Source organism: Salmo salar, chromosome 01, assembly GCF_965601325.2.
Source record: "Salmo salar chromosome 01, fSalSal1, whole genome shotgun sequence".
NCBI lineage: Eukaryota > Metazoa > Chordata > Actinopteri > Salmoniformes > Salmonidae > Salmo > Salmo salar.
Window position 1 is genome coordinate 5,124,175 of NC_138291.1, and position 144,179 is coordinate 5,268,353.

The 144,179-nt window shown below is 43.0% G+C and overlaps 6 protein-coding genes across 12 annotated transcripts in view; 1 reads left to right on the forward strand and 5 right to left on the reverse strand.

Annotated features, from left to right (window-relative positions):
- Positions 1–20,550: 20,550 nt before the first annotated feature.
- Positions 20,551–43,250, reverse strand: LOC106593613 (RNA polymerase-associated protein RTF1 homolog). 2 transcript variants are annotated; one of them, XM_014185787.3, is made up of 16 exons: positions 43,032–43,250; positions 41,716–41,847; positions 41,296–41,455; positions 40,710–40,908; positions 39,659–39,788; positions 37,163–37,419; positions 36,758–36,935; positions 36,053–36,135; positions 34,919–35,006; positions 34,413–34,520; positions 31,913–31,990; positions 31,595–31,716; positions 30,391–30,448; positions 28,796–28,870; positions 28,138–28,360; positions 20,551–21,753 (listed from the first exon to the last, which is right to left on the reverse strand). In XM_014185787.3, exons 1-16 carry the CDS (start codon positions 43,113–43,115, stop codon positions 21,647–21,649), a joined length of 2,082 nt encoding a protein of 693 aa, XP_014041262.3. In that variant the 5' UTR covers positions 43,116–43,250; the 3' UTR covers positions 20,551–21,646. The 2 variants fall into 2 exon arrangements, with proteins under 2 accessions (XP_014041262.3, XP_014040732.3); XM_014185257.3 differs by having other exon boundaries at positions 39,656–39,788.
- A 21-nt stretch (positions 43,251–43,271) lies between these two features.
- Positions 43,272–47,129, forward strand: ndufaf1 (NADH:ubiquinone oxidoreductase complex assembly factor 1). Its single transcript, XM_014188517.3, has 5 exons — positions 43,272–43,521; positions 44,523–45,050; positions 45,279–45,464; positions 46,385–46,459; positions 46,568–47,129. The coding sequence occupies exons 2-5, from the start codon at positions 44,550–44,552 to the stop codon at positions 46,706–46,708; spliced, it is 903 nt and encodes a 300-aa protein (XP_014043992.1). The 5' UTR covers positions 43,272–43,521; positions 44,523–44,549; the 3' UTR covers positions 46,709–47,129.
- Positions 46,752–52,310, reverse strand: LOC106594936 (nucleolar and spindle-associated protein 1). 3 transcript variants are annotated; one of them, XM_014187047.3, is made up of 12 exons: positions 52,099–52,310; positions 51,875–51,955; positions 50,888–51,064; positions 50,601–50,778; positions 50,191–50,286; positions 49,938–50,050; positions 49,592–49,642; positions 49,260–49,498; positions 48,886–49,049; positions 48,661–48,780; positions 47,288–47,390; positions 46,752–47,102 (listed from the first exon to the last, which is right to left on the reverse strand). In XM_014187047.3, exons 1-12 carry the CDS (start codon positions 52,174–52,176, stop codon positions 47,015–47,017), a joined length of 1,488 nt encoding a protein of 495 aa, XP_014042522.1. In that variant the 5' UTR covers positions 52,177–52,310; the 3' UTR covers positions 46,752–47,014. The 3 variants fall into 3 exon arrangements, with proteins under 3 accessions (XP_014042522.1, XP_014042949.1, XP_014042054.1); XM_014187474.3 differs by having other exon boundaries at positions 48,661–48,774; positions 50,888–51,067; XM_014186579.3 differs by having other exon boundaries at positions 50,888–51,067.
- Positions 52,311–56,807: 4,497 nt separating this feature from the next.
- On the reverse strand, positions 56,808–87,594 carry LOC106599806 (calcineurin B homologous protein 1). The gene is given in 10 exon segments (XM_014191201.3): positions 56,808–62,826; positions 62,947–63,014; positions 66,314–71,049; positions 74,159–74,257; positions 74,259–74,282; positions 75,516–75,577; positions 76,821–76,948; positions 79,280–79,360; positions 85,657–85,729; positions 87,084–87,594. Coding segments are annotated over 8 exon segments (588 nt in total). The 5' UTR covers positions 87,151–87,594; the 3' UTR covers positions 56,808–62,826; positions 62,947–63,014; positions 66,314–70,995.
- A 3,368-nt stretch (positions 87,595–90,962) lies between these two features.
- LOC106589466 (legumain) lies at positions 90,963–114,190 on the reverse strand. 4 transcript variants are annotated; one of them, XM_082959728.1, is made up of 13 exons: positions 114,076–114,190; positions 107,663–107,831; positions 105,931–106,028; positions 102,221–102,303; positions 101,789–101,864; positions 101,132–101,194; positions 99,023–99,089; positions 96,679–96,797; positions 96,433–96,516; positions 93,919–94,098; positions 93,469–93,639; positions 92,346–92,413; positions 90,963–92,062 (listed from the first exon to the last, which is right to left on the reverse strand). In XM_082959728.1, the coding sequence occupies exons 6-13, from the start codon at positions 101,174–101,176 to the stop codon at positions 92,008–92,010; spliced, it is 789 nt and encodes a 262-aa protein (XP_082815854.1). In that variant the 5' UTR covers positions 101,177–101,194; positions 101,789–101,864; positions 102,221–102,303; positions 105,931–106,028; positions 107,663–107,831; positions 114,076–114,190; the 3' UTR covers positions 90,963–92,007. The 4 variants fall into 4 exon arrangements, with proteins under 4 accessions (XP_082815854.1, XP_082815830.1, XP_082815914.1 ...); XM_082959704.1 differs by having other exon boundaries at positions 102,173–102,303; XM_082959788.1 differs by lacking the exon at positions 101,132–101,194.
- A 5,453-nt stretch (positions 114,191–119,643) lies between these two features.
- The window catches only part of pcnx1 (pecanex 1), a 179,663-nt gene continuing 155,127 nt past the window's right edge, over positions 119,644–144,179 (reverse strand). Inside the window, 14 exon segments of the mRNA XM_045707680.2 lie at positions 119,644–123,242; positions 124,637–124,777; positions 125,250–125,668; positions 126,691–126,875; positions 127,062–127,336; positions 128,076–128,306; positions 128,444–128,594; positions 135,008–135,108; positions 136,011–136,241; positions 137,127–137,380; positions 138,877–139,092; positions 140,854–140,912; positions 141,369–141,498; positions 141,781–141,889. Coding sequence (XP_045563636.2) covers positions 123,102–123,242; positions 124,637–124,777; positions 125,250–125,668; positions 126,691–126,875; positions 127,062–127,336; positions 128,076–128,306; positions 128,444–128,594; positions 135,008–135,108; positions 136,011–136,241; positions 137,127–137,380; positions 138,877–139,092; positions 140,854–140,912; positions 141,369–141,498; positions 141,781–141,889 — 2,643 coding nt within the window. The 3' untranslated portion in view covers positions 119,644–123,101.

Here is a 144,179-nt window from a genome sequence, read left to right on the forward strand (position 1 = left end):
AAATAAATAAAAGTCCAACTTTCATTGAAATATATTTTATTCAGCACTAGACACACAAACCATCCTAGAAATATAATGCTATTCGCGTCGGGAATATGTAAGACGAATGGGTTGTATTTGTTCCATTGCTTGTTGTTTTGGTTGGTGCTGATGACCCATCTGATCAAATCTCTCTTTATTTCTCTCTCTATCTGGATCAGTAATACTCTAGTCCAGTTATAGAGTAACCAGCTAGCAACCGGTGCTATAGACAATTGGTTTAACAGTTCAACAGTTTAACAGTTTAACAGCTGAGTGATGGTGCTGAGCTGTCACATAGTTGGACGTGGCCAGCTCAGCCGCACCATGGAATCATGGGATGTTGGAGGAACAACATACAAGGTCTGTATTCAACAAAGCAATACTTTCCACACTGTTATAAAATACTTTTAAATGGGAATTATAATGCACCTTTTCTCCATAATGTGGATTTCATATCACATATATAGTTTTCAGTCAAAAGTCAACATCCCGACAAAATAAATTCATATAAATTCTGTTTTGTATAGCAAATGTTAATTGGACAACATTTTACAAATGTTTTTTTTTTTTTTAAAAGGGAGTCTTCTAGTACACCTGACATTTGCATTCAAAGAAAGGTGCACTGTGCACACCTGTTTTATGGGGAATAAAGCATCTCCCAACTTAGATGTGGGTCAGCATCTTCTATTTAGAAGAAGCAAGAGTCAAGGGGAGGGCAGGTACAGCGGGCAAAGTGGTGGATTTTCTCTGACATAATCAACAGGTAGGGTCAGGTAGGTTATGCAGTGGGACAGACCAGTGCTAGCAGGTGGTTCACCTCTAGTTGTTCCAACAACGTCTAAGTAGGCGTACGATCGTTTCTAAAGTGGTTGTATCGCGTACGAGGAGGAATCTGTTATCCGTATTCAGCGTGGCCCTTTCCTGTAAAGCAAGTGTGCACTGCTAAGCAAAGCTTTGGTGTACTACTGTCTGACATGGAAAATACACTGCTCAAAAAAATAAAGGGAACACTAAAATAACACATCCTAGACCTGAATGAATGAAATAATCTTATTAAATACTTTTTTCTTTACATAGTTGAATGTGCTGACAACAAAAATCACACAAAAATAATCAATGGAAATCCAATTTATCAACCCATGGAGGTCTGGATTTGGAGACACACTCAAAATTAAAGTGGAAAACCACACTACAGGCTGATCCAACTTTGATGTAATGTCCTTAAAACAAGTCAAAATGAGGCTCAGTAGTGTGTGTGGCCTCCACGTGCCTGTATGACCTCCCTACAACGCCTGGGCATGCTCCTGATGAGGTGGCGGATGGTCTCCTGAGGGATCTCCTCCCAGACCTGGACTAAAGCATCCGCCAACTCCTGGACAGTCTGTGGTGCAATGTGGCGTTGGTAGATGGAGCGAGACATGATGTCCCAGATGTGCTCAATTGGATTCAGGTCTGGGGAACGGGCAGGCCAGTCCATAGCATCAATGCCTTCCTCTTGCAGGAACTGCTGACACACTCCAGCCACATGAGGTCTAGCATTGTCTTGCATTAGGAGGAACCCAGGGCCAACCGCACCAGCATATGGTCTCACAAGGGGTCTGAGGATCTCATCTCGGTACCTAATGGCAGTAAGGCTACCTCTGGCGAGCACATGGAGGGCTGTGCGGCCCCCCAAAGAAATGCCACCCCACACCATGACTGACCCACCGCCAAACCGGTCATGCTGGAGGATGTTGCAGGCAGCAGAACATTCTCCACGGCGTCTCCAGACTCTGTCACGTCTGTCACGTGCTCAGTGTAAACCTGCTTTCATCTGTGAAGAGCACAGGGCGCCAGTGGCGAATTTGCCAATCTTGGTGTTCTCTGGCAAATGCCAAACGTCCTGCACGGTGTTGGGCTGTAAGCACAACCCCCACCTGTGGACGTCGGGCCCTCATACCACCCTCATGGAGTCTGTTTCTGACCGTTTGAGCAGACACATGCACATTTGTGGCCTGCTGGAGGTCATTTTGCAGGGCTCTGGCAGTGCTTCTCCTGCTCCTCCTTGCACAAAGGCGGAGGTAGCGGTCCTGCTGCTGGGTTGTTGCCCTCCTACGGCCTCCTCCACGTCTCCTGATGTACTGGCCTGTCTCCTGGTAGCGCCTCCATGCTCTGGACACTACGCTGACAGACACAGCAAACCTTCTTGCCACAGCTCACATTGATGTGCCATCCTGGATGAGCTGCACTACCTGAGCCACTTGTGTGGATTGTAGACTCCGTCTCATGCTACCACTAGAGTGAAAGCACCGCCAGCATTCAAAAGTGACCAAAACATCAGCCAGGAAGCATAGGAACTGAGAAGTGGTCTGTGGTCCCCACCTGCAGAACCACTCCTTTATTGGGGGTGTCTTGCTAATTGCCTATAATTTCCACCTGTTGTCTATTCCATTTGCACAACAGCATGTGAAATTTATTGTCAATCAGTGTTGCTTCCTAAGTGGACAGTTTGATTTCACAGAAGTGTGATTGACTTGGAGTTACATTGTGTTGTTTAAGTGTTCCCTTTATTTTTTTGAGCAGTGTATATATCGCAGAACCAAATGACATTCCAAAGATAACCAGTAAAATAAACATAGGGTTGTGGGTTCGATTCCCACGGGGGGCCAGTCCAAAAAATGCATGAAATGAAATGAAATGTATGCATTCACTACTGTAAGTCGCTCTGGATAAGAGCGTCTGCTAAATGACTAAAATGTAAATGAAACCCATTAAAGAAGGAAGTCATAAAAGAATAAACAACCAATGAGGTTGGAACTTCTCTCCCTTTGATACAGTAACTCAATGTTGAGATAACATGGGCCTAGCCTAAAACTTTCTGTTGTAAATAAGTATGAAGCCTAGGCTATGCCTACACAAACTGGTGTGTGCTTTTTGCTAAATGCTAGTTGTTTCCTAAAATCCTAGTAATGAAATTTCAGATCGCTGCCTTTACATTTTCACATTTTAGTCATTTAGCAGACACTCTTATCCAGAGCGACTTACAGGTTTGAGCTCGATGGGACAACCACATATCACAGGGATAGAAAGTAAATATTTCCTGAATAAAGTAACTACCAGTTGAGTGAGTCAGAGCTAGAAGGAGGAGGGGGGGGGGGGGGGGGGTCGAGGTGTAGGAGGAGGGTTATTTAAGATACTGTTTGAAGAGGTAGGGTTTCAGGTGCTTTCGGGAAGATCGGCAGGGACTCTGCTGTCCTAGCTTCAAGGGGAAAGATGGTTCCACCATTGGGATAACAGGACAGAGAAGAGTTTGGACTGGGTTGAGCGGGAGCTGCCGTCCCGAGACCTGAGGTGGTAGAGCGGAGTGCTTGGTTTGGGCTGTAACGTTTGAACATAGCCTAAAGGTAGTGAGGGGCAGTTCCTCTTGCTGCTCATTATGTAAGCACCATGGTCTTGTAGTGGATGCTAGGTTCGACAGGAAGCCAGTGGAGTGTGCAGAGGAGCGGGGTGACATGAGAGAACTTGGGAAGGTTGAAAACCAGGCGGACTGCAGCGTTCTGGATCAGTTGCAGGGGGTTTGATGGCACAAGCAGGGAGCCCAGCCAACAGAGAGTTGCAGTGGTCCAGACGGGAGAGGACAAGTGGCTGGATTAGGACCTTAGTGGTATACGTTATGCGTTCTCAATAGACATTCGGGTGCTTTAGTAAATTCGCTCTGGCTGTCTACTCCGATTTTCAGAGCACTCTCGTCTGAGTGTGCCAGAGGGCAGAATAACCGATGAATTTACGAACACTCAACACCCGTTGAATATGGCCGGTGTCAGTAAACGTCGGCAAAAAATAATCATTAAATTGTTGCCAGCAGCACAGTGACCAACGCTCTGGATAACATGAAAACAGCCTAACCAGCTCTGTTAGGGAGAGTAAAATGGTCAGAGTGAGCTGTTCTCTCATTTATGTCTGGAAGTAGCTAGCAAGCTAGCCAACGTTAGCCAGTTAACGGCAGTCAAGCACCCAAGCTGTCAGGACTGAATGCTCGGGTCAACCCTACTCATCGGCCAGAGCGTCCAGTTGGGCAGCAGGTAGCCTAGTGTTTAGAGCATTGGGCCAGTAAACGGAAGGTTTCTGGATCAAATCCCCGAGCTGACAAGGTAAAAATCTGTCGTTCTGCCCCTGAGCAAGGCAGTTAACCCCTTTGTTCCCCGAGCGCTGAAGACGTGGATGTCGATTAAGGCAGCCCTCTGCACCTCTCTGATTCAGAGGGGTTAAATGCGGAAGACACATTCTGAATACATTTAGTTGGACAACTAACTAGGTATCCCCCTTTCCCCAGTGTGTGCTCTGAACTGTCGGACAGCGAAACGCTCTGAATTTACAAACGCCCAGAGCGCACTCTGAGCACACTCAGAGTAATTTGTTATGCTAACAAGCTAGCAAGAAGTTGCATAGCAACAGCATCAACTTCCGGTAGACAGACTTAGTGCTAGTATGCTCAACTGAAAGGATACCGTTTCTTTACAGTATACTGAAATGAACTAATAGTATATACTCATTAATTAAGTATGTAGTATACAGTATGTTAGTATGGGTATTTAAACACAGCTCAGTAGTGAAAGTACGTGGTGCAGACACAGATCCTCTCCACGTCACATGGTAGGAGCGACCTGCCAGGTAGGATGCAATCCAAGAGTGTACAGAGCCTGAGAGGCCCAGCCCTGAGAGGCTGGAGAGGAGGATCTGATAGAGCCTGAGAGGAGGATCTGATAGAGCCTGAGACGCCCAGCCCTGAGAGGAGGATCTAATAGAGTCTGAGACACCCAGCCCTGAGAGGAGGATCTGATAGAGCCTGAGAGGAGGATCTGATAGAGCCTGAGAGGAGGATCTGATAGAGCCTGAGAGGAGGATCTGATAGAGCCTGGCCCGCCCTGAGAGGAGGATCTGATAGAGCCTGAGACACCCAGCCCTGAGAGGAGGATCTGATAGAGCCTGAGAGGAGGATCTGATAGAGTCTGAGAGGAGGATCTGATAGAGTCTGAGACACCCAGCCCTGAGAGGGTGGAGAGGAGGATCTGATAGAGTCTGAGACACCCAGCCCTGAGAGGAGGATCTGGTAGAGTCTGAGACACCCAGCCCTGAGAGGAGGATCTGATAGAGACTGAGACACCCAGCCCTGAGAGGGTGGAGAGGAGGCAGAGCCTGAGACACCCAGCCCTGAGAGGAGGATCTGATAGAGACTGAGACACCCAGCCCTGAGAGGAGGATCTGATAGAGACTGAGACACCCAGCCCTGAGAGGCTGGAGAGGAGGATCTGATAGAGACTGAGACACCCAGCCCTGAGAGGATGGAGAGGAGGATCTGATAGAGACTGAGACACCCAGCCCTGAGAGGAGGATCTGATAGAGACTGAGACACCCAGCCCTGAGAGGGTGGAGAGGAGGCAGAGCCTGAGACACCCAGCCCTGAGAGGAGGATCTGATAGAGACTGAGACACCCAGCCCTGAGAGGAGGATCTGATAGAGACTGAGACACCCAGCCCTGAGAGGCTGGAGAGGAGGATCTGATAGAGTCTGAGACACCCAGCCCTGAGAGGATGGAGAGGAGGATCTGATAGAGACTGAGACACCCAGCCCTGAGAGGAGGATCTGATAGAGACTGAGACACCCAGCCCTGAGAGGCTGGAGAGGAGGATCTGATAGAGACTGAGACACCCAGCCCTGAGAGGCTGGAGAGGAGGATCTGATAGAGACCGAGACGCCCAGCCCTGAGAGGCTGGAGAGGAGGATCTGATGGTTCACGGTGTCGAAGGCAGTGGATAGATCTCGGAGGATGAGAACAGAGGAGAGAAAGAGAGACAGCTTTGGCAGTGCGGAGAGCCTCAGTTGAGTGGCCCGTCTTGAAGCCTGACTGGTTAGGGTCAAGAACATTGTTCTGAGGGAGATAACAAGAAAGTTAAATCAGAGACAGCACGCTCAAGTGTTTTGGAAAGAAAAGAAAGGAGGGATACAAGACTATAGTTTTTGACGTCGGATGAGTTGAGTGTTGATTTCTTCAGGAGTGGAGCGACTCGGGCCATTTTGAAGTCAGAGAGGACGCAGCCAGTGGTCAGGGATGAGTTGGTCAGGGAAGTGAAGAATGGGAGAAGGTCTCCAGAGATGGTTTGGAGAAGGGAGGAGAGGATGGAGTCAAGAAGGCAGGTTGTCGGGCGGCCAGACCTCACTAGTTCAAGGATTTCATCTGGAGAAAGAGGGGAGATAGAGGTCAAGGCATAGGGTAGTTGTGTGTGAGTGAGACCAGTGGACTCAATAGGTTGAGTGAATGAGGGGTGGATGTCATCAACCTTCTTTTCAAAGTGGTTAACAAAGTTGTCTGCAGAGAGGGAGGAGGGATGGAGGATTTAGGAGGGAGGAGAAGGTAAAAGAGTTTCCTTGGATTAGAGGCAGAAGCTTGACATTTAGAGTGGCTTTAGCAGTGGATACAGAGGAATATAAGGTAGAGAGGAGGGAGTGAAAGGATGATAGGTCCTCCGGAAGTTTAGTTTTCTACCATTTTCGCTCAGCTGCCCGCAGCCCTGTTCTGTAAGCTCGCAATGAGTTACTCAGCTACGGAGCAGGAGAGGAGGGTTGAGCCGGGCCAGGAGGAAAGGGGACAGTGCATGCCTTGTCAGACACTCCTCCATAAGTGTCAGTAGCCTCGAAGGTTACAAGTTGCACCAGTCTCTGCAGATATATGAAAAACATTGTGCAGACTCAAAGTTATATTTAAGTTGGTATTCTGAGCAGAGAGCACACAGTGCAAGTTTTCATCAACAGGTTCCTTTGATGATGAAATATTTATGTTACGATTTTATGCAGATGTCAAAAAGGCTTCCTGTAGAAACACCCAGAGCTTGTCTATGTTCTAAACTTAGACAAACCAGTCATGGCCAGTCAATTTCATAAAAACACTATTTTGCATAACAGCTTCTCTTTCCTGTTTTCCTTTGCTGTGAAAAGAGCCTGATTCGGGACCAGAGTCTGACCAATAGGATTCTGTTGACAGGAGCATGAAGAAGCCTGGTCATATGTTCTCAGCACATATTCCGCCTCGGCCAAATCTTAAAAGTCATCCAGCTGAATGCTTTGATGACTTTAAAAAAAAAGAGACTGTGAAACTAAAGGTCTATACACGAATATGAACATCTAAATGAAACAGGGACTGAGGTCTTGTTGTTAAGTGAGAGTGTCACACTCTAAAAGTACAAATGACACCACAAATGTCAGAGGAAGATCCTAAATGCACAGAAGATCTGAGCAAAACATAAACATGTTCCCTGGCCTTCCCTGTAGCTCAGTTGGTAGAGCATGGTGTTTGCAACGCCAGGGTTGTGGGTTCGATTCCCACGGGGGGCCAGCACAGGAAAAAGAAGTATGAAATGAAATGTATGCATTCACTACTGTAAGTCGCTCTGGATAAGAGCGTCTGCTAAATGACTAAAAGTGTAAAAAAAAATGTTCCCTAAACGCATGGACGTGATCTAAACAAGAGAACGTCGCTGCACTGAATGTGGGAGTAAGACTTTAAAATCTTTAATAAAACACCAGTGGATTCACAGCAGAAAGACCCTTCTCCTGTACAGCGTGGAAAGAGTTTCCGTCAGCCATGCACGCTCCGTAGGCACAGAATAATCCACACAGGAGAGAAACCCTACCTCTGCTCCCAATGTGGGAAAAGCTTTTCCAATGGGCAAAATGTGAGAAGCCATCAGAACCCACAGAATAATCAAGGAAAGAGCTTGAGCTGATCAATAAAAAATAACAACTTTAGACTGATAATTCGCCTGGATCCAGAGCAATGCCTGTTGGAGTTGGCTACACATTGTTGATTATTATGTTGTATGCCATACAAGGAAGACTTAAAGTTATCAACCAAACATTGAGATACATGCGTCTTGACATGATCAGTTTAGTACAGGTGTCAGCACCTTGACTTTCTTTGGCAGAGCCATCCTCTGACCCCCCCTGTTTTAACACTGAGTGATGGTGTTGTATCTGGCGGTGATGGTGTATCTGGTGATGGTGTTGTATCTGGTGGTGATGGTGTATCTGGTGATGGTGTATCTGATGTTGTATCTGGTGGTGATGGTGTTGTATCTGGTGGTGATGGTGTATCTGGTGTTGTATCTGGTGGTGATGGTGTATCTGGTGGTGATGGTGTATCTGGTGATGGTGGTGTATCTGGTGTTGTATCTGGTGGTGATGGTGTATCTGGTGGTGATGGTGTATCTGGTGATGGTGTATCTGGTGTTGTATCTGGTGGTGATGGTGTATCTGGTGGTGATGGTGTATCTGGTGGTGATGGTGTTGTATCTGGTGGTGGTGGTGGTGGATCTGGTGGTGATGGTGTTGTATGTGGTGGTGGTGTTGTATCTGGTGGTGATGGTGTTGTATCTGGTGGTGAAGGTGTATCTGGTGGTGATGGTGTTGTATCTGGTGGTGGTGGATCTGGTGGTGAATCTGGTGGTGGTGGTGGATCTGGTGGTGATGGTGTTGTATCTGGTGTTGTTGGATCTGGTGGTGAATCTGGTGGTGATGGTGTATCTGGTGATGGTGTATCTGGTGTTGTATCTGGTGGTGGTGTTGTATCTGGTGGTGGTGGATCTGGTGGTGATGGTGTATCTGGTGATGTATCTGGTGGTGATGGTGTATCTGGTGGTGATGGTGTTGTATCTGGTGGTGATGGTGTTGTATCTGGTGGTGGTGGTGGTGGATCTGGTGGTGATGGTGTTGTATCTGGTGTTGTTGGATCTGGTGGTGGTGGATCTGGTGGTGATGGTGTTGTATCTGGTGGTGAAGGTGTATCTGGTGGTGATGGTGTTGTATCTGGTGGTGGTGGTGTTGTATCTGGTGGTGGTGGATCTGGTGGTGATGGTGGATCTGGTGATGGTGTTGTATCTGGTGGTGATGGTGGTGTATCTGGTGGTGGTGTATCTGGTGGTGGTGGATCTGGTGGTGATGGTGGATCTGGTGTTGTAGGTGGTGGTGCTACTGTAGCTGGTATCTGCTCTAGATCTGGCTCAAAAAACAGGTTGAAATTGCTATCCAGAATGCTAGGGACGTCTCTACCATAAAAACCAAACTCTTAAACCCTACATTAACCATAACTCTGACTTTAACTGTTTTAAAATGTCAACTTCAATGGTGAGGTATGGACGTCCCAAGAATCCCGTCTTGCAAGGACCCTCATCATACGTGGAACTACTGGACCCCAACAGAACACCCTTCTCGATGCCTGACGCCTTCATGGCATTTTGACAAAATCTCTGGAGAGAAATGTTTGACCACTGTGATATTGCAGTAGGCTTTGATTATTATGTATTACTATTTCCTAAATATGAATTTGATCATTTATGTTATTTTATTTCAATATCTGTAGTCAAAATCCCTCATCTAATCCCACACTGAAAATATAATCTAAAATGCTCTGTTCAATTAGGAGGGACTGACTCTCCAACACATGGAGAATTGTGGCAAGTAAGTAGCAAAACTTGTGACAGAACGATTTGTAAATGATGGGATACGGTGAGGATCTGTTTCTGTCAAGAAATTACCATAGAGACAACGGCTGAAACGGGACCTTATTCTATATATAGTTCACCTACTTTTGACCAGATTTGATTTGATTTGATAGGATCACCGTTTAGCCGACGCCAAATGGTCACAGCTAGTCTTACCGGGGTCCGCCACGTAACGAAAAAGACATTACAGACAAAACACTTTACAATTTACCTATATTTACATAAATAGCGTGTGTTTGTGTGCGCATCAATCAGATCATTTACACATAAACACAACAAGTAGGTCACATGGAGGCTTTATTTGTTTTTTGAAACCAGGTTTGCTGTTCACTTGCACTATATTTAAATTTTTATTTAACCTTTATTTAACCAGGTAGGCTAGTTGAGAACAAGTTCTCATTTACAACTGCGACCTGGCCAAGATTAAGCAAAGCAGTGTCGACACATACAACAACACAGAGTTACACATGGAATAAACAAACATACAGTCAATAATACAATAGAGAAAAAGTCCATGTACAGTGTGTGCAAATGAGGTAAGATAAGGGAGGTAGGCAATAAATAGGCCATAGTGGCGAAATAATTACAATTTAGCAATTAAACACTGGAGTGATTGATGTGCAAAAGATGAATGTGCAAGTAGAGATGCTGGGGTGCAAAGGAAGTCTCCAACTTCAGTGATTTTTGCAATTCGTTTCAGTCATTGGCAGCAGAAAACTGGAAGGAAAGGTGGCCAAATGAGGAATTGGCTTTGGGGGTGACCAGTGAAATATACCTGCTGGAGTGCGTGCTACGGGTGGGTGCTGCTATGGTGACCAGTGAGCTGAGATAAGGCGGAGCTTTACCTAGCAAAGACTTGTAGATGACCTGGAGCCAGTGGGTTTGGCGATGAATATGAAGCGAGGGCCAGCCAACCAGGGCATACAGGTCGCAGTGGTGGGTAGTATATGGGGCTTTGGTGACAAAACGGATGGCACTGTGATAGACGGCATCCAATTTACTGAGTAGAGTGTTGGAGGCTATTTTGTAAATGACCTCGCCATAGTCAAGGTTCGGTAGGATAGTCAGTTTTATGAGGGTATGTTTGGCTGCATGAGTGAAGGATACTTTGTTGCGAAATAGGAAGCCGATTCTAGATTTAATTTTGGATTGGAGATGCTTAATGTGAGTCTGGAAGGAGAGTTTACAGTCTAACCAGACACCTAGGTATTTGTAGTTGTCCACATATTCTAAGTCAGAACCGTCCAGAGTAGTGATGCTGGACAGGTGGGTAGGTGCAGGCAGCGATCAGTTGAAGAGCATGCATTTAGTTTTACTAGCGTTTAAGAGCAGTTGGAGGCCAGTGGAAGGAGAGTTGTATGGCATTGAAGCTTGTCTGGAGGTTAGTTAAGTGTCCAAAGAAGGGCCAGAAGTATACAGAATGGTGTTGTCTGCGTAGATGTGGATCAGAGAATCACCCGCAGCAAGAGCGACATCATTGATGTATACAGAGAAAAGTCGGCCCGAGAATTGAACCCTGTGGCACCCCCATAGAGACTGCCAGAGGTCCGGACAACAGGCCCTCCAATTTGACACACTGAACTCTGTCTGAGAAGTAGTTGGTGAACCAGGCGAGGCAGTCATTTGAAAAACCAAGGCTGTTGAGTCTGCCAATAAGAATGTGGTGATTGACAGAGTCGAAAGCCTTGGCCAGGTCGATGAATACAGCTGCACAGTATTGTCTCTTATCGATGGCGGTTATGATATCATTTAGGACCTTGAGAGTGGCTGAGGTGCACCCATGACCGGCTCGGAAACCAGATTGCATAGCAGAGAAGGTACGGTGGGATTTGAAATGGTCGGTGATCTGTTTGTTAACTTGGCTTTTGAAGACCTTAGATTTGGCAAGGTAGGACGGATATAGGTCTGTAGCAGTTTGGGTCTAGAGTGTCTCCCCCTTTGAAGAGGGAGATGACCGCGGCAGCTTTCCAATCTTTGGGCATCTCAGACGATACGAAAAAGAGGTAACACAGGCAAGTAATAAGGGTTGCAACAATTTCGGCAGATCATTTTAGAAAGAGAGGGTCCAGATTGTCTAGCCCGGCTGATTTGTAGGGGTCCAGATTTTGCAGCTCTTTTAGAACATCAGCTATCTGGATTTGGGTGAAGGAGAAATGGGGGAGGCTTGGGGAAGTTGCTGTGTGGGGTGCAGGGGTGTTGACCAGGGTAGGGGTAGCCGGGTGGAAAGCATGGCCAGCCGTATAATTTTTTTTTATTGAAATTCTCAATTATTGTGGATTTATCCATGGTGACAGTGTTTCCTAGCCTCAGTGCAGTGGGCAGCTGGGAGGTGGTGCTCTTATTCTCCATGGACTTTACAGTGTCCCAGAACTTTTTGGAGTTCATGGAAGGAAGTTCCATGCATTCCTGGCAATGTATAATACTGTCACAAAGCCCTGACCTCAATCCTATAGAAGATTTGTGGGCAGAACTGAAAAGGCATGTGCGAGCAAGGAGGCCTACAAACCTGACTCAGTTACACCAGCTCTGTCAGGAGGAATGGGCCAAAATTCACCCAACTTATTGTGGGAAGCTTGTGGAAGGCTACCCGAAACGTTTGACCCAAGTTAGACAATTTAAAGGCAATGCTACCAAATACTAATTGAGTGTATGTAAACTTCTGACCCACTGGGAATGTGATGAAAGAAATAAAAGCTGAAATAAATCACTCTCCCTCTACTATTATCCTGACATTTCACATTCTTAAAATAAAGTGGTGATCCTAACTGACCTAAGACAGGGAATTTTTACTAGGATTAAATGTCAGGAATTGTGAAAAACTGAGTTTAAATGCATTTGGCTAAGGTGTATGTAAACTTCCGGCAACAACTTTACATACACGAATGTGTACACCACTTCAAATTAGTGGATTTGGCTGTTAGCCACATCCATTGCTGACAGGTGTATACAATTGGAGCATGCAATCTCCATAGACAAACATTAGCAGTAGAATGGCCTTACTGAAGGGCTCACCGTGGCACCGTCATAGGATGCCACCTTTCCAATAAGTCAGTCCGTCAAATTTCTGCCCTGCTAGAGCTGCCCCGGTCAACTGTAAGTGCTGTTATTGTGAAGTGGAAACGGCTATTTCTTAAAAAAAATAATATTTAACCTTTATTTATGAGGTCCAAGAGCAACAACGGCTCAGCCGCAAAGTGGTAAGCCACACAAGCTCACAGAACGAGACTGCCGAGTGCTGAAGCACGTAAAAATCATCTGTCCTCGGTTGCAACACTCACGAGTTCCAAACTGCCTCTGGAAGCAACGTCAGCACAAGAACCGTTTGTCGGGAGATTCTTGAAATGGGTTTCCACGGCCGAGCAGCCGCACACGAGGCTAAGATAACCATGCGCAATGCCAAGTGTCAGCTGGAGTGGTGTAAAGATCGCCAGCCACCGTTTGAACTCTGGAGAGGAGGAAACGTGTTCTCTGGAGTGATGAGTCACGCTTCATCATCATCTGCCAGTCTGACTGGCCTGCACAGAGCCCTGACCTCAACCCCATCAAACACCTTTGGGATAAAGTGGACCAACTCCATATTAATGATTTTGGAATGAGATGTTTGACGTATGTCCACATACGCCCCATGAACAAATGTATGCGTTTTGACCATGACAGTTTACAATTTAAGGTAACACCAAGTAATTTAGTCTCCTCAACTTTTTCCCAACAGCCACACCATTCATTAGCAGATTCAGCTGAGGTCTAGAATTTGAACCAAATACAATGCTCTTAGTTTTAAGAGATGTTCAGGACCAGTTTATTACTGGCCACCCATTCCAAAACAGTGCAACTCTTTGTTAAGGGTTTCAGTGACTTCATTAGCTGTGGTTGCTAAAGCCTATATGGTTGATTCATCAGCATACATGGACACACATGTTGTTTAATGCCAGTGGCAGGTCATTAGTCAAAATAGAAAAGAGTAGAGGGCCTAGAGAGCTGCCCTGCGGTACACCACACTTTACATGTTTGACATTAGAGACACTTCCATTAAAGAAAACCCTTTGAGTTCTATTAGATAGATAGCTCTGAATCCACGATATGGCACAGGTTGAAAATACATAACACATACTTTTTTTCAACAACAGGTTATGGTCAATAATATCAAAGGCTGCACTGAAATCTAACAGTACAGCTCCCACAATCTTATTATTATCAATTTCTTTCAACCAATCAGCAGTCATTTGTGTCAGTGCAGTACATGTTGAGTGCCCTTCTCTACAAGCATGCTGAAAGTCTGTTGTTAATTTGTTTACAGAGAAATAGCATTGTATTTGGTCAAACACAATTCTTTCCAGCAGTTTGCTAAGAGCTGGCAGCAAGCTGATAGGTCTGCTGTTAGAACCAGTAAAGGCTGCTTTACCACTCTTGGGTAGCGGAATGACTTTGGCTTCCCTCCAGGCCTGAGGACAAAGACTTTCCTCTAGGCTCAGATTAAAGATATGACAGATAGGAGTGGCTATAGAGTCAGCTACCATCCTCAGTAGCGTTCCATCTAAATTGTTAATGCAAGGAGGTTTGTCATTATTGATCGTTAACAATCATTTTTCTACGTCTCCCACACTAACTTTACAAAATTCAAACAGTTTGCCCATAAAGTAATCATTGGTTTTGAATAATCAATAATAAGCAATCTGATTCAATGAAAGATGAAGTTGAATTTGTCTTTCTGCACAATATTTAATTAAAAAGTACTCCCAAGTTATTTTTCCCCCCATCATTCAAACAGTTTGATCGTTGCTTCATAATAGAGTTTCTTGTTCCTTTTGTTGAGTTTAGTCACAGAATTTGCTCAGTGATGAAAAAAAAATGTGAGGGCTGTGACTCTTAAATGGAGGATGTTATAAAAGAGTCAAATATTTTTCATCACTGAGCAAATTCCAGGTCTGCTGAGCGCAAACTTGAACGTTATGAGAATTCTGTGCAACTTCCGGTGTGCGTTTACAGTGAACACAAAGCGGATACAGCCTATGTTAGTTTTAACAGTGGTCAAGTAGACTACTGTGGCTATAGGGTCCTAACAGAGTGCCCTACCAACAATGGAGAAAATGTATCCAATAGCATTTCAACATGGAAATAGCTTTTCTATCATTCAGCCTACAGTAGCACCCAATGTGTGGTATTCAATGTAGGGCTACATTCCATGCAACGTTTGAAAAGAAACATGCAGGACTTGACATTAACCTGTTGATCCACTTGTCCTTCAGACAAGGAAGTGACTGAAAATGTTGTATTGTTTGATGCAAGAAACCACTTTACAAAATAAAATGAGCCATTATTACCGCACCATTATTACAGAGAATCAGACAAATGATGCTACGCTATTGGCTACTGAGCTTATTCAAGCTCATCTCAAAATACAACTGCCCTTTTAAGACAAAAAAAAGAAGCTCTCTTTACTTGACTGGCTTTTCAAAGATGTCTAGAAATGTAGATGTTTTGTGCTCTTGTGGGAAGCAATCACTCCCCTATTGATGACTATAAATTAGGCTAATAACTCACTAACTAGCAAAGGATATGAACAAAATGTGCACACATGGCTACATGTAGCTCTCGCTTTGATCTCAAAACAAGCGCATCTACTCACAACCGCTCATGCTGTAAACACAGTCCAGTTCGAAGTGAATGGCACAGATTCATATATGGCAATGGTCTATTTGCATATAGGCCTACTGCAGCTCTGAATGGTTATGGCGCACTGCTCTGTGTGTGAGCCAAAACCGCTCTGGAGCAGGTTTTCATCCAAGATTTCTCTGTACTTGGCTCCGTTCATATTTCCCTCGATCCTGACTAGTCTCCCAGTCCCTGCAGCACGTGCTGCTCTGCGGTTTGTTGCTACGTGCCAGCTTTACGCTTTTCACTTTTTAATTACGTTTTATATTTTTTATTTTTCCCCTCGCTCTACTTTTTTCATTCAACTTTTTCACCCTGGACGCTTTATCTGGACATGGTTCTACAGGACCTCCACCAGTCGAAGCTAAGTAGTAACATTAACATTATGCCTTCTAATTGCAGTCGCTGTACTCATAATATACAGGAGAACGATCGCCTTATGGTGAGGATTGCCGTGCTGCAAGCCCAGCTTCAGACGCAATCATTAGGCAAGGGTAATTTAAGTGTAGGAAAGGATGAAACAGCGTCTGTGCCACCAGTAAGTACAGATAGTAACGTTAGTATAAACCCCCTCGCACGGTCCCCGCAGCCGGACAACTTTTCTCATGGCTTCTAGAAAGAAATTCTGTTGGAATGCTCAACCGGTATCGCTCATTCAGCCGACAGAAACTTTCAACCAGTTCTCTGGTCTCTACTCCTCCCGTTACGGGGTCTGAGATGCCGAAGCCTCCCACCATTAGCTCTGACAAATTAAACCCTAGTCATTGGCGACTCCATTACCCGCAGTATTAGACTTAAAAAGAATCATCCAGCGATCATACACTGTTTACCAGGGGGCAGGGCTACCGACGTTAAGGCTAATCTGAAGATGGTGCTGGCTAAAGCTAAAACTGGCGAGTGTAGAGAGTATAGAGATATTGTTATCCACTTCGGGACCAACGATGTTAGGATGAAACAGTCAGAGGTCACCAAGCGCAACATAGCTTCAGCGTGTAAATCAGCTAGAAAGATATGTCGGCATCGAGTAATTGTCTCTGGCCCCCTCCCAGTTAGGGGGAGTGATGAGCTCTACAGCAGTCTCACAACTCAATCGTTGGTTGAAAACTGTTTTCTGCCCCTCCCAAAAGATAGAATTTGTAGATAATTGGCCCTCTTTCTGGGACTCACCCACAAACAGGACCAAGCCTGGCCTGTTGAGGAGTGACAGACTCCATCCTAGCTGGAGGAGTGTTCTCATCTTATCTACAAACATAGACAGGGCTCTAACTCCTCTAGCTCCACAATGAAATAGGGTGCAGGCCAGGCAGCAGGCTGTTAGCCAGCCTGCCAGCTTAGTGGAGTCTGCCACTAGCACAGTCAGTGTAGTCAGCTCAGCTATCCCCATTGAGACCATGTCTGTGCCTCGACCTAGGTTGAGCAAAACTAAACATGGCGGTGTTCGCCTTAGCAGTCTCACTAGAATAAAGACCTCCTCCATTCCTGCCATTACTGAAAGAGATCGTGATACCGCACATCTCAAAATAGGGCTACTTAATGTTAGATCCCTCACTTCCAAGGAAGTTACAGTCAATTAACTAATCACTGATCATAATCTTGATGTGATTGGCCTGACTGAAACATGGCTTAAGCCTGATGAATTTACTGTGTTAAATGAGGCCTCTCCTCCTGGTTACACTAGTGACCATATCCCCCGCGCATCCCGCAAAGGCGGAGGTGTTGCTAACATTTACGATAGCAAATTTCAATTTACAACAACAAAAAAATGACTGCGTTTTCATCTTTTGAGCTTCTAGTAATGAAATCTATGCAGCCAATCTACTCAATCACTTTCTATAGCTACTGTTTACAGGCCTCCTGGGCCATATATTCCACACTGAGTTCCCTGAATTCCTATCGGACCTTGTAGTCATGGCAGATAATATTCAAATTTTTGGTGACTTTAATATTCACATGGACAAGTCCACAGACCCACTCCAAAAGGCTTTCGGAGCCATCATCGACTCAGTGTGTTTTGTCCAACATGTCTCCGGGCCTACTCATTCTGGACCTAGTTTTGTCCCGTGGAACAACTATTGTGGATCTTAATCTTTTTCCTCATAATCCTGGACTATCGGACCACCATTTTATTACGTTTGCAATCGCAACAAATAATCTGTTCAGACCCCAACCAAGGATCATCAAAAGCTCTGCTATAAATTCTCGGACAACCCAAAGATTCCTAGATGCCCTTCCAGACTCCCTCCACCTACCCAAGGATGTAGGAGTACAAAAATTGGTTAAAAACCTAACTGAGTATATTAATTTAACCTTGCGTAATACCCTAGATGCAGTCGCACCCCTAAAAACAAAAAACATTTGTCATTAGAAATTGGCTCCGTGGTATACCGTGCAGTATCGAAGAGCCCTCACTGCTGCTCGATCATCCTATTTTTCAAACTTAATTGAGGAGAATAAAAACAATCCCAAATGCATTTTTGATTCTGTCGCAAAGCTAACTAAAAAAGCAGTATTCCCCAAGAGAGGATGGCTTTCACTTCAGCATGAACTTCTTTGACAAAAAGATCATGATCATTAGAAAGCAAATTACGGACTCCTCTTTAAATCTGCGTATTTCTCCAAAGCTCAGTTGTCCTGAGTCTGCACAACACTGTCAGGACCTAGGATCAAGGGAGACACTAAAGTGTTTTAGTACTATATCTCTTGACACAATGATGAAAATAGTCTTGGCCTCAACCGTCGAGCTGCATACTGGACCCTATTCCAACTAAACTACTAAAAGAGCTGCTTCCTGTGCTTGGCCCTCCAATGTTGAACATAATAAACGGCTCCCTATCCACCGGATGTGTACCAAACTCACTAAAAGTGGCAGTAATAAAGCCTCTCTTGAAAAAGCCAAACCTTGACTGAGAAAATCAACAAAAAAAAACAACAAAAAAATAAGTATTTTAAAACAAAATCGGCCTATATCGAATCTCCCATTCCTCTCAAAATATTTTGAAAAAAGCTATTGCGCAGCAACTCACTGCCTTCCTGAAGACAAACAATGTATATGAAATGCTTCAGTCTGGTTTTAGACCCCATCATAGTACTGAGACTGCACTTGTGAAGGTGGTAAATGACCTTTTAATGACGTCAGACCGAGGCTCTGCATCTCTCCTCGTGCTCCTAGACCTTAGTGCTGCTTTTGATACCATCAATCACAACATTATTTGAGAGATTGGAAACCCAAATTGGTCTACACGGACAAGTCTTTGCCTGGTTTAGATCTTATCTGTCGGAAAGATATCAGTTTGTCTCTGTGGATCGTTTGTCTTCTGACAAATCAACTGTAAATGTCGGTGTTCCTCAAGGTTCCGTTTTAGGACCACTATTGTTTTCACTATATATTTTACCTCTTGGTGATGTTATTCGGAAACATAATGTTAACTTTCACTGCTATGCGGATGATACACAGCTGTACATTTCAATGAAACATGGTGAAGGCCCAAAATTGCCCTCGCTAGAAGCCTGTGTTTCAGACATAAGGAAGTGGATGACGGCAAATGTTTTACTTTTAAAACTCCGACAATACAGAGATGCTAGTTCTAGGTCCCAAGAAACAAAGAGATCTTCTGTTGAATCTGACAATTAATCTTGATGTTTGTACAGTCGTCTCAAATAAAACTGTGAAGGACCTTGGCGTTACTCTGGACCCTGATCTCTCTTTTGACTAACATATTGTTACTGTTTCAAGGACAACTTTTTTCAAAAATCAGAAACTTTATCAGAAATGATGCAGAAAAGTTAATCCATGCTTTTGTCACTTCTAGGTTAGACTACTGCAATGCTCTACTTTCCGGCTACAAGGATAAAGCAGGAAATAAACTTCAGTTAGTGCTAAACACGGCTGCTAGAATCTTGACTAGAACCAAAACATTTTATCATATTACTCCCGTGCTAGCCTCCCTACACTGGCTTCCTGTTAAGGCTAGGGCTGATTTCAAGGTTTTACTGCTAACCTACAAAGCATTACGTGGGCTTGCTCCTATCTATCTTTCCGATTTACCTTTCCGACATACCTACAAGTACGCTACGGTCACAAGACGCAGGCCTCCGAACTGTCCCTAGAATTTCTAAGCAAACAGCTGGAGGCAGGGCTTTCTCCTATAGAGCTCAATTTTTATGGAATGGTCTGCCTATCCATGTGAGACGCAGACTCGGCCTCGACCTTTAAGTCTTTATTGAAGACTCATCTCTTCAGTAGGTCCTATGATTGAGTTGGTGCCCCCTTGGGTTGTGCCGTGGCGGAGATCTTTGTGGGCTATACTCGGCCTCGTTTCAGGATGGTAAGTTGGTGGTTGAAGATATCCATCTAGTGGTGTGGGGGCTGTGCTTTGGCAAAATGGGTAAGGTTATATCCTGCCTGTTTGGCCCTGTCCGGGGGTATCGTCGGAGGGGGCCACAGTGTCTCCCAACCCCTCCTGTCTCAGCCTCCAGTATTTACGCTGCAATAGTTTGTGTCGGGGGGCTAGGTTCAGTCTCTTATATCTGGAGTATTTCTCATGTCTTATCCGGTGTCTTGTGTGAATTTAAGTATGCTCCCTCTAATTCTCACTCTCTTTTTCTCTCGAAGGACCTGAGCCCTAGGACCATGCCTCAGGACGACCTGGCCTAATGACTCCTTGCTGTCCCCAGTCCACCTGGCCGTGCTGCTGCTCCAGTTTCAACTGTTCTGCCAGCGACTATTGAGCCCTGACCTGTTCACCGGACGTGCTACCTGTCCCAGACCTGCTGTTTTCAACCCTCTCTCTCTACCGCACCTGCTGTCTCTAACTCTGAATGATCGGCTATGAAAAGCCAACTGACATTTACTCCTGAGGTGCTGACCTGTTGCACCCTCTACAATCACAGTGATTATTATTATTATTATTAATTATTATCTGACCCTGCTGGTCATCTATGAACGTTTGAACATCTTGGCCATGTTCTGCATGGGCTAACTAGCTACGCCACATAGCTCCTCACACCCGGCCTTGGTCAGCAGTCCCTGCAACTGATGCCAACCGCTTCGCGGGATCGAAACTCAAAAAAGCTAACTAGCAAGTAGTCAAACTTTCCAATAGACTTTCAACATTTTCCAAAACAACAAACTTTGCCCCAAACAAACCGAGCGCCGCTATTTTCTTCAACAGGGTAGATATTTGTTGAACTTTCGTCAGGTGATTAACTTGAAAGATCTTTACAAATTTTCCACTATTGGAACCCTGTTACAAATAAGGGAATAGGGAGGCTTTTGAGACACACTCATTCACTCGTTGGGGTAGCTCAGGGGGAGCGAGACAAAACACAAAACGGAAACCAACGGTACGAAACACTGCCCCTCTTTATTCTGCCTCACTCCACACTGTATTATATACACATGGCATGCCACATCAATACAGGAACTGACTGAGTACACAATCGATAACACTTAGAATCTGCTCTGAAAATGGGAGGTAACGGTAGCAAAAAAAAATAAAAAAAGATTAAAAGAAAAATATCCATGTAAATAGATTAATCTGTTTCTTTTTGTAGACTTGAAGAAGAAAAAAAAAGTGACATGTACTGTCCAGTAAGTAGATAATGGGCCAGCTCCAGCTCTGCAGTCTAAAGTTTCCCCCTTAGCTACAGATCTTGAATCAGTTTCTCCTCCCTCCTTAATCCTAACCTCAATCCGTTAGTGGTTGATCTAAGATCAGCGTCTAGAGGCAACTTCACCCTACACCTCTAGTGAACCGTGCAGGTGGAACTGCCCTGAAATCAGGTACGAAAGAAAATCCAGGTCTGTTGTTGATGGGGAAATCAGATTCAGTATTTCAACAAATCTAAGTCTTTACAAGACAGTGTCCTTCCATAAGCAATGTTCCCTGGACACCAAAAGGAGTGAACTTCAGATCCGTATGAGAACCAACATAAGATTTATTTATAAAAACGTAGAAATAACTAAGAAAGAAAAAAAAGAGAAAAAAAACAATTCCAAGTACGACTTTGCACATAATAACGCAAAAATAAAAGTTGGACAACTTTCTTCTAAGAGAGAGAAGGGAAAAAAAAAAATAGTCTTCTCTTATTAATATTTCCTATCAGTTTTAAAATGGACAGTCTCTAGTGTACACACACTCTGTCCCCACATACACTTACCTCTCAATCACACACACACTTACCTCACATTTCTCTCTCTCTCACACACACACACACACACACACACACACACACACACACACACACACACACACACTACTCAAACACACACACAGGGGTAGAATGGCCAACCAACACATGCAGGTGGTTCTGACTGACTTGAGGGGTTAGGCTATTAGATCATAAGACCAAGCCTCCCTTCCTCTTCCTGTAGTTCATTAGAACACGGACCCCTCCTCTTCCTGTAGTTAATTAGACCAAGCCCCTCTTCCTGTAGTTCTTTAGATCAAGCCCCTCCTCTTCTTGTAGTCCTCCAGGTTGAGAGATCTGCGTGGAGCACCGTCTTTTACTGCCAGGGTGTTGGCGCTCACCGACAGAGACTTGGCTTCTGAAAACACACCGGAGGAACGACATTAGTATGACATATCCTGTTGTTACAGTTCAGGTGAAGTTGTCCCTAGAGGCTGACCTTGAATCTGTGTAGCTTCCCCCCCCCCCCCCCACACTAATGGTTAACATTGGGATTCAGGGAGAGGAAGCTGATCCCAGATCTGTCCCTCTGGGGAAAACTTCACGACGGAGTTGCATACTAGAAAGCAGGATCAAGATGGCTAACTTGCCTAAATATTCTGAAATAACTTTAGATTTTTTTTTTTTTTTTTGAAAGACAAGCTTGCAATTGGCATGGCCTAATGGACTCAAACACATAACTAACTAAAAATCAGTTAATTCTGGTTGTTTATCGAAGTTAGCTGGCTAACTAAAGAGGAGAATCTTTCCATTTCAAATGATTCGATAAATATCTTTATACAGTTGAAGTCAGAAGTTTACATACTCCTTAGCCAAATTACATTTAAACTCAGTTTTTCACAATTCCTGACATTTAATCCCAGTAAAAATTCCCTGTCTTAGGTCAGTTAGGATCACCACTTTATTTTAAGAATGTGAAATGTCAGAATAATAGTAGAGAGAATGATTTATTTCAGCTTTTATTTCTTTCATTACATTCCCAGTGGGTCAGAAGTTTACATACACTCAATTAGTATTTGGTAGCATTTCCTTTAAATTGTGTAACTTGGGTCAAACGTTTCGGGTAGCCTTCCACAAGCTTCCCACAATAAGTTGGGTGAATTTTGGCCCATTCCTCCTGACAGAGCTGGTGTAACTGAGTCAGGTTTGTAGGCCTCCTTGCTCGCACACGCTTTTTCGAGTTCTGCTCACAGATTTTCTATAGGATTGAGGTCAGGGCTTTGTGATTGCCACTCCAATACCTTGACTTTGTTGTCCTTACGCCATTTTGCCACAACTTTGGAAATATGCTTGGGGTCATTGTCCATTTGGAAGACCCATTTGCGACCAAGCTTTAACTTCAATTAGCCTATCAGAAGCTTCTAAAGCCATGACATTTTCTGGAATTTTCCAAGTTGTTTAAAAAAAGGCACAGTCAACTTAGTGTATGTAAACTTCTGACCCACTGGAATTGTGATACAGTGAATTATAAGTGAAATAATCTGTCTGTAAACAACTGTTGGAAAAATTACTTGTGTCATGCACAAATTAGATGTCCTAACCGACTTGCCAAAACTATAAGAACGAATTCATATGATCCACTAACATTTGTTGCACACAAACACAATTTTACATTCTACATTAAAATCTGCTGCTGATGGTCATGAGCTGCGAGTCTGAGCTGCGGGTCTGAGCTGCGGGTCTGAGCTGCGGGTCTGAGCTGCGGGTCTGAGCTGCGGTCACTGATCTACACACAATACCCCCATAATGTCAAAGTGGAATTAGGTTTTTATTAAATTAATTATAAATTCAAAAAGCACTCGCACATCTGAGCAATCTTTTTGCAGGTGCATGGCAACAGTTGAAACAGGATGAATGAAAAAGCTCTTGATAGTATCACTGATATTTAATAAGCTTTACGTATCGGCCTCACGGCCTTCGTCAGAGCTTTTGTGAATTTTCTGAAATCAGCACCTCTATGTACCAAACATAACAATACGCATTTCACAAACACTACAAACGTGTATAAATAAGACGCATTAAACACGTCTGTAAAACCACAATGAGGACATAGAACTACACAGCAAGTTTTCATTAATCATTGGGTACATCGTACGAAAAACATCAGAGTAATCTGAAATAGGGACATAATTCATGTTCAAATTCACAACATAACATACATAGGCATTTCATCATTAAGTCCTTTAGGAAATAATGTCTGGAGGGTGAAAATCCCCAAACACTCTCTTTTACTCAGAGTATTATTAATATCACCTTCTCTGTCTGATATCTTAACTTTCTCTATGGGCTAGGTGGGACGCTTGCAGCCTTATCCAGCCGTGTCAATACTGCCCCCTAGCCCTAACAGGTTAACTTTCTCTATGGGCTAGCCGTGTCAATACTGCCCCCTAGCCCTAACAGGTTAACTTTCTCTATGGGCTAGCCGTGTCAATACTGCCCCCTAGCCCTAACAGGTTAACTTTCTCTATGCCACAAAAACTTAAAAAAAAGAAAAGGTAGAAATGTCATGTTTTAGGTCATTAAAACGTTCTGCGACTGGATAATCTGACCTGTCGTTTCGCTGCGTCCTCATTGTGGTGTTACGGACGTGTTCAATGCGTCTTATTTATACACGTTTGTAGTGTTTGTGAAATGCATATTGTTATGTTTGGTAGCACTGATTTATTTTTCCTTCGCCTCCAACCCCTTTCCATGCGTGGAACGGATGTGGGTGGGGCTAGGTCTACATAGAGGTGCTGATTTTTTTTTTTTTATTCACAAAAGCTCTGAGGAAGGCCGTGAGATCGATACGTAAAGCTCTGAGGAAGGCCGTGAGGCCGATACGTAAAGCTCTGAGGAAGGCCGTGAGATCGATACGTAAAGCTCTGAGGAAGGCCGTGAGATCGATACGTAAAGCTCTGAGGAAGGCCGTGAGGCCGATACGTAAAGCTCTGAGGAAGGCCGTGAGATCGATACGTAAAGCTCTGAGGAAGGCCGTGAGGCCGATACGTAAAGCTTATTAAAGATCAGTGATACTATCAAGAGCAGAGTGCGGTTTCCTTTCTCATTCATTAAATTCATTTTTAAAAAATGAAACACTGAAACGTCTTGAGTCAAGAAGTATTCAACCTCTTTGTTATGGCTAAATAAGTTCAGGAGTAAAAATGATACTTAACAAATCACAACGGTAGCTCAGTTGGTAGAAAATGGCGCTTTTCACCGGCAGGGTTGTGGGTTCGATTCCCACGGGGGACCAGTATAAAAATAAAAAAACGTATGAAAATGTATATACTCACTATTGTCTCTCTCGTCTGCTAAATGACTAAAATATATATATACGTACACTACCGTTCAAAAGTCTGGGGTCATTTAGAAATGTTCTTGTTTTTGAAAGAAAATCACATTTTTTGGTCCATTAAAATAACATCAAATTGATCAGAAATACAGTGTAGACACTGTTAATGTTGTAAATTACTATTGTAGCTGGAAACGGCAGATTTTTAATAGAATATCTACATAGGCGTACAGAGGCCCATTATCAGCAACCATCACTCCTGTGTTCCAATGGCACGTTGTGTTAGCTAATCCAAGTTTATCATTTTAAAAAGGCTAATTGATCATTTAGAAAACCATTTGCAATTATGTTAGCACAGCTGAAAACTGTTGTTCTAATTAAAGAAGCAATAAAACTGGCCTTCTTTAGATTAGTTGAGTATCTGGAGCATCAGCATTTGTGGGTTCGATTACAGGCTCAAAATGGCTAGAAACAAATAACTTTCTTCTGAAACTCATCAGTCTATTCTTGTTCTGAGAAATGAAGGCTTTTCTATGCGAGAAGTTGCCAAAAAACTGAAGATCTCGTACAACTCTGTGTACTACTCCCTTCACAGAACAGCGCAAACTGGCTCTAACCAGAATAGAAAGAGTGGGAGGCCCCGGTGCACAACTGAGCAAGAGGACAAGTACATTAGAGAAACAGATGCCACACAAGTCCTCAACTTGCAGCTTCATTAAATAGTACCCGCAAAAACACCAGTCTCAATGTCAACAGTGAAGAGGCGACTCCGGGATGCTGGCCTTCTAGGCAGAGTTCCTCTGTCCAGTGTCTGTGTTCTTTTGGCCCATCTTAATCATTTCTTTTAATTGGCCAGTCTGAGATATGGCTTTTTTTTTGCAACTCTGCCTAGAAGGCCAGCATCCCAGAGTCGCTCAGGGATTTTACCATGAGGCCAATAGTAAATTTAAAACAGTTACAGTTTAATGGCTGTGATCAGAGAATACTGAGGATGGATCAACAATATATAATTTGTGCACATTTATTAAAAATAAAAACAGAAATACCTATTCAGACCCCCATTTTCCACATTTTGTTACTTATTCTAAAATTTATTAAATAATCCCCCCCCCCCCAATCTACACACAATACCCAATAATGACATCACAATACCCCATAATGACATCACAATACATCATAATAAAAGTGAAAACAGGTTTTTAGAAATGTATGCACATTTATTAAAAATAAAAAAAACAGAAATACCTTATTTACATAAGTATTCAGACCCTTTACTCAGAACTTTGTTGAAGCACCTTTTGATTTCAGTCTTCTTGGGTATGACGCTACAAGCTTGGCACACCTGTATTTGGGGAGTTTCTCCACGTTCTTCTCTACAGAGATGGGAAGCGTCGCTGCACAGCTATTTTCAGGTCTCTCCAGAGATGTTTGATCGGGTTCAAGTCTGGGCTCTAGCTGGACCAATCAAGGACATTGAGACTTGTCCTGAAGCCACTCCTGCGTTGTCTTGGCTGTGTGCTTAGGGTTGTTGTCCTGTTGGAAAGTGAACCTTCGTCCCAGTCTGAGGTACTGAGCAAGCGTTCATCAAGGATCTCTCTGCACTTTCATCTTTCCCTCGATCCTGACTAATCTCCCAGTCCCTGCAAACCATCCCCACAGCATGATGCTGCCACCACCATGCTTCACCGTAGGGATGGTGCCAGGTTTCCTCCAGACGTGACGCTTGGCATTCAGGCCAAAGAGTTCAATCTTGGTTTCATCAGACCAGAGAATCTTGTTTATCATGGTCTGAGAGTTCTTTAGGTGCCTTTTGGCAAACTCTAAGCGGGCTGTCATGGAAGCCACTTCTCAGTAAAAGGCACGTCTGGCCACTCTACCGTAAAGGCTTGATTGGTGGAGTGCTGCAGAGATGCTTGTCCTTCTGGAATGTTCTCCCATCTCCACAGAGGGAACTCTGGAGCTCTGTCAGATTGACCATCGGGTTCTTGGTCACCTCCCTGACCCAGGCCCTTCTCCCCCGATTGCTCAGTTTGGGCAGCCAGCTCTAGGAAGAGTCTTGGTGGTTCCAAACTTCTTCCATTTAACAATGATGGAAGCCACTGTGTTCTTGGGGACCTTCAATGCTGCAGAAATGTGTTGGTACCCTTCCCCAGATCTGTGCCTCGACACAATCCTGTCTCGGAGCTCTACGGACAATTCCTTCGACCTCATGGCTTGGTTTTTGCTCTGACATGCACTGTCAACTGCGGGACCTTATATAGACAGGTATGTGCCTTACCAAATCATGTCCAATCAATTGAATTTATCAGAGGTGGACTCCAATGAAGTTGTAGAAACATCTCAAGGATGACCAATGGAAACAGGATGCACCTGAGCTCAATTTCGAGTCTCATAGAAAAAGGTCTGAATACTTATGTAAATAAGGTATCTTGTATACATTTTGCACAAGAAAATTCTTAACCTGTTTTTGCTTTTGTATTTAACGAGGCAAGTCAGTTAAGAACAAATTCTTATTTACAATGACGGCCTACCCTGGCCAAACCCGGACGACGCTGGGCCAATTGTGTGCCGCCCAATCACAGCCGGATGTGATACAGCCTGGAATCGAACCAGGGACTGTAGTGACGCCTCTTGCACCGAGATGCAGTGCCTTAGACCGCTGCGCCACTCGGGACCCCATGATGAGGACATTCTTTTATTTAATACATTTATAGAATAAGGCTGTAACGTAACAAAATGTGGAAAAAGTCAAGGGTGTTCTGAATACTTTCCGAATGCCCTGTATGTAGAATTATATCAATTAAACAAATTGTATAACATTGAAGTTCTTTAAAATTACAATGAAGTGCTTGAAAAAGTCCCTGAATTTGACTGGCCAATGCCTGTATGAACCCTGCTTAAATGATGTATAGTCCTAGACCTGTTGTTGTATAGGTGAAGTTAAGGGCCAATTGTGTGTGTGTGTATATATATATATATATATATATATATATATATATATATATATATATATATATATATATATATATATATATATATATATACATATACATATACATATATATACACACACACACACACACACACACATATATATATAAATATACATATATACACACACACACACAGAGGAATATATGTGAAAATATATATATTTAATTTTTTCTTCAAATATATTCCTCTAAGTACACATGTGAACTGCATAAAAATCATTTTAATCTTTGTTTTAATCCATTTTTAAAACGTTGTTTTTATTTATAAAAAGACCCTCGTATCTTAAAACATTTAAACCAGGGACCGACACATAAAAATCGGTGAATCTTTACATTCCTATGGCTAATGCATTGATCCTGCTTTGTAGTATACCCCTATGGTGTGGTCTAGCAGCATCACTACCCCCCCCCCCCCGGAGACGGGGGTGTTCGACCCCTGAACCCACCACTTTATGCTCGTTACGTACAAACTCACCTGCATTGGGAACCTGTAGGTCAATCTTGACGTCAAAGTCGTGGACTTTAAAGAGGTCCTCTGATAGGTCGCTGGTGTTCTTAGTAGGGTCGATGACTTTCAGAGCAGCCTGTCCCGCTCCCCTGCCCATCTCAAACTCCAAGTCCATCTCTTTGCCCGACCCTTCTCCGTACTTCTCATTGAGGTGTTGGAGGATAGCTGCATGGACTGAAGGGTCTCTGGCCTGCCCAAAACACAAACAGACAGACACACTTTTTAATCTGCATATTATACGGCATGGCTGCATCCCAAATGGCACCCTACCCCAACATAGACTTACGTTAGGACACCATGGAGGAGAGACAGAGAGAGACACCATGGTAGAGAGAGAGAGACTTACGTTAGACACCATGGTGGAGAGAGAGAGAGAGAGAGAGAGAGAGAGAAAGAGAGAGACTTACGTTAGACACCATGGTGGAGAGAGAGAGAGAGAGAGAGAGAGAGAGAGAGAGAGAGAGAGACAGAGAGAGACAGAGAGAGACTTACGTTAGACACCATGGTGGAGAGAGAGAGAGAGAGACAGAGAGAGAGACAGAGAGAGAGAGAGACAGAGAGAGAGAGACAGAGAGAGAGAGACAGAGAGAGAGAGACAGAGAGAGACAGAGAGAGAGAGACTTACGTTAGACACCATGGTGGGTTTGCACTGCCGTCTAGTAAACGGGTCCATCTGCATCTTGGCATTCTGTCCTTCAGCCTGAAATTGAAATAATATTATAATAATAATTAAAAATGTAACTTAACAATGAGTCGTAATAAGCAATAGAAATGTATACTGAATAAAAATATAAACATAACATGTATAGTGTTGGTTACATGTTTCATGAGCTAAATAAAAGATTCCATACACACAAAAAGCTTATTTCTCACAAATGTTGTGCACAAATGTGTTTACATCCCTGTTAGTGAGCATTTCTCCCTTGTCAAGATAATCCATCCACCTGCCAGGTGTGGCAAATCAAGAAGCTGATTAAACAGCATGAACATTACACAGGTGCACCTCAAAATCAAACGTTATTAGTCACATGTGCCAAATACAACCGTTGTAGACCTTACAGTGAAATGCTTCCGGACAAGCCCTTAACCATCAATGCAGTTAAGAAAGTATTTACTCAAATAAACTGAAGTCAAATTATTATTATTATTTTGTTTAAATAATTATTTATTTTTCTAAGGAGCAACAATAAAATAGTAATGGGAGACAATAAAAGGCCACTTAAATGTGCAGTTTTGCCACAGAAGTTTCAAGTTGAGGGAGCGTGCAATTGGCATGCTGACTGCAGGAATGTCCACCAGAGCTGTTGCCAGAGAATTGAATGTTCATTTCTCTACCATAAGCCACTCCAATGTCATTTCAGAGAATTTGGCAGTACGTCCAACCGGCCTCACAACAGCAGACAGCGTGTATGGCGTCGTGTGGGCGAGTGGTTTGCTGATATCAACGTTGTGAACAGAGTGCCCCATGGTGGTGGTGGTTTGGGCAGGCATAAGCTACAGACAACGAACACAATTGCATTTTATTGATGGTAATTTTAATGCAGAGAGATACCGTGACGAGATCCTGAGGCCCATTGTTGTGCCATTCATCCGCCGCCATCACCTCATGTTTCAGCATGATAATGCACAGCCCCCATGTCAACAAGGATCTGCACACAATTCCTGGAAGCTGAACATGTCGCAGTTCTTCCATGGCCTGCAAACTCACCAGACATGTCACCCATTGAGCATGTTTGGGATGCTCTGGATCGACATGTACGACAGCGTGTTCCAGTTCCCGCCAATATCCAGTAACTTCACACAGCCATTGAAGAGGAGCGGGACAACATTCCACATTCCACAATCAACAGCCTGATCAACTCCATGTGAAGGAGATGTGTCGCGCTGCATGAGGCAAATGGTGGTCACACCAGATACTGACTGGTTTTCTGATCCACGCCCCTTCCTTTCTTTTCTACGGTATCTGTGACTAACAGATGCATATCTGTATTCCCAGTCATGTGAAATCCATAGATTAGGGCCTCATTTATTTATTTAAATTGATTGATTTGCTCATATGAACTATAACGTAGCAAAATCTTTGAAAATTGTTGCATGTTGCGTTTATATTTATGTTCAGTATATAAGTATATTTATAACAAACCAAAACTTTAACTGATTAAAAACATAATTGCGCTGCGATGAGAGTTATTTAGTACAGATGGAGGCTGGGATACTTACGACAAGAGCCTTCTCAGACTCCACAATGTTCCAGCTACGATTCCTCTGGTTGATGTAGCTGGAGGAGACAGATTGATAGAGAGGTTTAGATACAGTGCATTCGGAAAGTATTCAGACCCATTGACTTTTTCACACATTTTGTTAAGTTACAGCCTTATTCTAAAATGGATTAAATTGTTTCTTCCCCCACGTCAATCTACACACAATACCCCATAATGACATCACAATACCCCATAATGACCTCACAATACCCCATAATGACATCACAATACCCCATAATGACATCACAATACCCCATAATGACCATCACAATACCCCATAATGACCTCACAATACCCCATAATGACATCACAATACCCCATAATGACATCACAATACCCCATAATGACCAAGCAAAAACGGGTTTTTAGAAATGTTGGCAAATTTATCAAAAATCTCAAACTGAAATATCACATTTACAAAAACATTCAGACCCTTTACTCAGTACTTTGTTGAAGCACCTTTGGCAGCGTTTACAGCCTGGAGTCTTCTTGGGAATGATGCTAGAAGCTGTATTTAGGGAGATTCTTCTGTGCAGATCCTCAAGCTGTCAGGTTGGATGGGGAGCATCGCTGCACAGCTATTTTCAGGTCTCTCCAGAGATGTTTGATTGGGTTCAAGGCTGGGCCACTCAAGGACATTCAGAGACTTGTCCCGAAGCCACTCCTGCTTTGTCTTGGCTGTGTGCTTAGGGTCTCAGTCACAACACCTGTTGGAAGGTGAACCTTTGCCCCAGTCTGAGGTCCTGAGCGCTCTGGAGCAGGTTTTCATCAAAGATCTCTCTGTACTTTGCTCCGTTCATCTTTCGCTTGATCCTGACTAGCCTCCCAGTCCCTGCTGCTGAAAAACATCCCCACAGCATGATGCTGCCACCACCATGCTTCACCGTAGGGATGGTGCCAGGTTTCCTCCAGACGTGACGCTTGGCATTCAGGCCAAAGAGTTCAATCTTGGTTTCATCAGAACAGAGAATCTTGTTTCTCATGGTCTTAGAGTCCCCCCCCCCCCCCCCAACAGTTTCAAGTGTTTGGGGCAGTCAGCTCCGTTACACAAGCGATGTGCTTCTACTCAGGTCGTTGTATGAACAGTTTTAAAAAAATCGGAAGATGTCAAACAAATGAAATGTATTATTATTTAAAAATATATAATATGATTATTGTGTGACCTGATGGCAGAGATGTTTTTTGTCCTCTGTCTGTCCAGGTGCTCGGCCCTCTCCTCCAACTCATTCAGCTGGTCCTGGATCTCTTTGGCTCGGTCTCCTTCTCCACTCTCCTCAGCCATGGCCTGGAGGAAAACACCGGTCAAGTTCATTTTGTCATGCTACAGGATACACACGGTACACGGTACAATGAAAATGCTGACCTGCAGGTTCACGGTGGACACCATATGAACAATAAATGGAATCAGAAAATACAAAACTCTATGGAATAAACAGAGTGTACACACACACACAGTACCCAGGAGATGTTAATTTATCTACCTTATCTTTGAGTAGTGACGTTTTCTTCATGGCGTAGTTGGAAGGAGCCTTTCTGAATCTGTCTTTCTCTTTGACAATCTGTGGATTAACAAACAAGGTCAAAGTTCAACACTACAATGAGCATCATTAATACGGCACAACATAGGTATGACCGGTAAATAAGCCTGTACAAATGAGACCAATATTGCATCCCCAATGGCACCCTATTCCCTATAAAGAGCACTACTATAGACCAGAGCCCTATTCCCTATATAGTACGCTACTATAGACCAGAGCCCTATTCCCTATACAGTACACTACTTTAGACCAGAGCCCTATTCCCTATATAGTGGTACTACTATAGACCAGAGTCCTATTCCCTATATAGTGGTACTACTATAGACCAGAGTCCTATTCCCTATATAGTGGCACTACTATAGACCAGAGCCCTATTCCCTATATAGTGCACTACTATAGACCAGAGTCCTATTCCCTATATAGTGGCACTACTTTAGACCAGAGCCCTATTCCCTATATAGTGCACTACTATAGACCAGAGTCCTATTCCCTATATAGTGGTACTACTTTAGACCAGAGTCCTATTCCCTATATAGTGCACTACTATAGACCAGAGCCCTATTCCCTATATAGTGGCACTACTATAGACCAGAGTCCTATTCCCTATATAGTGCACTACTATAGACCAGAGTCCTATTCCCTATATAGTGGTACTACTTTAGACCATAGTCCTATTACATATATAGTGGTACTACTATAGACCAGAGTCCTATTCCCTATATAGTGCACTACTTTAGACCAGAGTCCTATTCCCTATATAGTGGTACTACTATAGACCAGAGCCCTATTCCCTATATAGTGGTACTACTATAGACCAGAGTCCTATTCCCTATATAGTGGTACTACTATAGACCAGAGCCCTATTCCCTATATAGTGCACTACTTTAGACCAGAGTCCTATTCCCTATATAGTGCACTACTTTAGACCAGAGCCCTATTCCCTATATAGTGCACTACTATAGACCAGAGTCCTATTCCCTATATAGTGGCACTACTTTAGACCAGAGTCCTATTCCCTATATAGTGCACTACTATAGACCAGAGCCCTATTCCCTATATAGTGGTACTACTATAGACCAGAGTCCTATTCCCTATATAGTGGTACTACTATAGACCAGAGCCCTATTCCCTATATAGTGCACTACTATAGACCAGAGTCCTATTCCCTATATAGTGGCACTACTTTAGACCAGAGCCCTATTCCCTATATAGTGGTACTACTATAGACCAGAGCCCTATTCCCTATATAGTGCACTACTATAGACCAGAGTCCTATTCCCTATATAGTGGTACTACTATAGACCAGAGTCCTATTCCCTATATAGTGGTACTACTATAGACCAGAGTCCTATTCCCTATATAGTGGTACTACTATAGACCAGAGTCCTATTCCCTATATAGTGGTACTACTATAGACCAGAGCCCTATTCCCTATATAGTGCACTACTATAGACCAGAGCCCGATTCCCTATATAGTGGTACTACTATAGACCAGAGCCCTATTCCCTATATAGTGGTACTACTATAGACCAGAGCCCTATTCCCTATATAGTGGTACTACTATAGACCAGAGCCCTATTCCCTATATAGTGCACTACTATAGACCAGAGCCCTATTCCCTATATAGTGCACTATTTTAGACCAGAGGCCTCTGGGCACTACATAAGGAATAGGGTCCCTGGTTTAAGTAGTCCACTACATAGGGAATAGGGTCCCTGGTTTAAGTAGTCCACTACATAGGGAATAGGATCCCTGGTTTAAGTAGTCCACTACATAGGGAATAGGGTCCCTGGTTTAAGTAGTCCACTACATAGGGAATAGGGTCCCTGGTTTAAGTAGTCCACTACATAGGGAATAGGATCCCTGGTTTAAGTAGTCCACTACATAGGGAATAGGGTCCCTGGTTTAAGTAGTCCACTACATAGGGAATAGGATCCCTGGTTTAAGTAGTCCACTACATAGGGAATAGGATCCCTGGTTTAAGTAGTCCACTACATAGGGAATAGGGTCCCTGGTTTAAGTAGTCCACTACATAGGGAATAGGGTCCCTGGTTTAAGTAGTCCACTACATAGGGAATAGGATCCCTGGTTTAAGTAGTCCACTACATAGGGAATAGGATCCCTGGTTTAAGTAGTCCACTACATAGGGAATAGGATCCCTGGTTTAAGTAGTCCACTACATAGGGAATAGGGTCCCTGGTTTAAGTAGTCCACTACATAGGGAATAGGGTCCCTGGTTTAAGTAGTCCACTACATAGGGAATAGGGTCCCTGGTTTAAGTAGTCCACTACATAGGGAATAGGATCCCTGGTTTAAGTAGTCCACTACATAGGGAATAGGATCCCTGGTTTAAGTAGTCCACTACATAGGGAATAGGGTCCCTGGTTTAAGTAGTCCACTACATAGGGAATAGGGTGATTATTTGAGATGGACAGATACTTACATCCTCGATGTCTTTGTCGTTGAATTTGTAGTTACAGGCCTCTTTGATGGCCTGCTCTTTCTTATTGATCTCATCTAGAGTTGGGACCTGCATACTGGCTATGATCATCTGTAGACAGAGAGGAAAAACATCAGTCTGCCCTACGACAGGCCTGACGTAACCCGACGTAACCCGACGTAACCCGACGTAACCTGACGTAACCCGACGTAACCCGACGTAACCCGACGTAACCTGACGTAACCCGACGTAACCCGACGTAACCCGACGTAACCTGACGTAACCGGGTATAACAGAACCCTGCTTTCTCCATTCTCTTTGGATATTCCCTGTTTTTCTTGTTACAAATCTTGCCGTCTACCAGGAGGAGGAGTTCAAGCAACCATGCTCCTCTATCCAATCAGCATGTTCCCACGGGTACTTCCTCAAGTCAACCATCCAACCAGAAATCTCCTTTACCACTTCCTCAAGTCAACCAGCCAATCAGCATGCTCCTCCAGTCAACTCACTGCCTCCTTCCACTTCATGAACTCGTTTTCTGTGAACTCCTGATTGGACACAAACTCCAGTCTGAAGACTCGGGTGTCACCACCATGCCTAGAGGAGAGAGATATGGGGACAGAGAAACAGTCAGCACAGAGAAACCGTCAGCACAGAGAAACAGTCAGCACAGAGAAACAGTCAGCACAGAGAAACCGTCAGCACAGAGAAACCGTCACAGATGAAGAGACAGAAGTAGCGAAACAGGAAGAGGAGAGAAAGAGAGGAGGAGGAGAGAGAAACAGGAGAGAGAGAAAACAGGAAGAGGAGGAGAGAAAACAGGAAGAGGAGAGAGAGAAAACAGGAAGAGGAGAGAGAGTAACAGGAAGAGGAGGAGAGAAAACAGGAAGAGGAGAGAGAGAAAACAGGAAGAGGAGAGAGAGAAAACGGAAGAGGAGAGAGAGTAACAGGAAGAGGAGGAGAGAAAACAGGAAGAGGAGAGAGAGAAAACAGGAAGAGGAGAGAGAGTAACAGGAAGAGGAGGAGAGAAAACAGGAAGAGGAGGAGAGAAAACAGGAAGAGGAGAGAGAGAAACAGGAAGAGGAGAGAGAGTAACAGGAAGAGGAGGAGAGAAAACAGGAAGAGGAGAGAGAGAAAACAGGAAGAGGAGAGAGAGAAAACAGGAAGAGGAGAGAGAGAAAACGGAAGAGGAGAGAGAGTAACAGGAAGAGGAGGAGAGAAAACAGGAAGAGGAGGAGAGAAAACAGGAAGAGGAGAGAGAGAAAACAGGAAGAGGAGAGAGAGAAACAGGAAGAGGAGAGAGAGTAACAGGAAGAGGAGGAGAGAAAACAGGAAGAGGAGAGAGAGAAAACAGGAAGAGGAGAGAGAGAAAACAGGAAGAGGAGGAGAGAACAGGAAGAGGAGAGAGAGAAAACAGGAAGAGGAGAGAGAGAAAACGGAAGAGGAGAGAGAGTAACAGGAAGAGGAGGAGAGAAAACAGGAAGAGGAGGAGAGAACAGGAAGAGGAGGAGAGAAAACAGGAAGAGGAGGAGAGAAAACAGGAAGAGGAGGAGAGAAAGAGGAGGTGGAGAGAAACAGGATGAAGAGAAGCCAAGGGTAGTAGCAGGTAAGAGGTGAGTAGTTTTAAATGAAGGATGCCGTACTGTAACTGTAGTCCTTTGTTCGTCCGGGTCGTTCCCAACTGGTACACTTTAGCCGTCTCTACCACGTCAACTATTTCAGCCACCTTACCACACAGGGAATTACAAGAAATACTCATCATTGAACATAACTGAAAGGACCAACGTTTAATAGGAGTAAGGAAGGACTCAATGGGCCAGTTTCCCAGACAGAGATTCACCATTGAACATGATTTTCCAGTCTAGGACTGAAAGGTTGAAAGACGCAATCAAGCTATTTTTTGTTTATTTTACTTCTACTGTTGTAAACAATATCCCACGAAGTAATACAGTAATGTCACACACACACACACACACACACACACACACACACACACACACACACACACACACACACACACACACACACACACACACACACACACACACACACACACACACACACACACACACAAGGGTAAAGAAAATATGTTTTGAGACACAAGTGTAAACTTCAAGGAGTAGTAGGCCGGTGCCCTCTGATGTCATCAGCCTGCGTCTTGCCTGAGGAGCAATAGAGAACTAACGAGGAAGTCCGTCCGTCCCCCCCCCCGTCATAAGGATACCTGGACCACCTATTGAGATGTGCCTTTTGTTCAGTAAATCAGGTGATAAATGAGGGTAAAAGGAGATTGGAGTAGGACTTTAATCTGGCTCAGGGAAACAGCCCCAATAAATGCATCTTCTTACCCTGTAAACCGGTTTGCTACTACTGTTTCCGATGCCTATCCGTACGAAGCAGCCGCTGACAGTCTTCTGGAAGAACGGCATGTGGCACCAGCGCTCCAGTTTGTGTCGGGACAGACGGATCCGGTTCAGCTCGTCTGGCAGTGACACGGGCTGAGATTTTGGTGGCGTCTCCTCTTTCCTGGACCATCCCGAGACAGAAAACATAGAAACATTGGTCACTGATCGTTGGTCAAGCAGAAAGGTTTCAAATAGTCAGAAATTTAAAAAAAGTTACAAGGTTACTGAAATGGGATTTTTGTTTAGACTAACTAAATCTTCAAGACCAAATTCAACATAAAAGTAATATAGATCTATTAAGGAACTACTGATTTGCCATCAACCCACAGCTGATGGATATATACTCACTCTTCGTCTTCGGAATAAGATGAAGAGCGTGAACTGCGATCGCTCTTTACTGAGGATTTGTCCTCCTCCTCCTCCTCCTCCTCCTCCTCATCGTCGGAGTACACCTCGCTGGTCTTCAGGGGCTGCCGTTTCGCCAGGAGCTCCGCTGTTCTGGTTTTCTTCTTCTCTCTCTCTGCTTTCAGTTCCTCCATGGCCTGAGACTTTTTATCCAGCTTCTCATCCCGTTTAGTTCTCCTCTCCTTGTTGTGAGACGTAACCTACAGGAGAACGTAGTCACAATGTACCGGGTAAGGACTATGGAACACAATGTGGTGTGTTGTTTCAAAATATACAGCACATTGGGAAAGTATTCACAATGACTTTTTCCACATTTTGTTACGTTACAGCCTAATTCTAAAATGGATTAAATTATTTTTTTACCCTCCTCAATCTACACACAATACCCCATAATGACATCACAATACCCCATAATGACATCACAATACCCCATAATGGCATCACAATACCCCATAATGACATCACAATACCCCATAATGGCATAGCGGAAAAAGGTTTTTAGAAATTTTAGCAAATGTATTAAAAAAAAAAAACGTATTTACATAAGTATTCAGACCCTTTGCTATGAGACCTGAAATTGAGCTCAGGTGCATCCTGTTTCCATTGGTCATCCTTGAGATGTTTCTACAACTTGATTGGAGTCCACCTGTGGTAAATTCAATTGATTGGACATGATTTGGAAAGGCACACACCTGTCTATATAAGGTCCCACAGTTGACAGTGCATGTCAGAGCAAATACCAAGCCATGAGGTCGAAGGGACTGTCTGTAGAGCTCCTAGACAGGATTGTGTCGAGGCACAGATCTGGGGAAGGGTACCAACACATTTCTGCAGCATTGAAGGTCCCCAAGAACACAGTGGCCTCCATCATTCTTAAATGGAAAATGTTTGGAACCACCAAGAGTTTTTCTAGAGCTGGCCGCCCGGCCAAACTGAGCAATCGGAGAAGGGCCTTGGTCAGGGAGGTGACCAAGAACCCGATGGTCACTCTGACAGAGCTCCAGAGTTCCTCTGTGGAGATGGGAGAACCTTCCAGAAGGACAACCATCTCTGCAGCACTCCACCAATAAGGCCTTTATTGTAGAGTGGCCAGACAGAAGCCACTCCTCAGTAAAAGGCACATGGTTTTCAGTGGCAGGGACTGGGAGACTAGTCAGGATCGAGTGAAAGATGAACAGAGGAAAGTAAAGAGATCCTTATTGAAAATCTGCTCCAGAGCGCTCAGGACCTCAGACTGGGGCGAATGTTCACCTTCCAACAGGTGTTGTGACTGAGACCCTAAGCACACAGCCAAGACAAAGCAGGAGTGGCTTCGGGACAAGTCTCTGAATGTCCTTGAGTGGCCCAGCCTTGAACCCAATCAAACATCTCTGGAGAGACCTGAAAATAGCTGTGCAGCGATGCTCCCCATCCAACCTGACAGAGCTTAAGAGGACCTGCAGAGAAGAATGGGAGAAACTCCCCAAATACAGGTGTGCCAGGCTTGTAGTGTCATACCCAGGAAGACTCAAGGCTGTAATCGCTGCCAACGGTGCTTCAACAAAGTACTGCTGAGAAAAGGGTCTGAATAATTATATAAATGTGATATTTCTAAAAACCAGTTTTTGCTTGGTCATTATGGGGTCATTATGGGGTATTGTGATGTCATTATGGGGTATTGTGATGTCATTATGGGGTATTGTGATGTCATTATGGGGTACTGTGATGTCATTATGGGGTATTGTGATGTCATTATGGGGTATTGTGTGTAAATTGATGTGGGGGAGAAAACGATTTAATCCATTTTAGAATAAGGCTTTAACGTAACAAAATGTGGAACAAGTCAAGGGGTCTGAATACACTTTACATACACTTTCACACTTATGTGCTGCTGCTGCTACTCTGTTCTTTATTTTACTCTTATTATCTATCCTGATGTCTAGACACTTTACCCTGCCTTCATGTACATATCTACCTCAAATACCTTATTATTATCTATCCTGATGCCTAGTCACTTTACCCTGCCTTCATGTACATATCTACCTCAAATACCTTATTATTATCTATCCTGATGCCTAGTCACTTTACCCTGCCTTTATGTACATATCTACCTCAAATACCTTATTATTATTTATCCTGATGTCTAGTCACTTTACCCTGCCTTCATGTACATATCTACCTCCAATACCTTGTACCCCTGCACAGTGAGATCTGGTACTCCCTGTATATAGCTCCACAGTGATCTGGTACTTCCTGTATATAGCTCCACATTGATCTGGTACTGGTACTTCCTGTATATAGCTCCACATTGATCTGGTACTGGTACTTCCTGTATATAGCTCCACAGTGATCTGGTACTTCCTGTATATAGCTCCACAGTGATCTGGTACTTCCTGTATATACACCTCGTACTCCTGCACAGTGCATCTTTAGAATTGTTTCAGAAGATGAACTCACCACCTGCAGGTCCTGATGAGTCCGGTCTTCATGATGACCGGATGATCTCTTCTTCTGTTCTTCCTCGTCCTTCTTCTTCTTCTCCTCTTTCTCCTTCTTCTTCGCCGTCTTCAGTTTCTTTTTAATTTCAAATCTGTACAGAAGGTGTTCGATTATGAGATATACATAGCAATAAATCAAGATATACATATCAAGGGATAGTCATTCATTTTTTTAAATTGAAATGTTTTTTTTTTCCCCTTCTGTTTTGTAAAATTATATATAGGACGCTGGGCCAATTGCTTGCCGCCCTTTGGGACTCCCAATTACGGACAGTTGTGATACAGCCTGGATTCGAACCAGGGTGTCTGTAGTGACGCCAATAGCACTGAGATGCAGTGCCTTAGACCGCTGCGCCACTCGAGAGCCCTAAAGGTGATGGCGGTGAATGAATGACAACAATGGGCTTCAGGATTTCGTTAAGGTATCTCTGTGCATTCTAATTGCCATTGATAAAATGCAATTATGTTCCAATTCTCTAACACAACATTGGCAGCGGCTTATGGTAAGGAAATGAACATTTAAAATGTTGCTTTTATATTTTTGTTGAGCACACACACACACACACCATCTCAGTCACACCTCTCCCGCCCTACGACAGTCTCAGTCACACCTCTCCCGCCCTACGACAGTCTCAGTCACACCTCTCCCGCCCTACGACAGTCTCAGTCACACCTCTCCCGCCCTACGACAGTCTCAGTCACACCTCTCCCGCCCTACGACAGTCTCAGTCACACCTCTCCCGCCCTACGACAGTCTCAGTCACAACTCTCCCGCCCTATGATAGTCTCAGTCACAACTCTCCTGCCCTACGATAGTCTCAGTCACAACTCTACTGCTCCTCCTAGTCTCACCTTATATTCTTCATATGAACTAGTAACAATACAATTAACAGTTCACAAGCAGACCCGGCTCTGTACTCAAAGGATCACTTTTGCTTCCTAGTCCAGGACTAGGCTAAATTTGTGTCCAGGAAACTGTCCCTTATAGTTCCAACTTCCTGCAGTAGTCTTACCTCCTCTTGAGCACCTCCCTCTTCTCTATCCTGTTGAAGAGCTCCTGCTCCCTCTCCTTCTCAGTCATCTGCTCCAGGCGAGCCCTGTCCTCCTCGTCTCCCATCAGGTCCTCTCCATAGCCGTCCCTGAACACATCGTCCTCCGACGAGGAGTCTGAGCTGGAGGCAGAGGTGTTGCTCTCGGAGTCAGACACCTCACCTGGAGGAAGAGACCAGCACATATTAAGATAGATAAACATCTCAATGTGCCTTTCTGTGATTCCACGTCTCCTATCACCTGGAGGAGGAGACCAGTACATGGAATTAGTTAGCATTATTAGTTGGTAGATACCCAAGAGTCAAATCAACTAGTCAAATTAACCACTGCCAGTAATCAACAACTCTCTTGGGGTCTATCTCAAATAGTCTTTCAAAGATTCCTTGCATCCCATCTCCTTCTCAAGTGTATATAGAATGAGAAGATGCATGGTCTCTCCCCTCGAATCATCCTCTCCAATGTGTTTTGAGAAGGAGCCAAGGAGAGAGGATGAGAAGTATAGAGGAAAAGATGAATGGAGAATGAGCCCGGGGTCTCAGGACAACGTACCCTCCTCGGGGGCAGAACTGTCAGCTGAACTGTCTCCACCAGAACTACCGGACGATGCAGCTTTATGAACTCTCTTCTTCGCCACCTCTTTCTTCTTCTCTGTTGTTGTCGGTTTCCCCGGCTTAACTTTCTTCTTGACTTTAGGACCACCGGCCGTCCACTATGTGAAAACGACATACACATAGAATCAGCAAACACAATGTTGTCAAGTGGAGCATCAAGGACTGTACAAAAATATAGTGTTAATAACATGACTCTTTCATGCCACTAGTATAAGGGCTGGTTTCCTGGACCCAGGTCAAGCCTAGTCAGGGGACTAAAACATTTTCTAAAAAAAGGAGATCCTCAGTTGAGCATGCTTCTTAGTCCAGGAAACAAGCCCTAAACAGATCAAAATATATTTAGAGAGGAGATTCATACCTCATCGTCACTGTCTGATGTCTCAGAGTCTGATGAGGCTGCAGGCTTGCTGACTGGCTGGTCGTCCTGCTGGTTATCCTGCTGGTCATCCGAGTCCACCCTCTTCCTCTTGGTGGCCAGAGACAGAAGCTCCTGGGTGTCACAGGGTGAGAGACAGAGGTGAGTGCCTGAGCTCCTGATACAGTATATCAAACAGACACCAAGTGGAGAAGCTGACATCTTATTTATAAAATAGGTGTTGTTAACAGTTAATATGGATTGAGAAGGAAGTGCCTGGGTGCCACAGGTTGGGATACACAAGACAGAGGGGTAAGTTTAAAACATGGGCGATAGTGTCTGAAAAGAACTACACTGAGACAATGGGCAGGTAGAATAATGGAGGAGCTTACATCCTGTATAACATAGATATTTTCAATAGTTAGTATGGATTTACTTATACAGGATGAATTCTGTATGGCCTGCCCAGAGGACAGCAGAATATGTAAATGTTACGTTTTTTTCTTGACTAAACCTTTACAGTATATTTAGAGACTGTTGCATGTGTGGAAACATTATAGTGCTATAGTTTATCAGTCACTCGTTTTTATTATGTGGTCTTATTTTACAGTGATAAACTTAACGTATTCTATTTTCATATGGTGCTGTTGTAAATAACAAATATGAGCCATCATTTGATAATATACCTCCCTGTTGAAGCTTGTGTCAATGTTTAATTGTATGTTTACCAAAACAACATGTAAATCAACAGGCCGAATTGTTGCTAGTTACCCAACTAAGTTACTATCAGGAGGTATTAATACCAAGCTAGCAAAGATAGCTAGCAAATTATTATCCTCATCTTCACTGCGGCATGTGAGGCTATGCTAAATGTACGATTGACATGTCTTTATAGCACACCACTGGCCGTACAGAACCGGGACAGTCTACCGTACAACCCATTCCTCCGTACGCTAACTTTAGCTGGCTAGCTAACGTTAGCATACTGTCCTGTCAACACCAAAATAGAACTTCAGCCGCAGAAAATAACGTTTAAAAAAACTGTACGATTTGATTAGCAAATGATCACAACACATTAGATTATTGTTGCCCACATGATACTATAAACTGGAACTGAATAAAACCCATTAAAAAAAAGCGTCAGGCCTACGGCGCGGTGTTTTTCCTCCAAACTCTAGGCACAGCTAACACCTAGTTAGCATAGCTAACACCTAGTTAGCTATTACATTTTTTATTTTTTTAAAACAAGACTGTTTTTATCCCGTTGTCAACACCGAGAGCGGGAAAACACATAGAAACCAGACAAGTTGTATCCTTACCTGATCTAAATTATCATCGCTAGCGCTGTCTTCAGAGTCAGAGTCGATAACGACTCGACCTTTCCGTTTCTTTACGTTCACCATGATTAGCTAGCTAGCTAGCTAGCAAACGGTCGTCGGTGTTGCCGTTAAACACGAGCTCAAACTCCGCAGTCCTCAGCAACGGGGCGATATAGAACTGAGCATGCGCAGCGAGTACAGAACAACACAAACTAGTGGAACCAAAAAAATCCCCGCTGTTATTTCAGGGGGGAGCTTTTATCCGGACGGACCACAACCTTGGTGAACACGCTTCCGTGTTCTTTAATCATGATTACACATTTTATAAAGTCGGTTAGAGATTTATACTATTTTAATCATATGTAATTCCACGCTACAAGTGAAGAACACAATATGCTATTATTTATTTAATAAGGTCAGTTATAAATAAATTCGTGAGATCGATCCAACCGGTATCAAATTCAGCTGTCAGTCGCCGTGTAGCCAGCGGGTAAGTAACGTTAACTATAAAACATTACATTTCCTGCTATCAAAATGAGTTGATTTGATATTATACATTCTGTTATTCACTTAGCTTGTCTGTAATGACTATTAACCTGAACCTGGATGTCATGTTCCAGAATCCCGTGTGGCTCAGTTGGTAGAACATGGTGTTTGCAACACCAGGGTTGTGGGTTCGATTCCCACGCGGGACCAGTGCGGGAGAAAAAAAACAAATGTTATAAAATGTATGCATTCACTACTGTAAGTCGCTCTGGACAAGAGCTTCTGCTAAATGACTAAAATGTTGATGTGGTCACCTAGTTAATGGCTTAGCCCAATATTGCAGTAAAGGAGCAAAACGTTACTCCTTAATCCAATGTTACATGTTCCGTTTAAAGGGCGAATTGCCTCTGGAAGCCAAAACAACCAAGTACTCATCAACATATGTTGATTTTAATCGATTCTCAATCTCGTTACGTTTCTAGAAACAAATTACCTATACTTTCATATCACATCAAAATAATTTCTCAAACGCAAAATACACACTTTTAACCGGTTAACACAGTTGCAGCAGACAGTACCTTTTTAAGTAACAACACGTTTGTAGCGTACTTAGCACAGGTTGTCCACTCTGTCTTCCGTCTGTTTTCCGTAAACAAGCGCTGTAACATGGAAATATGGCCGTGTGGGAATCCTAACCCTATAAACGATATATCAATTTAACCTTTTTTTACATTTTAATTCTTGCGGATATGAAATATACGGTCCTTATGCTTCCAAAACAGTACCGCAAGAAATGCGTGTTTAATGTTCAGACCGAGCGTCGCGGCACAACAAAACATCCCCTTACAGAAGATGCTTTCAATGACTTATGTGTAACGGAACTGAGTGAGATGATCAAGGGATACCTATGGCAATGAACATGACAATGCCCTGGCTGTGACATTGTACTTGGTCCTCTTGACAGTCAATACTTAACGACCACTTTTGTCTCCCCCCCCCCAACAGTAAGGCAAGAAACCAGGATTACTTTTTATGGCAGTGTCAAGAGCTACACATTTCACCCCAGCAGTGAGATTTCTTGGATCCTGCTACAAACAGAGACACTTGGCTCCACACCTGTCTGTGGGATGGAGGGCTATCTCTGGAGGAGAGTACAAACGGCCAGGCCAGACACAGGACAACACCCCCATATGGAAGAAGTTTGATTTCGATAAAGGTGTGGAAGGGATACGAAAGCATTTTACCCTGCTGAAGAATGAGTTTCTGGGCCGCTGGACAGGGCCAGAGGGAAAGCCACTGATTGAACATATACTGGAACAGACCAGGGTGATCTGGGAGTTCAGAGGACCAGAGAGTCTGGAGCAGTGGACAGTGTCTTCAGACCAAGAGATCGGCGGGAGGAGTGAAGCCTATCTGAAGCTAGGCAGGAACAACACTACATGTCTAATGTATGGGACCCTCTGTTCTGCTCCTCCCAGGGACGGAGAGACACGATATAGTGGATACTGCACGATGCGCTCCAAACCGCCTATGGTTAGTACTGATGCTGTCTTAACTTAGCCCAGGTGCCAGTCTGTTTCTGCCCTCTTGCCAATGAGTTGGCATGATTATACAAATCACCGGTACTCAGGCTAGTCTTTCCTCCCCAGTAAGATTAAACGTCTGCCAAACATTGAGCACATCTTTCCATCAGTTCCATGACTCAACCTTGGGAAGCATGGCCATGCGAGATGTTAACCCTCAAAAACATGTTTTCTCTAGGGTTCGTTTGACAGTAAGAAGCATCACGATTGGTCCAGCTTCAACACCCTGCACCTGCGTATCCGTGGTGACGGGCGACCATGGATGATAAACGTCGGGGCGGAGACCTACTTCTCACACCAGAAGGACGACATGTACAGTTACTTCCTGTACACACGGGGAGGACCTTACTGGCAAGATGTCAAGGTACCGTCTAGCCAGGGACACTTTTTTTTTACGCTGCTGCTACTTTCTGTTTATCATATATGCATAGTCACTTTAACTATACATTCATGTACATACTACCTCAATTGGGCTGACCAACCAGTGCTCCCGCACATTGGCTAACCGGGCTATCTGCATTGTGTGCCACCACCCGCCAACCCCTCTTTTTACGCTACTGCTACTCTCTGTTTATCATATGCCTAGTCACTTTAACCATATCTACATGTACATACTACCTCAATCAGCCTGACTAACCGGTGTCTGTATGTAGCCTCGCTACTGTATATAGCCTCTACTGTATATAGCCTGTCTTTTTACTGTTGTTTTATTTCTTTACTTACCTATTGTTCACCTAATACCTTTTTTTGCACTATTGGTTAGAGCCTGTATGTAAGCATTTCACTGTAAGGTCTACACCTGTTGTATTCGGGGCACGTGACAAACTTTTTCAGTTGCAGATAGAAATACCACAAATAGAGACAATGATTCCATAGTCTACATATTAGAAGCATGTTTTGTTTTACAGCCCATTTCTATCGGAACGTTGGGTTCTACTGAATGTGCTCCAAGTCTCCCTTACTTGGTTTTGGCTTTTCCTTTAAGGAAACGGTCTTCAATTGTTTGCATCTCACGCGAGGTTATCGCCGTGTGATCTTAGTTGGGACATGAGCGAGGTTATCGCCGTGAGATCTTAGTTGGGACATGAGCGAGGTTATCGCCGTGTGATCTTAGTTGGGACATGAGCGAGGTTATCGCCGTGTGATCTTAGTTGGGACATGAGCGAGGCTATCACCGTGTGATCTTAGTTGGGACATGAGCGAGGTTATCGCCGTGTGATCTTAGTTGTGACTACTATGGTCCAGAAGTATTTGGATGCTAACATTTGATTGCACCGTTTACAGATTCCATTCTCAAAATTCTTCCTCTCTAGTCGTGGGAGGATACAAGATGATCAGCATCCTCTCTGGTTGGACAAGGTAAGAAACATTTGAATAATACAATAAGTGTACTACATAGTACTCAGACATGGGTAAAATGATGATTAACTTGTTATGTTCTTGCTACTGTCTGTTTTGTGCTCCCAGGTTAACACCATTGGAATAACGTTGGGTGATAAGGCAGACGGTCCATTTCAACTAGAGATTGATTTTGTTGCTGTGTGTAACGACCGTGCACACACAGAGGAGTTTGCATACGAGGTATACAAGAGAAACCCTGAAGTCTGAGGACAACAAGCATCACCCACCAAGCCCAACAAAAAAACACTACTTCAGGAAATGCCAAATTTACTACATGTATTTACAATTCTGGAAAAAGTACAAACATTTAAACGCACTGTAAAACATGAATTACAGATGACCAAAAATATTTAACATGTTAATGTGAACAATAAAGTTCATAACATTGTAATAGTGAAGTGTTTGAGGAACTACAGAGTAAAATTGAACAATCATAACAGGTTGGAACAGTACAGAGGACAGATGTAAAAACAGGGTCTAAACTTTACAGGAGAGTGAAAAATTACAGAATAATTAGGTCATGACGAGGCCTCGTCTGGCTCCAAGCATATTCACTTTCTTCTGCTTCCTGTCTTCAGTCTGTTTTGTCCTCCTTTCCTCCCTTGAATAAAAGAAATATGGAAATCTATACAGCAGACAATTCAGCCATTCGGACAGAGACTCAATTAGTTCCCTTGGACTTTTTCTCTCCAATGTTTTGAGTAATCAATGAACGATTGAATTCCCAGCTTTTGTCAATTACTCAAATTCCCCCTCCACTTTTAACTTTTTGTTCCCGATACTCACCTTGTCTGAACCGGGTGCTGTTTGTAGTTCTTCTGGTGTGAAGGAACAATCTGAGACTGGTCAGCTGTGTTCTCCTTGGTCTCTCCATAAGGCTTCAGCTTCCCTACAGACACGTTAAACCAGGGCGTTATTCACGATAAACACGATAAACCAGGGCGTTATTGACGATAAACCAGGGCGTTATTGACGATAAACCAGGGCGTTATTGACGATAAACCAGGGCGTTATTGACGATAAACCAGGGCGTTATTGACGATAAAACCAGGGCGTTATTGACGATAAACACGATAAAACCAGGGCGTTATTGACGATAAACCAGGGCGTTATTGACGATAAACACATGATAAACCAGGGCGTTATTGACGATAAACACATGATAAACCAGGGCGTTATTGACGATAAACCAGGGCGTTATTGACGATAAACACGATAAACCAGGGCGTTATTGACGATAAACACGTTAAACCAGGGCGTTATTGATGATAAACACGATAAAACCAGGGCGTTATTGACGATAAACACGATAAACCAGGGCGTTATTGACGATAAACCAGGGCGTTATTGATGATAAACACGATAAAACCAGGGCGTTATTGACGATAAACCAGGGCGTTATTGACGATAAACCAGGGCGTTATTGACGATAAACACGATAAACCAGGGCGTTATTGACGATAAACCAGGGCGTTATTGACGATAAACACGATAAACCAGGGCGTTATTGACGATAAACACGATAAAACCAGGGCGTTATTGACGATAAACCAGGGCGTTATTGACGATAAACACGATAAACCAGGGCGTTATTCACGATAAACCAGGGCGTTATTGACGATAAACACGATAAACCAGGGCGTTATTGACAATAAACACGATAAACCAGGGCGTTATTGACGTTAAACCAGGGCGTTATTGATGATAAACACGATAAAACCAGGGCGTTATTGACGATAAACCAGGGCGTTATTGACGATAAACACGATAAAACCAGTGCGTTATTGACGATAAACCAGGGCGTTATTGACGATAAACCAGGGCGTTATTGACGATAAACACGATAAACCAGGGCGTTATTGACGATAAACCAGGGCGTTATTGACGATAAACACGATAAAACCAGGGCGTTATTGCCGATAAACACGATAAAACCAGGGCGTTATTGCCGATAAACACGATAAAACCAGTGCGTTATTGACGATAAACCAGGGCGTTATTGACGATAAACCAGGGCGTTATTGACGATAAACCAGGGCGTTATTGACGATAAACCAGGGCGTTATTGACGATAAACACGATAAACCAGGGCGTTATTGACGATAAACCAGGGCGTTATTGACGATAAACACGATAAAACCAGGGCGTTATTGACTTACCCCTGTGAGGCTTGTAGGTGAGAGGCTTAGAGAGACTGGCCTTCAGATCAAAGTTAGCCTTGTTGGTTCCAGGAGTGTTAGAAAGAACACTGGTGTTTGCATTAAACACAAACGCTGTTCCTTATGAAAAGAACAGGAAGGAATCCAATCAGTTGTAATGCATAGAAAATGCAAAGTAAAGATGACATAGAAATGAGATTTAACGTGATCTAGAACGGACGTTACCTGGCGTCTTGGTGCTAGAGAGAACAGAAGGCTTGTTGACGTCACGTTTCCCGACAACTTTAGTCTCTTTCCCAGGAGTGACGAGTTCCACACGGGTTGACGGGCGTGCTGGTGTCTTGACCATGGACCTCTTGTGCTCATTATCCCGAGTAGCCTGAGAGAACCTTTACACAAACCAACAGTTGGACTTATTCTATAACATTTCATTCTAGAAAAACAGTCACCTGAGCAAAAGCTAGTTAACTTCTATTTTGCAGCAACTCATCACACAGGGCATGACGTGAAGTTCATCACAAGAGGTTTACCTAGAACTTTAAGTAGCACTGTACTTGGTACTAAATAAATCAGACCAATGTTTTTTTTAAAAGACTCACCGAACATTGATCCTGCAAGTGGACAGGACTGTAGGTCTGAATGGAACAACGGTGTCCTGAGAGGGGTTGGTGCCAGAGACCCGGGTCGGTCTGTGCTTGTCTGTAGCTGGCTTACCGGCCGAGAATCTACTTTTATCAGTGGCACATTTGATGGCTGAGAACCGGGTCTGTCTGCGTTTGTCTGTGGCAGGTCTCTGGGATGCTGGGCTGAATAGGGAGGCACAGCTCGGGGTTGAGATCTGGGAAAACACAGCAATGATTAATCACACCAAGCAACAATCGACTTGGAACCAATTAAAAAAAACTAAAAAGATTAAACATGTAGTACTTACTGCTGGAGGTTTTCCTTCAGTCGATTTAGAAAGAGTCTTATCGGAGAGAACCTAAAGAATAAAGACAATATATAAATTAACTATTTACTAAAATGTATGAATTAGATATGCAATTTTTGTAATAAATAATTCCTTGGGCTTATTTGAGATTGAACATCAAACCCCCACCTTGACCACAACACAAATACCACCCCTACTATATAGTTCAGGTCCGGAGCCTGTTGGTTCTCTGTTCTACCTGATAATTGATTTCACCCACCCCGGTGTCCCAGGTCTAAATTAGTCCCCGATTTAAAAAAAAAAAAAAAAAAAGCAGTAGAACTGGATTTGAGGTCCAGTTCATTACCTTCAGTTCCTTCACTGAACTTCGGAACAAATCAACTTGCTTGGTCTTCCTTTCCACATATGAATCAATTGACTCCATCCTCTTGAAATGTGCCTCGTGGAGCTTTCTGAAGTCTACAATAGAAAGGGGTGTAAATAGTGTATCCCCCCCAGGTCAGAATTTTGGTTCACTACTTATCTCGAAGCTTAATGCATTCCGGACAAACATCTTTTCAAGCAATGTAGATACAGAACATAGGATTCAGACGACTAACTTGGTGTCGTAGGCTTCAGCATCGACTTAGTCCTCTTCAGGAGCCCCTCATGGCGAGGGATCTTTCCTACTGGCTTCACCACCTCCTGTCCCTCTCCTGTGCAAAGCAATAGGAGAATATGATCTATATATTACATTTCAGTCATTTAGCAGATGTTCTTATCCAGAGCGACTTACAGGAGCAATTAGGGTTAAGTGATTTGTTCAAGGCCAGACAGAGTTCTTTTTTTTAACCTAGTCGACTCTGGGATTCAAACTACCGACCTGTCGGTTACTGGCCCAACACTTAAACGCTAGGCTACCTGCCACCCTAATGAGGTTACTAAAACCAGAGTTGATGCTCTACATAACACTTCTGTGTGTGTGTGTGTATATATATATATATATTTTTTTTAAGTCTACCAGACTAACCTTCCTCAAACGTCACTGCTGGGGCTGCATCTTTGTGGCCAGGTTCAGGCTGTGTCTGAACATTGGTTTTCTGTGACTCCTGCACTGGTGCTGCCACCCCAGAATCCTTAGCGGCAGACGTTTTCCTTCTCTTAACACTCCCTTGGCTGATTCTGGGTTCAACCAGCTTCTCAAACATCTAGATCAAAAACACCATAGTTCAGTTTCTCAAACAAATGCAGAGCAAACACATATCCTTTATTAACATAAGACACATGGAGACTACTGTTGGGGGGGCACACACACACCTGTTCCTCATCTTCAGGCTCCTTCCTCTTCTTCGGTCGCCCTCTACCGCGACGTTTGGTAACAAACTCCCGAGCTGGATGTTTTAGGAAAGGCTCATCATCATCATCCTGTGATGAATTGTTGACTTCCTGGGTTGAGTTGATGTCATCATGTGCAGCAATGCCAGTCTCATCTCCCTGCTAAATACACACCTAGAGGTTTGCTACTGGCTGTAAAATTACAATGCAAACACAGCTAGTTATATACACAAAGAAAGAAAGTTAAGGAGAAATCAGTACCTTGCAGATCATGTATAAGTGTGATAAGTTGCGTTTTTAAAATGTCATGTGCACAAATTACAGTGAAATGCCTTTCTTGCAAGAAGTTCTTATCCAAACAATGCAGTAATCAATATCAATTTACACCTGTATTTAACTAGGCAAGTCAGTTAAGAACAAATTCTTATTTACAATGACAGCCTTCCCTGGCCAAACCCAGAAGAGGCTGGGCCAATTGTGCTCCGCCCTATGGGATCCCCAATCACGGCCGGATGTGATACAGCCCGGATTCGAACAAGGGACTATAGTGACGCCTTTTGCACTGAGATGCAGTACCTTAGACCGCTGCGCCACTCGGGAGCCCAATGCAGTAATCAATATAGTAGTATAAAGTATGCATAGTTACTTTACCTCTACCTACACGTAAATATTACCTCTACTAATCTGTGCCCCCACACATTGTACCGGTACCCCTTGTATATAGCCTTGTTACTGTTATTTGACATTTTTCTATTTTCTTGCTTACTTCAATTTATTTAGTAAATACCTTTACACATCTGCATTGTTGGTTTTAAAAGGTTTGTAAAGTAAGTCTGTTGTATTCGGTGCATGGGACAAATACAATTTTTGATTTGATTTTAAGTAAAGTAGAACAAAAAATAAGAGAAGAGAAAAATATGTATATAATTTGAAAAGTTGGAGGGAGTTTCAAGACAGAACTTAACGTACGTCCACTGCAACATCTTCCTGCGGTGGTTGTTGTTGCTGCTGCTGGAAGTGCTCCTTTAGCGCCTTCAGAAGTTTATCAGCCTTTAACATATAAAAAAAACACAAAGTTAGCTAGGTTGTACACTGGCAAAAACAACGTGGTGGATAATATAGTAAGTTAACTAGCTAGCTAACGCACAAACAACCCCAATGTAGTAACGTTACTGTTTACGATTTTATTGTACCTTCAGTTTTGAGGTTTTGAATCCAACCTCCTTCGCAAGACTGCGCAATTCGGCATACTTCATTGAATCCAATTCCATTTTTTCTTGTTTTACCTAAAAAACCCAAAACGAATTAGTTTGTCACTGGAACACGTTTAAACTAATCCGCTCCCCGCTTCGAGCCGCTCTCATTTGTCGCGCCTGACGGTTAAAATGCGGAGGTTCAAAAAACTGGACTATAAGACATTTGATTGGCTGGCGGATGTACACGGAAGTACCTCGCAACCAATCAAAACTAATTTCTATTAGCACCTATGTTCTCCGCTAGATGGCAGAAAAAAAACACGGAATAAAACAACCGAAAACCCCCCCACTAAAATAGATGTTTCGGGTTAGAAGTTGAATAATGTGACATTTGAAATAATATAATAGAAAAATGTATGATTTCGAGTCATTTCAATTCCTGCGATACAGATGACCAAAGCCTAGAGAATGAGTCAGTGAACCAAGCCATTGTCGGGAATCCAGCAACTTTCCATTGTGGACGATGGAAAAGTGTGGGCTGATTCCCGAGCGATGTGTGAAGAGGCAACATGTCAACTCACTCAATTTGTCTTAGTAAGTTGATTCATTACAACTAGCTAGTTAGGTGTTTAATGTTTGGCCAACAAGAAATCCAATTGAATATTACTAGTGTATTTACGTTGTCAGGTTTATAACGAGGGGGAACACGGTCTGAGAGGTGTTTGAACCAGCAACGCTGCCCCTATGAGTAACTCGTACTGGTCCCTCGGTCCATCACTAGATACCAGAGTGAGGTCCAAGGCAGACTCTTTCCCAGTGGCTACATCAGTCCTGGTCCCTCGGTCCATCATTCAGGCACATCAGATCTTTAACTTCTATTAGATGTTCCATCACTTGGCCATTTCCATCCATCAGCCCCATCAGTTCCCCTCCCCCCAGAGTGTGTTGTGGGCATTAAAATCCCCACACCACATTACCTTACTTCTATCCCGGCCCTCCACCCTCTCCAGCACATCCAGGTCCAATATACGACAAGGGATTATAGTAGTTCACTACCGCTACCACCCCTCCTCTCAACCACCCCTCCACCACCACATAGTCCTGTTCAATACCTCTGCCTAGCATCCTGTAAGGAAGTCCTTGCTTTATGAAGGTGGCACATCAACCCCCCCCCCCCCTCCATCTCTGTCCCTACGAACCACTTCATATCCCTGTATGATAAACTCCACAGTCGGTTTGAGACATGTGTTTCCTTCACACAAATCACACCAGGTGCCTTAGCTGGTATATCTACAATGAACTGCTTGAACTGCTGCCCATTAGCCAACAGGCTTCGAGCATTCCATTGTAGTACTACCACCATAAGAGTGTCTGCTAAATTACGTAAATGTAAAAGAACTAAGATCCTGTAATACAGGACTTGTCTCTGACCTCTTTAGTGCCGACACTCACAGGCACTCCTGTTATCACCCCTTCAATCCACTGTTTCCCTGCTTCATCAGTCCAGCTGCTCCACACCACCCCTTTAATCCACTGGTTCCCATCTTCATCAGTCCAGCTAATCTACACCACTCCTGTTATCACCCCTTTAATACACTGCTTCCCATCTTCATCAGTCCAGCTAATCTACACCACTCCTGTTATCACCCCTTTAATCCACTGCTTCCCATCTTCATCAGTCCAGCTAATCTACACCACTCCTGTTATCACCCCTTTGATCCACTGCTTCCCATCTTCATCAGTCCAGCTAATCTACACCACTCCTATTATCACCCCTTTAATCCACTGCTTCCCATCTTCATCAGTCCAGCTAATCTACACCACTCCTGTTATCACCCCTTTTAATTTAATCCACTAATTATTTTCTAATATCAGTCACTAATAGTCACTCAATTAGCCCATGTCAGGTAACATGTTTTAGATCGGTAATTTAGTCTAACGGCCAGATATCTAAACTTGTAGTAATCAAGGTCGAATTAGATCTGAGGGCCCGATTGATTTTGTTAGTAAATCTCACTCAGATATCATATTAAAAACTGCAAGCATTTCTCTCTACTATATGGATTTTTTTTGTAGAATTGCACAAAATGACCCCCCCCCCCCCCCCCCCCCCCCCCCAAAAATGCTTGAAATTAGTTATAAAATTGCTAAATCTTCTCACTGCCCTATGGCAAAATGTGTACAATTGCCAGTGGTGTAAAGTATTTAAGTAAAGTAAAAATACTTTAAAGTACTATTTAAGTCGTTTTTGTGGTATCTGTATTTTACTGCTTTTACTTTTACTTTACTACATTCCTAATGACAAAAATGTACTTTTTACTCCGTACATTTTCCCTCATACCTAAAAGAACTCGTTACATTTTCAATGCTTAGCAGGACAGAAAAATGGTCCAATTCACACACTTATCGAGAGAACATCCCTGGTCATCCCTACTGCCTCTGATCTGGAGGACTCACTAAACAGGGAACATCCCTGGTCATCCCTACTGCCTCTGATCTGGAGGACTCACTAAACAGAGAACATCCCTGGTCATCCCTACTGCCTCTGATCTGGAGGACTCACTAAACAGAGAACATCCCTGGTCATCCCTACTGCCTCTGATCTGGAGGACTCACTAAACAGAGAACATCCCTGGTCATCCCTACTGCCTCTGATCTGGAGGACTCACTAAACAGAGAACATCCCTGGTCATCCCTACTGCCTCTGATCTGGAGGACTCACTAAACAGAGAACATCCCTGGTCATCCCTACTGCCTCTGATCTGGAGGACTCACTAAACAGAGAACATCCCTGGTCATCCCTACTGCCTCTGATCTGGAGGACTCACTAAACAGGGAACATCCCTGGTCATCCCTACTGCCTCTGATCTGGAGGACTCACTAAACAGAGAACATCCCTGGTCATCCCTACTGCCTCTGATCTGGAGGACTCACTAAACAGAGAACATCCCTGGTCATCCCTACTGCCTCTGATCTGGAGGACTCACTAAACAGAGAACATCCCTGGTCATCCCTACTGCCTCTGATCTGGAGGACTCACTAAACAGGGAACATCCCTGGTCATCCCTACTGCCTCTGATCTGGAGGACTCACTAAACAGAGAACATCCCTGGTCATCCCCTCACTTCGTTTGTAAATGATGTTTGGGTGTTGGAGTTTCCCCCTGGCTATTGGATAAATAAAAATAAATACAAATTGTAACGTCTGGTTGGTTTTGTCTGTATTGTCTGTCTTCCTGGTTTTAGTGGAATGTTGGCGTTAAACGTCATCCCATTGGAGGTAACCCTGGAGACAAGGAAGAATGGGGAGGATCCAAAGAGTGTTCAGGTGTGTAAGTACTTTTGAATGATTTAAAACCAAATACTTTTAGACTTTTACTCAAGTCGTTTTTTACTGAGTGACTTTCCCTTTTACTTTAGTCATTTTCTATTAAAGGTATCATTACTTTTACTCAAGTATGACTATTGAGTAATTTTTCCACCACTGAGAATTAAATGAAATTAACTTTAAAACACAAAAATATATATCTTGTGTAGGGGGGGTCCATCATGAGTTCAGATTGTTTTTGTGGCTCCCAACCCCATCAGTTGCCCATATTTCTTCCTGATGTCGTAGCGCCCACTAGTGTCTACCCAGGCTACACTAATGTTAGTCTACCTACATGTGCCAAAAAAAAGTCCAGACTGTTGGCCGAGGTATACAGTGAAATTATTCAAACACCTGGACTTTTTCCACATTTTGTTACGCTACAGCCTTATTCTAAAATGGATACAAAAATAATATCTCAATCTACACACAATGCGCCATAATGACAAACCGAAAACAGATTTTTAGACATGTTTGCAAATGTATATATATAAAAAAAAAAACATAAATACCTTATTTACATAAGTATTCAGACCCTTTGCTATGAGACTCTAAATTGAGCTCAGGTGCATCCTGTTTCCATTGATCATCCTTGAGATGTTTCTACAACTTGGAGTCCACCTGTGGTAAATTCAATTGATTGGACATGATTTGGAAAAGCACAGCTGTCTATATAATATATGGTCCCACCAAGAAATTTCCTTGAGATTACTTAATAAGTAGCTACCTCATATTCTGCTGGTTAATATGGAACTATACTTCATCAATGTTAACTACTTATGTGAAGCTGGATGACTGAGACATGACTTGCTGTGTTTTTATATTCTTCTGTTCAGGTATTAAAACTGTTTTGTAAACCACTAAACGGGTCTCAATTGGATGAGCATGTTGCATCTAAAGTGTTGTTTGGGGAAACCCTGCTATCCTTGAGAGGCGCTAGACATCACCTTGGAAACCCTGCTATCCTTGAGAGGCGCATTATCTTAATGTGATGAAGAGTTCAGACCTTTTATCTTAACGTGATGAAGAGTTCAGACCTTTTATCTTAACGTGATGAAGAGTTCAGACCTTTTATCTTAACGTGATGAAGAGTTCAGACCTTTCAGCTTAATGTGATGAAGAGTTCAGACCTTTTATCTTAACGTGATGAAGAGTTCAGACCTTTTATCTTAACGTGATGAAGAGTTCAGACCTTTCAGTTTAATGTGATGAAGAGTTCAGACCTTTTTATCTTAACGTGATGAAGAGTTCAGACCTAGGTAGGGAATTGGAACTCAGGAATGAGTAGTAGATATGGAAGAAGATGTGAAGTTGTAATGCCACACAAACCAGTCCAGTCATTCGTGCTATTGGCACCATGCTGCTTTTTATTGCTACATTTCTGATGCAGATTTCTTCAGTTAATCCACAACCGAGACGGGAGATTCCGTCGCTCCAGCATGCCCCAGGGGCTTCTCGCTGGAGTGCATAGTCACACCACAACGCACAGTCATCTCATTCTGTTGCTTACTAGTAATACTTGGATCAACAGCCTGAAATCCAGTCTTTTGTGCCATCATTCCGTTCCTTGTCATTGCCAAGGAATGGCAAGTAGAATGATAGCGCAGAACAGCCTGGATTTCAGGCTGTGATCAACATCGTACATCTTTTATGAGAACAAGTGGTTCCAATGTGCTCTGGGTGATGTCAATAACCATCCCTTGTTATTCAAGACCTGTAAACGTATTTTACTAACTTTATATCACAGCGCCACAATATCAGCCTTTCAGTATCATAGATCTATAGATCAACGCAAATGACCAAATTCATTATTGCCCGCAATACAAATCATTGATTACTTTTAGTCATGCATAATATTTTCTCCTTGTATTTAATATAGTTTTAAATGATCAATACATTCTAGATTTACCTATTGCCACATTATGTAGCGTTACAATTTTGTTTTTTTTTAAACACAGTATTCAAGACAGGATGATTGGTAGTGAATTAATTCATACATGTAAAGAAAGTTTTACAGCATTTTTTAAAGTTTTTTTTTTGTTCAGTCGTTTCTCTCTATTACGTTCAATTAATAGGAAGAATGCATAATACATTTACATGCATACATGCATACATAGTTCGATTGATGTGGACAACGATGCAACATTTTAACAGAATGTAAACTGTGAAAAGAGGCATCAACACAGGCCTCCTAAAATCAGTAGTTCTTAGTTCTTACAGTGATACTGTACGAGTCCGAGGCCACTTCCAAAATGGCACCCTATTCCCCTAGATAGTGCACTACTTTTTTTTACCAGAGCCCTATGGGCCCCCGGGTCAAAAAGTAGCGCACTAGTACCATAGGGAACGTAGCTTGAATATTGAATTTCCCCAGAAGACCGTTTTGCCAATTCAAAATGTATTTCTGTTTCAACATGTGATACTTCACACACTGTTGGGTGGTTCTTACTAGGAACATAGTGCATTCTAAACCACAGTACACACCATAGTCTTCCCTCTAAACAAAAAAAACGCTAATTATATAGCTACTAATATGCTAAAAACATTCCTTTAAAAACACAATAGATCAAATAAACTGAAAATCGTGCAGAATTGTTTATTTCTTCTAAAATGTCTAATCAGATGCATATTATGCCTTGCTTTTTACTAAATGTATTATAGATCATTATTTTATTGATCAATTACAAAGGCTGTTTCTGACAGGAAGCCCAACTCGAATACGTTGTCCAATTGTTGGCAAAAGAGCCGATCTGATTGGTCAAAAGACCAATTAGTGGAAAAAGATCAGAATTGGGCTGCCTGTGTAAACACAGCCTAACACACTGATTCTAAAAGGTGTTAATTCCATACAGTTTAGATAGTAATAGATTAACTGTATATCTGTGGTGAAATTCACTCTGAATAGATTTAACAATTGAATCAAATCTCCTAAACATGTTCTGTTTTTAGGAAAACAATGTTTCCTTATTTGTTTACCTTTATTTAAACTAGGCAAGTTAGTTAAGAAAAAAACTCTTATTTTACAATGACGGCCTAGGTTAACAGTGGGTTAACTGCCTTGTTCAGGGGCAGAACGACAGATTTTGTGTACTTTGTCAGCTCGGGGAACTTGCAACCTTTCGGTTACTTGTCCAACACTCTAACCACTAGGCTACGCTGCCGCCCCCTATTCAAAAAACAGCAACCGTTCATGCATTGTTAGTTATAATATTGGCACCACAGTCCCTCTAAATAAGCTAATGCATATGAAGACAATATACAATATTTCTTAATGGAAGACGTTGGTAATTTTGTTGTTTTCAAACAACTTGTCACTTGTTCATACAATATTACATATTCATATCCACATCATGACAGGTAATAAGATACCATATTGCACATATCCCGGAAGGATTGAAGGTGGTGGACCACAAATGATGCAAAAATAAATATTTGTAAAAAAAAAAAGGGCCCTTAATGAAATAGAAAATTTTGCCTAGGACACAACACATAAACCTACCTAACTCTATGGGTACAACACATAAACCTACCTAACTCTATGGGTACAACACATAAACCTACCTAACTCTATGGGTACAACACATAAACCTACCTAACTCTATGGGTACAACACATAAACCTACCTAACTCTATGGGTACAACACATAAACCTACCTAACTCTATGGGTACAACACATAAACCTACCTAACTCTATGGGTACAACACATAAACCTACCTAACTCTATGGTCCTGGGACACAACACATAAACCTACCTAACTCTATGGGTACAACACATAAACCTACCTAACTCTATGGGTACAACACATAAACCTACCTAACTCTATGGTCCTGGGACACAACACATAAACCTACCTAACTCTATGGGTACAACACATAAACCTACCTAACTCTATGGGTACAACACATAAATCTACCTAACTCTATGGGTACAACACATAAACCTACCTAACTCTATGGGTACAACACATAAACCTACCTAACTCTATGGGTACAACACATAAACCTACCTAACTCTATGGGTACAACACATAAATCTACCTAACTCTATGGGTACAACACATAAACCTACCTAACTCTATGGGTACAACACATAAACCTACCCTACGGGCCTGTTTCCCAGATACAGATTAAGCCTAATTCTGGACAATTTAAATTATTTAAATTGGCAAGTCAGTTAAGAACAAATTCTTATTTACAATGACGGCCTACCGGAGAACTGCCTTGTTCAGGGGGCAGAACGACATATTTTTACCTTGTCAGCTCGGGGATTCAATCCAGCAACCTTTCGGTTACTAGTCCAACGCAATAACCACTAGACAACCTGCCGCTAAAAAGCTTTTTCAATGGAACTTCTCCTCGACAGGAGTGTGTGTCTGGGAATCCGTTCCTATAACTAGGACTGTTATACTGGGAATCCGTTCCTATAACTAAAATAACAATCTGGGACTCTGTGCCATTCATACAAACTCTGATAAGGTTATCGAATGAATCAATATGGTGTAAGAATGAATCAATATGGTGTAAGAATGAATGAATCAATATGGTGTAAGAATGAATCAATATGGTGTAAGAATGAATCAATATGGTGTAAGAATGAATCAATCAATATGGTGTAAGAATGAATCAATCAATATGGTGTAAGAATGAATGAAACAATATGGTGTAAGAATGAATGAATCAATATGGTGTAAGAATGAATCAATATGGTGTAAGAATGAATGAATCAATATGGTGTAAGAATGAATTGCGTCTTTTAACTTTTGGTACAGTACGTTATGTTGGGCTATATGGTCCCTACATCGTCTAAGGGAAACGATGATATTTGCCTCGAACTCTAGGACCTGGGTTAGTGTACTGTTGAATATCATAGAGAAAAGCACCAACTGTCCTGGTGCAAAACACGGCAATGAGGTAGAGCAATAATAACATCTTTCCACCACAGATCATAAGGGGGGCTACTAAACTAATCTCACAGAGCCAGACGAGAGGCTCAGAATCTGGTATGATAAAGTACAGGGTTGCCCAACCCTCTTTCAGTCCAACCCTCTACTGTCCTGTAGGTTTTGCTCAACAAGACCTTAACTAACTGAATCAGATATGCTAAATTAGGGTTGGAATGAAAACCTACAGGACAGTAGATCTCCAGGAAGAGGGTTGGACTGTAAACCTACAGGACAGTAGATCTCCAGGACAGTAGATCTCCAGGAAGAGGGTTGGACTGTAAACCTACAGGACAGTAGATCTCCAGGAAGAGGGTTGGACTGTAAACCTACAGGACAGTAGATCTCCAGGACAGTAGATCTCCAGGAAGAGGGTTGGACTGTAAACCTACAGGACAGTAGATCTCCAGGAATAGGGTTGGACTGTAAACCTACAGGACAGTAGATCTCCAGGAAGAGGGTTGGACTGTAAACCTACAGGACAGTATATCTCCAGGAATAGGGTTGGACTGTAAACCTACAGGACAGTAGATCTCCAGGAAGAGGATTGGACTGTAAACCTACAGGACAGTAGATCTCCAGGAAGAGGGTTGGACTGTAAACCTACAGGACAGTAGATCTCCAGGAAGAGGATTGGACTGTAAACCTACAGGACAGTAGATCTCCAGGACAGTAGATCTCCAGGAAGAGGGCTGGACTGTAAACCTACAGGACAGTAGATCTCCAGGAAGAGGGTTGGACTGTAAACCTACAGGACAGTAGATCTCCAGGAAGAGGGTTGGACTGTAAACCTACAGGACAGTAGATCTCCAGGAAGAGGGTTGGACTGTAAACCTACAGGACAGTAGATCTCCAGGAAGAGGATTGGACTGTAAACCTACAGGACAGTAGATCTCCAGGAAGAGGGTTGGGCAGCACTGATATAGTAGAACAAACCTACTCTGTAGTAGTAAAGTCTGGTATAATATAGCAGAACAAACCTACTCTGTAGTAGTTAAGTCTGGTATAATATAGTAGAACAAACCTACTCTGTAGTAGTAAAGTCTGGTATAATATAACAGAACAAACCTACTCTGTAGTAGTAAAGTCTGGTATAATATAGCAGAACAAACCTACTCTGTAGTAGTAAAGTCTGGTATAATATAGCAGAACAAACCTACTCTGTAGTAGTTAAGTCTGGTATAATATAGTAGAACAAACCTACTCTGTAGTAGTAAAGTCTGGTATAATATAACAGAACAAACCTACTCTGTAGTAGTTAAGTCTGGTATAATATAGCAGAACAAACCTACTCTGTAGTAGTAAAGTCTGGTATAATATAGCAGAACAAACCTACTCTGTAGTAGTAAAGTCTGGTATAATATAACAGAACAAACCTACTCTGTAGTAGTAAAGTCTGGTATAATATAGCAGAACAAACCTACTCTGTAGTAGTTAAGTCTGGTATAATATAGCAGAACAAACCTACTCTGTAGTAGTAAAGTCTGGTATAATATAGCAGAACAAACCTACTCTGTAGTAGTAAAGTCTGGTATAATATAGCAGAACAAACCTACTCTGTAGTAGTAAAGTCTGGTATAATATAGCAGAACAAACCTACTCTGTAGTAGTAAAGTCTGGTATAATATAGCAGAACAAACCTACTCTGTAGTAGTAAAGTCTGGTATAATATAGCAGAACAAACCTACTCTGTAGTAGTAAAGTCTGGTATAATATAGCAGAACAAACCTACTCTGTAGTAGTAAAGTCTGGCATGCGACATTAGGGGGCTACGAGATCGTTGATACAGTTTGCAGCATCTACTATGTTTTACTCCCATTGTTCAAGGTTGGGAATTGAGGCTTTCAGAACAACAACAAACCACTGTCCGCAGTACATCTGAAACTAGACCTACATTTTGTTCATTATAATGGTAAATTACTTGGTTCAGACAAAAGGGTTGTATTGGATTACTAAGGCAGTAGAACAGAGATCATCCATTTCAGGAGGAAAAACCTACCGAGATTTCTGTGAATACCCTTAAATGCAAATGGGGCCCATTCTGGGGATGATTCCACCAACTAGCCGACATATGTTCTGTTCGATCCCTAGTTATGAAAATAATAGGACAAGACTTGACAAATATCATCATCGTTGTCTACAAGCAGTGGTGGAGACAGATAGATGAGGATAGATGAGGATAGAGGAGAGAGAGAGTAGTTGCCAGTCTCTCCTGTATCCCCACACATCCCTGGAGCAGGTCCACTGTCTGTTCTCTGCCGAAATATTGGTAGAGGTTGAGCTCTTGATCCATCTCTGGTCTCAACAGCTGGGCGTGACAATTGGGAGATGTTAACCCCAAATCTGTATGTGTCTCACGTGAAGAACTGTGGTCTGGACATTTTCCCCACGAAGTCTGGCACTCGTTCACTTCGCATCTGTTTAGGGATTTAAGTCACAAATTAGAAAATAGTTAGTATTCTGACAAAGTATGTGGCTAGTAGCTAGCAGCTGGTAGCTAGCTACATATCATTATGATATGGCTGAGAAGGACTGACCTTTGTCAAATGCTGGACAGGTTGTTGCACTGTCAGAGATGATCTTGTCTAGAAGCTGGAGAGGCAGCCTGTGGATGGACGGACATACATACCCCATTCAAAATATACCTAGGACATTTATTTATTAGCTCCTTTGCACCCCATTATTTCTATTTCTACTTTGCACTTTCTTCTACTACAAATCTACCATTCCAGTGTTTTACTTGCTATATTGTATTTACTTTGCCACCATGGCCTTTTTTGCCTTTACCTCCCTTATCTCACCTCATTTGCTCACATTGTATATAGACATTTTTTTCTACTGTTTTATTGACTGTATGTTTGTTTTATTCCATGTGTAACTCTGTGTTGTTGTATGTGTCACACTGCTTTGCTTTATCTTGGCTAGATCGCAATTGTAAATGAGAACTTGTTCTGAACTTGACTACCTGGTTAAATAAAGGTGAAATAAATAAAATAAATAAATACAAATATATAAATATAGCTAAGGAAATAGCTAGCTATTTTTAAATTGCACAAACGACCTTCCACAAATGTGATCCAAATGAGCTATTATGGCAAACAACCCATGGCATGCACATTATAGAGGAATACAAAGGCAACCAATAATTCGTGCTACATATGTTTAGTTTTAGCTAGCTAGCTATTGTGGCTACCCCATTCATAGGCGCTAACCGCTTGCTTTAGCACGCTAACCGCTTGCTTTAGCACGCTAACCGCTTGCTTTAGCACGCTAACCCCGCTTGCTTTAGCACGCTAACCGCTTTAGCACAATAGTATTTTTCTGGCCAGGGGGAGTTTTGTTAACATGCCCGATGCTCATTTTGGAACTTTAAAACGCGTCGCTTGTGGAAACATAAGGAACGTATATTTTATATAATCGAGAAATGATATACAGTACCAATCAAAAGTTTGGACACACCTACTCATTCAAAGGTTTTTCGTTCATTTTTTACTATTTTCTACATTGTAGAATACTAGTGAAGACGTGTTATTTCATCATTTTGACTTATGGAATCATGTAGTAACCAAAAAGTGTTAAACAAATCAAAAATATATTTTAAATTCTTTAAAGTACATTTTGGCTGCTTTTCCTTCTCTCTGCGGTCCAACTCATCCCAAACCATCTCAATTGGGTTGAGGTCGGTGATTGTGGAGGCCAGGTCATCAGATGCAGCACTCCATCACTCTCCTTCTCGGTCAAATAGCTCTTACACAGCCTGGAGGTGTGTTGGGTCATTGTCCTGTTGAAAAACAAATGATAGTCCCACTAAGCACAAACCAGATGGGATGGCGTATCACTGCAGAATGCTGTGGTAGCCATGCTGATTAAATGATTGAATTCTAAGTAAATCACTGACAGTACCAGCATAGCACCCCCACACCTCCTTGGTTATGGCAGCCCCCCGACCTCTCTGATTCAGAGAGACAAAGAAGACACATTTCAGTTGAAGGCATTCAGTTGTACAACTGACTAGGTCTCCCCCCCTTTCCTCCATACTTCACGGTGGGAACCACACATGCGGAGTTCATCCGTTCACCTACTCTGAGTCTCACAAAGACACGGCGGTTGGAACCCAAAATCTCAAATTTGGACTCATCAGTCCAAAGGACAGATTTCCACCGGTCTAATGTCCATTGCTCATGTTTCTTGGCCCAATCAAGTCTCTTCTTCTAATTGGTGTTCTTTAGTAGTGGTTTCTTTGCAGTAATTCGACCATGAAGACCTGATTCACACAGTCTCCTCTGAACAGTTGATGTTGAGATGTGTCTGTTACTTGAACTCTGTGAAGCATTTATTTGGGCTGCAATCTGAGGTGCAGTAAAATCTAATGAATGTATCCTCTGCAGCAGAGGTAACTCTGGGTCTTCCTTTCCTGTGGCGGTCCTCATGAGAAACAGTTTCATCATAGAGCTTGATGGTTTTTGCAACTGCACATGAAGAAACTTTAAAAGTTCTTGAAATTTCCGGATTGACTGACCTTCATGTCTTAAAGTAATGATGGACTGTCATTTCTCTTTGCTTATTTGAGCTGTTCTTGCCATAATACAGATTTGGTCTTTTACCAAATATGGCTATCTTCTGTACACCACCCCTACCTTGTTACAACACAACTAACGCATTAAGGAAAGAAATTCCACAAATTAACTTTTAACAAGGCACACCTGTTAATTAAAATGCATTCCAGGTAACTACCTCATGAATCTGGTTGAGAGAATGCCAAGCGTGTGCAACGCTGTCATCAAGGCAAAGGGTGGCTACTTTGAAGAATCTCAAATATATTTCGATTTTATTTTAATACTTTTTTGGTTATTACATGATTCCATATGTGTTATTTCACAGTTTTGATGTATTCACTAGTATCTACATTTTTTAAAAGTCTAATAAATCAATTGAATACACACCATCACAATAAATGTTTTACTTATTTTAGGCAGGTCTAAAGAAACATTATGATATGAAGGAAATGTGTGTTTCAGAAGAACAGAATGAGTTGGCCTACTGTACATTATCTGGCTATGCACCATGCCATAGTCTGTTGGCTTGTTCATTTAGCAGACAAGAAGAAGAATTAGCTGAATTAGCATTCAGGAGCAGTGGCAGTTCTAGACTATTTCAACTGGGGGGGGGGGGGCCAAGCTGGGGCCAGTTGTACTGTTAGAGGGGCCAGTTACATTAGACGTTATTGTTGTCATATCGTTTTCTTCACTGCATTAGCAGGCAAAATACCATGTTCATAATCATTAATGTTCCGCGTTGCCACTGTCTAATAACAAAGAAGATAACACATTTTTGCTATGTAAAAATTATTTCATACTCCACATTGGGGGGGGGGCACAAGGGGTCCCAAAATTGTTGTCACAGGGGCACTGCCCCCCCGTTCAGGAGCGAGTGAGCATATGAAGCAGGTCTTATACATTAGATTTAAGAGTTATTTGGCAACTTTAGCTGTGAATGATACAAACCTTAACATTTTTAAGCCATTCTAATGCAGGAACCAGTGGGATGATCGGAAAGGGGGGGCTTATGATGCTGATGGTCTGTTTACGTTTCTACCGTTGTGACTAGATGGAGTCGGTCTACAGCTCAGTAGCAGCCGCGTCAGTGGCATTGTCGCTAAACCTGAACCCTTTTCTTAACCTCATTAATCTCATTCTCCAAGCCACTACGTTAATTCACCTAACCTGTTAAACGAATTATCCTAACCTGCTTTATTAAAAACCAACCATCTGCCCTGACACACCACACGGACGCACACATGCACTAACACCCCACATTGAGGGCCTCGATCATATTACCCAGCAAAAAACTGGTCATCGAACAACCCTTACGTTTTAATACTATTTTAATCATTAAGGTACTCACTGAAACTCTTCAAAGACTCCAACATCATCAGTAAATGCATATTGTCTCTAGGAGAACCAGTTCTACGCCATGTTTTGCCCCCCAGCCGTCTGACTGCCCTTTACGGAGATTGCGCTGTTGAACTGACCGCCCCTCAATTTTCCTCCCATTAAAAATACTGTAATTATGTTTTTTATTTTCTTATTAAAACGCCTGAAACTAGATCGCCAACATACTGGTGTTGAGGAGTAAAAAAAAAAATCTGTAAGGGGAGGTTTTCTTTTTTGCACTGTTAAACCAATCCAATGGAGTAGTTAATATGGAGTCCTTGTTATCACAGAGTTTAAAAAGCCAGAGGTGCAACATTGCGGTACTTCCGGGAACGCTTGCTAAACAGACCAGGCCCGGGGTTTAAATAAGAAGTCAATTTAGAGAAGTGAACAATTCTTCCTTCGACAACTAAAGGCACACAACCTACATCCGAGCCAATGTCTTACGTAGTTGAACGTGTTATTACTCCCAACCTCGTGAAAGTAAAAAAAAAAAAAAAACACACGTTTTCATTTTCGTCACAAAAATAACAATTTTATACAAGAGTGCATTTTGAGTTGACGTCCTGCACATGCGCAGTTCGGTGATATATAGGACACTTAGACCAAATGACTCATAAGCTTTTTTATTTCGCCAACGTCGCCATGTGTGATCGGATAAACAGCTTTAGCCCATCTTCATACCAAAGATGTGTATAACTAACCTAAGAGACCACAGCCTGTTCACTTCCAAATATGAACAAATGTCATAGAGGGGCAGAACAATTTATTATGTATTTATTTATTTTATTTATCTTGCTCCTTTGCATCCCAGTATCTCTACTTACACATTCATCTTCTGCACATTCTACCATTCCAGTGTTTAATTGCTATATTGTAATTACTTCGCCACTATGGACTATTTATTGCCTTTACCTCCCTTATCCTACCTTATTTGCTCACTTTGTATATAGACTTTTTCTACTGTATTATTGACTGTATGTTTGTTTATTCCATGTGTAACTCTATGTTGTTGTATGTGTCACACTGCTTTCCTTTATCTTGGCCAGGTCGCAGTTGTAAATGAGAACTTGTTCTCAACTAGCCTACCTGGTTAAATAAAGGACTTGTTCTCAACTAGCCTACCTGGTTAAATAAAGGTGAAATAAATAAATAAATAAAAAAACAAGCAAGGTGGGCAGAGCCAAGCAACAGCTAGTGAGATCCTATTGGCGCGTTGTTGCATTTATTTGCATATTTCCGTTAGGGAAGGCCTACTATGTGAAGTGCGCCTGTGACGTAACTAAATTTGGACTTCTAAACGACGCAATTTTTTTGGAGGGGAAACTTTGGCAAAAGGGTAAAGTCTCTCTCCATCTTCTCCCACTGCTGCTCACTGGGCTTCCTATCACCACCATATTTGGTAGTGAGTGGAAACGCCAACCAGATGCTATATTACATCCAGCGAAAGGTTCATTTGAGGCTTTTATTTTATTCTGAACTTTTTATTTTATTTAACTAGGCAAGTCAGTTAAGAACATATTTTTTATTTACTATGACGGACCTACCCCCGGGCCAAACAACGGACAAACGCTGGGTTAGTTGCGCGCCGCGCTATGGGACTCCCAATCACGGCCGGTTGTGATACAGCCTGGAATCGAACCAGGGTGTCTGTAGTGACGCCTCAAGCACTGAGACCCCTGCGCCACTCAGGAGTCCATTGCTAAGCTTAGTACAAGGATAAAATATGATATTAGGCCAAATGAAACAAACATAACATTTCATTTTGAGCAAGCATGGTACTTATGTTTCATTTCAATCAAATCAATAAAACCATTTTTACAATTTTGTCCTAACATTTCACAAGATAAAATATATATATTTATAGTACATTTGACTGATGATCACATTTTTGATTAATAAAACTAAAACGGATGAAAAATAAAATATCTACTTCCAGCATCAAGGAGCAGCTGGTGAACCTATAACATTATAATTTAAAAAGACAGACCCACAAACACAGAGCTTAATGTACTCTAATATATTAACATTTTACTGGTTCAAATACATAAGCATACAACAGAAAAAAAAATCTAATGCTCCCCCCCCCCCCCCCCCCCCCCCCCCCCCAATACCTCTCCATCAGAAGTACCTGGAACTAACCTGATGATAATCAAAACAATTAAAAACATTGTACAGTGTATATGTTATTAATTCAAGGCTACAATATATCTAGGTTGATTCACAATGACTCTTAATCTTCTATTGATCATGGACAGACCGGTGTGTGTGTGTGTAAATATACTGGTCCTGAGCCTCTGCACCATACAGTCATGAGACCAGAGAGGGTCAGGGCTATGTCTGATACAGTCCAAAATGAAGATCGTTCCAAATGGCACCGTATTCCCAGGATTAGAGGGATATGAGACCCATAGGGCTCTGGTCTAAAGTTGTACACTATATATAGAGAATAGGGTGCTATTTGGGAAATGACCAGGTCACTGGCAGTAGTTAGGTAGGTTCACCCGTAAGACAAATAAAAACTTGATCATTTGGTTCCCATTTGACCCGTATGATATTGACAGATGGGAGCCAAAAACATGATGAACCGAAAATAATAATAAAAAATAAAATAATAATAAATTGAGTCTGTGTATATTAATAGTGAGAGACGCCAAGCTCCAATTGCCAGAGGCAGTTCAGGGTACTGTCCCAAATGGCACCCTATTCCCTACATAGCGCACTCCTGTCAACCAGAGCCCTATTCCCTACATAGTGCACTCCTGTCGACCAGAGCCCTATTCCCTACATAGCGCACTCCTGTCGACCAGAGCCCTATTCCCTACATAGTGCACTCCTGTCGACCAGAGCCCTATTCCCTACATAGTGCACTCCTGTCGACCAGAGCCCTATGGGAATCCTATAGCCCCCAGTCAAAATGAATTCTCCATATAAGGAATAGAGTGCCATTTAGGAAGTAGCCTTGTTTTAGAAAAACAAGTCGTAGCTCAGTGAAGAAGAAGGGACATCGATTCTTGTTAGCGTTAACAACGCCATGCACGTCACTGGAGTGAAATGTCATATATCTGTGTATTCATACTGACAAAGAAAACAGCAACATGTTTCCTCATCATGGAATTGATAAGTTTGCTTAAATAAAAGAGGCAGAATTTCAATTCTGCCCTGGCTAACAATACATCACAATAACAAAGACATACTTTACCATTACATGGAACGACATCTAACAAACAGGTTTAGGTTTAAAAGTCTAGGTTTAAAAAAGGTGGTATAACTCAGAGCCTTGCTAATAAACACAAGTCTATTTTCAACATTGAATGGTCTAAACCATTGAGACCAAACCAAACGTCTGAGAGAAGCCGTAGAGGTGACAACAACATAAAACAACCCAAGGCACGCAAGTATTCCCTTTAGTTTACAGAGCGGTGCAAGGCAGAACAGACAAGAGACTAAATAATACAAACTATAACCTTATCTAACAAATCCTTGGTCAGAGAAAGAGCATAGTACTGTACGGAGGAGGAGGGGGTCAGAGAGAGGGGTCAGAGAGAGAGAGAGAGAGAGAGAGAGAGAGAGAGAGAGAGAGAGAGAGAGAGAGAGGGGTCAGAGAGAGAGGGAGGGGTCAGAGATATAGCATAGTACTGTATGGAGGAGGAGGGGGGGTCAGAGAGAGAGGGGTCAGAGATAGTGAGGGGTCAGAGATAGAGGGAGGGGTCAGAGATAGAGGGAGGGGTCAGAGAGAGAGGGAGGGGTCAGAGATATAGCATAGTACTGTATGGAGGAGGAGGGGGGGTCAGAGAGAGAGGGGTCAGAGATAGTGAGGGGTCAGAGATAGTGAGGGGTCAGAGAGAGAGAGAGGGGTCAGAGATATAGCATAGTACTGTATGGTGGAGGAGGGGGGGTCAGAGAGAGAGGGGTCAGAGATATAGCATAGTACTGTATGGTGGAGGAGGGGGGGGTCAGAGAGAGAGGGGTCAGAGATATAGCATAGTACTGTATGGTGGAGGAGGGGGGGTCAGAGAGAGAGGGGTCAGAGAGAGATATAGCATAGTACTGTATGGAGGAGGAGGGGGGGTCAGAGATGTAGCATAGAACTGTATGGAGAGGAGGGGGGGTCAGAGAGAGAGGGGTCAGAGATAGATATAGCATAGTACTTACTGTATGGTGGAGGAGGGGGGGGTCAGAGATGTAGCATAGTACTGTATGAAGAGGAGGGGTCAGAGATAGAGGGAGGGGTCAGAGTGAGAGGGAGGGGTCAGAGATGTAGCATAGTATTGTATGGAGAGGAGGGGTCAGAGATAGAGGGAGGGGTCAGAGTGAGAGGGAGGGGTCAGAGATGTAGCATAGTACTGTATGAAGAGGAGGGGTCAGAGATAGAGGGAGGGGTCAGAGAGAGAGGGAGGGGTCAGAGATGTAGCATAGTATTGTATGGAGAGGAGGGGTCAGAGATAGAGGGAGGGGTCAGAGTGAGAGGGAGGGGTCAGAGATGTAGCATAGTACTGTATGGTGGAGGAGGAGGTCAGAGATAGAGGGAGGGGTCAGAGAGAGAGGGAGACACAGCTTCGGTCTTGTTCCAGCGGGCATGGTGGTGGTGGTAGTAAAAGGTCCAGCCAATCAGAGAGACAGTCCTGTCAGGAAGTGCAGCCATTCAGTGTCTCAGTGCAGGAAGCGTATGCTCATCTTCTGTTCAACATCTACCTTCTCCAGAACCTGACGAGGCAAAGAACAGCTTCAGTCATTATCCTCAACAACATGCTATTACTTATGGCTCTATATTCTGTCTACTGCTGGCAGCACCGTTTCACCAAGTCAAACTCTGGGTATATGTAAATGTCCTTGGCAAGTAACGGTGGTTCTAATTCTGATTTATTACCATTACATCAGCCGTCAACATTACATTAGCAATCACAATACATAACATACGGCAACATTGCATTACAGTTGACAGTGCATGTCAAAGCAAAAACCAAGCCATGAGGTTTGAAGGAATTGTCTGTAGAGGTCTGAGACAGGATTGTGTTGAGGCACAGATCTGGGGAAAGGGTACCAAAACATGTCTGCAGCATTGAAGGTCCCCGAGAACACAGAGGCCTACATCATTCTTAACCTGTTAGGGATAGGGGGCAGTATTTACACGGCCGGATAAAAAACGTACCCGATTTAATCTGGTTATTACTACTGCCCAGAAACTAGAATATGCATATAATTATTGGCTTTGGATAGAAAACACCCTAAAGTTTCTAAAACTGTTTGAATGGTGTCTGTGAGTATAACAGAACTCATATGGCAGGCAAAAACCTGAGAAGATTCTGTACAGGAAGTGCCCTCTCTGACCATTCCTTGAGCTTCTTGACTCTTTTTATTGAAAACATAGGATCTTTGCTGTAACGTGACACTTCCTACGGCTCCCATAGGCTCTCAGAACCCGGGAAAAAGCTGAATGATGTCGAGGCAGCCCCTGGCTGAAAAACATTAGCGCGTTTGGATAGTGGTCGGTCAGAGTACTATGAGACTGAGGCGCGTGCACGAGGTGACCCCATGTTTTTATTTTCTCTCTCTTTGTACTAAAACACAGATTCCCGGTCGGAATATTATCGCTTTTTTACGAGAAAAATTGCATAAAAATTGATTTTAAACAGTGGTTGACATGCTTCGAAGTACGGTAATGGAATATTTAGAATTTTTTTGTCACGAAACGCGTCGTGCGCATCACCCTTCTTTACACTTCGGATAGTGTCTTGAACGCACGAACAAAACAGAGGATATTTGAACATAACTATGGATTATTTTGAACCAAACCAACATTTGTTATTGAAGTAGAAGTCCTGGGAGTGCATTCTGACGAAGAACAGCAAAGGTAATAACATTTTTCTTATAGTAAATCTGACTTTGGTGAGGGCTAAACTTGGTGGGTGTCTAAATAGCTAGCCCTGTGATGCCGGGCTATCTACTTAGAATATTGCAAAATGTGCTTTCACCGAAAAGCTATTTTAAAATCGGACATAGCGAGTGCATAGAGGAGTTCTGTATCTATAATTCTTAAAATAATTGTTATGTTTTTTGTGAACGTTTATCGTGAGTAATTTAGTAAATTTACCGGAAGTTTGCGGGGGGTATGCTAGTTCTGAACGTCACATGCTAATGTAAAAAGCTGTTTTTTGATATAAATATGAACTTGATTGAACAAAACATGCATGTATTGTATAACATAATGTCCTAAGATTGTCATCTGATGAAGATCATCAAAGGTTAGTGCTGCATTTAACTGTGGTTTGGGTTTATGTGACATTATATGCTAGCTTGAAAAATGGGTGTCTGATTATTTCTGGCTGGGTACTCTGCTGACATAATCTAATGTTTTGCTTTCGTTTTAAAGCCTTTTTGAAATCGGACAGTGTGGTTAGATTAACGAGAGTCTTGTCTTTAAAATGGTGTAAAATAGTCATATGTTTGAGAAATTGAAGTAATAGCATTTCTAAGGTATTTGAATAACGCGCCACGGGATTCCACTGGCTGTTACGTAGGTGGGACAAAATCGTCCCACTGGCCCTAGAGAAGTTAAATGGAAGTTTTGAACCACCAAGACTCTTCCTAGAGCTGGCCGCCTGGCCAAAAACCCGATGGTCACTCTGACAGAGCTCCAGAGTTCCTCTGTGGAGATGGGAGAACCTTCCAGAAGGACATCCATCTCTGCAGCACTCCACCAATCAGGCCTTTTTGGTAAATTGGCCAGACGTGCCTTTTACTGAGAAGTTGCTTCCATGACAGCCCGCTTAGAGTTTGTCAAAAGGCACCTAAAGAACTCTCAGACCATGAGAAACAAGATTCTCTGGTCTGATGAAACCAAGATTGAACTCTTTGGCCTGAATGCCAAGCGTCACGTCTGGAGGAAACCTGTCACCATCCCTACGGTGAAGCATGGTGGTGGCAGCATCATACTGTGGGGATGTTTTTCAGCAGCAGGGAGTGGGAGACTAGTCAGGATCGAGGGGAAGATGAACAGAGCAAAGTACAGAGAGCTCTTTGATGAAAACCTGCTCCAGAGCACTCAGGACCTCAGACTGGGGTGAAGGTTAATCTTCCAACAGGACAACAACCCAAAGAACACAGCCAAGACGTAGTAGTGGCTTCAGGACAAGTCTCTGAATGTCCTTGAGTGGCCCAGCCAGAGCCCTGAATTGAACATCTCTGGAGAGACCTGAAAATAACTGTGCAGCGACACTCCCCATCCAACCTGACAGAGCTTAAGAGGATCTGCAGAGAAGAATGGGAGAAACTCCCCAAATACAGGTGTGCCAAGCTTGTAGCATCATTCCCAAGAAGACTCGAGGCTGTAAACGCTGCCAAAGGTGCTTCAACAAAGTACTGAGTAAAGGGTCTGAATACTTATGGAAATGTCATATTTACGCCCCCCCCCAACAAAAACTTGTTTTTGCTTTGTAATTATGGGGTATTGTGATGTCATTATGGGGTATTGTGATGTCATTATGGGGTATTGTGATGTCATTATGGGGTATTGTGATGTCATTATGGGGTATTGTGATGTCATTATGGGGTATTGTGATGTCATTATGGGGTATTGTGTGTAGATTGATGAGGGGAAAAAACAATTTAATAAATTTTAGAATAAGGCTGTAACGTAACAAAATGTGGAAAAAGTCAAGGGTACTGAATACACTAACTGAACAAATATGAACTGACTTGGCTAACACACTTCTACAAAGTCAGTACTGTAGAACTGACAACAGAATGTATATTCTAGGTTAGTATTAGGTAATGCCCCCCAGGCCCAAACATAAATATGTTGTAATTTTACAACCTTGATGAACTCATTGAAGGAAATGGAGTTGTCTCCGTTCTGGTCGGCCTCCTGGATGGTCCTATCAGCGATGCTGCCCAGCTGCTCGTCAGAGATGTTCCACACCAACCATCATCCTGAGAACCTGGAATAAAATCACATTCACACCAACCATCATCCAGAGAACCTGGAATAAATCACATTCACACCAACCGTCATCCAGAGAACCTGGAATAAATCACGTTCACACCAACCCATCATCCAGAGAACCTGGAATAAATCACATTCACACCAACCATCATCCAGAGAACCTGGAATAAAATCACATTCACACCAACCATCATCCTGAGAACCTGGAATAAAATCATGTTCACACCAACGTTCCCTAGGGTCTAAAGTTAACAGTTTTCTCCAAGTCTTAACAGCAGAGTTGTAAAGTACAAGAGGACATCCTAAATGTACTATACATAAAATGACAAATAATGAGTATAAAGTGAGAGAAGAAGAAAGAAAAAAAATATACTTCAATGTGCTGGTAACATGAAGGATGCAAAAAATGATTCAGGCTTGAAGTTCCTGTGTTAATAAGCTCGAAATGGCACAGTCACGAAGAACGTTTGGCAGCAATGTCGTTTGCAAAACAAGAGATGAGTTTCCACTGAGTCACTGAACCCTGCGATTACAGTGATTGTAGGTCACGTCCCAGACCAGTCACACAGAGAAGAACAACAGGGGTGGATTTATTTATTTCAAAAGTTTATTGGACAAATTCAGGTAGGTCCCTCCTCGTTTTCTTCTGTTTGGTTCCTAGTAATAAAAAATAAAAAAAATAAACACCCCAGGGGTCATAGGGCACTGCATAGCCAATGACATGGGTTAAACAGGAACTAGGATGGGGACAATGTAGTATGACAAAAACAACATTTAGTTGGGGTTGGAAATTTACACAATTGTTTACTGTCCAGGATAAATTCCCTCTCCTTCTCAATGCCAAAAACACTTTGAAATTCCCATAATAAATTATATCCTGAGAAGCAGGGCTCCTGACAAAAATTTTCCTCCTTGTCCGTCTGTGCATTAACTTTAATAGGCTCAAATTACACCATGACATGAGGAACAAACCTAAGGACAATTCTCTTTCTGCCTAAGATCTTATTATTCAGCTCTAGGGTCATTTCCTTCACCAGGGGGACAGATACCTCATTCATGTGTTCCACAACACAACAACATTCAAGCTCCGATTGTTGAATGAGAAAATGGTGTTGAGGTCTGGTATCAAGAGATTAAGGCCCCCCCCCCCCCCCCCTCACAAAAAAACAAAGATTTCTAGTGGGGGAACCACGAGATGGTGTAATTTTAACCCTGACTCTATTCTCACCTGTAGCAGCTCATCCCGGGAGATCTTATCATCTCTGTCCAGGTCATACAGCTGGAAAGCAACTGGAAGGGAGAGAACGAGAGACAGGAGAAAGGGGTTTGAGGTCAAATAGTCGTTTTCAAAATACATTTATATCAATCAGATAGGGAAAGAAGAAGAGTCAGTTGGTATATAGTATTCTTACACCAGGAACGCACAATCCCTCCATCAGTGCTCAGACTGTCCGCAATAGGCTGAGAGAGGCTGGACTGAGGGCTTGTAGGCCTGTTGTAAGGCAGGTCCTCACCAGACATCACAGGCAACAATGTTGCCTATGGGCACAAACCCACCGTCGCTGGACCAGACAGGACTGGCAAAAAAGTGTTTTTCACTGACGAGTCGCGGTTTTGTCTCAACAGGGGTGATGGTCGGATTCGCGTTTATCGTCGAAGGAATGAGCGTTACACCGAGGCCTGTACTCTGGAGCAGGATCGATTTGGAGGTGGAGGGTCCGTCATGGTCTGGGGCAGTGTGTCACAGCATCATCGGACTGAGCTTGTTGTCATTGCAGGCAATCTCAACGCTGTGCGTTACAGGGAAGACATCCTCCTCCCTCATGTGGTACCCTTCCTGCAGGCTCACCCTGACATGACCCTCCAGCATGACAATGCCACCAGCCATACTGCTCATTCTGTGCGTGATTTCCTGCAAGCCAGGAATGTCAGTGTTCTGCCATGGCCAGAGAAGAGATGGGATCTCAATCCCATTGAGCACGTCTGGGACCTGTTCGATTGGAGGGTGAGGGCTAGGGCCATTCCCCCCAGAAATGTCCTGTGAACTTGCAGGTGCCTTGGTGGAAGAGTGGGGTAACATCTCACAGCAAGAACTGGCAAATCTGGTGCAGTCCATGAGGAGGAGATGCACTGCAGTACTTAATGCAGCTGGTGGCCACACCAGATACTGACTGTTACTTTTGATTTTGACCCCCACCCCCTTTGTTCAGGGACACATTATTCAATTTCTGTTAGTCACATGTCTGTGGAACTTGTTCAGTTTATGTCTCAGTTGTTGAATCTTGTTATGTTCATACAAATATTGACACATGTTAAGTTTGCTGAAAATAAACGCAGTTGACAGTGAGAGGACGTTTTTCTTTTTTTTTTTTGCTGAGTTTAGTTCTCTATAGGAAATTGTCAACTGATCTAGCCTGAGTCCCAGATCTGTTTGTGCCGTCTTGACTCCTTGTCACTCATCATTTATTGTCAAGACACAGCACAAACAGATCTGGGACTCAGGCTAGGACCCCCACCCTCTAATTAGACTTACAGAGCAGCTTATTGGTCCTGCTGTTGAGAGGTTCAGAGGCAGTGGGATCTTTGTTCTTCTCGTTGTCTTCTATAGGACGGAAGTGAGCCAGGGTCCTCATGAAACCCCTGAAGTTCACCTGGTCCTCCCTGAGATAAAAAAAAAAAAAACACACACACACACACAGGCGGGACAACAACAATTACATCAACCAACCAGAGGAGCCTTCATAGAGACCGAAGATATTTCTATTTTTAGCTGTATAATTTGCTGAATAGACCTACAGCAAAACAGGTCATTCACATGAGTGGTCATGACTTGAGGTCAGAACACCTTAGACCAATGCTACCTTCTAATATCAGGCTATTCATTGTCGCCCACATGACTAGGGCTGTAGCGGTCATGAATTTATTATTTTTTACCCCCTCCCCCCAGCCGGTAACTGTCATGCAAATAACTGCCGGTCTCACGGTAATTGACCGTTAACTAACAAACATTTAGCATCTCCTGGCTTCCACAGACCTTTGGAACATCTTCATTTTTAAAAGTGACAGACAGACAGACAGACAGACAGACAGACAGACAGACAGACAGACAGACAGACAGACAGACAGACAGACAGACAGACAGACAGACAGACAGACAGACAGACAGACAGACAGACAGACAGACAGACAGACAGACAGACAGACAGACAGACAGACAGACAGACAGACAGACAGACAGACAGACAGACAGACAGACAGACAGACAGACAGACAGACAGACAGACAGACAGACAGACAGACAGACAGACAGACAGACAGACAGACAGACAGACAGACAGACAGACAGACAGACAGACAGACAGACAGACAGACAGACAGACAGACAGACAGACAGACAGACAGACAGACAGACAGACAGACAGACAGACAGACAGACAGACAGACAGACAGACAGACAGACAGACAGACAGACAGACAGACAGACAGACAGACAGACAGACAGACAGACAGACAGACAGACTCATTGACTTATTGGGATGTTCTATTTTAGGCAGATCTAAGGAAACATTATGATATGAAGAAAATGTAGTCTATTTCAGAAGAACGGAATAGCATACTCACTCTGAGTTGTCCTTCTGTTAGGTCCTGATCTGGCTATGTCATATGGCTGTGGGGCTACACTAGTTCATTTAGCAGACAAGATTTGCTTGGAATTACGGCCGTGGCATTATTTTATAGTACAATTGAACACGGCTGAATAAAAGTAGATTTCATGGGGAGTGCGGAAATGCATCTATTCTGTGTTGAGCGGTTAAACAAAGTCAGAATTTGGAACGGGTCCTCCTATAGGATTAAATTACAGTTGATTATGCACCACTAGTTATGATAGAAACCTTAGCATATAGACTGACCAGGTGAATCCAGGTGAACGCTATGATCCCTTATTGATGTCACTTGTTAAATCCACTTCAATTCAGTGTAGAATGAAGTGAAGGAGACAGGTTAAATAATATTTTTTTAAGCCTTGAGACATGGATTGTGTATGTGTACCATTCAGAGGTTAAATGGGCAAGAGAAAATATTTAAGCATCTTTGAACAGGCAATAAAGCACTGAGTACCAGGCCAATAGGACCTGATGGAGGGACAATAGAGCACTGAGTACCAGGCCAATAGGACCTGATGGAGGGACAATAGAGCCCTGAGTACCAGGCCAATAGGACCTGATGGAGGGACAATAGAGCCCTGAGTACCAGGCCATTAGGACCTGATGGAGGGACAATAGAGCCCTGAGTACCAGGCCATTAGGACCTGATGGAGGGACAATAGAGCCCTGAGTACCAGGCTAATAGGACCTGATGGAGGGACAATAGACCATTGAGTACCAGGCCAACAGGACCTGATGGAGGGATAATAGAGCCCTGAGTACCAGGCCAATAGGACCTGATGGAGGGACAATAGAGCCGTGAGTACCAGGCCAATAGCGACTGGCCGTTAGCAAGCTTGGTATGCTACTAATGACCATCAGCGGCATCAGAGCGCCGTTTTGGAGAAGCCTAGTTACTGTGACTCAATGGTCACATGGAATTTGACTGCGGTCATGACTGTTATAAGCCACAGCTAAAATGAATTCGTCTACACACTGGTCGTTTTGGGATTGTAATGATATAGGTCTATCCAAGACTGTTCGTTTTGTGGATTGTAATGATATGGGTCTATCATTATGGGTCTATCATTGCATATGGGTCTATCATTGCATGTTGTTGAAAAACATGAAACTTTCATGTGAATTTCAAAGACCAGCACAACCGGTCATACACACTTAAACTTTAAATGCATTACAATATAAATAGATTGTTAATGTAGACTCAAACAAAGGAATGTTTACTGTATGCTTAACGTACATTACTAAATGGTTTGTTCTTGTGGTGAGTGACTCGAGTCAAAGCTATGTGCATCTTTAAAGAAATCAGTGAAGGACAGAGACAACTCACCCCTCAGGAAAGAAGGCATTGATGATTCTGTCTCCCAGAGGATTGATAGCCAACTCTGGGATCCGCTGGAAATCTTCCCGACTTCACAAACAACAGGAGAGGAGAGGAGTTAGAATTTACTCAATGACAACAAAGGGAACTTTGGACTCTTTTCCAAGGCCGCGTTTACACAGGCAGCCCAATTCTGATCTTCCCCCCGCCCAACTAATAGGTCTTTTGACCAATCACATCAGATCTTTTTCAGTGCTGATCGGATTGGTCAAAAGACCAATTAGTGAAACATATATCAGAATTGGGCTGCCTGTTTAAAACGCAGCCTATAAGTTTGACCCCACTTCCAATCACACACACGATGGATCACAGACCAGCAGATGAGTGGACAGATACTGATATCACTCTGGGTAATGTCTTGTTGAAACGATATGACATATCACTCTGGGTAATGTCTTGTTGAAACGATATGACATATCACTCTGGGTAATGTCTTGTTGAAACGATATGACATATCACTCTGGGTAATGTCTTGTTGAAACGATATGACATATCACTCTGGGTAATGTCTTGTTGAAACGATATGACATATCACTCTGGGTAATGTCTTGTTGAAACGATATGACATATCACTCTGGGTAATGTCTTGTTGAAACGATATGACATATCACTCTAGGTAATGTCTTGTTGAAACGATATGACATATCACTCTGGGTAATGTCTTGTTGAAACGATATGACATATCACTCTGGGTAATGTCTTGTTGAAACGATATGACATATCACTCTGGGTAATGTCTTGTTGAAACGATATGACATATCACTCTGGGTAATTTCTTGTTGAAATTATATACAGTATAAGTCGGGAGTTTATATACACTTTGGTTGGAGTCGTTAAAACTCGTTATTCAACCACTCCACAAATTTCTTGTTAACAAACTATAGTTTTGGCAAGTCGGTTTGTGCAGGACACACGTCATTTTTCCAACAATTCTTTACAGACGGATCATTTCACTGTATCACAATTCCAGTGGGTAAGAAGTTTACATACACGAAGTTGACTGTGCCTTTAAACAGCTTGGAAAATTCCAGAAAATTATGTCATGGCTTTGGAAGCTTCTGATAGGCTAATTGACATCATTTGAGCCTATTGGTGGTGTACCTGTGAATGTGTTTCAAGGCCTACCTTCAAACTCAGTGGCTCTTTGCTTGACATCATGGGAAAATCAAAAGAAATCAGCCAAGACCTCAGAAAAGAAATTATAGACCTCCACAAGTCTGGTTCATCCTTGGGAGCAATTTCCAAACGCCTGAAGGTACCACGTTCATCTGTACAAACAATAGTACGCAAGTATAAACACCACAGGACCACGCAGCCGTCATACCGCTCAGGAAGGAGACGCGTTCTGTCTCCTAGAGATGAACATACTTTGGTGCGAAAAGTGCAAATCAAACCCAGACCAGCAGCAAAGGGCCTTGTGCAGATGCTGAAGGAAACAGGTACAAAAGTATCTATATCCACAGTAAAACGAGTCCTATATCAACATAATCTGAAAGGCCGCTCAGCAAGGAAGCTGATCCAAAACCGCCATAAAAAGCCAGACTACGGTTTGCAACTGCTCATGGGGACAAAGATCGTACATTTTGGAGAAATGTCCTCTGGTCTGATGAAACAAAAATAGAACTGTTTGGCCATAATGACCATCGTTATGTTTGGAGGAAAAAGGGGGAGGCTTGCACACCGAAGAACACCATCCCAACCGTGAAGCACGGGGGTGGCAGCATCATGTTGTGGGGGTGCTTTGCTGCAGGAGGGACTGGTGCACTTCACAAAATAGATGGCATCATGAGGAGAAAAATTCTGTGGATATATTGAAGCAACATCTCAAGACATCAGTCAGGACGTTAAATCTTGGTCGCAAATGGGTCTTCGAAATGGACAATGACCCCAAGTATACTTTCAAAGTTGTGGCAAAATGGCTTAAGGACAACAAAGTCAAGGTATTGGAGTGGCCATCATAAAGCCCTGACCTCAATCCCATAGAAAATTTGTGGGCAGAACTGAAAAAGCGTGTGCGAGCATGGAGGCCTACAAACCTGACTCAGTTACACCAGCTCTGTCAGGAGGAATGGGCCAAAATTCACCCAACTTATTGTGGGAAGCTTGTGGAAGGCTACCCGAAACATTTGACCCAAGTTATACAATTTAAAGGCAATGCTACTAAATACTAATTGAGTGCATGTAAACTTCTGACCCATTGGGAATGTGATGAAAGAAATAAAAGCTGAAATAAATAATTTTCTCTACTATTATTCTGACATTTCAAATTCTTAAAATAAAATGGTGATCCTAACTGACCTAACACTGGGAATTTTAACTAGGATTAAATGACAGGAATTGTGAAAAACTGAGTTTAAACGTATTTGGCTAACGTGTATGTAAACTTCCGACTTCAACTGTATGCCACTCTGGGTAATGTCTAGTTAAAATTATATGATATGCCACTGGGTAATGTTTTGTTGAAACGATATCTCCACTGCTAGCCCCACTGTATACCCCAATACCGACTGGATGCTAGCCCCACTGTATACCCCAATACCGACTGGATGCTAGCCCCACTGTACACCCCAATATAGACCATGCTAGCTCCACTGTATACCCCAATATAGACCATGCTAGCTCCACTGTATACCCCAATATAGACCATGCTAGCTCCACTGTATACCCCAATATAGACCATGCTAGCTCCACTGTATACTCCAATATAGACTGCATGCTAGCTCCACTGTATACTCCAATATAGACTGCATGCTAGCTCCACTGTATACCCCAATATAGACTGCATGCTAGCTCCACTGTACACCCCAATATAGACTGCATGCTAGCTCCACTGTACACCCCAATATAGACTGCATGCTAGCTCCACTGTACACCCCAATATAGACCATGCTAGCTCCACTGTATACCCCAATATAGACCATGCTAGCTCCACTGTATACCCCAATATCGACCATGCTAGCTCCACTGTATACCCCAATATCGACCATGCTAGCTCCACTGTATACCCCAATATCGACCATGCTAGCTCCACTGTATACCCCAATATCGACCATGCTAGCTCCACTGTATACCCCAATATCGACCATGCTAGCTCCACTGTATACCCCAATATCGACCATGCTAGCTCCACTGTATACCCCAATATCGACCATGCTCGCTCCACTGTATACCCCAATATCGACCATGCTCGCTCCACTGTATACCCCAATATAGACCATGCTAGCTCCACTGTATACCCCAATATCGACCATGCTCGCTCCACTGTATACCCCAATATAGACCATGCTAGCTCCACTGTATACCCCAATATCGACCATGCTCGCTCCACTGTATACCCCAATATCGACCATGCTCGCTCCACTGTATACCCCAATGTAGACCATGCTCGCTCCACTGTATACCCCAATATAGACTGCATGCTAGCTCCACTGTATACCCCAATATAGACTGCATGCTAGCTCCACTGTATACCCCAATATAGACTGCATGCTAGCTCCACTGTATACCCCAATATAGACCATGCTAGCTCCACTGTATACCCCAATATAGACCATGCTAGCTCCACTGTATACCCCAATATAGACCATGCTAGCTCCACTGTATACCCCAATATAGACAATGCTAGCTCCACTGACGTGTACATGACGTGGCTGTAGTGTTGTGGCAACTGATGAATGATTAAGACAAGTCACCTTGGATTCACCAAACCAGCTTTAAAAATCAGGCCCAGCCCCACTGTATATCCCAATACAGACTGGATGCTTCATTGAGAGGACACAGAAAACCCACACTTGTTTTGTGTAACCAGACAAAGTGGTGCGGTTACATTTCAGTATTATATCTGGTTAAATGACCCCCACCCAGTTTAACTTCTTACGACACCAATCCTGTTAGGTGGCAGTATTTTCACTTTCGGATGAAATACGTGCCCATATTAAACTGCCTCCTACTCAGGCCCAGAAGCTAGGATATGCATATTATTAGTAGATTTGGATAGAAAACACTCGGAAGTTCCTAAAACTGTTTGAATGATGTCTGTGAGTATAACAGAACTCATATGGCAGGCAAAAACCTGAGAACAATCCAACCAGGAAGTGTGGAAATCGTAGTAGTGACATAATTTCATAGACTGGATAAATGGGGTTAATGTGTGGCTTGAATCCAGGAGGTTTCTTTCTGCATAGTGGGTGAAAACTATGGAGCCTAGTCCACTCAGAGAGAGAGAGAGAACAGAGCTGGAGTTGAACTGTAATGGGATTAAAAGTGACTGTTTGTTTTTCCTCTGAAGGTCAGCGAGCAATCGAGAACTCAAGAGGTCAATCACACTGTCTTCCATGTCTGTTTGCAATGTAGTGTTTATTTGCTGTCACTCACACATGCACTAGATGTGGAAATAAAAGGACTACATAGTGATGGTCCGTGACACGCAAGAGCTGCTGTTCATATCGGAAACAGTCTTGTCAGACTCAGGTCAAAACAACCTGGTTCTTCTAGACACAGCTTACCCAATGACTGACACACACACACACACACACACACACACACACACACACACACACACACACACACACACACACACACACACACACACACACACACACACACACACCCCCCTAGTATGGGTAGTAGGGTACTGCAGGCAACGCCCGAGCCAAGAGTGATGCATCTTGGGAAGCCTCTTGACCAAAGGAGTATTGTGTTCACAGACCAGAGGTCGAGGTGACAACCTTCAAAATCACATCAGCTCAGAACATTCTGTCTTTACATGGTCACATGCCTCTAAAGCGATACTCACTGGCATGGAGGCATACTGTGTTCTTACACACATTGCCAAATTTCCTCTGACGGTCATAGAGAAGTAATGTGGGCACGAAAGGCAATCATGAACACAGCACAAGTAAATGTCTTACAGCTGTCTCACATCCTCAATACTCTCTTCGTTTGTGGTTAGATTCCATAACCAATAGAACAGCAGCTATTGGCATAAATCAACTATTTTCTATTGGACAAAATTAGCTCTCATTTAAATGAACTGTAAATAATTTACAATGCCTACCTAGGGCTGGGAATTCCCAGGAACCTCAACGTAGGATATTATCACCATACGTAGGTGCTGTTACGATATGAATTCTGATTCTATATGAATAGTGATTCTACATGAATAGTGATTCTATATGATTCTATATGATTAATGATTCTACATGAATAGTGATTCTACATGAATAGTGATTCTACATGTATAGTGATTCTACATGAATAGTGATTCTACATGTATAGTGATTCTACATGTATAGTGATTCTACATGATTAGTGATTCTACATGATTAGTGATTCTACATGTATAGTGATTCTACACGTATAGTGATTCTACACGTATAGTGATTCTACATGTATAGTGATTCTACATGTATAGTGATTCTACACGTATAGTGATTCTAAATGTATAGTGATTCTACTTGTATTCTGATTCTATATGAATTGCGATTCGATACTGTGATTTGATGTTCCAAACATATTGCTCGCTATATCTGCTGTAGAGAGACAAGAGAGAGCATAAGAAAAGAAAATAAGGGAAATAAGTGCTGAAAACATGTCTCACTATTTAAAACGATGGAGAACAAGCTATAGGATTAAAAATAGCTGAGTTTTGGCTAACACTACCTACAGTTGCAAACTATATATACACATTTTAAAACAATATTTGGAGTCAAATATCAATTTAATATCATCCAAAAAATAATATTGCAACTATGGATTTTTCCCCTCGCACAGAGAGTCAGAGGACATCACAAATTCCCCTTTTCCACCTTTCAGTGTAGGCCTATTGTGTCGTGGCTATGACTTGAGTGTTTGGCTGTAAGTCTGAGGGTGTGTTTGTAAATTCAATCTGGAATGCAAGAGAGCGTTCAGAAAGCGCTCTGGGCGTTGGTAAATTCAGAGCTTTTCGCTCTCTGAGGCGTTCAGAAAGCACACTGGACACTCTGGCCAAGGATTTGGGTTGATCCAATCGTTCTGACCTCACAACGGCAGTCAAGCACCCAAGCTAACAGGCTAACGTTGGCTAGCTACTTCCAGACACAATACTTCACTCTGACCATTTTACTCCGACGTTTACTGACACCGGCCAAATTCAACGGGTGTTGAGTGTTCGTAAACTCATCGGTTATTCTGCCCTCTGGGGCACTCAGACAAGAGTGCTCTGAAAATCAGAGTAGACAGCCAGAGCGAATTTACGAAAGCACCCTGAGTGTTTCATCAAGCTTGTTGTGTGTGTGTGTGTGTGTGTGTGTCCCAGTGGCATTGCATGATGGGGCTGCTGTCTGTACCTGAGCGTGCCGTTCTCTCCTTTGTCCAAGCTGGTAAAGCGACTGTAGAGCCGGGTGATCTGACTGTGGGAAACTGCAAAGAAACACACCATGTTAGTGACAGGATTGTTGGGATCATGCTTTTAAAAAAGGCCTCAGGTCTCAGTGTACAAACAACATTTGTACACAGGACTACGATAATGTAAAGGAGTAAGAGATTGATAGCATGTCCATACTTTGTCAGTAGTTTGTTTAGTTGTTGTGATCCACTGGATGTAATGACTGAGTAGAGCTTTCTCTGGTTACAATAATGACATGGCTCTGTTCAAGTCACAGATCAGGAAAAACAGCAGAGAAACCCAAAACTCACCGTCACTAGGCATAACATACCACAACACCAATATACAGACACTACATGACCAAAAGTATGTGGACACCTTCTCGTCGAACATCTCATTCTAAAATCATGGGCATTATTATGGAGTTGGTCCCCCCTTTGCTGCTATAACAGCCTCCACTCTTCTGGGAAGGCTTTCCACTACATGTTGGAACATTGCTGTGGGGGACTTGTTTCCATTCAGCCACAAGAGCATTAGTGAGGTCGGGTACTGAAACAGGAAAGGGCCTTCCTCAAACTGTTGCCACAAAGTCATTGTATGCTGTAGCGTTAAAATTTCCCTTCACTGGAACTAAGGGGACTAGCCTGAACCATGAAAAACAGCCCCAGACCATTATTTTCTCATTCACCAAACTTTACAGTTGGCACTACGCATTGGGGCAGGTAGCGTTCTCCAAACCCAGATTCGTCCGTCGGAGTGGCAGATGGTGAAGCGTGATTCATCACTCCAAAGAACCCATTTCCACTGCTCCAAAGTCAAATGGCGGCGAGCTTTACATCACTGCAGCCGACGCTTGGCATTGAGCATGGTGATCTTATGCTCGTGTGCGGCTGTTCGGCCATGGAAACCCATTTCATGAAGCTCCCGATGAACAGTTATTGTGCTGATGTTGCTTCCAGAGGCAGTTTGGAACCCGGTAGTGAGTGTTGCAACCGATCGGTCTTGCTCCTTGACGTTTCCACTTCACAATAACAGCACTTACAGCTGACCGGGGAAGCTCTAGCAGGGAATACATTTGACAAACTGACTTGATGGAAATGTGTAATCCTAGCTCTTCAGTATGGGCCATTCTACTGCCAATGTTTACCTATAAAGATTGTATGGCGGTGTGCTCGATTTAATACACCTGTCAGCAACGGGTGTGGCTGAAATAGGCGAATCCACTCATTTGAAGGGGTGTCCACATACTTTTGTATATATAGTTTAACTAGTTATGTGAAATAGCAACGTGCTTTGATATTACAAGATAGTGAGAGTTTGTCATTAACGACTAGTTGGCCCCACACAAACACAAACACGCTTTGGTAAAAGTGGAAAACTCAAACTCACAGCCTGTCTCCTTTTTGATTTCTTCAATCTCCTCTTCTCTCAGTAATGTCGATGCTCTGGATCCCATTGTAAAGTCCTTCCTTCACAACAAAATATAAAAATGCCTAACGACGCTAACAAGTTTGACGCGGTTTCGAAGAGATTTGTTAGCTAACGTTAGCCGATTCGTGCTAGCTAGCGGAAGAAAACAAACAAAAAAACTGGATACACGAAACAAGCTAGCAATTTCGTAACGTTACGATAGTCAACGTTGAATTCAACTGTCTACCGTTAATCATTTCCTTGTAATCGGTTTTTGTTGTTGTGATTATTCCGAGTTAGCCCTGGGAAACAGCCGATGGGACAGCTGTCAGTTTGCTCTGTTCAACACTATGGAGAGAGAGAACAGGGTCAGTTTGCTCTGTTCAACACTACGGAGAGAGGACAGGGTCAGTTTGTTCTGTTCAACACTACTGTTCAACACTACGGAGAGAGGACAGGGTCAGTTTGTTCTGTTCAACACTACGGAGAGAGGACAGGGTCAGTTTGCTCTGTTCAACACTACGGAGAGAGGACAGGGTCAGTTTGTTCTGTTCAACACTACTGTTCAACACTACGGAGAGAGGACAGGGTCAGTTTGTTCTGTTCAACACTACGGAGAGAGGACAGGGTCAGTTTGCTCTGTTCAACACTACGGAGAGAGGACAGGGTCAGTTTGCTCTGTTCAACACTACGGAGAGAGGACAGGGTCAGTTTGCTCTGTTCAACACTACGGAGAGAGGACAGGGTCAGTTTGCTCTGTTCAACACTACGGAGAGAGGACAGGGTCAGTTTGCTCTGTTCAACACTACGGAGAGAGGACAGGGTCAGTTTGCTCTGTTCAACACTACGGAGAGAGGACAGGGTCAGTTTGCTCTGTTCAACACTACGGAGAGAGGACAGGGTCAGTTTGCTCTGCTCAACACTACGGAGAGAGGACAGGGTCAGTTTGCTCTGCTCAACACTACGGAGAGAGGACAGGGTCAGTTTGCTCTGTTCAACACTACGGAGAGAGGACAGGGTCAGTTTGCTCTGTTCAACACTACGGAGAGAGAACAGGGTCAGTTTGCTCTGTTCAACACTACGGAGAGAGAACAGGGTCAGTTTGCTCTGTTCAACACTACGGAGAGAGAACAGGGTCAGTTTGCTCTGCTCAACACTACGGAGAGAGAACAGGGTCAGTTTGCTCTGTTCAACACTACGGAGAGAGAACAGGGTCAGTTTGCTCTGCTCAACACTACGGAGAGAGAACAGGGTCAGTTTGCTCTGCTCAACACTACGGAGAGAGAACAGGGTCAGTTTGCTCTGTTCAACACTATGGAGAGAGGACAGGGTCACGCCTGATGCCCAGATTCATGACGTGAGTCGAATAGGGACGAAATTATTCATTTTCCTACATAATTATAAATAAGATTTTTTGTCAGAGTGATTACAATTGCACTAGAATTGTTTATTTTTTCAATTATTATTTGTTTAATATTTTTTGTTTGTTCCAGTATTTTCTCATTAATACCTGCGTTCTGTTTTGCTGTAATGTTTTGATGTAAGAATGTAAATTGTTGATCTGTATTTTGAATTAATAATAATAAAAACATTTAAAAAAGAGACCAAATGATTCGGTTCAGTCAGTCGTCCCGATGAGCACTTCAACGCTGCGATTGGGTTGGTCTTCATTTAAGGTTAGAGTTATGCATAAGTTTAGCAGTGTGGTTAAACTCATGATTTAAGGTTCAAATCTGAATTTTAAAAAGATAAATTGTTGGAATAGGCAGAGTTTAGGCAATAATTCAGACTTTGTGGCTGTAGTAACTAGTGAAACCCCGTGATTTTACTACACACTCCAGTACAGTAGGTGGCGGCACCTGTTAGCGGACCGCCATAATATTATAGAAGAAGAGCCTTTCGCTGAGCACCACGACACGGTTGCACTGGTCATTCGCAACGGTTTGCGAATTGGCATGTCACGGTGACCAATATTACAAGGTATTTCTCCCTCGCCCATCTAAATAAACATCACTTTCTTTTACAAATTTTAACTAGCGCTATGCTGCTGTTTTTTTTAACCAAGCAAGTCAGTTAAGAACAAATTCTTATTTACAATGACGGCCTAGTGGGTTAACTGCCTTATTCACATTTCTACCTTGTCAGCTCTGGGATTCAATCTCGCCAACCTTTCGGTTACAAGTCCAAAACTCTAACCATTAGGCTATCTGTTGTTGCCAGCATAAACTAGATTGTTGGGAAGACCTCATCAGGACCACCTCTATGGTATATTGGGGATTATAAACTGGGTGGTTCGAGCCCTGAATGCTGATTGGCTGACAGCTGTGGACAACGCAACACGGAGTTAGTTGCCATATACACCACACCTCCTCTGGCCTTATTGCTTAATTGCACAATTTAACAATTGTACATTCCGCTACCGACTGGGAAGGATCGAAGCAGGATTCCCCCCCCCCAAAAAAAACAGAACGAACTACATATATCAATGGAGGCTGCTGAGGGGAGGACAGAACGGCTCATAATAATGGCTGGACTGGAGTGAATAGAATGGTGTCAAACACACCATGAATACTTTCTGAAGACACTGTAGTTATTGTTTTTTATTTATTTATTTATTTCACCTTTATTTAACCAGGTAGGCTAGTTGAGAACAAGTTCTCATTTACAATTGCGACCTGGCCAAGATAAAGCAAAGCAGTTCGACAACATACAACGACACAGAGTTACACATGGAGTAAAAACAAACAAACAGTCAATAATACAGTAGAAAAATAAGTCTATGTACAAAGTGAGCAAATGAGGTGAGATAAGGGAGGTAAAGGCAAAAAAGGCCATGGTGGCAAAGTAAATACAATATAGCTAGTAAAACACTAGAATGCACAGGCTATGCATTGAAAAGTGTGACTTGGGCCAGCAGCAAATTACCCAGCATCCCACTGCTGCCTTGGCTCTGAAGCTAAGCAGGGTTGGTCCAGGGACTGACCCCCTGGATGGGAGATCAGATGCTGCCTGAAGTTGGAATCCAAGTTGAAGAAATCATTTATTTTAAAAAAAATTTGACTCCTAACTCAGGATTTGTTTAATCCTCCTGAGTAAAATATGTGTTCCCATTCCTTTAGAATGTAGTTCTCCAGGAGATAATATGTGAATCACTTCAATGCAGATTTTCAATGCCGGAATTCAAAAGAAAATAATCTGGCCAGCTAGACTTTGTTGATGGCGAAATCAACGTGGAAGAATAGACATTTGATTGACATCTGTGCACAATTTCTTATCTGGTTCTTCATTGGAGATTCAAAATGACTGGGATAAAACAAATTGGTAATTTGCTTTATCAGTAACCAGCAGCATACCACTGCTGGCTTGTTTCTAAAGCTAAGCAGGGTTGGTCCCTGGATGGGAGACCAGATGCTGCTGGAAGTGGTGTTGGAGGGCCAATAGGAGGCACTCTTTCCTCTGGTCTAAAAAAAATATCCCAATTCCCCAGGGCAGTGATTGGGGACATTGCCCTGTGTAGGGTGCAGTCTTTTGGATAGGACGTTAAACAGATGTCCCGACTCTCTGTGGTCACTAAAGATCCCATGGTTCTTATTGTAAGAGTAGGGGTGTTAACTCCGGTGTCCTGGCTAAACTCTGAATCTGTCCCTCATACCATCACGGTCACCTAATAATCCCCAACTTCCAATTGGCTCATTCCTTCCCCCTCCTCTCCCCTGTAACTATTCCCCAGGTCGTTGCTGTAAATGAGAATGTATTCTCAGTCAACATACCTGGTAGAATAATGGTTAAATTAAATACATTTACAAAAAAACAACATGTGTAATAGGTTGAAATTGAAGTCAATCTAAAAGTCAGCAATAGAAAGACATGTCTGAACAGAGGTTTTATTTATCCATTTCCAAGAGTGAACATTTTATACAAAATTGTCCTCGTTTGCAATTGCTGCAGTCCGCTCCTCAAACTCAAGTCCTACAATGCATTCCACCGGCTCCTTCCAAACTAAAACGGGTCTATTTGGTATCCTAGATACCCATTCAGAAACGTCACCTTTAAAAAGAGCATCAGCTCTTTACTGTATCTGATGATATAGACGTCTGTTGTATCTTTCCTCAGCAAAACCAGGTACAGCAGCTGTATCATTTAACTCAAACAATCCTAATATGATTTTTTTTTAAATGACTCACGACAGAAGACAAACAATTATTTGACTCTGACAACCTTGACTATATATAGAAGGTACCGACGACGAGAGCAATGAATAATAGTCCACAGAAATCATTTTCTAGCTGTTTTATAACCGTCCAGGTTATATTTCAAAATCCGTGTGACAACGTCAACATAACCCAATCTCCTGTTTTTTAAAGGATCAGGGTATCTTGCAGATCGTATGTGATGCTGTAGGATTCAACCTCCAGGTCAGTCTCGCGCAGGGGTGAAGTTCCTCCTAGGTACAGATCTAGGATCTGCTTCCCCTTCTACAAATCATAAACTTAACCATTAGTGGGGGAAAAAAGCAGAACTGATATAAGATCAGCAACTAGGTAGACTTCACCCTACTCCAGCAGAGCTGACAACCAAGTGGGTGAACTGGCTCCTGTCATTGGTGTTCATAGAAATCAGAACAGTAAAAAAAAAAAAAACATTCTCATTATTTTTTAAATATTTATTTTTTTAAACGCTCACAGGGATATAGTGAAATTCATCATAAAAACACATCTTTAACATGTCTCATTAAAACCGGGGGGGGGGGAAAAAAAACAAGTTTGAAACCAAAGCTATTAGAAGAAGAGAGTAGTGATAAAAAAAAAAATGTAAAAAAGAGATTCAAACTTGATTCCTTGTCAGTGAAAAGACAAGACTGGTCTTCTCAGACCCTCCTATCTGGGGGCGTAGAAAGCTGATTTCAGAGGGGTGTTTCGTCTATTTCAGTACACACTTTCTCTATTGTTGCCCAGATACTGAGGAGGGAGACAAAAATAACATGATTAGACCATGGAAGCAGCTCATTGGAAATGAAATAAACTTTTTCTTTTTTTTTGTCAAATCGTGCATTAGTGAAACTTGTCTTCAATTGAAAAGCATGAATTGACATGGATAGTGTAAAGCAAGGTTGGGGTCAATTCCAATTATCTTCAATGCGGAAAATGTGGAATTTTCTGAATTGACTGGAATAGAAATTGAATTGACCTGAACCCCGGTGGGAAGGTATAAAAAGAGGGAGGTATGAGATGGATACAGTACCATTCTGGTCGATATATTTTCCCACACAGGTTGAACAACAAATACAGGTCCAGCAGATAATTCTCATACTGCAACACAAGAACATCACAACTTTTATATACTGTACTCTGATCTAACTTAAAATCACAACAATGAAGGTTCTCTAAATCTAGGGCGATTATTGTACACAAATCATACGTTTCCTGTTATACCGTTTTAAAAAGCCATAGTCATGTCTGGGGAGGGCAAACATCCATTTATATAGCCATATAAACCAGGCGTAGTTGACATCATCCATCCAGTGAGCCTGTTCCTATGGGCCCCGTATCTATGGGCCCTGTATCTATGGGCCCCGTATCTATGGGCCCCGGATAAAAGAATAGTGCACTACATAGGGAACTGGGTGCCATTTGGGACCAGAGCGGGGGGCTGGATCAGAGCTGGGGGCTGGATCTGAGCTGGGGGTACCTGGGGGCCGGTCAAAGCTGGGTCGACCTGGGGGCCGGGTCAGAGCTGTGGAGACCTGGGGGCCGGTTAAAGCTGGGTCGACCTGGGGGCCGGGTCAGAGCTGTGGGCTGGGTCAGAGCTGGGGGCTGGGTCAGAGCTGGGGAGACCTGGGTCAGACCTGGGGAGACCTGGATCAGAGCTGGGGGGACCTGGGGGCCGGTCAAAGCTGGGTCGACCTGGGGGCCGGGTCAGAGCTGGGGAGACCTGGGGGCCGGTCAAAGCTGGGTCGACCTGGGGGCCGGGTCAGAGCTGGGGAGACCTGGGGGCCGGTCAAAGCTGGGTCGACCTGGGGGCCGGGTCAGAGCTGTGGGCTGGGTCAGAGCTGGGGGCTGGGTCAGAGCTGGGGAGACCTGGGTCAGACCTGGGTCAGACCTGGGTCAGACCTGGGGAGAGCTGGGGAGAACTGGGTCAGACCTGGGTCAGAGCTGGGGCAGACCTGGGTCAGAGCTGGGGCAGACCTGGGGAGACCTGGGTCAGAGCTGGGGAGACCTGGGTCAGAGCTGGGGAGACCTGGGTCAGACCTGGGGAGACCTGGGTCAGAGCTGGGTCAGAGCTGGGGAAGAGCTGGGTCAGAGCTGGGTCAGAGCTGGGGAGACCTGGATCAGACCTGGGGTGCCCTGGGCCGGGCTGTACGTACCACAGTGGTATGCCAGATGGAACAATGTTTCTTGTAAGAAGTGACAGCAGTCTTGTAGCACTGGTGCTGGGTCAGATCCATCTTCTCACTCAGAACCTTCTGATACTCGCTCTCAAAGCCCGTCACCAACGTCACCACCTTGAGCATCTTCTGTTTCAGATGATCACGCACCTAGTGGACGCACAGGACACAGACAATCAGAACAGTTCTCCAAGGTCCCCACTTCTATGAAATAACAGAAGCATCTTATGATAAAGCCTGGGTCATGTTCATTAGGCACGAAACGTAAAACGATCCAAAATAGAGCGAAATGGGGAGATACCATGTGACTTCATTGAGAAACACGTTGGTTTCTGTTACAGTGTGCCCAAATGAACACAACCCAGGTTTGTCAGGAATGAAACACTTAAAAAAAAAAGTTTAAAGCAAATGTCATTTCCTGTCCATTACATTGACGTGTGATCGGAGCAGGCTATTGTCGGTGTTCGATGAATTCCTCTTGAGGATTTCCAGGGGGACGTCAGTGCTGATGGTCAGGCCTGGGTCCGCCACAGGCTTCAGGGTCATGGGGAGGTTAGGCCGGGCGTTGGCATTACCTTGAAAAGCCATTACCTTCATATTGGCCAGAGTCTCGGGAAGGATCACACAAACATATATTATAGTTGGTTCAACACAGAGACACTCAGTCGGTTCAACACCGAGACCAGTGGCTACCAGTCATTCAGGGCCTATTTTGAGCCCCACATTTTTAGCAAAAAAAAAAAAGGGGGGGGGGGGGGGGCTTGCCTGTTTTGCATGTTATGTTGGCTTTAATACGAGTCACATATCAGTTTGCAAACAATGTAAAAAGATCACTGAGTTAATAAAGCCACTACAAACATGGTCTCTTTTTTCCTTTCTTCAGTAAAGCAGCTCCAAAAATGCAGGTGTTTCAGCCCAGCTCTGTGCTTTCTGTGGTGGTGGGGTAAGTCAGCAGAAAATACGGAGCGCTGCGCCGTGATTGGCTCAGTGTTCTGTCACTCATGGAGACACATCACTGCGGAATCTACGGGGAGAGCTCGAAAATTCAAGCCCCTTGGGTGCTGCCGTAGAGTTACATTAGAAGTGTCCTTCCAAGAAGGCTCAAGGTCATTGGCTATAGATGATTTGACGTCAAATCACGTTATATCTACCGTAGCTTTGATTGGACTGATTATGTCAACATCTTACTTTCAAAATCTTAGCTAGCAGTCATCATCATGAATCAAGTCGACAATCTACTGGCAAATCCTTTTAAACTCTTGTCATATAAAGAGAAATAATAGACAAAACATATCAGTGCTCATCGGCCACTGGACATAAACATTACACAACAAGTTGGAAATGGCAAATTCGACAATGAGTGATTTGGAAGGAATCAGTGGCTAACTGCAAGCATTACAGAGCAATCACTAGCCTGCTATTGAGTTGAGTGGCTGTGTGGTCCCAAATTTGGAATTAATTCGTTTTTCAACCACTCCACAAATTCCTTGTTATTAAACTGTAGATTTGGCAAGTCGGTTAGGACATCTACTTTGTGCATGAGACAGGTAATTTTTCCAACAATTGTTTACTGACAGATTTACATACACTAAGTTGACTGTGCCTTTAAACAGCTTGGAAAATTCCAGAAAATGATGTCATGGCTTTAGAAGCTTCTGACAGGCTAATTGACATCATTTGAGTCAATTGGAGGTGTACCTGTGGATGTATTTCAAGGCCTACCTTCAAACTCAGTGCCTCTTTGCTTGACATCATGGGAAAATCAAAATAAATCAGCCAAGACCTCAGAAAAGAAATTGTAGACCTCCACAAGTCTGGTTCATCCTTGGGAGCAATTTCCAAACGCCTGAAGGTACCACGTTCATCTGTACAAACAATAGTACGCAAGTATAAACACCACAGGACCACGCAGCCGTCATACCGCTCAGGAAGGAGACGCGTTCTGTCTCCTAGAGATGAACGTACTTTGGTGCGAAAAGTGCAAATCAATCCCAGAACAACAGCAAAGGACGTTGTGAAGATGCTGGAGGAAACAGGTACAAAATTATCTATATCCACAGTAAAATGAGTCCTATATCGACAATCTGAGAGGCCGCTCAGAAAAGGAAGAAGCCACTGTTCCAAAACCGCCATAAAAAGCCAGACTACGGTTTGCAACTGCACATGGGGACAAAGATCGTACTTTTTGGAGAAATGTCCTCTGGTCTGATGAAACAAAAATAGAACTGTTTGGCCATAATGACCATCGTTATGTTTAGAGGAAAAAGGGGGAGGCTTGCAAGCCGAAGAACACCATCCCAACCGTGAAGCACGGGGGTGGCAGCATCATGTTGTGGGGGTGCTTTGCTGCAGGAGGGACTGGTGCACTTCACAAAATAGATGGCATCATGAGGCAGGAAAATTATGTTCACACAGTCTCCTCTGAACAGTTGATGTTGAGACGTGTCTGTTACTTGAACTCCGTGAAGCATTTATTTGGGCTGCAATCTGAGGTGCAGTAAACTCTAATGAACGTATCCTCTGCAGCAGAGGTAACTCTGGGTCTTCCTTTCCTGTGGCGGTCCTCATGAGAGCCAGTTTCATCATGATGCTTTTTGCGACTGCACTTGAAGAAACTTTCAAAGTAAAGATGTTCCATATTGACTGACCTCCATGTCTTAAAGTAATGATGGACTGTCGTTTCTCTTTGCTTATTTGAGCTGTTCTTGCCATAATATGGACTTGGTCTTTTACCAAATAGGGCCATCTTCTGTATACCACCCCTATCTTGTCACAACTGATTGTCTCAAAACGCATTAAGAAGGAAAAAATATTATCCTAGTTAACTTTTCTTTTAGATTTAAAGCTAGACAATAGATTTGAAGTTTCCAGAATATATTGTGATTCCTTATCGCTAGCCATTTCAATGGGAATTAGGTACTTTTCCCCCTCTGAATCCCTCACCTCGTTTCCAAATTTCATGATGTGGCTGGTGTTGCTCTGGACGATCTTGAACTGTGTCATTAGGGTCTCCATGCTTATGTCCTCCTGGACAACACAATCAGGGAGAGGAAGAAATTAATCACATCAGTCTTCCATCCAGTTAACACTTTACCAGACTTACCACATCAGAGTTTTCCATCCAGTTAACACTTTACCAGACTTACCACATCAGAGTTTTCCATCCAGTTAACACTTTACCAGACTTACCACATCAGAGTTTTCCATCCAGTTAACACTGTACCAGTCCCCCAAGAAGGTGTTCCTCTTCTCATCATAGTAGCAGGCACTGGACAACTCAGTAGAGTTGGTTGCTGTGGTGGCATACACTGAAGGAGAGACGGACCGATTTATCAAGACGGGTAGAGAGAGACGGACCGATTTATCAAGACACTGGAAGAGGGAGAGTATTTAAAAAAAACAGGCTATATGGCTTCCAGGACACTGGTTATACACTATCACAAAATATGTTACAGGCCGTGGCTGCGAACACAGAGTTCTCCCCCCCGTCCCTCAGGAAACCTCTCTCAAATCTCCATAGTTATTCTGCTGCTTTAGACTGTCTCCTATTGGTGATGATAATCTCCATAGTTATTCTGCTGCTTTAGACTGTCTCCTATTGGTGATGATAATCTCCATAGTTATTCTGCTGCTTTAGACTGTCTCCTATTGGTGATGATAATCTCCATAGTTATTCTGCTGCTTTAGACTGTCTCCTATTGGTGATGATAATCTCCATAGTTATTCTGCTGCTTTAGACTGTCTCCTATTGGTGATGATAATCTCCATAGTTATTCTGCTGCTTTAGACTGTCTCCTATTGGTGATGATAATCTCCATAGTTATTCTGCTGCTTTAGACTGTCTCCTATTGGTGATGATAATCTCCATAGTTATTCTGCTGCTTTAGACTGTCTCCTATTGGTGATGATAATCTCCATAGTTATTCTGCTTTAGACTGTCTCGTATTGGTGATGATAATCTACATAGTTATTCTGCTTTAGACTGTCTCCTATTGGTGATGATAATCTACATAGTTATTCTGCTTTAGACTGTCTCCTATTGGTGATGATAATCTACATAGTTATTCTGCTTTAGACTGTCTCCTATTGGTGATGATAATCTACATAGTTATTCTGCTTTAGACTGTCTCCTATTGGTGATGATAATCTACATAGTTATTCTGCTTTAGACTGTCTCCTATTGGTGATGATAATCTACATAGTTATTCTGCTGCTTTAGACTGTCTCCTATTGATGATGATAATCTACATAGTTATTCTGCTGCTTTAGACTGTCTCCTATTGGTGATGATAATCTACATAGTTATTCTGCTTTAGACTGTCTCCTATTGGTGATGATAATCTACATAGTTATTCTGCTTTAGACTGTCTCCTATTGGTGGTGATAATCTACATAGTTATTCTGCTTTAGACTGTCTCCTATTGGTGGTGATAATCTACATAGTTATTCTGCTTTAGACTGTCTCCTATTGGTGATGGTAATCGCCTCAGAACACACACACACTCATAACTCTTTTCTATGTACACCAAAATGGCGATCTGTTTCTCTGAATTTACCTTGTTGAAAGCCTAACACACGGTAAAATGATATTTTATAATTTAGCTAGTCATGTTGGCAATAGAACAAGCCTGACCCAGATTGCAGTTTATAAAAATTGTCCGTTTTTTTGTTGGAATGCGTAAACCCCAAACGTAACTGTGATGGCGAGGATGGAGGGTTGTAAATTCCAAACAGCTACACATCTGTTTGCTCCTCACAGCTAGGAGAGCTTAAAAATAGCACCTTTATAGCTGAAGACTGTTTGGAGTCATAAAAGTGCATTGAAATGACTTAGAAACTGGGCACACTTTGGAGAGGTGTGTGGCCACTTGGAAACAGCAGTTAGTATTCAGACTCAAACCCTTGTCATTTGTTTTATGCTACACCAACCACAAACTGTTCCGTGACTATTCTAGTCACAGTAGTGAATGTATCCAGAGTATTTTCACATTTCATTATTAACAAATGTGATGAAAAGTACAGGAACTGTAAAATGCACATCAAATCAACAGTGTAAATGTTTGGATCCAGTCTTTTATCAGGTGAACTGTTGTGTCCTCAACTTGTCTAATACTTTTCCCATAATCTCCAAACTGTTCCCTTTCAATTTTGACCATGCTTATGCTTTTCATATTTCTTCTGTAAGAAACATTTCAATCCCCGCCCCCCCCCCCAAAACCATATCGGCCAATCCCCCCCCCCCCCCAAAACCATATCGGCCAATCCCCCCCCCCCCCCATCCATATTGGCCAATCCCCCCCATCCATATTGGCCAATCCCCCCCCCCATCCATATTGGCCAATCCCCCCCCCCCCCCTTCCATATTGACCAATCCCCGCCCCCCCAAACCATATTGGCCAATCCCCCCCATCCATATTCGTCACGGTCACGAGGAACGGTCAAGCGCATCTTTAAAAATGAAATGGATAGTGTTTTGGGTTTGTTCCTGGAAAGTGATAGAATCACAGGGAGGTTCAAATGCAGCGTCACTCACCACCGATGTCATCAGACAGCTTGGTCATCATTGATCCTGACCCAGAGGCATCAATATAGAACACCAACTGTGTTGGAAGATTAAAAAAAAAACAAGATGCGTCAGTCGATACTATCTTCTCCTGTACTTTCAATGGAAATAACTCTATGACAATGTTCGCCACAATATTTAATCAACTGGAGAACTGGGAAAAAAAATGTGGAATAAACAAGCTCAGTCATAAACAACTTTGATGCTATCAATCTAGCAGTATCAGATTTAAAAGTAAAAAAAAAAAAAATCTGGGGGAAAAAAAAAGTATGTTTTATAAACAGGTACAAATTACACCTAAACATGCTGACTAGACCGGGTACGTAAGTGCGTATGTTGATTTTGTCTACCCACACCAGACGCCATCAGGACACGCAAGTTGAAATATCAAAACGAACTCTGAAACAACTATATTAATTTGGGGACAGGTCGAAAAGCATGAAACAGTCAAGGCAATTTAGCTAGCTAGCAGTTGCTGGCCGATTTTTCCGGGGATATAAACATTGGGTTGTTATTTTACCTGAAATGCACAAGGTCCTCTACTTGACAATTAATCCCCAGATAAAAGGGTAAACAGAGTTTGTTTCTAGTCATCTCTCCTCCTTCAGTCTTCTTCTTCGTTGGAATTTACATGGAGGTTGGCAACCAACTTTAAGGTGCATTACCACCACCAACTGGTCTGTAGTGTGGACCTCAGTTCATCTTTCAATCACCCACGTGGGTATATGCTCTTAAAAACCAATGAGATTGAAGAGGCGGGACTTGCAGTGCGTCAAGCATCACAAATAGAATCAAGTTCTATATTAGCGCCTGGCTACGCAGACGCTTGTTGACGCGCGCAAGCCGATTGGATGAAATGATTGGATAACATGTATGTGTACGTTTATTTCGCAACGCGAGCACACGTAACGCTTGGTGTGGTCAGCAGGACTGTGGAGACACACACACACACACACACACACACCAGCCATAACACACACTCTACACACACACGTACATTGTAATATTGTTGTATGGTGGTATTATACATGTTGTATTGTAGGTATGTAGTGGTGTAATAATGTTATATGATGTACTGTTTTATCTTTTGTTTTATATGTAATGTAAGTAGTGTCTTAATGTGTTTGGACCCCAGGAAGTGTAGCTGATGCCTTGACAAGAACTAATGGGGATCCATAATAAACCCCAGGAAGAGTAGCTGATGCCTTGGCAGGAACTAATGGGGATCCATAATAAACCCCAGGAAGAGTAGCTGCTGCCTCGGCAGGAACTAATGGGGATCCATATTAAACCCCAGGAAGATTAGCTGATGCCTTGGCAGGAACTAATGGGGATCCATAATAAACCCCAGGAAGAGTAGCTGCTGCCTCGACAGGAACTAATGGGGATCCATAATAAACCCAGGAAGAGTAGCCGCTGCCTTAGCAGGAACTAATGGGGATCCATAATAAACCCCAGGAAGAGTAGCCGCTGCCTTGGCAGGAACTAATGGGGATCCATAATAAACCCAGGAAGAGTAGCCGCTGCCTAGGCAGGAACTAATGGGGATCCATAATAAACCCCAGGAAGAGTAGCTGCTGCCTTGACAGGAACTAATGGGGATCCATAATAAACCCCAGGAAGAGTAGCTGCTGTCTTGGCAGGAACTAATGGGGATCCATAATAAACCCCAGGAAGAGTAGCTGCTGCCTTGCCAGGAACTAATGGGGATCCATAATAAACCCCAGGAAGAGTAGCTGCTGCCTTGACAGGAACTAATGGGGATCCATAATAAACCCCAGGAAGAGTAGCTGCTGCCTTCGCAGGAACTAATGGGGATCCATAATAAACCCCAGGAAGAGTAGCTGCTGCCTTGGCAGGAACTACTGGGGATCCATAATAAACCTCAGGAAGAGTAGCTGCTGCCTTGACAGGAACTAATGGAGATCCATAATACAAATACAAATATTCAGGTAATATCAATCAGAATACCTTTTGTCTAAGATCAACAATGAATGTAATTTTAGCATATTGTTCCACAAGATTTCATCAACTGCAGCACGTCTGGGCATGTTTGTTAAACAAGTTTAACTTCCGCACCTTTTTGTATTTCTTCTTGTCATGCATGTAGTTGATAGCAGCCATGAGGTCGGCAGCATAAAGCTGTAGAAAGAATGAAAAACACACCATGCAAGTTTTATTTGTGTTGTTGTTGTCGTCGTCGTCGTCCCCCCCCCCCCCCCCCCCACTACAATAACATTTATTTTAGCTTTAAAAAAAATAAAAATAGGCACTAGAAACGCATGAGGTCAAAACAACACAAGTCAGTCACAAGATCCATTATTCAGTCACTCTCTTTCCCACAAGATCCATTATTCAGTCACTCTCTTTCCCACAAAAGAAAACAAAAAACTTACTGCTCAGTAAGAGAACATGACTTTCATTCATCCAGTCGTAAATATTAGACCTGTATGATAGACTCAAACTTCTCTGAATGATTGTTAAAAAAAAAATATATATATATATATATATATATATATATATATATATATATATATATATACGTCAACGGTCTATTTCACAGCGCAGAAATAGGTAATTCATCCATACGCAGAGGAAGTAGTGTCCTAAACAGCACCCTATAAAGCACACTACTTTTGGCCAGGGCCCTGTGAATAGGGAGCCATTTGTGACAGACCCGATAGCGTTGAGACAAACATTGTGACAGAGGAGCACAGGAAGTGTTAATGTATTTACCTCATCTTCGGGGAAGGCCAGCAGACCAGGCGCTCCGTGAGCAGTGATGTACACAAACACGTGATCGTTGGGACCGCTGCCAACAGGAAGAGAGAAATAAAGCTTTCTTTGAACAAAATGTGAACTGAAAGACGACAAAAATCTCATTTTCTAGAGAACACAAGTAAACTACAGAAACATTCCCTGAAAAAAAAAAACAATCACAAAAAAACCCCCCCAAAAAAACAATGAAACATTCTGTCCAGAAAATGTATAACAATACATTGTTGTAACAAACGATTTTCATGTCATTTTAGAAGTCTAACTTAAAGTTTTGGAATAACTTCTCCCTTGTGTGGACCTTTCTGTAATATATTCCAACCCGTCCTCCATTCATTCACTCACTCAAATCCTTTTCTCCCTAATTTCTCATCCTCCCTCTCATTTACTTGCCTCTTCAGTACCTTTCCAGTACCCCACTTTGTACTGGCAGAGTCACCCTTCAGCACCGCCAGGAAGTTGTCAGGGGTCACATCCTGCAGGATACAACACATCATTAATAGACAAACACGACACGACATTGTGAACATGACACTATACTGAATGTAAACAGATGATATATATATATATATATATATATATATTATCTGTTCCATTTGTATAAAACCATTGATTGTTGATAGTTATGTAACGATATTATCTCCATAGACACACACACATTTTTTTTTAAATAAATAAAAAATAAAGGCATTTGAAACGTTCCATTTTCCATCCACTCACCTCTCCAGTGTAGACTTTGGTGTCTGATTAGTCAGACAAGTTGCTTCATAGTGTTATGTCTGACTAATCTCTTATCTCTTTCACTCCCCTGCAGGGTTCTGTGTCTATGAATCTCTTTTAGCCTTGAGGCGCTTTCTCACAGACACCCTGTTTTGACTGCAAATAACATGGGTAATTCCAAATGCCACTGATGATTAGGTTATTAAGTGACTGATGTGTGACAGCTTGGAAATATGAATAGTCCCCTTATCAAAAACATACAATATCACTTCCACTGTCCTCAAATAACAGGAATCACACTGTCATTTAATCCAAGACTTGTTCAATGAAACCCACCGATACTGAAAACCAGCTTTAACAGAAGCAGCATTAAAATCATTCAGAGTACCTGACAAAGTTAACCAAAAGGTTGACCGACAGTAAGACTTACCAATGACAGAGATGAACAGCTCCAATAACTGCTTATGACTTACCAATGACGGACGTTGCTACTAAAACTACTAAACAATTAGAGACAGAATGACACAATCATATTTTCCTTAGATCTTCAGCCTCTAACACAGCTCGTGAGTCTCGTGTCTCTCATCTAGGGCCCATAACTCCCAGGCCTGGCAAATCTCGTGTCTCCCATCTAGGGCCCATAACTCCCAGGCCTGGCAAATCTCGTGTCTTCCATCTAGGGCCCATAACTCCCAGGCCTGGCAAATCTCGTGTCTCCCATCTAGGGCCCATAACTCCCAGGCCTGGCAAATCTCGTGTCTCCCATCTAGGGCCCATAACTCCCAGGCCTGGCAAATCTCGTGTCTCCCATCTAGGGCCCATAACTCCCAGGCCTGGCAAATCTCGTGTCTCCCATCTAGGGCCCATAACTCCCAGGCCTGGCAAATCTCGTGTCTCTCATCTAGGGCCCATAACTCCCAGGCCTGGCAAATCTCGTGTCTCCCATCTAGGGCCCATAACTCCCAGGCCTGGCAAATCTCGTGTCTCCCATCTAGGGCGCATAACTCCCAGGCCTGGCAAATCTCGTGTCTCCCATCTAGGGCCCATAACTCCCAGGCCTGGCAAATCTCGTGTCTCCCATCTAGGGCCCATAACTCCCAGGCCTGGCAAATCTCGTGTCTCCCATCTAGGGCCCATAACTCCCAGGCCTGGCAAATCTCGTGTCTCCCATCTAGGGCCCATAACTCCCAGGCCTGGCAAATCTCGTGTCTCCCATCTAGGGCCCATAACTCCCAGGCCTTGCGAGAGGAGAGGAGCTAAATGACGTCCTTGTGACTTCCACAGCAGCATCTCGCGAGTTCCAAATGGTTTACCCTTGGGCCTGGCTGTCTGCATACCACAGCACGGTGAGGACAGGGTTTAGGCCCATCTGTGCATCCAAAGACAGGATGATGTACATGCTCTGCATTCATCTCAAGAACGTAACTCTTGCAGAACAAACTCCTACTAACCATCTTGTGCTGGTGACATCAGAGGACTGTATGGCTATGGTGATTATAAACTCAGTAAAAAAAAAGAAAAACGTCCTCTCACTGTCAACTGCGTTTATTTTCAGCAAACTTAACATGTGTAATTATTTGTATGAACATAACAAGATTCAACAACTGAGACATAAACTGAACAAGTTACACAGACATGTGACTAACAGAAATTGAATAATGTGTCCCTGAACAAAGGGGGGGGGGGGGGTCAAAATCAAAAGTAACAGTCAGTATCTGCTGTGGCCACCAGCTGCATTAAGTACTGCATGGACTGCACCAGATTTGCCAGTTCTTGCTGTGAGATGTTACCCCACTCTTCCACCAAGGCACCTGCAAGTTCCCGGACATTTCTAGGGGGAATGGCCCTAGCCCTCACCTTCCGATCCAACAGGTCCCAGACGTGCTCAATGGGATTGAGATCCCATCTCTTCACTGGCCATGGCAGAACACTGACATTCCTGTCTTGCAGGAAATCATGCACAGAACGAGCAGTATGGCTGGTGGCATTGTCATGCTGGAGGGTCATGTCAGGATGAGCCTGCAGGAAGGGTACCACATGAGGGAGGAGGATGTCTTCCCTGTAACGCACAGCATTGAGATTGCCTGCAATGACAACAAGCTCAGTCCGATGATGCTGTGACACACCGCCCCAGACCATGACCGACCCTCCCTCCAAATCGATCCCGCTCCAGAGTACAGGCCTCGGTGTAATGCTCATTCCATCGACGATAAACGCGAATCCGACCATCACCCCTGGTGAGACAAAACCGCAACTCGTCAGTGAAGAGCACTTTTTGCCAGTCCTGTCTGGTCCAGCGACGGTGGGTTTGTGCTCATAGCCGACGTTGTTGCCGGTGATGTCTGTTGAGGACCTGCCTTACAACAGGCCTACAAGCCCTCAGTCCAGCCTCTCTCAGCCTATTGCGGACAGTCTGAGCACTGATGGAGGGATTGTGCGTTCCTGGTGTAACTCGGGCAGTTGTTGTTGCCATCCTGTACCTGTCCCGCAGGTGTCAGATGTACCAATCCTGTACAGGTGTTGTTACACGTGGTCTGCCACTGCGAGGACGATCAGCTGTCCGTCCTGTCTCCCTGTAGCACTGTCTTAGGTGTCTCACAGTACGGACATTGCAATTTATTGCCCTGACCACATCTGTAGTCATCATGCCTCCTTGCAGCATGCCTAAGGCACGTTCACGCAGATGAGCAGGGACCCTGGGCATCTTTCTTTTGGTGTTTTTCAGAGTCAGTAGAAAGGCCTCTTTAGTGTCCTAAGTTTTCATAACTGTGACCTTAATTGCCAACCGTCTGTAAGCTGTTCATTAATTGTTTATGGTTCATTGAACAAGCATGGGAAACAGTGTTTAAACCCTTTACAATGAAGATCTGTGAAGTTATTTGGATTTTTACCTATTGTCTTTAAAAGACAGAATTTATATGTAGGGCTGGGCGATATGGTAAAGATAACATATCACAATATTTTTCACTTTTGATGGTATTTTATGTTTTCGAATAATCACATTTGTAAATGTGTTTTACGAGTAGTGTGACCCTGGGCTGGCAAAACATACATTACACGTGATTTCAACAGGTCTTTCTCCATTCTGATTGTTTATACTGTTCAATTCAAATTCAACCCAAAAATTATTTCCTGCATTTTCATACATTTCTTCATTTCCTGCACTAGAGAATTTTCCCACTGCCATGTAGGGCTGCACGATATGGGCAAAAACTCTAGGCCACAATACCATATACCGCCTAGCCCTAAATTAATGTCATGACGGTCACCCTTTATATCGTTATATATAGGCTTAGATAGTTGATTACATTACTGTTGATGTCACCCAACCCTAGGACACCGTTCAGATGGAGAACAGAAATGTCAAGGAAGTGAATACTCACTTCTCATTGGCTGCCAGATCATCATACATCATCACAACAATCTGCTCGTCAGGGATGCCATTCCTGTGGACGATCTGGTACGCATGGCAAGCATCAGCCTAGGAAGAAAAATATGGTACTGTAAGTCAACAAATGAACTCCATCACATTCTGATAAATGAAAATCAATAAGTGCATCGAGGACGTCGTCCCCACAGTGACTGTACGTACATACCCCAACCAGAAGCCATGGATTACAGGCAACATTCGCACTGAGCTAAAAGGGTAGAGCTGCCGCTTTCAAGGTGTGGGACTCGGAAGCTTATAAGAAATCCTGCTATGCCCTCCAATGAACCATCAAACAGGCAAAGCGCCAATACAGGACTAAGATTGAGTCGTTCTACACCGGCTCCGACGCTCGTCGGATGTGGCAGGGCTTGCAAACTATTACAGACTACAAAGGGAAGCACAGCCAAGAGCTGCCCAGTGACATGAGCCTACCAGACAAGCTAAATCCCTTCTATGCTCGCACCGAGGCATGCAGGAGAGCATCAGCTGTTCCGGACAACTGTGTGTTAACGCCCTCCGTAGCCGATGTGAGTAAGACCTTTAAACAGGTCAACATTCACAAGGCCGCATATTGTATAACTATCTTCAAAGTAATGACTCAGGACGTCGGATTTGAACTGAAAGTTTCTTCTAGTAATACTACTTGTTCACGTTACATTTAACAACTTTAGATTCTACAAAACAATAAAAGAAAGTTGCTAGTAAAAGTCAGAATAATCACTAATCACTTGTACATAACTGGCGCGTTCTCTCTCTACTTCCTGTCACAAGGCATTCTGGAACTTGCAGTCAAAAGCCTAATCCAATACTAAGCTATACATCAAAAATATGTATGTAGTTCTCTCCATCTCCATCACACGAATTATAATACAATTACATATGTAAATAACTGTAAAGAAAATATCTTTAGATACAGCTCAATGAATTAACTGTAAACATTAACTCTGTAACCCATTAAAGTTACAACACCGCAGGGCCAGACGGATTACCAGGACATGTGCTCCGGGCATGTGCTGACCAACTGGCAGGTGTCTTAACTGACGTTTTCAACATGTCCCTGATTGAGTCTGTAGTACCAACATGTTTCAAGCAGGCCACCATAGTCCCTGTGCCCAAGAACACAAAGATAACCTGCCTAATGACTACCAACCCGTAGCACTCACGTCCGTAGCCGTGAAGTGCTTTGAAAGGCTGGTCATGGCTCACATCAACACCATTATCCCAGAAACCCTAGACCCACTCCAATTTGCATACCGCTCAAACAGATACACAGATGATGCAATCTCTACTGCACTCCACACTGCCTTTTCCCACCTGGCCGGGTGGTGCCAGAATAACAACCTCTCCCTCAGCGTAATCAAGACAAAGGAGATGATTGTGGACTACAGGAAAAGGAGGACCGAGCACGCCCCTATTCTCATCGACTGGGCTGTAGTGGAGCAGGTTGAGAACTTCAAGTTCCTTGGTGTCCACATCAACAACAAACTAGAATGGTCCAAACACACCAAGACAGTCATGAAGAGGGCACGAGTATATTATGTACCTTTTTTCTTCAATCCTGTAGTTACATAATAGAGGTCAATGGCAGGTCCGTATGAATAGTCTCAAATAGTAAATACTCAGTCTACTGATAGTGGAAATGTGTTAACAGATTGTATATTTTCTAACTTAAACTTCACGCTTACCTGGTGTCGGTAGTTGTGCCAGCCATTGGAGCCAGCGACAATCACCACCCAGTTTTTCCCGTTTTCAGGCCGCTGTGTGGGGAAAGCATTAGCCACCAGTCCTAAACTGAGGCCCAGAAGGGCTAGAGTCAACGTAAACATGATCCTCTCTCAGTGTCCGTCTATTGTCCTGGAAAAGGATACAAAAAAAAAAGCTATTATTACTACTATTATTACTACTATTACTACATTATTATGATCACTGCATATGGAAAGGACTTCACGTTGCTTAGCCAGTTCCACGTCCCCCTGATTTCGGGCACATACACACTGCTCAATCTCCTCACCTCTGTTTCACAAACACTTTAGTGTCTTTTTACCGGTCGTAGCCACTCAAATCGACCAGCGCAAAAACGTGGACGCAAGGCTGAGGAGGTACGTTTCACATCTCCATGTGTTACACAGGTTACTAACTCGATGTTTAGGTTTTAATCTCCACTGTCTTACACAGTCAACGATGATACTCACACACATTCTTTTGGAAAATACTAGTTAGCTACAGCGCAGTGGTGTCAAGTACTTAAGGTAAAAAAATACTTTAAAGTAGTACTTAAGGTAAAAAATACTTTAAAGTAGTACTTAAGTCATTTTTGGGTTTCTCTGTACTTTACTATTTATATTTCTGACAACTTTGACTTTCTCCACCACATGCCTAAAGAAAATAATGCACTTTTTACTCCATACATTTCCCCCTGACACGTAAAAGTACTCTTTACATTTTGAATGCTTAGCAGGACAGGAAAATTGTCTAATTTACACACTTAATGAGAAAATCCCTGGTCATCCCTACTGCATCTGATTTAGCAGACTAAACACAAATGCATTGTTTGTAAATTATGTCTGAGTGTTGGAGTGGCTATCCTTAAATAAAAAAAATGGTGCTGTCTGGTTTGTTTATTATAAGGAATTTGAAATAATTTATACTTGTACTACTTAAGTATATTTTAGCAATTCCATTTACTTTTGAAAGTAAAGTATATTTAAAACCAAATACTTTTACTCAAGTAGGATTTTACTGGGTGACTCATTTTCTATTAAACAGGGTATCTTTACTTTTACTCAAAACATGCCACCAGGGGTCTTTTCATAGTCCCCAAATCCAGAACAAATTCAAGAAAACGTACAGTATTATATAGAGCCCTTATTGCATGGAACTGCCTAGTTAAATAAAGGTTAAATAAAATAAAAAAGCAAGCCAGGAAGCGTTGTTGTGGTGATTTCGGTAAACAAACAAACAACGCAAATCAACATCCGGTATAAAATAACGTTATTAAGTTGCTATATTGAAACTGTCGCGGTAAGTCCCGTCTACCGGCATTTACCGTTGTGCTGTCATTGAAAAACACTGACATAAGCTATTTTCACTTTGAGTTGACTTAAAGGTGCAGATCTCGGTTCCTTATCGCTTACGTCGCACTGCTCCTACGTTTGACTCATCCTACGGTTTAAGCTTTTATATAAATCTTTGTTGTTTTGTCTTTGTCTGTAGTTTCTCTTAATGCCAGGGGGTTACGAAACAATGTGAAGCGCAAGGCCTTATTTGTTTTATTTGCTAAACAATTTCGAACAGATTTTAGCATTTTTCCCCCCCCCCAAGAGTCTCACTCAATTTCGGCTGATGTCAACTTCTGGAGGTCGCAGTGGGGCAACGATATTATCCTTTCTCATGGATCTGAACGCTCCTCTGAACGCTCCGAGACAACGACAAATACCGTTGGTGGTAATATTCAACACTCAGGAATCTGACCCCCTTTGGTAATTTTGTCTTGTGATCAGTCACAATGACATTACACTCATTACTGTAAACTTCTACGGGTACAACACCAAACATGAGAATGATGAGTTGCTTGAATCTATAGAGAAACATATGCTTAATTGGTTATCTAAATGTACCAATTCGTTATTATTGATAGGAGGGGACTTTAACATGACTATAGATAATTCAACTGATTGGTTTGCCTACCTGGGGACCATCTAATCAGAATTTTGGTTTAATATTTTTTTATGGAAAAGTTTGATCGTTACTGATATATGGAGAGAGAGGTTTCCTGCCGGCAGATCATTATCTTGGAGTAACAAAACAGGTTCCAGACAGTCTGGCTGACGACTTTTATCTGATAGACGATAACCAAATTCCCAAATCGATCAATGTGATACAATCCTTTCCAAAAGCGTCTGATCTACATCTTAACATTAATAAATGTGATCTCATGGCTGTCATATTATGGTATTCCAGTAAAATAAGAACTTACATATTTAGGTACTTATCCATTACAAAGGATCAGACGTCTAGATGCTTACTGCATTTTAACCCTCATATTAAAAAAAACTCCAGAAGAAGCTAAATCAATGGTTTCAGAGGGACTTGTCTTTAAAAGGAAGAGTCCTAATAACCAAGGCTGAGAGCATCTCTAGACTAACATACGGCCCCTCTATCTGTATATCTTGACGGTAAAATAAGCAAGGAGATAGACCAGATGCTTTTCATCTTTCTGTGGAGGAACCGGGACCCATTACATTAGGAAAACTGTTGTAATGAACACTTATGAGTATGGTGGCCTGAATTCTCTGGACTTTACTACCTTAAATAATACTTTTAATATCAATTGGATGAAACGATTCCAAAGAAGACCCACTTCTATGTGGAATTTTATTCCTCATCATGTCTTCTCTACTTTTGGTGGCCTTAGCTTCATGTTGGTTTGCGATTTATAATATTGACAAAATTCCAGTGAAACGTTCTGCTTTTCATTGGCAGGTTTTCTTGTCATGGTCCTTAACTTATAAGCATACATTTTCTCCACACAGATATTATATATGAAATAATGGGGATATATTGAATAAAAATACTTCTTTGTTTTTAGAATATTGGTTCCCGAAATAATATCCTATTGGTGAGCCGACTGGTAAATAATATCCTATTGGTGAGCCAACTGGTAAATAATATCCTATTGGTGAGCCGACTGGTAAATAATATCCTATTGGTGAGCCGACTGGTAAATAATATCCTATTGGTGAGCCGACTGGTAAATAATATCCTATTGGTGAGCCAACTGGTAAATAATATCCTATTGGTGAGCCAACTGGTAAATAATATCCTATTGGTGAGCCAACTGGTAAATAATATCCTATTGGTGAGCCAACTGGTAAATAATATCCTATTGGTGAGCCAACTGGTAAATAATATCCTATTGGTGAGCCGACTGGTAAATAATATCCTATTGGTGAGCCAACTGGTAAATAATATCCTATTGGTGAGCCAACTGGTAAATAATATCCTATTGGTGAGCCAACTGGTAAATAATATCCTATTGGTGAGCCGACTGGTAAATAATATCTTATTGGTGAGCCAACTGGTAAATAATATCCTATTGGTGAGCCTACTGGTAAATAATATCCTATTGGTGAGCCGACTGGTAAATAATATCCTATTGGTGAGCCAACTGGTAAATAATATCCTATTGGTCAGCCAACAGGTAAATAATATCCTATTGGTGAGCCAACTGGTAAATAATATCCTATTGGTGAGCCAACTGGTAAATAATATCCTATTGGTGAGCCGACTGGTAAATAATATCCTATTGGTGAGCCGACTGGTAAATAATATCCTATTGGTGAGCCGACTGGTAAATAATATCCTATTGGTGAGCCAACTGGTAAATAATATCCTATTGGTGAGCCAACTGGTAAATAATATCCTATTGGTGAGCCAACTGGTAAATAATATCCTATTGGTGAGCCAACTGGTAAATAATATCCTATTGGTGAGCCAACTGGTAAATAATATCCTATTGGTGAGCCAACTGGTAAATAATATCCTATTGGTGAGCCTACTGGTAAATAATATCCTATTGGTGAGCCGACTGGTAAATAATATCCTATTGGTGAGCCAGCTGGTAAATAATATCCTATTGGTGAGCCGACTGGTAAATAATATCCTATTGGTGAGCCTACTGGTAAATAATATCCTATTGGTGAGCCTACTGGTAAATAATATCCTATTGGTGAGCCGACTGGTAAATAATATCCTATTGGTGAGCCAACTGGTAAATAATATCCTATTGGTGAGCCAACTGGTAAATAATATCCTATTGGTGAGCCAACTGGTAAATAATATCCTATTGGTGAGCCAACTGGTAAATAATATCCTATTGGTGAGCCTACTGGTAAATAATATCCTATTGGTGAGCCAACTGGTAAATAATATCCTATTGGTGAGCCGACTGGTAAATAATATCCTATTGGTGAGCCAACTGGTAAATAATATCCTATTGGTGAGCCAACTGGTAAATAATATCCTATTGGTGAGCCAACTGGTAAATAATATCCTATTGGTGAGCCTACTGGTAAATAATATCCTATTGGTGAGCCAGCTGGTAAATAATATCCTATTGGTGAGCCGACTGGTAAATAATATCCTATTGGTGTGCCTACTGGTAAATAATATCCTATTGGTGAGCCAACTGGTAAATAATATCCTATTGGTGAGCCAACTGGTAAATAATATCCTATTGGTGAGCCGACTGGTAAATAATATCCTATTGGTGAGCCAACTGGTAAATAATATCCTATTGGTGAGCCAACTGGTAAATAATATCCTATTGGTGAGCCAACTGGTAAATAATATCCTATTGGTGAGCCAACTGGTAAATAATATCCTATTGGTGAGCCTACTGGTAAATAATATCCTATTGGTGAGCCAACTGGTAAATAATATCCTATTGGTGAGCCAACTGGTAAATAATATCCTATTGGTGAGCCTACTGGTAAATAATATCGTATTGGTGAGCCTACTGGTAAATAATATCCTATTGGTGAGCCAACTGGTAAATAATATCCTATTGGTGAGCCGACTGGTAAATAATATCCTATTGGTGAGCCAACTGGTAAATGCAGAGGGTCTTTTACTCCGTTATAAGGAATCCTTAACACCTAAAGATGTTGCAATTGTTTATAGATGCCATTCCCTCAGGTGTTGCTTCATTGTTCCAGAACGTGTCAAGACCCTCAGAGTCCACCTTCTGTTGACCCTGTTGATTCATCAGTAGGGAAGATCTGTTTCTCTTTTGGTCCATTCAACAACACAGCGATACGAACCTTGTTTCAGCAGGATGTTGTCATGCCTTATTGGAATGGATTTATTGATAATATCTATTGGGGAAAAAGTTTTGGATGTTGACACACACATACCTACTTGTTAACAGAAATTAAAGGAAGTTTCCTTTAAAATGATTCATAAATATTATCCTGCCAACCACTATATGAAGACGTTTAAGGAAAACATAAACTCAAGTTGTACCTTTTGTAATGACCACCCAGAAACAGTGTTGCATGTTTTGGGCCGTTGTATTCATGTAAGAAAACTGTGGTGAGACATCAGTAGATTTATAATTAAACACATTTATGAAGATTTTACACTATTGTGGAGAGATGTACTGCTTGGATTCTTTACCTACGATAGAAATAAGTTGAAACAATTTTATGTAATTAATTTCATTATTCTTTTGGCCAAATTTCATATTCACAAATGTAAATTTACAAACAAAACACCATATTTTCTTACCTTACAAAAATTAATTGAACTGTATTTTAAGACAATTAAATACTGTTAGAATGATAAGTGTCTGTATGCCCCTTAAAGTCTGTGTGTAATGTGATAATTTACACCCCAATTGTCCTTTGTATATTATTTATAAATACTTGTGTTCCCACATGTACTTCCTGTATTGATTTGATGTTAATAATTTTTTTTAATAAAACACTGACATCCGGTTTGCCGTCTACCTAGTACCATCTAAAAGCATCATAAGTGCTGTTTATATAGTGAAGTGTTCTGGACTGATGTAAAACTATATCTTGGCCTCAAATTGCATACAACCATTGAAATTTCTAAGTTTGACATATTTTTTTTACTACACTGATTCCACAATTGAACGTGAGTATGTCATAAATCTCTTTATTTTATTAGGAAAATGTTTCATACACAAATCAAAATTTATCAAGAAAAAGCCCCTTTTCTTAATTTTTTTAATCTGATTAGGAAAACTATTTAGAGTCTTTAAAACGTATACAAAACAAAATGTAAAAAAAATAAAAATGTATTCGCTATATGTCTGTATTTGATTTGATATAATGTGGAATAGTTTTATTTTATTTTTCCTCATTTCTTTGGAATCCCTCTGGCTGTTATGTTTATGTTTTGCCTGTTACTGTTGATCCTTTGGCTGCCAACCAACATTGCTAGCTAAGTTAGCTGTTACCTACTTCATTTTCAAAGCACAGGTCTAGCTACAGTAGTACATTATATCACTGTAAATTCTCTAAAGTTAGCTATATTTAGAGGTGCCATAGAAAATAAAAAATAGTTTGATTACCTTTTTGTTGTTGTTGTTGACCTCTGTGTTGCTATCAGGAAGACTCCCAAAACGTGTGTAGCTGGGGTATACTGCGAGACAGGATTTTTATACACATGTTGGTGATGGGGGGAAAACATTCGGGTTTTGCTGGACAGCCAATCCGATTGCGCCAAGGGCGGGGGAAGGTGTGATGATGACCGTAGACACATGACTCAAAGTAATGTGCTTTCTGTGATAAAAACAGTGTCTATGATAATACTGTCTTTACAGTTTAAACAAACAATAGGACATTTTGTGTTAAATCTAGCTTTTCTATATTAGGTTATACTATAGTAACAATGTGGACAAAGGTTGATTTTGATTTTATGAGGAAGACACTTATTATGCAATGTGTTATATGTATGCATAAAGAAAACAGTAATGTTAACATGTATGTTTGAATAACTGCAAAGGAGTGTTTATTTTAGTCACTGATGTGTTATACTGTAAAAAGTCAACCAAATAACACTGATGTGCACAATATATACAAATATGATGCACTTTGCTTGTCTCTCAATAAACTCCCATAATGGCATCGTGTTTGGGGGGGGGGGGGAGAGATTGGCAGAGTCCGGGTGGAGACCTGAGCCAACTTCGCGTGCTTACCGTGAAGAGACGATTTTTCCAACAATTGTTTACTGACAGTTCATTTCACTTTTGATTCACTGTATCCCAATTCCAGTGGGTCAGAAGTTTACATACACTAAGTTGACTGTGCCTTTAAACAGCTTGGAAAATTCCAGAAAATTATGTCATGGCTTTAGAAGCTTCTGATAGGCTAATTGGCATCATTCTAGTCAAGTGGAGGTGTACCTGTGGATGTATTTCAAGGCCTACCTTCAAACCCAGTGCCTCTTTGCTTGACATCATGGGAAAATCAAAAGAAATCAGCCAAGACCTCAGAAAAGAAATTATAGACCTCCACAAGTCTGGTTCATCCTTGGGAGCAATTTCCAAACGCCTGAAGGTACCACGTTCTGTCTCCTAGAGATGAACGTACTTTGGTGCGAAAAGTGCAAATCAATCCCAGAACAACAGCAAAGGACCTTGTGAATATGCTGGAGGAAACAGGTACAACAGTATCTATATCCACAGTAAAACAAGTCCTATATCGACAAAACCTGAAAGGCCGCTCAGCAAGGAAGAAGCCACTGCTCCAAAACCAGCATAAAAAAGCCAGACTACGGTTTGCAACTGCACATAGGGACAAATATCGTACTTTTTGGAGAAATGTCCTCTGGTCTGATGAAACAAAATTAGATCTGTTTGGCCATAATGACCATTGTTATGTTTGGAGGAAAAAGGGGGAGGCTTGGAAGCCAAAGAACACCATCCATTTACATTTTAGCAGACGCTCTTATCCAGAGCAACTTACAGTAGTGAATGCATACATTTCATAATTTTTTTCTCCGTACTGGTCCCTCGCGGGAATCGAACCCACAACCCTGGCGTTGCAAACACCATGCTCTACCAACTGAGCCACACGGGACCACCAACCGTGAAGCACGGGGGTGGCAGCATCATGTTGTGGGGGTGCTTTGCTGCAGGAGGATCTTCTGCACTTCACAAAATAGATGGCATCATGAGGAGAAATATTCTGTAGATATATTGAAGCAACATCTCAAGACATCAGTCAGGAAGTTAAATCTTGGTCGCAAATGGGTCTTCCAAATGGACAATGACCCCAAGCATACTTGGAAAGTTCTGGCAAAATGGTTTAAGGACAACAAAGTCAAGGTATTGGAGTGGCCATCACAAAGCCCTGACCTCATCCTATAGAAAATGTGTGGGCAGAACTGAAAAAAATGTGTGTGAGCAAGGAGGCCTACAAACCTGACTCAGTTACACCAGCTCTGTCAGGAGGAATGGGCCAAAATTCACCCAACTTATTGTGGGAAGCTTGTGGAAGGCTACCCGAAACGTTTGACCCAAGTTAAACAATTTAAAGGCAATGCTACCAAATACTAATTGAGTGTATGTAAACTTCTGACCCACTGGGAATGTGATGAAAGAAATAAAAGCTGAAATAAATCATTCTCTACTATTTTTCTGACATTTCACCTTCGTAAAATAAAGTGGTGATCCTAACTGACCTAAGACTATATATCAATGATGTTGCTCTTGCTGCGGGTGATTCTTTGATCCACCTCTACGCAGACGACACCAGTCTGTATACATCTGTCCCTTCTTTGGACACTGTGTTAACAACCCTCCAAATGAGCTTCAATGCCATACAACTCTCCTTCCGTGGCCTACAACTGCTCTTAAATGCAAATAAAACTAAATGCTCTTCAACCGATCGCTGCCCGCACCCGCCCGCCCGACTAGCATCACTACTCTGGACGGTTCTGACTTAGAATATGTGGACAACTACAAATACCTAGATGTCTGGTTAGACTGTAAACTCTCCTTCCAGACTCATATCAAGCATCTCCAATCCAAAATTAAATCAAGAATCGGCTTCCTATTTCGCAACAAGGCCTCCTTCACTCATGCTACCAAACATACCCTTGTAAAACGGACTATTCTGCCGATCCTTGACTTCGGCGATGTCATTTACAAAATAGCCTCCAGCACTCAGCAAATTGGATGCAGTCTATCACAGCGCCATCCGTTTGTCACCAAGCCCCATATACTACCCACCACTGCGACCTGTACGCTCTCATTGGCTGGCCCTCGCTTCATACTCGTTGCCAAACCCACTGGCTCCAGGTCATCTATAAGTCTTTGCTAGGTAAAGCCCCGCCTTATCTCAGCTCACTGGTCACCATAGCAACACCCACCCGTAGCACGCGCTCCAGCAGGTATATCTCACTGGTCATCCCCAAAGCCAACTCCTGCTTTGGCCGCCTGTCCTTCAAGTTCTCTGCTGCCAATGACGAACTAATTGCAAAAATCACTGAAGTTGGAGACTTATATCTCCCTCTCTAACTTTAAGCATCAGCTGTCAGAGCAGCTTACCGATCGCTGCAGCTGTACATAGCCCATCTGTAAGTAGCCCATCCAACCAACTACCCACCTCATCCCCATATTTGTTTTTGTTTTTCTGCTCTTTTGCATATCAGTATTTCTACCTGCACATCCTCATCTGCACATATATCACTCCAGTGTCAATTGCTAAATTGTAATTACTTCGCCACTATTGGCCTATTTATTGTCTTACCTCCTTACTTCATTTGTACACACTGTATACAGATTTTCTCTATTGTGTTACTGACTGTACGTTTGTTTATTCCATGTGTAACTTTGTGCTGTTGCTTTTGTCGCACTGCTTTGCTTTATCTTGGCCAGGTCGCAGTTGTAAATGAGAACTTGTTCTCAAGTGGCCTACCTGGTTAAATAAAGGTGAAATAAATACATTTAATTTTTTTTTTTTTTAAACAGGGAATTTTTACTTGGATTAAATGTCAGTAATTGTGAAAAACTGAGTTTAAATGTATTTGGCTAAGGTGTATGTAAAATTTCCGACTTCAACTGTAAGTACATACATATTTTATATTTTACATTTGACTTTAAATAAAACAGAGCCATAGATTAAAAAAAAATAATTAAAAAACGATTTAAAAATGTTTTTTTTTTTTTTTTTTTTAAATGGACAAGTGGTCTTAAACTGAACTACCAGATGGGATGAAACCCGGTGCCCTGAATGGCCGGGTGCGAATTTCATCTCTCCGACCATGGAGGGTTCTAGAAAGAACATCTCCCTAGCTTGTGGCCTCCGTATCTGTAAAATGTGTTCAAATATGAACAGACACATTTTGGACACACAACTTTCAGAACCTATGACTTTAAAAAGGTTGTAGGATTTATACTGGAAAAACTAGAGGTAGTGATTAATGAAACATAGCTAAGACACATTGTAAATCTAGTAAAGAATAAGATCGGTAATGAGCAACTTCGTTTTACAGTAAACAAACAATAACAAAAAGCAAAACTACATTTAGGGGGTTCGGGTTAAACACTTTTGACTCTGCCCACATTGAGCCCGGCCCCGAACTGCACACTGCAGTCAGGAGCTTCTCCATTAAACAGCATGATCATTACACAGGTGCACCTCGTGCTAGGGAAAATAAAAATGCTAAATGTGCAGTTTTGTCACACAACACAATGCCACAGATGTCTCAAGTTTAAGGGAGTGTGTAATTGGCATGCTGACTGCAGGAATATCTACCAGACCTGTTGCCAGAGAATTGAATGTTAATTTCTCTACCATAAGCCATTTTATGTCCAACTGGCCTCGTAACTGTAGATCACGTGTAACCACGGCAACCCAGGACCTCCACATCCGGCTTCTTCAAGTGCGGGATCGCTTGAGACCAGCCACTCGGACAGCTGATTGAACTATGGGTTTGCATAAACAAAGCATTTCTGCACAAACCTTCTCAGGGAAGCTGGTCTGTGTGCTCTTTGTCCTCACCAGGGTCTAGACCTGGCTGCAGTTTTGTGTTGTAACCGAATTCAGTGGACAAATGCTCACCTTCAATGACCACTCTCACGCTGGAGAAGTGTCCTCTTCACGGATAAATCCCGGTTTCAACTGTACCTGGCAGATGGCAGACAGCGTGTATGGTATCTTGTGGGCGAGCGGTTTGCTGATGTCAACGTTGTGAACAGAGTACCCCATGGTGGAGGTGGGGTTATGGTTTGGGCAGGCATAAGCTACAGACAACGAACACAATTGCATTTTATTGATGGTAATTTTAATGCAGAGAGATACCGTGACGAGATCCTGAGGCCCATTATCGTGCCATTCATCCTCCACCATCACCTCATGTTTCAGCATGATAATGCACAGCCCCCATGTCAACAAGGATCTGCACACAATTCCTGGAAGCTGAACATGTCCAAGTTCTTCCCACGGCCTGCATACTCACCAGACACGTCACCCGTTGAGCATGTTTGGGATGCTCTGGATCGATGTCACCCAACTTCGCACAGCCATTGAAGAGGAGTTGGATAACAGGGCACAATCAACAGCCTGATCAACTCTATGTGAAGGAGATGTGACCGTGCTGCATGAGGCAGATGGAGGTCACAGCAGATACTGACTGGTTTTCTGACTAACAGATGCATATCTGTATTCCCAGTCATATGAAATCCATAGATTAGGACCTAATTTATTTATTTCTATTGACTTATTTCCTTATATGAACTGTAACTCGGTAAAATCTATTAAATTGTTGCGTTTATATTGTTGTTCAGTTTAGATCAGTATTTGCTCATGTAGGATTTTCCACTGACATTTCTTGCATAATTAATTTTACCAACACAAAAAGATCGGACCATGTCAAACGAACTAATTATCTGTCGGCATTTATAAAAATGCTACCTGAACTTCCTGTTTCCATCACAGCTGTCGTGATTTTAATGTGATTTTAATGTGATTTTAACGGGATTTTAATGTGATTTTAATGTGACTTTAACGTGATTTTAACGTGATTTTAATGTGATTTTAATGTGATTTTAATGACTCTCATTCAACCTGTGTGGAAACGTGGTGTGTGGCTGTATTTTTAGAACTCTTTGCATATAAAAAGATATACCAGCTGTAAATCAAACGCTTTTTATTTCTCCATATAGAAAAAGAATTAAAGTTAAATAGGGAAACAGTCCAGAAATTCACCATCTTGTTTTTTCCAACCGATGGTCCGTGATACATTTATATAACATTTGTCCCATAAATGAAGAAAAAAAAAAAAATTATATGTAAGAAAATGTAAATACTATGTTCACAGTAATAAATATTAAAAACAAAAATATTTTGTACATTGATATATATATATATATATTGATCTATATATATATATATTGATCTATATATAGATACATATTTATATATATATATATATATATATATATAGAAACAAAATGGCTGAACAATAAACAATGATGGATCCATTATTTTAATTCCCAAGGCATCGGTAACCATGGCCACTAAGATTCTGTAATAAATTCAATAAGGTGATATCTCAAACTGTAGTGCGTCACTGTAAATTAAAAAATATATATATATAAGAAAATCATAGTGCAAGTTATTTCCTGCAACTTCCAAAACAAAAAGCAATAACAAAATGACAAGAAGGACAAAGTAAATAATGTGTAGTACAGCACCTGCATGTCTTTCCTCCTGGGCTACTGCTCATTTCTGCAGCTCTGTAGTCTTGGCAACGACACGTCCTGCCACGGGTGAAACCATGGCCACTTTCTGGACCAGGCTCTTTTGGAAAATTATTTTGAAACCAACAAGAAAAATAAAACATAGCAATTTCTTTTTAAATGTTTTTTTTTTAGTTTTTTTTTTAAACTTCCTCACACTCAATTCTGTCATAATCATAAATCAAACCGTCATCATTAATTTGTGCACATATGTGTGTGTATATCACGTGTGTGTGTGTGTGTTTGTGCACAGTCTGTGTACACAAGTCAGTCAAAGTAATATAAAGAAATGCATAGAAAAGAAGAATTACCACTGGTAGCCACTTAATAGGGTTACTGTCATGTAACATGTTGTGACACAGAGCAAGGCAGAAACAGTGCCTTGCAAAACTATTCATTTCATTGTTTCACAAAGTGGAATTCAAATGGATTTAAATTGTACTTTTCTGTCAACAATGTACTCTAATGTCAAAGTGGAAGAAAAAATGTTAACATTTAAGACTGCATAAGTATTCAGCTCCCTGAGTCAATACATGTTATAAACCCCGTTGGCAGCAGTTACAGCTGTGAGTCTTCTTGGTTAAGTCTCCAAGAGCTTTGATTGTACAATATTTATTATTCTTTTCAACATTCTTCAAGCTCTGTCAAGATGTTGGGGATCATAGCTAGACAGGAATGTTCAAGTCTTGCCATAGATTTTCAAGCAGATTTAAATCAAAACTGTAACTAGACCACTCAGGAACATTCACTGTCTTCTTGGTAAGCAACTCCAGTGTATATTTGACCTTGTGTTTTAGGTTATTGTCCTGCCGAAAGGGTGAATTCATCTCCCAGTGACTGGTGGAAAGCAGACTGAAAGCAGGTTGTTTTCATCTAGGATTTTGACCGTGCTTTGCTCCACCTACTTTCTTTTTATCCTGAAAACCTCCTCAGTATTTGCCGATGTCAAGCATACCCATAACATGATGCAGCCACCAGCATGCTTGAATATAAGGAGGCAGTTAGATACTTTGTGTTGTATTTTCCCCAAACAGAAGGCTTTGCATTTTGGCCAAAAAAGTGTATTTCTGTGCAGTGTTTTCTTCTTCTCACTTCTCACTTTTTATTCTGTTTATTTGCATTCTTGTCACTGTTATTTAAGTCATTATTGTGGAGTCACTACAATGTTGATCCAACCTCTGTTTTCGATCCCATCACAGCCATTTGAACTTGGTGATTTTTTAAAAACGGTCAATGGCCTCATGGTTTCATCCCTGTCCTGGAGCTCAGTTCAGAAGGACGACTGTATCTTTGATGTGTCTGGGTGGTTTTAATACATCACCCACAGCATAATTATTAACGTGACCGTGCTTAAAGAGATATTCAAATTCAACGTTTGATTTGATATTGTTACCCATCCACCAATCACTGCCATTTAAAAAAAAAAAAAATTTTAAACGAGGATTTTGAAAAGCTCCCTGGTCTTTGTAGTTGAATCTGTGAAGAGGGACATTACAAATATTGTATGGGGGAGAGAGAGGAAGGGTTAGTCATTCATAAATAATGTCAACCCCTATTTGTCCATGTCACTTATTATTAATGACGTGATTTATTAAGTCACATTTTACTCCTGAACTAATTTAAACCTAAACAAAAAGGGGCTGAATACTTAACATTATTTTAGTTATGAAATTTGTTTTTAAAATCTTTAAAAATGTTTGAATTCCACTTTGACAGACTACATGGTTGACTATTAAAATACATTTTAATCCCATTTTTTTTTTTTGCAACAATAAAAATGGGAAGAAATCCAAAGGGGGTATGAATACTTTTGCAAGTCACTGTAGATGTGTGTGTTCATGTGTTGACAGCCATCTGCCTCCTCCGCCGCCACGCTTCCCTGGATTCCTTTTCCCCTCAAACATATAGAGTTCGTCCTAAACAGCACCCTATACTGCAAAAAGTAGTGCCCTATATATATATATATATAGGGAAATACGGTGCCATTTTGAATGCAGATATGGGCATTTTCTCCATTCGATTTGCTCCAACTTCCTGCGGCCTCTCTCTTTCTGAAAAAAGGTCAAAGGTAAATCGAGGAGGCGAGGAGAGGGGAAAGTGGACAAAAATTGCGCTTGTATGAAATGAAACCGTCCCTTTTTTCCCTCCCACTCCTGTTCCATCATGGCAGATGACGTTTACAGGGGTGGATTCCAAAAGAAATGAGTTACGTGATAAATACTAATGAAGTTAGTTGCGCGATACATTTTCTAGATAAAGGATAAATAGCATATCGTTTTTAATTTTTACATTTTTTTTTTTTTAAACGTGTCCATGCTTTTCTCCTCTGACAATACAACACGCTGATTCAAAAGGGGACGATATCCAAACCCTTCCGTTGTAGGACACACTGGTGCTTCCTCGCCGAAAGGAGGGGAAGGACCTTCTTCCATTCGCCTACTAACACACTCATCGGTTTTCCAGGTTCACGGAGGAGAGAGGACAGAGGAGAGACGACAGAGAGGAGAGTGGACGGAAGAGAGAGGACAGAGGAGAGGACAGAGAGGAAGAGGAGGGGGGGGATCCCTTCCTGTCCTCACCGTCAGCAGGGTGGTCTGCTCTTCGGCCTGCAGTAAGGTGAACCCTGACCTCTAACTCGCGCCTGGGTTACTCCCAGGAGGACTAGGGTGTAATCATTAGGGCAGATCGTATACACCCCAGGTTTCAAAACAGAAAACAAGCATTTCTCATTTAACCACAGTTTATCATCCACCTGAACCAGTGGCCCAGTCAGACCTCGGCTCCCAGCTCTATGACCCCAGTCTCTACGATGGGAACCAGTTTATCATCCACCTGAACCAGTGGCCCAGTCAGACCTCGGCTCCCAGCTCTATGACCCCAGTCTCTACGATGGGAACCAGTTTATCATCCACCTGAACCAGCAGGATGGTCTTGTCTATATGGGAGCGGCTGGTGAGGTCACGGCTACAAGGCACCCACCGGTGAATCACCTGGAGAGAAGAGTTGGTGACAGAGGGGAGAGAGAGGAGAGAGGGAGGGGAGAGAGAGCGAGGGAGGGAGGGGAGAGAGAGCGAGGGAGGGAGGGGAGAGAGAGGAGAGGGAGGGAAGGGAGAGAGAAGGGTTGGTCCAGAGGGGAGAGAGAGGAGAGGGAGGGAGGGGAGAGAGAGCGAGGGAGGGAGGGAGGGGAGAGAGAGAAGGGTTGGTGACAGAGGGGAGAGAGAGGAGAGAGGGAGGGGAGAGAGAGCGAGGGAGGGAGGGGAGAGAGAGCGAGCGAGCGAGCGAGGGAGGGAGGGAGGGGAGAGAGAGAAGGGTTGGTGACAGAGGGGAGAGAGAGGAGAGAGGGAGGGGAGAGAGAGCGAGGGAGGGAGGGGAGAGAGAGCGAGCGAGCGAGCGAGGGAGGGAGGGAGGGAGGGGAGAGAGAGAAGGGTTGGTGACAGAGGGGAGAGAGAGGAGAGAGGGAGGGGAGAGAGAGCGAGGGAGGGAGGGGAGAGAGAGCAGAGGGAGGGAGGGGAGAGAGAGGAGAGGGAGGGAAGGGAGAGAGAAGGGTTGGTCCAGAGGGGAGAGAGAGGAGAGGGAGGGAGGGGAGAGAGAGCGAGGGAGGGAGGGAGGGGAGAGAGAGAAGGGTTGGTCCAGAGCGGAGAGAGAGGAGAGGGAGGGAGGGGAGAGAGAGCGAGGGAGGGAGGGAGGGAGGGAGGGAGGGAGGGGGAGAGAGAGAAGGGTTGGTCCAGAGGGGAGAGAGAGGAGAGGGAGGGAGGGGAGAGAGAGCGAGGGAGGGAGGGAGGGAGGGAGGGGAGAGAGAGGAGAGGGAGGGGAGAGAGAGAAGGGTTGGTGACGGAGGGGAGAGAGAGGAGAGGGAGGGGAGAGAGAGAAGGGTTGGTCCAGAGGGGAGAGAGGGAGGGGAGAGAGAGCGAGGGAGGGAGGGAGGGGAGAGAGAGCGAGGGAGGGAGGGAGGGAGGGGAGAGCGAGGGAGGGAGGGAGGGGAGAGAGAGCGAGGGAGGGAGGGAGGGAGGGAGGGAGGGAGGGAGGGAGGGGAGAGAGAGAAGGGTTGGTCCAGAGGGGAGAGAGAGGAGAGGGAGGGAAGGGAGAGAGAAGGGTTGGTCCAGAGGGGAGAGAGAGGAGAGGGAGGGAAGGGTTGTGACGAAGACAGCAGAGAGGAGGAAGCATGAAGGAATTGGAGAGAAAGAGAGAGAGAGATAAGAGGTAAGAACAGAAAGTAATTGCTTGATATGTATGAATACATTTAATATAATATTGAAAACAACATCAATATATTGCAGTTTTATAAAAATGCTAGAAATGATAAATGTTAACCTGAGATGTGCACTACTCGTAGTAATATGAAGTGATTGTAAACGTGACTGAGCTGAGGCAGTAGAGAACTTACATGTCCCTCCATACCCTCCAGGGGGCTCCAGTCTCTCCAGCAGCTGCGTCCTGCCCTCAACCTCACCGTCTCATCAGGCCACTGCAGCTCCTTCCGCTTAGACAGGTTAATGATGTCCAGCACCTGGTTCACATCCACGATCTGGTGGGAGAAGTATATTAAAATCACATGTAGTCAGATCAGCATTATCAAATAACTTTAAAAAAAAATATTAATGTTTTGTTGGGTTATCAAAAGCAGTGTTTCCTCAACTCCAGTCCTCGAGACCCTCCCCCCAACAGTACACATTTTTACTGTAGCCCCGGACAACCTCATTCAACTTATCAAGGGCTTGAGGATTAGTTCACTAGTTGAATCTAGTGTGCTTGTCCGGGGCCACAGTAAAGATGTGTACTGTTAGGGGTACTGCAGGAATGGATTTGAGAAACACGATCTAAAGTAAAGTATCCATTTCAAAATGACTTGTGTTTCTTTACCCTGAAAGCAGTCGATGGAAAAAGGAACCGTAACTCATTTTGTAATTTAGGTGAACTGTCCCTTTAATACCTCTGAGAAACAGCTGGTGTTGAATAAAACAGTTCTATCGAAGCGTTACGTTTTTCTCCTGACCGACCTGCACTCTGTAGGAGATGTCGTCTCGTCGTACGGCGGACAGAGCCGGGACGTGGTGATGGTGGTGTTGACCCAACGGGTCCACCATGGCGCTACCCAACCCATCGTTCCCCAGCAGTCCCACTAGGGTGTGTCTCTTACAGGGCGGGATACTGTGGGAGGAGAGGGAGGCAGAGGGGCCAGCGGGGTCCGAGGACGACCCTGAGCCCAGGCGGAGCTGTAGAGAGGTGGGGAGGGTGCGGAGGGACAGTTGGCTGGTGGAGGAGCGCCGGCAGGGCTCCAGGCCGGTGGCTGAGGTACGGAGAGACGAGTGGCGGCTGCTGTTACAGCGGTACGATGAAGACTGGCTGGTTACAGAGGCTCGGGCTGGGGAGTGGTGCACAAGGCCAGACTGGACCGACTGGGAGCTCTGACTGGTCCCTGAATGGACAGGAGAGATACAGGTTAGTTGGTACCTGTGTAGAGAGGACAGGAGAGATACAGGTTAGTTGATACCTGTGTAGAGAGGACAGGAGAGATACAGGTTAGTTGATACCTGTGTAGAGAGGACAGGAGAGATACAGGTTAGTTGATACCTGTGTAGAGAGGACAGGAGAGATACAGGTTAGTTGGTACCTGTGTGGAGAGGACAGGAGGGATACAGGTTAGTTGGTACCTGTGTAGAGAGGACAGGAGAGATACAGGTTAGTTGATACCTGTGTAGAGAGGACAGGAGAGATACAGGTTAGTTGGTACCTGTGTAGAGAGGACAGGAGAGATACAGGTTAGTTGATACCTGTGTAGAGAGGACAGGAGAGATACAGGTTAGTTGATACCTGTGTAGAGAGGACAGGAGAGATACAGGTTAGTTGATACCTGTGTAGAGAGGACAGGAGAGATACAGGTTAGTTGGTACCTGTGTAGAGAGGACAGGAGAGATACAGGTTAGTTGATACCTGTGTAGAGAGGACAGGAGAGATACAGGTTAGTTGATACCTGTGTAGAGAGGACAGGAGAGATACAGGTTAGTTGATACCTGTGTAGAGAGGACAGGAGAGATACAGGTTAGTTGGTACATGTGTAGAGAGGACAGGAGAGATACAGGTTAGTTGGTACCTGTGTAGAGAGGACAGGAGAGATACAGGTTAGTTGGTACATGTGTAGAGAGGACAGGAGAGATACAGGTTAGTTGGTGCCTGTGTAGAGAGGACAGGAGAGATACAGGTTAGTTGATACCTGTGTAGAGAGGACAGGAGAGATACAGGTTAGTTGGTACCTGTGTAGAGAGGACAGGAGAGAACGTAACCAGGTTAGAGGACAGGAGAGAGTTTTTTGTGAACATTTTAGAGAGTTTGTTTATTTTCAGTCAATTCAGGAAATTGCTTTTAAATTTCCCGATTTGAAAAAGGACTCACCCCAGCCCTGGTGGTGGTGTCCATGGTGATGTATGTGCTGGTCCTCACCCATATTGTGTGGCTGGTAGGCCAGGGGAGCGGCCGGTCTCGACAGCCCCCCCTGGGACACCGAGCTCTGCTGGGAGTCACCGCTCAGCCCTGTCCCGTTACCACTGGTACAGGACAAACCCCCTGCATCAGAATCCTCAATGTTCCCACCACTGTTACAGCCAGCTCCACAGCCCTTACGCAATCTACAGAGAGGAGTGGTGGAAGACAGAAAGGGGTGAGAAAGAGAGAGAGAGAGAGAGGGGAGAGCAAGAAGAGGGGAGAGAGGGAAGATGAGAGGGAAGAGAAGACAAGTGCACACTTTAGGAGGGAAGAAAGATAAATTGGGACATACGCAGAATGCCGACTGGTCCTCCCGGGACGTGACCTACCTGTGCCAGGTACTGACAATTAAGTTCCTTATATTTCCAATGCTGATTGGTCCTCCCAGGATGTGACCTAGCTGTGTGTGTGAGTTGCAATAGGACGTAGTCAAGGGCGACACGTAGATGGGGTATCCGATTGGCTGGTCACATGAGGAATTGATCATGTTGCGTAAGGCCTGTTTGGCGTTTTGGATGCTTCCGCGTTCCGGGTTTCTGTTCCGTAAGAACACCAGCTCCTGCTGCTGTCCCGCCCACAAACCACGGACACATTCCTTATTGACCTGCAGGAGGAGGATCACACACAATCATACAGTTAAAAACATAAACCAGTTCAATCTTTAGTCCTTGTTATGTAACACATCTCAGATCCTTGAAGCACACGGTCTGAAGTTAATGAATGTATAAATGACATGGGAAGTTGAGCAAAGCTTAATTTACTGTTCACAAACACCTGGTTTCCTTTCTGTCCTCTCTCATCCTCTCCTCCCCCCCACTTGCATGTTTCTTTTAGGCACTTCCTCTGGTTCAGGCTTCTGATGATGTTGGTGAACACTGGTCTCTCCATGTCCTCCTCTCCAAGATCTGTCCTGGTCTCCCTCCTCTCTCACTGTCTCCTCTCCTCCCTAAAATCTCTCCTGGTCTCCCTCCTCTCTCACTGTCTCCTCTCCTCCCTAAAATCTCTCCTGGTCTCCCTCCTCTCTCACTGTCTCCTCTCCTCCCTAAAATCTCTCCTGGTCTCCCTCCTCTCTCACCGTCTCCTCTCCTCTCCTCCCTAAGATCTCTCCTGGTCTCCCTCCTCTCTCACTGTCTCCTCTCCTCTCCTCCCTAAGATCTCTCCTGGTCTCCCTCCTCTCTCACTGTCTCCTCTCCTCTCCTCCCTAAAATCTCTCCTGGTCTCCCTTCTCTCTCACTGTCTCCTCTCCTTCCTAAGCTCGGTCCTTGCCTCCTTTCTCCTCGGTCACCAGGTCTGTCGCACCTTAAAGCTGAGGTATCGTCTGTTGAGCACGATGACCTACTAACCTTGATCACCCTAAAGCTGAGGAATCGTCTGTTGAGCACGATAATCTTGTACTCGTTGGTTCCCTCGTCCAGGACGTGGCGCAGGGCGAGCAGTGAGGGCGAGTTGGAGAGCACGGCGCTGCGCCAGGCCGGGTCACCCTCGTGGGCGATCACCAGGTTCTGCTGGTGAGACGAGATGGCCTGGAACAGAACCACTGGCTCGTCATACTCATCTGGAGACGTGAAGTGGTCCTGGGGGAGGAAAAAGGACAGGAGGAGAGAGTTCCTTAAAGTTCAATGAGGTTGTTTCTGGTTTCTCAGCTAGTACAGATGGAGTCTCTCTCACCTGGTGTAGTTTGAGTGACATGCGTATCCCAGGCAACTCTCACCTGGTGTAGTTTGAGTGACATGCGTATCCCAGGCACCACCACCTTCCTCAGGAGTTCCATGTCGGCAAAGATCCACTCATCTCTCACCGAGGAGATCCGGAAGTCTCCCTTGAACAGCGCGTGGAGCCCATACAGGAAAGACTCCAGGTTACTGGGGAGAGAGGGAGACACGGGAGAGAGGGAGACACGGGAGAGAGGGAGACACGGGAGAGAGGGAGACACGGGAGAGAGGGAGACACGGGAGAGAGGGAGACACGGGAGAGAGGGAGACACGGGAGAGAGGGAGACACGGGAGAGAGGGAGACACGGGAGAGAGGGAGACACGGGAGAGAGGGAGACACGGGAGAGAGTTAATGTTGTAAATGACTATTTTAGCTGGAAACGGCTGATTTTTTATGGAATATCTACATAGGCGTACAGAGGCCCATTATCAGCAACCATCACTCCTGTGTTCCAATGGCACGTTGTGTTAGCTAATCCAAGTTTATCATTTTAAAAAGGCTAATTGATCATTAGAAAACCCTTTTGCAATTATGTTAGCACATCTGAAAACTGCTGTCCTGATTAAAGAAGCAATAAAACTGGCCTTCTTTAGACTAGTTGAGTATCTGGACCATCAGCATTTGTGGGTTCGATTACAGGCTCAAAACGCCCAGAAACAAAGACCTTTCTTCTGAATCTCGTCAGTCTATTCTTGTTCTGAGAAATGAAGGCTATTCCATGCGAGAAATTGCCAAGAAACTGAAGATCTCGTACAACGCTGTGTACTACCCCCTTCACAGAACAGCACAAACTGGCTCTAACCAGAATAGAAAGAGGAGTTGGAGGCCCCGGTGCACAACTGAGCAAGAGGACAAGTACATTAGAGAAACAGATGCCTCACAAGTCCTCAACTGGCAGCTTCATTAAATAGTACCTGCAAAACACCAGTCTCAATGTCATCAGTGAAGAGGTGACTCCGGGATGCTGGCCTTCTAGGCAGAGTTGCAAAGAAAAAGCCATATCTCAGACTGTCCAATAAAAATACAAGTTTAAAATGGGCAAAAGAACACAGACACTGGACAGAGGAAGATTGGAAAAAAAGTGTTATGGACAGACGAATCTAAGTTTGAGGTGTTCGGATCACAAAGAAGAACATTCGTGAGACGCAGACAAAATGAGAAGGTGCCGGAGGAGTGTTTGACGCCATCTGTCATCATGGTGGAGGCAATGTGATGGTCTGGGGGTGCTTTGGTGGTGGTAAAGTGGGAGATTTGTACAGGATAAAGGGGATCTTTAAGAAGGAAGGCGATCACTCCATTTTCCAACGTCATGCCATAACCTGTAGACGGCGTTTAACTGGAGCCAATTTCCTCCTACAACAGGACAATGACCCAAAGCACAGCTCCAAACTATGCAATAACTATTTAGGGAAGAAGCAGTCAGCTGATATTCTGTCTATAATGTAGTGGCCAGCACAGTCACCGGATCTCAACCCTATTGAGCTGTTGTGGGAGCAGCTTGACCGTATGGTACGTCAGAAGTACCCATCAAGCCAATCCAACTTGTGGGAGATTTCATGGGGTGAAATCTCTTCAGATTACATCAACAAATTGACGACTAGAATGCCAAAAGGTCTGCATGGCTGTAATTGCTGCAAATGGAGGATTCTTTGACGAAAGCAAAAGTTTGAAGGACACAATTATTATTATTATAAAAAAATATATATAAAAAAAAAAACATTATTTTTATAACCTTGTTAACGTCTTGACTATATTTAATTTAGCAACTCATTTCATGTCTGTTTTCATGCAAAACAAGGACATTTCTAAGTGACCCCAATCTTTTCTACGGTGGTGTATATTAGGAATAGTGCCTTTCCTCAGCCACAGTGTGTTATATGTGCAAAAGTACTAATCTCACAAGTCAATGAAACCTTCGCTCTCGCGCAGACATTAAGAAACAAATCATGCCAATTTGAAAAATAAGCCACGGGAGTTTTCTGAGCGAGAATTAGGAGGACTTTCGAGTAGTAAGACATGTATAAAAGCAACAGATACCATTAATAAGAAGGGGGCTAGAAGAGTCTTATATGGTGAGCTGCCCGAGTGGCTAGGACAGGCAAGCCCCATACTATTGTGGAGGACTTAATTCTTCCTGCTGCTGTGGATATGGCTGGGACAACGCTGGGGGAAAAGGCCAACAAAAACTATCCAGACAATGCCTTCATCAAACTACACTGTTTCACGACGCATCAGTGACATGGCAGGAGATGTTTTGAAACAATTACTGCTTCACATACAAGCCAGGGAATTCTATGTGTTACAGCTGGATGAGTCAACACACGTGGTGGGCCTGGCACAGCTCCTGGTATATGTCTGTTACGTTTATGGGGGTCAATTAAGGAAGACATCCTCTTCTGGAAACCAGGACAACAGGAGAGGATATTTTTAAAGTACTGGACAGCTTTGTGACATCGAATGGACTTTGGTGGTCAAGATGTGTTGGTATCTGTACTGATGGCCCAAAAGCCACGACAGGGAGACATAGTGGAGTGGTAACGCTCCTGCAAGCAGTTGCTCCCGACGCCACTTGGGTACGCTGCGGCATCCACCGAGAGGCTCTTCCTGCCAAGGGAATGCCTGACAGCTTGAAAGACGTTTTGGACACTACAGTGAAAATAGTAAACTTTGTTAAAGCAAGACCCCTGAACTCTCGTGTATTTTCTGCACTATGCAATGATATGGGCAGTGACCATGTAACGCTTTTACAACATACTGAAGTGTGCTGGTTATCAAGGGGCAAAGTATTGACACGTTTTTTTTGAATTGAGAGACGATCTTAAAGTTTTCTTTACTGACCATCATTTTCACTTGTCATATCGCTTGCATGATGACGAGTTTCTCACACGACTGGCCTATCTGGGTGATGTTTTTTCTCACCTGAATGATCTGAATCTAGGATTACAGGGACTCTCCACAACTATATTCAATGTGCGGGACAAAATTGAGGCTATGATTAAGAAGTTGGAGCTCTTCTCTGTCTTCATTAACAAGGACAACACACAGGTCTTTCCATCATTGTATGATTTTTTGTGTGCAAATGAACTCAAGCTTACGGATAATGTCAAATGTGATATAGCGAAGCACCTGAGTGAGCTGGGTGTGCAATTACGCAGGTACATTCCCGAAGCGGATGACACAAACAACTGGATTCGTTATCCCTTTCATGCCCAGCCTCCAGTCCACTTACCGATATCTGAACAAGAGAGCCTCACGGAAATGTAATTTAATCAGAAGCCACTGCCAGATTTCTGGATTGGGCTGCGCTCAGAGTATCCTGCCTTGGCAAATCACACTGTTAAGACACTGATGCCCTTTGCAACCATGTACCTATGTGAGAGTGGATTCTCGGCCCTCGCTAGCATGAAAACTAAATACAGGCACAGACTGTGTTTGGAAAATGATTTAAGACTGAAACTCTCTCCAATACAACCCAACATTGCAGAGTTATGTGCATCCTTTCAAGCACACCCTTCTCATTAACCTGTGGTGAGTTATTCACAATTTTTGATGAACAAATAAGGTTTTATATGTAAGATGGTTAAATAAAGAGCAAAATGATTGATTATTATTATATTATTATTTGTGCCCTGGTCCTATAAGAGCTCTTTGTAACTTCCCACAAGCCGGGTTGTGACAAAAACTCACTCATTCTTATGTTTAATAAATGTATGGTATAGTGTTGTGTGTAGCAGACTTAAAATTATGGCAAAAAACAACATTTGAGAGTGCACTGACCCTGGTGCTAGAGGGGTTACGCAGCTAGAGAAGTTGAATGTTTGAAGGGGTATGGGACTATAAAAACTTTAGGAACCACTGCTGTAAACGAACAGTATCCTTTCATTTGAGCGTACTAGCCTGTCTCCCGGAAGTTGATGCTGCTGCTATGCAACTTCTTGCTAGCTTGTTAGCATAACAAATGACTAGCTAGAGATCTTACGACTTCATTATCAATGTCTATTAAAGAAAGCACAACTACTATACCACTTAGCTAAGAATGACTTGAATCGTCTAGTCAACAAAAATTGGGTAGTTAGTTAGGTATCATGTAGTTAATATACTGTGAAGTTCAATCTTTTAGTAGCCAACTAGCGTTAGCTAGCTAGCTAACATACCGGAACATACTGCTGTAATGATATGCTATGTGGTTCGTAAGGCTAGCGTAGCTAACATACAGGTACATACTGCTGTAATGATATGCTATGTGGTTCGTAAGGCTAGCGTAGCTAACATACAGGTACATACTGCTGTAATGATATGCTATGTGGTTCGTAAGGCTAGCGTAGCTAACATACAGGTACATACTGCTGTAATGATATGCTGTGTGGTTCGTAAGGCTAGCGTAGCTAACATACGGGAACACCCTGCTGTAATGATATGCTATGTGGTTCGTAAGGCTAGCGTAGCTAACATACAGGTACATACTGCTGTAATGATATGCTATGTGGTTCGTAAGGCTAGCGTAGCTAACATACAGGTACATACCGCTGTAATGATATGCTATGTGGTTCGTAAGGCTAGCTAGCTAACATACAGGTACATACTGCTGTAATGATATGCTATGTGGTTCGTAAGGCTAGCGTAGCTAACATACAGGTACATACTGCTGTAATGATATGCTATGTGGTTCGTAAGGCTAGCTAGCTAACATACAGGTACATACTGCTGTAATGATATGCTATGTGGTTCGTAAGGCTAGCTAGCTAACATACAGGTACATACTGCTGTAATGATATGCTATGTGGTTCGTAAGGCTAGCTAGCTAACATACAGGTACATTACATTTACATTTTAGTCATTTAGCAGACACTCTTATCCAGAGCGACTTACAGTAGTGAATGCATACATTTCATACTTTTTTCCCCCCGTACTGGTCCCCCGTGGGAATCGAACCCACAACCCTGGCGTTGCAAACACGTTGCAAACACCATGCTCTACCAACTGAGCCACACCCTGCTGTAATGATATGCTATGTGGTTCGTAAGGCTAGCTAGCTAACATACAGGTACATACTGCTGTAATGATATGCTATGTGGTTCGTAAGGCTAGCTAGCTAACATACAGGTACATACTGCTGTAATGATATGCTATGTGGTTCGTAAGGCTAGCGTAGCTAACATACAGGTACATACTGCTGTAATGATATGCTATGTGGTTCGTAAGGCTAGCGTAGCTAACATACAGGTACATACTGCTGTAATGATATGCTATGTGGTTCGTAAGGCTAGCTAGCTAACATACAGGTACATACCGCTGTAATGATATGCTATGTGGTTCGTAAGGCTAGCTAGCTAACATACAGGTACATACCGCTGTAATGATATGCTATGTGGTTCGTAAGGCTAGCTAGCTAACATACAGGTACATACTGCTGTAATGATATGCTATGTGGTTCGTAAGGCTAGCGTAGCTAACATACAGGTACATACTGCTGTAATGATATGCTATGTGGTTCGTAAGGCTAGCTAGCTAACATACAGGTACATACTGCTGTAATGATATGCTATGTGGTTCGTAAGGCTAGCTAGCTAACATACAGGTACATACTGCTGTAATGATATGCTATGTGGTTCGTAAGGCTAGCTAGCTAACATACAGGTACATACTGCTGTAATGATATGCTATGTGGTTCGTAAGGCTAGCTAGCTAACATACAGGTACATACTGCTGTAATGATATGCTATGTGGTTCGTAAGGCTAGCGTAGCTAACAAATTGTCAGCCAACGTAACGTAATTTATTTGAAAAGTTATTACTTTATTACATTACTCAACATTTCTTAACGTTTGTCATAATTGGTTAAAGTAATGAATTTGTATCCACTTTCGTTGGACTTTGGCTGTCTGTTACACACACTGCAGGACGGTTGCAAAATTACTGACTTTTCCAAAATCCCCAGGTTTCTCTGAAATCCCCAGGTTTCTCTGAAATCCCCAGGTTTCTCTGAAATCCCCAGGTTTCTCTGAAATCCTGGTCGGAAGATTATCCGAATCAGGATGGATTTCTGGAAAAGCTGAATTTTGCAGAGACAGAGACTAACCCTAACCCTACTCTCCAGAGACAGACACAGAGACAGACACAGAGACAGAGACAGAGACAGACACAGAGACAGACACAGAGACAGACACAGAGACAGACACAGAGACAGACACAGAGACAGAGACAGACACAGAGACAGACACAGAGACAGACACAGAGACAGACACAGAGACAGACACAGACACAGAGACAGACACAGACACAGAGACAGACACAGACACAGAGACAGACACAGAGACAGACACAGAGACAGACACAGAGACAGACACAGACACAGAGACAGAGACAGAGACAGAGACAGACACAGAGACAGAGACAGAGACAGACACAGAGACAGACACAGAGACAGACACAGAGACAGACACAGAGACAGACACAGAGACAGACAGAGAGACAGACACAGAGACAGACAGAGAGACAGACAGAGAGACAGACAGAGACAGACAGAGACACAGACAGAGACACAGACAGAGACACAGACTCACCTAGACATGTGGTGTGCAGCGGTCCCCAGTGCTCTCCTGCCCAGCACACACAGGCCAAAACACAGCAACACCAGGGAAGAGTCCTTCTCACTGTCCAGAGGCTGCAAAGGAGATGAGAATAGAAGGAGAGATGGTTAGATTAGAGAGGAGGTTCAGAGGAGGGATAGTTAGTTTAGAGGGGAGGGATGGATAGTTTAGAGAGGAGGGATGATTAGTTTAGAGAGGAGGGATGAATAGTTTAGAGAGGAGGGATGATTAGTTTAGAGAGGAGGGATGGTTAGTTTAGAGAGGAGGGATGGATAGTTTAGAGAGGAGGGATGGTTAGTTTAGAGAGGAGGGATGGATAGTTTAGAGAGGAGGGATGGATAGTTTAGAGAGGAGGGATGGATAGTTTAGAGAGGAGGGATGGTTAGTTTAGAGAGGAGGGATGGATAGTTTAGAGAGGAGGGATGGATAGTTTAGAGAGGAGGGATGGATAGTTTAGAGAGGAGGGATGGATAGTTTAGAGAGGAGGGATGGTTAGTTTAGAGAGGAGGGATGGATAGTTTAGAGAGGAGGGATGGATAGTTTAGAGAGGAGGGATGGATAGTTTAGAGAGGAGGGATGGATAGTTTAGAGAGGAGGGATGGATAGTTTAGAGAGGAGGGATGGTTAGTTTAGAGAGGAGGGATGGATAGTTTAGAGAGGATGGATGGATAGTTTAGAGAGGAGGGATAGAGAGTTTAGAGAGGGATGGTTAGTTTAGAGGGATGTTAGTTTAGAGAAGGTTTAAATGGAATAAAAGACATGAGTATGTCAATAGTGTAGAAGAATCAATGTTTATATTTGCTGTATTAGAAGTTGTTTTTATCTTCTTCAGATCTCTAAACTGTGATTCAATTCTCTCAACACAAAAAACACAAAGGACATATTCTCAGTCTCAAAAGACATATTTATAGTAGTACATTTTGAGAATGTGTAGAAATATTTGTGAATAAAATCCTCCAAAGCGTCGGTCCCTTACCTTGGCCCGTCGAGAGTTACAGTACTGGATCCAGCCCAGGTAGACCTGGCAGAAGGAGTCCCTGGAGATGCCAGCCAGGCGGTGGTCGTAGTCTTGGTCTATGTTGGGGTTAAAGGTCGGGTCCAGGTCCACGTAGTTCCTCTCTCCACAGGCCTTCAGCCCCTCCCTCATCGTCTCATTGGCCAGCCACTCCTCCAGCTTGGTAGAGGCAATTACATAGTATATGATCCCCTGGAGAGAGGAAGTAGGGAGAGAGGGTAAGTAGGGAGAGAGGGTAAGTAGGGGGAGAGGGTAAGTAGGGGGAGAGGGTAAGTAGGGGGAGAGGGTAAGTAGGGGGAGAGGAAATAGGGGGAGAGGAAATAGGGGGAGAGGAAATAGGGGGAGAGGAAATAGGGGGAGAGGAAGTAGGGGGAGGGGAAGTAGGGGGAGGGGAAGTAGGGGGAGGGGAAGTAGGGAGAGAGGACGTAGGGAGAGGGGAAATAGGTGGAGAGGAAGTAGGGAGAGAGGAAGTAGGGAGAGAGGAAGTAAGGAGAGAGGAAGTAGGGAGAGAGGAGGTAGGGAGAGAGGAGGTAGGGAGAGAGGAAGTAGGGAGAGGAAGTAGGGAGAGAGGAAGTAGGGAGGGGAAGTAGGGAGAGAGGAAGTAGGGAGAGGGGACGTAGGGAGAGGGGAAATAGGTGGAGAGAGGAAGTAGGGAGAGAGGAAGTAGGGAGAGGGGAAGTAGGGAGAGGGGACGTAGGGAGAGGGGACGTAGGGAGAGGGGAAATAGGGAGAGGGGAAGTAGGGAGAGGGGAAATAGGGAGAGGGGAAATAGGGAGAGGGGAAGTAGGGAGAGGGGAAGTAGGGAGAGGGGAAATAGGGAGAGGGGAAATAGGGAGAGGGGAAATAGGGAGAGGGGAAATAGGGAGAGGGGAAATAGGGAGAGAACACAAGTTTAGGAGTTTAGTACCTTCCTCATGGGCAGTAGGAGATTATAGGACATCAGCAATAACACCAGATTCCAACCGATAACGTCTCCGGTTTACCTCCAAGCAACCTGCTACCGCGGTGTAGAATAGCTACAACCCTCTGTATTATCACAGATTAAACAGCAAACTAACAGCCGGGCCTCCTACTCACCTTGACGTAGTAAGTAGTCAGGATGCGTCTGAGGTCAAACACCTGGAGCATGGAGGCAGCGCTGTTGTCCGTGATGCTGTAGCCCTCCAGGACGTACTTGGTGACCAGCACTTCCCAGGCCAGCCAGCGCTGTCCGAAGGCCGCGTTGAAAGACAGGACATGTGGCAGGTGACCTGGCTCACAGCAGCAGCAGCTCTCATCCTCCTCTACCCCCTCTGTGATGGCCTCCACCTCCCGCTGCTGGCAGTACGTACCTGGGGGGGGCAGGACGGCTTCAGAAACATGCTATAATGCATCATAAACAATATAACCTAACAGCGACAGGACGGCTTCAGAAACATGCTATAATGCTTCATAAACAATATAACCTAACAGCGACAGGACGGCTTCAGAAACATGCTATAATGCTTCATAAACTCTATAACCTAACAGCGACAGGACAGCTTCAGAAACATGCTATAATGCTTCATAAACTCTATAACCTAACCCTAACAGCGACAGGACGGCTTCAGAAACATGCTATAATGCTTCATAAACAATATAACCTAACAGCGACAGGACGGCTTCAGAAACATGCTATAATGCTTCATAAACTCTATAACCTAACCCTAACAGCGACAGGACGGCTTCAGAAACATGCTATAATGCTTCATAAACAATATAACCTAACAGCGACAGGACGGCTTCAGAAACATGCTATAATGCTTCATAAACTCTATAACGTAACCCTAACCGCGACAGCATGGCTTCATAAACATGCTATAATGCTTCATAAACTCTATAACCTAACCCTAACAGCGACAGGACGGCTTCATAAACATGCTATAATGCTTCATAAACTATATAACCTAACAGCGACAGGACGGCTTCAGAAACATGCTATAATGCTTCAGAAACTCTATAACCTAACCCTAACGGCGACAGGACGGCTTCAGAAACATGCTATAATGTTTCATAAACTCTATAACCCTAACAGCGACAGTACGGCTTCAGAAACATGCTATAATGCTTCATAAACAATATAACCTAACAGCGACAGGACGGCTTCAGAAACATGCTATAATGCTTCATAAACTCTATAACCTAACCCTAACAGCAACAGGACGACTTCAGAAACATGCTATAATGCTTCATAAACAATATAACCTAACAGCGACAGGACGGCTTCAGAAACATGCTATAATGCTTCATAAACTCTATAACCTAAACCTAACAGCAACAGGACGACTTCAGAAACATGCTATAATGCTTCATAAACTCTATAACCCTAACAGCGACAGGACGGCTTCAGAAAAATCTTGTGAACACTATGATTTAAATGTAAAGGCCGTTATTCTGACTGGAGAGATCTGCAGGCTGAACTCAAAAGTCTCCCATTGACATCAACTAACAATTGAAGCATCAGGCAGAATTGTACGGCTTATATCAAGTCAAATCAGGCCCTGAGAGAATTGTAAGAAAACCTCTTCACAACGTGATAGAAAGTGTACCGACTGTAGCCACTTCCATAAAAAAAACAGGTTTTATTTCTGCTAGGCTGCGTCAGAAGAATCTGTCCTTTCTCCCGTATGACACTTGTTCACTTCCATGACTGGTATGTGGAAAATTCCGTCTAGGCCAAGCCTACACCAATCCAACGCTTTTAAAATGTGTGGGGAGTAGGGAACGAGTGCACACTTCACAAGAGGAAGGAGAGCTATTTAGCTAGCAAGTTGAGTTTATTTTGTGTGACTCCATCCCTCTTCCTGACCTCTGAACTCCAGTCCTCGGAGCTGGAAGGTGACCAGTCCATTGCCGATCTCCACCAGGTGAACCAGGGCGTTGAGGTAGTCTGAAGCCAGGATGAAGCAGTCCCCTGTGGTGTAGTTCCCCCAGCGGCCCAGCAACAGGTCTCCACAGAGGCTGTGCTGCAGGGAGCGCGTCAGGTGCTCGTAGAATATAGAATTCAGGTTGTTGTCGTCAGAACCTGATGGAGGAAAGGACAAATTAACTTCAACAAGACGGGGAAAAATAATTGCTAGCTTACTGAATATACTAACTACTGTGATATGTGGTTGTCCTAGCTATCTGAATATACTAACTACTGTGATATGTGGTTGTCCACCTAGCTATCTGAATATACTAACTACTGTAATATGTGGTTGTCCACCTAGCTATCTGAAGATGAATACACTAACTACTGTAATATGTGGTTGTCCACCTAGCTATCTGAATATACTAACTACTGTAATATGTGGTTGTCCACCTAGCTATCTGAATATACTAACTACTGTAATATGTGGTTGTCCACCTAGCTATCTGAATATACTAACTACTGTGATATGTGGTTGTCCACCTAGCTATCTGAATATACTAACTACTGTGATATGTGGTTGTCCACCTAGCTATCTGAATATACTAACTACTGTGATATATGGTTGTCCTAGCTATCTGAATATACTAACTACTGTAATATGTGGTTGTCCCTCCTAGCTATCTGAATATACTAACTACTGTGATATATGGTTGTCCACCTAGCTATCTGAATATACTAACTACTGTAATATGTGGTTGTCCACCTAGCTATCTGAATATACTAACTACTGTAATATGTGGTTGTCCTAGCTATCTGAATATACTAACTACTGTAATATGTGGTTGTCCACCTAGCTATCTGAATATACTAACTACTGTAATATGTGGTTGTCCACCTAGCTATCTGAATATACTAACTACTGTAATATGTGGTTGTCCACCTAGCTATCTGAATATACTAACTACTGTGATATGTGGTTGTCCACCTAGCTATCTGAATATACTAACTACTGTAATATGTGGTTGTCCTAGCTATCTGAATATACTAACTACTGTAATATGTGGTTGTTCCACCTAGCTATCTGAATATACTAACTACTGTAATATGTGGTTGTCCACCTAGCTATCTGAATATACTAACTACTGTAATATGTGGTTGTCCCTCCTAGCTATCTGAATATACTAACTACTGTGATATATGGTTGTCCACCTAGCTATCTGAATATACTAACTACTGTAATATGTGGTTGTCCTAGCTATCTGAATATACTAACTACTGTAATATGTGGTTGTCCACCTAGCTATCTGAATATACTAACTACTGTAATATGTGGTTGTCCACCTAGCTATCTGAATATACTAACTACTGTGATATGTGGTTGTCCACCTAGCTATCTGAATATACTAACTACTGTGATATGTGGTTGTCCACCTAGCTATCTGAATATACTAACTACTGTAATATGTGGTTGTCCACCTAGCTATCTGAATATACTAACTACTGTAATATGTGGTTGTCCTAGCTATCTGAATATACTAACTACTGTAATATGTGGTTGTCCACCTAGCTATCTGAATATACTAACTACTGTAATATGTGGTTGTTCCACCTAGCTATCTGAATATACTAACTACTGTAATATGTGGTTGTCCTAGCTATCTGAATATACTAACTACTGTGATATGTGGTTGTCCTAGCTATCTGAATATACTAACTACTGTGATATGTGGTTGTCCTAGCTATCTGAATATACTAACTACTGTGATATGTGGTTGTCCTAGCTATCTGAATATACTAACTACTGTGATATGTGGTTGTCCCTCCTAGCTATCTGAAGATGAATGGAGTGTAAGTGCCTCTGGATAAGAGAGTCTGCTAAATGACTAACATGTCATGTAAATGCAGAGACAGACAGAGACAGATTCCACCCACCTGGGTTTCTGTCCAGTTGTGAAGCCAGTCTGGTGTTGGAGTGATCCACTCTCTTAGTGCTGCAATGGAGAACAGATCAATCAGAAACTCACTCCGACTGATACTACCAACACACATCTACCAAGAGGAGTAAAATGACTACAGACAGACAGACACAGAGAGAGAAACAGACAGAGAGCGACAGAAAAAACAGCTAGCCAGACGAGACAGACAGAGAGAGAGACAGACAGAGAGCGAGAGGGACAGAGGAGCGAGAGGGGACAGAGAGCGAGAGGGACAGAGAGCGAGAGGGACAGAGAGCGAGAGGGACAGAGAGCGGAGAGGGACAGAGAGCGAGAGGGACAGAGAGCGAGAGGGACAGAGAGCGAGAGGGACAGAGACAGAAAAACAGCTAGACAGGCAGAAAAACAGCTAGACAGAGAGCGAGACAGCTCTACCAAGAGGAGTATAGTAACAGACAGAGAGACAGACAGACAGAAAGAGAGACAGACTAGTATCAGAGAGATCATTTTTACTTGTAGTCTCTCTCCCAGAACTTGACAGGTCTGACGTAGGAGGTGATGAAGATGGCGCTGCCCAGGAAGGGGTTGAGAGGAGTTGAGAGAACAGCTGACACTACAGCCTGAACAAACAGCATGGCAGAGTCTGGGAGAGAGTAAGGAGTCAAGGAGATTTACACACCTCACATAACCTTAAGATTAGTCCTAGATACATCAAGTCCTACTCTCAGATAAATGACCATCTTATACTATCTCCAGGACATGATCAACATGAAAAACAAGGTCCTTCAACACTCTGTGGGCATCCATCTTTATTTTTTTTAATGATTAGTAGCCGTTCTGTGGAAAAGGAGAACCCTGTAAAAGATCTGACGGTAGAGATCACGTGGGAGGTTCATCTGACCACGGTAAAAAATAAAAAGGATACGAGGCACAGCGAAGGGTTGAGCGAAGGCGTGAAAGGCCGACCCCCAGGTGATCTGCCAGGGAGCGATGTAGGTGTAGACAAAACGTAGCTTGTAGAACAGCTCCCAGAGCTACACAACACAACAGGAGAGACAGAGTTAACTTCATAGGTACTACACAGAACACTTACATTTTCCTTCCTTACATTTATTTACCGTGAAAATACACATTGATCAATATTTCTGTAAATGTGCCATATTTAGTCAGCCATCTTATTTTCCTATGTGGGTAGGAAACATACTCTGGTCAGATTTTCTATATATTAAATCCTTATATTATATCATAAAGAACAGGTCTGTGTTTCATTCTGGGAAGACGTTCCCTTCTCGCCATCCTCGTTCACTCACCCTCCAACTGGCTCTACCCAGTTTCCTGCAGTAATGCTCGTCTCTACCCAGTTTCCTGCAGTAATGCTCGTCTCTACCCAGTTTCCTGCAGTAATGCTCGTCTCTACCCAGTTTCCTGCAGTAATGCTCGTCTCTACCCAGTTTCCTGCAGTAATGCTCGTCTCTACCCAGTTTCCTGCAGTAATGCTCGTCTCTACCCAGTTTCCTGCAGTAATGCTTGGCTCTACCCAGTTTCCTGCAGTAATGCTTGGCTCTACCCAGTTTCCTGCAGTAATGCTTGGCTCTACCCAGTTTCCTACAGTAATGCTTGTCTCTACCCAGTTTCCTGCAGTAATGCTTGTCTCTACCCAGTTTCCTACAGTAATGCTTGTGTCTACCCAGTTTCCTACAGTAATGCTTGTGTCTACCCAGTTTCCTGCAGTAATGCTCGTCTCTACCCAGTTTCCTGCAGTAATGCTCGTCTCTACCCAGTTTCCTGCAGTAATGCTTGTCTCTACCCAGTTTCCTGCAGTAATGCTTGGCTCTACCCAGTTTCCTGCAGTAATGCTCGTCTCTACCCAGTTTCCTGCAGTAATGCTTGCACAAAATCCAATCCCATCAAATGTACGAAATGGAGTAAAAGAGGGCAGAGAGAACATCTTCCTGGAATTAAGCACAGTCCTTGAGTCAGCGGGAATCGAACCCATGACCTTTGGTGTTGAAAGTGTTCTACCAAGTGAACCGTACTGGACCAGCGGTACTGAACCATACTGGGCCAGCGGTACTGAACCATACAGGACCAGCGTAACTGAACAGCCCAGCAGGACCAGCGTAACTGAACAGCAAAGCAGAAAAAAAATGGGGGGAAAAAAATCAACTATATGTATGGCTACTGAGCTTATCTGATCATTTTTAATCTCTGTGCTTAAAGTAAGACACAGAAATGACTAAAGAGGGAGCCAGAGATCAATATAGCCTGAGCAGGGAATTTGTTTTTTTTTTAAAGTATAAAAAAATTTTAATTAAATAAAACCTGTCCCCTCCAGCTTCCTGCTGGCCTTCGCAGATTCTGCCATTTTGTTCCTGAAGTTGCCAGTAAGAGGCTACATCAGCCGGTCAGCAACCTTTTACACATTTGAAGTGCCAAGTCATCCTACCATTTCTACTGATCTGCGTGTCAGTTATGATTTTCATCTGCACATTTTCTTGGAACAGTTCCATTTAATTTATAATAAAGTCTTCATATCTCAAAATCAATGTCATGTGGTTAGTCAATATTAAATCAAAATGATATGAATCTAAAAGTAACTTCCATTACCAAACTATGTAAAAAATAGTCTACATAAAAGCCAACAAATAAAAACAATGCAGCCTGCAGGTAGAACATCTCCTGCTGATAATAATTATCCTATAAATCACATTGGCTATGCATGGCCTGTCTGCAAGGAACTGGAAACAATGTATCAACTATCAACTTAGTCCAGCTAAAGCTCATGCTAGTAAACTGGAAACATTGTATCAACTATCAACTTAGTCCAGCTAAAGCTCATGCTAGTAAACTGGAAACATTGTATCAAATGTTCTGGGCCCTCAGAGTTTCCTGGGCCAGTGAGTTCTGGACAGACAGACACAGCTGTAGACTATTTGCCCAAAGAATAAGTAGTCATCAGGTGGCCCTATTTCATGAGGTTTCCTCCAGATCAGAGCATGACATCGTTTCCCCCCTTTTCATGTTGAGTGGTTATGGAAAGGGAGAGAGATGGAAAGATTTTTACAATAGGCTACGATGGAGGAACTACTTCCACATGTGTAACCAGGTGGACTAGTCCTACTTCTATATGTGTAACCAGGTAGACTAGTCCTACTTCTATATGTGTAACCAGGTAGACTAGTCCTACTTCTATATGGGTAACCAGGTAGACGAGTCCTACTTCTATATGCGTAACCAGGTAGACTAGTCCTACTTCTATATGGGTAACCAGGTAGACTAGTCCTACTTCTATATGGGTAACCAGGTAGACTAGTCCTACTTCTA

Coding starts and splice junctions, on each gene's coding strand:
- LOC106593613 (XM_014185257.3), bottom strand. CDS start 43,115: ATGGTGAACGTAAAGAAACGGAAAGGTCGAGTCGTTATCGACTCTGAC. Junction 36,136..36,757: donor GTAGCAAACCGGTTTACAGG/GTAAGAAGATGC, acceptor CTGTGTGGTAAG/GTGGCTGAAATAGTTGACGT. Junction 35,007..36,052: donor AACAAAGGACTACAGTTACA/GTACGGCATCCT, acceptor TCTCTCCTCTAG/GCATGGTGGTGACACCCGAG.
- ndufaf1 (XM_014188517.3), top strand. CDS start 44,550: ATGGCAGTGTCAAGAGCTACACATTTCACCCCAGCAGTGAGATTTCTT. Junction 45,051..45,278: donor TGCGCTCCAAACCGCCTATG/GTTAGTACTGAT, acceptor TGTTTTCTCTAG/GGTTCGTTTGACAGTAAGAA. Junction 46,460..46,567: donor ATCCTCTCTGGTTGGACAAG/GTAAGAAACATT, acceptor TTGTGCTCCCAG/GTTAACACCATTGGAATAAC.
- LOC106589466 (XM_082959728.1), bottom strand. CDS start 101,176: ATGGCTGCTATCAACTACATGCATGACAAGAAGAAATACAAAAAG. Junction 96,517..96,678: donor GGATGGAAAACTCTGATGTG/GTAAGTCTGGTA, acceptor TGTGTTGTCCAG/GAGGACATAAGCATGGAGAC. Junction 92,063..92,345: donor AAAATATATCGACCAGAATG/GTACTGTATCCA, acceptor CTCCCTCCTCAG/TATCTGGGCAACAATAGAGA.
- LOC106594936 (XM_014186579.3), bottom strand. CDS start 52,176: ATGGAATTGGATTCAATGAAGTATGCCGAATTGCGCAGTCTTGCGAAG. Junction 51,068..51,874: donor AGGAAGATGTTGCAGTGGAC/GTACGTTAAGTT, acceptor GTGTGTATTTAG/CAGGGAGATGAGACTGGCAT. Junction 47,391..48,660: donor CACCTACAAGCCTCACAGGG/GTAAGTCAATAA, acceptor ACGTGTCTGTAG/GGAAGCTGAAGCCTTATGGA.